Source organism: Pipra filicauda, unplaced genomic scaffold (genome assembly GCF_003945595.2).
Source record: "Pipra filicauda isolate LSUMZ 115617 unplaced genomic scaffold, ASM394559v2 scaffold135_size2527700_pilon, whole genome shotgun sequence".
NCBI lineage: Eukaryota > Metazoa > Chordata > Aves > Passeriformes > Pipridae > Pipra > Pipra filicauda.
In genome coordinates, this window is record NW_024103829.1 from 44499 (window position 1) to 188677 (window position 144179).

Consider the following 144179-nt stretch of genomic DNA (forward strand, 5'->3'; position numbering starts at 1 on the left):
GTGGTTAATTTTTTGACAGTTAATTTTATCTTGGAGCACATGGCCACCACGGCCAACTCAACTGTGTAAAGTTTAACTGAGATATGTTTCAATGAAGTTTAATGAATGTTAAAAAATTGGTCTTGTCCCTTCAGAAAAGCATTCCCAAGGCACCTAAACAAAGTGACAGAGCTGAAGAGCTCTAATTCAAAGTACCTGGAGTCCTTCAGGGCCCAGGATAATACCTTCACACAGTAATGTGAAGCATCAGTCAGAACAGCAGGTACCATCACTCTTCTGTCCTCCAACATGCTGTGTAGACATAGCTATTCCTAAAGAAACCAACTTATACGATGCTTCTTTATTTCTGTTTGAAATGAACAAATATTGCAGTAATATTTTTGAGTGAGTTTGATGGATGCTGTAAATGCTGTTCATGTGGTAATTAGTTGGAGAATAAAATTAGGTGCATGCATGTAACTGGATCATAGAATGCTTTGGGTTGGAATGGACCAATGATCTAGTTCCAACCCCCATGCCAGGGACAGGAACACCTTCCACTAGACCAGGTTGATCAGAACTGCATGTAACCCAGCCTTGAACACTTCCAGGGATGGGACATCCACAACTTCTCTAAGCAATGCTTAGGGTCTCTCTACCCTCTGAGTAAAAAATTTCTTCCTAACATCAAATTTATATGTACCCTCTTTTAGTTTAAAGCCATTGGCCCTTGTCCTGTCACTACAAGCCCTTATAAAAAGTTCCTTTACAGCTCTCATGTTGACCCCTTTTAGGTACTGGAATGTACTATAAGGTTTTCAGAGCCTTCTCTTCTCCAGACTGGACAGCCCCACCTCTCTCACTCTGCCTTCGTAGGAGAGGTGCTCCAGCCCTCTGATTATCTTCATGGCCTCCTCTGGACTTGCTCCAAGAGGTCCATGTCTTTCTTATGTTGGGGACCCCAGAGCTGGATGCAGCAATCCGTGTGGAGTCTCTCAAGGGCAGAGTAGAGGCAGAATCACCTCTCTTGACCAGCTGCCCACGCGGCTTCTGATGCAGCCCAGGATACAGCTGACTTCCTGGGCTGTGAGTGCACATTGACAAGCTTCTCATCAACCTTGACAGTCCTCCTCGGGCCTGCTCTCACTCTGTTCTCAACCCAACCCATATTTGTGGTTTGCATTGCCCCAATTCAGGTGCAGGACCTTGCACTTGGCCTTGCTTAACTTCCTGAGGTTTGCACAAACCCACTGTGTCGACCACACCACACATCTCGGTATCACTGGGAAATGTGCTGAGGGTGCTCTCAATCCCACTGTCCATACCACAGATGGTGAAGAAGCTGAAGAGCACTGGTCCCAAAACTGATCCCTGGCAATGTTTCCTTTCTTGAAACCTCGAAAAGTATTACAAGAAAGGAGGAAGAGGAAGAAAGGTGCACACACTTAGGTAACGCTAATTGTGCTTGGTGATTGCTGCCACATTCACTGAAGGGGCATTGAATGTACCTCACTAGAGTAGTAAGAATACATTTTGCTGGACTCTGACTTTGTCAGAAATGCATAAATTTCTTATGACTCTTTTGAAATAAAATACAGCTATTCGTGTTACCGGAGTTGCATTTTCTGATTTTAATGCCCAAACCTGCCTTGAGTTATGACCCTGTGTAGGTGGTTATTGCCCCTGCTGTCTTCCAATTCAAAATATGACTGGACATTGTGAGCTGTGTACTTCAAGTCATGGCCCCTCTCAGCTCTGTGTGAGCCAGGCTGAACACTCTAAACTTCTTGCTTTATTTCCCCGTGTTTTCAGCATACATTGAAATGACTCTAAATCAAAATGCATATATCTCAATCCCTCTGATATCTGAACTAGTTTGAAATCCAGGTCCAAATTTTGGAATTACTAAGATTTTGATCTGGAATGTATATTGATCCAAAATACATAATTTTATATTTATTTGATATATCCAAATATGTAGAATTTGGATATAATATAAACTTGCCTCTCTCTGCTAGGACTGTCCTGTTATTTTCTTGTGGGTTTTCTCCTCTGGGAAAAACCCAGGAGAACATGGATAGTAAACCAGAAAATGCTCTCTGTGTACATTCCACTGTTTTCATTTTAATAAAGTATCTTGATGTGAGCAGTTTTCTGCTGGATTTTTGAGGAGCTCCCATAAATATTCTATTTTAGTCACCTAATAAATTTGAAATTTACCTCTGTGTCTTACTAGGTGTCATAATCAGTTACCAGGTTAATAATCTGTAATGACATCACTACCAATGAGTAATACTTTCAGGTTAAATATCTGGAGTTGATGACCTTGCAGTCAAGGAATACATGCACAAGGAAGTGCATTCTGAAAGGCAGAAAATTTGTCTCCTTTACTGTTTTTGTGATTTGGTGCTGCTGTGTCTGCTTTATTAGTGATTTATATTTCACTCCCCTGTATGTAATATACTTGTGCTAGAAAAACAAATACGACTTTTATTCTAGGTCAGAAAGGAGTCTCTTTTAAATTATTATAAATATATCAATTATTCACAGTAATTGTTTTCACAGTGAAGTAATTATAACCCATCCTTCATTTATGTGTCAATGAAAATGATACACGTTAGTTATAATAGTATTAACACTGTTTTGCTTACAAATTTTTTTGCTGCACTATGATTTTTGTATGTGTGATATACTGAGGGAGATGTAATCTGAAGCTATGTGGTTTGCATATTAATGCTATGCAAAACATTAAAAATTAAATTATTAATCTGTTTCAGCATTATTGTTCATGACCTTGTGACAAAAAAATTCTTAGCATGCAAAAATATTAGAAGGGCTAGAGGATGCACAAACAGGTAAAATGTGACAACTGACAAAATAGTTAGGAACCAGCCATGTGTCTTGTGATACAGACATCAGGGAGCAATGTTAAGCACTTCGTCATTCCTGCTCTCCAGTGTCTGATCTTTCTGATTTCTTCTTTATTGATTTCAACTAAAGAAAATATAGAAGAGTATAGAGGTGACCCGTTTTGTTGACAGATACACGTGTTAGTCTTGTACTCCCAGAAAATAGTTTAGACATCAGGAATAATGGCTTATAGGTAAGAGATAAACACAATTTTCTGTGATTTCTAAACCCAGTGAATCAGCAGGCAGAAGTTAAAGACACAGTCTACTTTCATAGTTTCAGTTGTTTATCTTTTATCCAACAGACTGAAGATTTAACAGGACACTGGAAATTCTAAAAAATAATCAACAAACCTCCAAAAAACCCAACTAACCAGCAGCCATCACCACCCCACCCCACTTACTAAAATTATTAAACTTTTATTGCTTTGGGAACATATTATTCACTGTTAACAAAGCCAGTGACAAAACACCCCTCTTCAGCCTTGTGTGATTTTATAAGCCTTATCATTTCATAAATTTGAAGTAACTGGTGTCCTGCCTATATGTGATTATTTTATAAAAATGAAATTTGGCATAAAGTGTTACCATTTAGATGAGAATTTCAGCCAGGGGCACTAGTAAAGGATTTTTCAGTCACATTCCATATACAGTCAGTATCACTTCTTTCCACACTGTAGTTATAAAATGTCAGTGGCAGTTATTTGGAGAATATGTGGAATATTGTCCATCAGGGAAACAATTCTTACGTTTGTTTCACGTGGTAAAAAAAGCATACCAAAGCAATGAAGTAAAAATACAGCATCTGAAACTGTGAAGAATTGTTGCATGGTGATATTATTATCATTCATTTTGATACATAAACCAGTCATGTCCTATTTTCATGTGGCTTCCTTTGTTTATTTAGAAAAATGGTCTTTTCAGTTTAAGTTATAGCTTTAGAAATGCACGAAATCCCCTTTCCTTTATGCCCAGCTAGTCAGTTTTCCAAACTATTTACTAAGGAGGTGTGAATTGTGGATTAAAAAGCAATATCCATCTTCTTAAGAAAAAAAGTCCTGTGCTCCCCTCCCCAGGAGAGAGTGTGTCCTAGATGTTCAGTGTATTTCAGTGCAATATAGTTCCAGGGCACAAAAAATGCTGTACTGTATTTTATTCCACATTAGAAGTGATTGTAAATGAGAGTTCGAGATGATTTACAGCAGGGGTTTTGAGTTATGCAGCAGTGTTGGGATTATATATAATGTGTTTGAGACAGGAGATTGTACCTGGTCCTTAACAAACAGTACTGAGCACTTCCTGCACATCACACAGCCTGACCAGTTGCCATTCTGATCCTTGAAGATCAGATACTGTGGATACAGGAACATATCCATGAGTTGTGGAAAGTGTAGGTATTGACATTTAAAAAAAATAAAATCTGTCAGTGCAGTTCCTAAACAATATGAATTAACTGGTTTTTCATGTATCTACTCATCTTTCAGTGCATGTTCAATTCTTACACTCTCCAGTGGTTAACTTGCCTGTTTGTTTGGGTCTACCAGAGGATATTTTGTGCAGGTTTATGGCTTGGGTTTTTCCTGTAATTTGAGTGGAAGCATTTGCTATTCCTCAGAGCAAAGGCTTTTTCTCTGTGGAAAGCAAACAACCTTTTGGCAAGTCAACCTCTTTCCAATCTACCAAAAGTTGCAATGGGATACCACTTTCCTCAGAAAAGATTTCAGTACCTTTCATTTGTTGTAAAATTGGAAACAGAATTCAAGTGCAAAATAAAATTAATGTCAAAACCTTTATTAGCTCACCAACATCTCTGCAGCTAAGGACCTAATAAGCAAACAGCTACAAAACTTGTAGCTACAAATGTCCTGCCTTCCGCAATCTCTTTTTTAATTCCTTTAACAGAATACTCACTAAAATGTTTTGTATCATTTTTCTCTGATATAAATTGTTTAAAGAAAATATTTTTATTGATATAGTGTTGTTTAGCTGTTTTTATTTAAGTGTCTACTACCCTTTGATTTGCTTATATCAAAGTAAACCATAAATTGAAAGTTGATTTATAAGACTCTGTATATTCCAATCTTTGTGAATTTCTATTGCTCATTGTTATTGAGACTGGAATGAAAACCTATTACATGCAGAGATCTAAATCTAGAACTCTCTAGAATTCTATAATTATCTCTCCAGTAATTAAAGGGGAAAATGAGAAAATTTTGTAGTTTTTTCTATGGTTACAAGTGCCATATTAGTCTGGGCCTTCTAATTCAACATTACAGAATTTAAAAAATGAAAGAAAAAGCTAATATTAAAAAGTCAGAAAGATTGGAAATATGAAGTTAACCAAGTAAGCTTAATAGAGACCCTATTTCCCTGTGATTCTTTGGCTGAGAGTGTTGTGGCATTTTTTTGTGAGATAAAGCTTTTTAGAAATATGGATTTTTGGACTTGGTTTTTATGTTTGATTTTTTTACTTTTAAGACTAAAACTAAAAATTTTTCATGTTACAATTCTCAAACTAAAAACAAGAAAAGCTTAGATTTTTACATATAAATAAATCTAGCAATAATCTTTATTTTATGTGAATAAGTTGTTTAATTGCAATACATCCTAAAAAAAAGGCTGTAAACCCACATTAAAATAGTGAATAAAGACATAGGTTAAAATTATGTCTATTTCTATAAGTCTTTAAATAACACTTCAGGAAGCCAAACACCTTCTGTTACTCTTGAGCTGCAGTATGTGGGTGCAGAGTAATGACAGAATATTTTTAAAGACATTAGTCTTTAGTTAACCTTAGTGAACCAGTTAATGAGTGAACACATGTTAAGGAACCAATTAAAATCACAGGAAAATCTACATGGAGCTAAAGGAAAAAACTTATAGGACCTGTAAAAATGGTTTCTTTAAGCTTTCTAAGCTGGGGTAAAAGATCATTTATTTCAGTCGCACCTATGCTTAGCAAAAGAATACTTTTTGTCCTTAGCATCTCAATTTCTGGTGGCAAATTCTCATTTATAAACCGAAATATGGTGAAGTTCATAAGGTAATAACCCCAGGAAAATTGTTTGAAGAAACATTAGTTATTTGTGGACTGTGGATAATCTAAAAGCCCTGATATTTAAGAACAAGAGTGGTGTCTCAGAACCTTTATATGACACTCCTAACCATCAAACCCAAGCAGGGTTTTTTCCCCCCATGTGTGATTGTTTCTCTTGAACCAGAACACCTTTCATCAGAGATTTCAATTGCTGTTAGGTTTCTGTCTTTACAAAGAAACCAGAGATGCATTAGTAGACATCTACACTCAAGGTGGTCTTGAGACTGTGCACAGCAAAGCTGGATTAAGTGATTAACAATTACAGCAGCCTTAAATTCATATAATGCCATTTGTATATTTGTTATTATTATTTATGAGAATTAACTCAATTAGATCTGAGAGCACAAACATAAATACATGATCTATTTTGACTTATTAAATTATGATAGATTATTTGTAATAAGTAGATACACTTGCAATAGAACAACATGAAGAAGTGATTGACAGTTAAATGTCCCTATGAGAACACATTTAGGGACCAGGTCTTCCTTAAAACCAGTAGCTTCTCAGAAAAGGGGCTTAGATTGAGAGAGGAACAAAAGTGAGCTTTTCTGTTTAGCTAGGCTTTCACCTTAGAAACCATGAGGTGTATGACAAAACTCTTAAATTACTTCAGTGAAGCTGTGAATTAGATTTTTGTTCTTAATATCTCTTGTGTCCCTTGCCTAAGATATTTTTCATTTTTCTGGGTTTGTTTTTAGTTTCCCACATGCAGTAATTGACTCTATGCACTAATTTTGTATTTTATCTTTTATGACAGATGCCTTTTCACTCTCATCCTTTTTCCTCATATGTAGGGTAGCTGCTCTGAAAATATTTCTTTAGCCTTCCAATATAAGAATACAAGGTAAATATGTAGGGTTTGACACCTACTTGAGTTATGAGAGACTAAAAACTGCAAGAATGAAAAGGATGAAAGAACATATATCTCTTCATAATTCATGAAGTATTCTCCAGTTTCTCACAAAGAGTGAAATCTATTAGGTTTTGAAGAGTTAAGGACAGAATTCTACTGTAAACTTTTGTTTCTCCTGTTGGTTGCAGATCAATTGTTTTACTCTAAATCAGGTAAATAATGTTAAATATTTTACAACTTCAATAACATGAAGAAACAGTAGATAACTTTCTTTTCTGACACATTTTTTCCCAGTGGCCTTTCTTTTTGAAATTGTGTTAAAATACCTTGACAAAATCACTGTGCAACTCAAAACTTTCAATAAGAAACAGTTGCTTGATCATTTGTTGTTTGTTTTGTTTTGTTTTGTTTTGTTTTTTCCCAGAGTTAAACGTTCAAAGTTGTTCCAAGTACCTTTTAGAGAACTGTATGAAAAACACGGAACTGACAGTAAGTGAATTGTTGAAAGTCTTGCCATTTACTTGAGAATGCTGGAATTTTTCTCCTGGTGTGGTCTGTAGCAATGGAACTCCAAAATTTTTTTCAAATTCAACTTTGATATGGGTGGCAATAAAGACCTAAAATTACTAGTGAATTCTGTGGGATTTTCTGTCTTAGTCATTTTCTGTATGATTGTCTGCACCAGCAAGCAGCATGACTTCAACAGAGAAGATGTGTGAGAACTCCTCTGTTGCTCTGTAGGGCTGATCAAATGGGACAGAGAACTGACATTCACAGCCAGTCGGTTTGGAGAGTTTTACTTTGGACTTGCTCAGTCTGTTATCAAGGGCTGAATCAGTTTGACCATAGGCCCTCTTCACAACACGAAACAGGTGGCAAGTAGGGGCAATTTAGAGATGTGATTAAAAAATGCACTCCCGGTCCCTATGGAATTCCCAACATAGGTGCACCCTTAAATTGTGTTAGCTAATGAAAGGGAATCAGAAAACAACCGCCCCGGATCTCATTGATGAACACCCAGAAATACCTATGACCCCCTGGTCATTGAAGGTATAGCTGGGAAACATCTCCTAATTGACGAGGAGACAGGAGAGTCACATTGTTTTAGTCTTTAAAGAAGAAAATATTTAAAATCTCCAAATCTTTCTAAGAAAAGGAGATGAAACTTAGTGTCAGGGGTTGTTTTGGGTGTGGAGAGTGGGCATAGTTCTGCCGAGTAAATGAAGCTCAATTGTGGTAGCTTGTGGTATCCTTACTCATGGGACATGAGCAGTTACCCTGCTAAGTAGTGGTCAAGACTAAAGATCCACTGACTGAAAACTTCATGAAAAAGAGTTCATGTGATTGTACAAAGGTGGTCCCATGTAGCTGCAGATTTGCTCTTCTGTTTGTATACTGAAGAAAATAGGTTGACAGTGTTGGCATGAACAGAATGCCATGGCTCCGAATTTCAGACCCTTCTAGTCCTGGCATTAAATTTGGTGAGAGACTTGCTGCATTAATGATAAATTGATGGAAGTTGCAGAAATAAGTGCATAAATAAGGACTATAGGATTCCTAGTAATCCAAGTCATAGAGCTCTCAGGAACTCAACATGGGCCAGTCCAGTTACATGCTATACTTCCAGGAGCTCTGCAAAGAAGCTAAACATTAAAGACTTTAAGAATCAAGTTGATTACTTTCTTGTGATCATTTCCATGAAAGAGTTAATTTGTAAGTATCTCTGAATATCAAGCTGTTTTTCATAATTGCTGCCTGCAAAGCATATCATACCACTTACCCAGCAGGGTCATAGCAGTAACATCCTTGCCATGGCTGGTGAAAATTCTTCCCAGTGAATACAGTATTCTTATTCTTTTCACCCTTTTTTCTCTTTGCTTTTTTTCTTCAGTGGTTATTTCTGGAATGAATATGATTGCTATTCTTTGAGTGCTGTCAGCATTCTGCTGGAAAATATAAATGTCTTCCCTCAATAAGTGATAGTTAGTAACGCATCTCTGTGTTCAGATACTTTTTTTCTGTACTTTATTTTCATTTGTAATTTTATCTTTGAAGTCTGATGAATGTTTCTCATTGCAGTGAGAAACTGCAATGGAGATCAAAGTAACCCCTGTATGAACAAGCTTTTAATTTGGCAGTGTGTGACTGATTGACAATGAACAGAAGAATGTCTTAAATTTTTTTGGATGACAGAGTTGTGAATAGTTTAATCCAGAAGATATAAAATTATCACTTACAAAAGTCTTAAAGAGATTTTTCCTCTATTTTTTCTTTACATGAAGTACTCCTTTACCCATCTACTAGATTTTAGCATGTGCTTAGCTATCATATCTTGAAAGTAGGAAGAATTTTGGAAGTGACTGCTTATCATTACCGTCCTTATTTCTCCATACAGACACTTTAAGAACTCCTATGCAGTGATTTTTTTGTGCAGCTGATGTTCCTACTCATGTATAAAATTTTACTTATCCTAATTTTTTACCCCAATTTATGCAAACCTTCAGTTTGCAAAGATATTTTGGAATTCCACCACATACTTGCAGTCCTTCCCAACCTCATACCATCCTCAGCTCTGGCAAAGACACACTCATTAACCAAGTCATTAATATTCTCAATGAAAATGCTGGACAAATATAAACCCATGAAGATTTCTGCCAGGTAAGCGTCCTTTGTTTTTGGTAATAAACTATGAAAAACTAGGTTTGGGCTATGGTCATTCAGCAAGGTTTTGCACCTGTTTTTTTTCTTTTCACCTGGCATGTGTGCTCGTCAAGTGCTGATGAGAATGTGAAGTGAGATGCTATAAAAACTTTCCTAAAATCAGAATGTAAGAGGGTTTATTTCCCATCACTTAAAAGGGGAAGATCCACTAGCCTATTGAAAAAGAAAATTTGGTGCTGACATATCTATACTGTCTGCAATTTTTTCTGTACTACCTTCTAGATGGTGACAAGGAAGTAGATAATTGATTGCAGAAATTTTGGACCAGCTGAATCTTTATTTTATAGTAAGGCATTTTTTAAACAGAGTCAATCTGTTGTCACATCTCCCATTGTCTGAAAGCATTGCGAGTCCTCAGAGATAACTATAAAGAACTCAGATATCACTTTGGCCAATTTTTAAGTATTCTAAATAAAACCGAGAATATCCCAATAATCTGGAAACAGCTGCCTTTCAGACTGTTTCCTAAACCATGCTTCCAATTTCATTAAGTTTTTAGTAAATAATGTTCAAAAAAGCCACAGTTTTTTTATTGTGAAAGTCTGAAATATTCCTTAGTGGATTTAGTGTTACAGCTACATTTGTATGAATGTTAAAATGACCCATTAGAAGGATGCAGTAAGAAGGAAGACATAAACAAGTTTTCAGTCAAGAACTTAAGAGAAAATGAGACTAGTAAGTCAGCACTGCATTTTATATGGCTGCAGGAAATTATTGAAAATAGACAAATTTATATTCTACCTCTAGCTTCTTTACTGATTATTGGTTTTATTTAGTATTTAAACATCCTGCTCTTTATAAGGTTTCTCTGGCCATTAATGCATACCTCTTGACATCTGCAGGACACGTTAATGGAAAGTATCATTGATGCAAGTGTTTCCTCAAGGTGTAAAATCTAGAGAAGGGAGAAAATGATCAGTCACAGTGACAGAGTGAACGTTTGGGAATCACTTTTTCTGTGCATATCATTAAAAAATCAATTAGATGAATATATGGAGTCCAATAGTATTTACTGTAGAAGAACAAGGAAAAAAAGAACAGTCATACTTTGCATTACTAAGATTTTGCTCTCTGATCTGGTCCTCTTGTGTGATGAAGCTTCAAATGGCTGTAATAAAGGTCACCTCTGCTGAGCAATGTTTGTTCTCTTCATAGTTTTAGTGCACATCCATGCCTCATGCAGAATGACTGGTGGCTTGGTTTTAAAACCACAAGTTTACCCTCACAAATTGTATTTGGAAAATGAAATTATTCCATGCATTCTTTGCTAGCCTGACTTTTGCATGAATAAACTCTGTTTGTTGTACTTTGGATGATTTTGAGAATATAATTTTCTCATTCAGCATTTTTGTATGATTTATTGAAAAATATCAAAAAAATATAAATCCAAATCTATTAACTCTTCATCCTGTGTTATTTATGGGAGATTACAATGCTGTATTTTCTCGCCCCATGTAGTGATATTCTCACTACATGCATTATGACTTCAAAGCTATATCCATAACTGCTACAGATGCTGTAGGAATAGGCCCAAGTTAATTAGTTAATCTTATTCTTGTATCAGATTTAACATGCATATGAATTACTTACACTGTGACTCTCATTTTCATCTCTCTTCAAAATATTAAGGTAATGGTTTTGGGTTGTTGTTGTATTTTCCCCCATCCTACAGTATTCTTTGCTACAGCAATATAGGAAGAAAGCTCTTGCAAATTCTTCTCTGTCCCAAGTGAGGAGATGAACTACAAATGGATTCCAAAGGCATGAATCATTCAGCATTGCTGTGAGTACTGATATGATGACTACTTCTTTTGTGTATGTTAAGAATTGAAATATGAAATTAAAAAAAAGGCAGGTTGGGAACAGGAAGAGCTTAGTGTTGGGTACTGAAGTTTGGCTCAATATTAACATCTTTAGCACCTTTCTTATTTCTGTACTCCCATTTGCTCTGGAGTGAGACTCACAGGAGAGATTCAAAGACTGGTACAAGCACTGGCCTGCATCACTAGCACTGGTGGTTTTAGTATTGGAAATGGCAGCTTCTAGCTCTGTGGTAGATCATGAAGCATTTTTTAAGTTTCTTGTAAAACACTGTCTATGACAGGATGCTCTCCTGTCCTACAGAATCAGTGCCATCAAGACTGTGCTTTAATTTCAAGTCCTCTCTCAAACTCTGACTCTAGGTAACAGGAAGGTGCCTAATGCAGATTTGCAGTTCTTAACACTGATCCACCCCTGAAATAGGTGTCTTTCAGGCCCTTGAGCAGTGGGCACTGGTTTGGCATTTTTTTCCCCTCACTCTTTTCTTTAAAAAATGTTAACTTTTCTTTGTGGCTCTGGGTAAGCAATAGAACAGCAGTGCTGAACAGCTAAGAAAGGATTTACGGTCCAAGTATATGGAAACAAATATCTACATGACCTTTAAGAAATAAAATTATATTTGTGAAGCCATCAGTGGTTAACAGAAACCAATAAGGAATGTCTTACTTTTTATGACAGCCTTACAAACATACAGAGCCAGCAAATCTCCTTGAAATCACAAAAAATGTCTTGTAAAAGTGTCACAGGTTCAGACCAAATTCTGATACCTTTATAAATGAAATGTAAAACTTTAAAATCTAGATTTCTTTTTAGTCTCTAATGAGAGCTCATCTCATTAAAAATTAACACCTTTTTATTATACCTAATTTACTTATAAATCTTATTGTCACCCATTATCAACTCTCACAGACATCTCAATCAACCTTATGATTAAATCTGTTTTATTCAGGCTATTCCTTTTCCACTGATTTTAATTCTACCTTAATGACTTCCTTTTTTTTCTTTGAAAATTCATTCAGCTTTTGATACTTTCTCATTGTTTCATGTATCACTATTTTCATACCTTTAAACTTGACTATTTTTGTAGTTTCCAGCTGGGTCTTTTTACTACAGGTATGCTGTGTTTGTTGAGGAAAAAAAAAAAAAAACAAACAAAAATCTCCTAACTGTATAAACATTTTAGTATCCATGAATGTGTCTTGTAAAAGGTTTTTTTCTTACCTCTCATTATAGTTTATGTGCTAATAATTAAGAGTTGCATTTTACATCTCACTTCCATGTTTTTGCTAAGCAAATGGGGCTTTAGTTGTGACTGACCAGGTGAAATGACCAGAGGCAAAGAGAAGAGTCAATCTATTCCCTGGTGTTTTGATGTGTCAGAAAAATATTATAAGTGCATGCTAGAACGTCTCCTGTAGAATCTGAAAATGAAGTCATTATTTTACTGATTATCTCCTGCTATCTGACACATCATATGTACTAAGAACTAATAATAAATTATAAAAATAATAAATGTTAAGACATCTTGCAAATAAGATTCATTCTTATTCTACACAGGTCTATATGGCATACTGTGTGCATTTCTAGGACAAGCCTCTTCTCACTGTCAGGCAAATGAATTAGTAGGTACTTGCCCTCCTCCTGTTTACATATTCCTTCTTTGTCCTGTTCTTGGACCTATGAATTTCATTCTATTTAAAGGGAATTAAGCATTGTTTCTTCCAAAAGAAAAGATTGTGACAATTATTTCTCTTTGTTGCAGTGATAGAAAACAAGATATCTCAGTATACCTCAGTGCATTTCTTCCTGTTAAATGGGGGTTCAATGTGGAATTCACCCCACTGAGTGTACTCACAGGAATATGGAGCACTACTGCTGTTGGCAAGACAAAATCTCAGTTAAGGCAAACATTTTCGGTGTTTCAATAGATGTGTGTTCTAAGAACTAAAGTAAGTTGTTCACTAAGAGCTACAACAAAAATAAAACAGTATGGTAATAAAACAGTGGATGGTATTTTTCAAGAGGTTAAGGAAACAACAGTGAAAGATGTTACTTTTAATTTATTTCAGCAAATGCATGCTTAAGGTTTTTTTGTCTAAATTCTCCATAGGTTGATTTAGTCTTAGGAGCCCTTTAGGTAAGTAGTTTTAAGAATAAGTAGGCATTTAACACTTACATTTATTTAAGCATTCTCCAGGACACCTGAGCTTTGAAACATACCTTTTATTATTTTTTTTAACCCAATAATAGCCTGTTTTGACATCTGCATCTTCCAAACTCCTGTCAGTCATGAAAAATGGTAGTTAATTGTTTGTTTAATTTTTACTGCTTTTGTTTGTACAGTAGAGAACTGGCTATAGAGAACTATTTCAAGGAGAAACGCTATATTTATACCATCATTCACTCACACTGCTCACGTGGTGTGATATTGTTCCTTTATGCTCTGTTGTTGTTAGTCTGTCAAGTTGGATGAGGTAATAATCATAACACAAGTTTCTTGTAAAAAGCCTACAAACCTTGAAGTCCCCATTGTATGCTACTTGCAGTAGTAGTTTTGATATTTCTGTCTCAGCTTGCATGAGCAATATCACATTACTTGAAATTGTTTTCCTACAATGATTCCCACAGGTAAGGGCTCTCCACAGCTTCGAGATTAGTTTGTTCCGTTTGGCACAGATAGGTTTTGCTGCAGGAGCTTATCAAACATAAAATAAAGGAAAATGTTTGGTCTTGAATCCAAAATTTTCCTCACTTCTATCTCTCCAAATCCTCCCTCAGTGATTCTGACCTTTTCAGACAGATGGCCGAGACCTGAGCATATGGATCTCATTTGAATAAAAGTGAGATGAGTAGATGTCTTTGCTACCTATGTGACATGAAAGGATATGTTTCTATTACCATTTTCACTTGGAAGTGAAGTAAAATTCAAATGCTTTGAATTTAACAAACATGCCTGCTTAAAATCCTTATTTGCTGACCTGTGGGTCATTGCTGTCTAGACTGCTTCAGGCTGCTGCTGCTATTTAATTCATAGACCTTTTTAAGAGTTGCCTCTCTCTCTCTTATTAATAAAGGAATTTTGTTATTCATTGATAGGAACTGGAGAGGTTAGATTTGTGCTTTTGGATACATTGTTTCTACTTAATAATTCCATTTCTTTTTGACTCTTTCATTCAAATGAGGCTCTAGAAGAATATCCTGACAGTGTTCTTGAGCAATATTTTTCATCAGTGTGAATAAAATAAAATAAAACTTCCACCACTTTGTTTTCTAGGGGAGTAGACTCTTCTGCAGTACATTTTGAGGGTTATGCAAAGAAAACCTCATCAGGAAAACTCGAAAATCCTGCCCATTCTGGAGCATTATGGGCTTACCCCTGTGATAGCTCCCTGTAGTCAAAGGCACTTGAATATCAGTGCTCTCTGTAGGAGAGCCCTGGTTGCCAACCAAACAAAAGAAGCCCTTCAGCCATTGTGTTGGGATACACTGAGTGACTGGAGACAACACCACAAGTTTGAATTCTATACAACTCAGTAAGAAGGAACTGGAGCATTTTATAAATTGTTTCTAATTTTCTAACAAAACATACAGTGCTAGATTTGCAAATCAGGTTCTACTGAGATTGTACATTAAAATATGTTTCAAATACTCCTCAAATAGTTAGAGACTTTTGAAGCAAAATGAGGTGTCATAATTTAAGCATCTTATGCTGGGCAATTACGTGATTTTTAATTTCATAATGGCTTAGTGTATATACAGTATATCTAGCAGTTACATTTAAAAAAAAAGAAAAGAAAACTTCGTTTTGTTCATAATAAAGTGATGACAGTGGTGTTAAATAAGTAAGTTCACTGTGAGGTTCTAATCATATAATTGGCATTTATTCAGAAACATAATTCTCTTGAGATGGCTTGATTACATTCATTATCACCACTTAGAGACTTCTTAATGTTTTTATCAGCCTAATTCAAAATGCTAAATTGGAGTACAGATGTTAGAATTTGCTCCTAAATCAGACTGCAGTTTAATTTTTTTTGTTTGGAGGTTTGGTTTTTTGGTTTTTGTATTTTAAACATTTCTGAACTTAATTCCTGTCTTGAACCTTGTTTTGAAAACCTGTGTCAGCAAAACCAGACAAGCTTATTTTTAGAATTTTTTATTTATAGAATATTTATAGAATTAAAATAAACTAATCTGAAGCTAGTCTATTTAAAGTACTGACATTCTCAAATCACTTCATGTTAGTTTGACTAAGAATTAATTGCTTTACTGCCATGCATACCCTGGAAGAGTGCCTGTCTACTGATTTACCACTTCAGGAATTGGCTAATGACTTCTCAGACCTTAAAAATTAAATGTTAGTAGGTAACAGAAAAATAGCAGTAGATGCCTGCCAGTGGTCATGCAAAGGACAAGGAAAATTAACCCTATCCTATGGAGTAGGAAGAAGTGCCTGATACACTTGCTGTTAGTTCTTCCAGTCAGAGCATTTCTATACTATATACATTAGTATAGATATGTGTGTGTATATATATATATATACATGTATTTAGCTAGCTAAATTTCCATTTACTCTTTGAACTTTAAAGTAAATAATCGTTTACCCTTTGAGAAATCCTTGACAAACACCAGCTACTTTATAACACTGCAGAATGACATTTATTGAGCAGTTAGAGATGATTAGCTGTGCTTCTTTTGACTGAAAAAGGAAAGCAATGGTGTAGTTCCTTTCTGGTGGTGGTAAGCTTTTGAAACATTCTGGAATTATTTTGGACAAAAGCAATAATACACTCATAAAAACCCTACTGAGTGACTTTAGATAAACCATGAGTTGATCTTGGTGAACCCAATGTTAATCCTATCAGCAGAAAGTCATGGGAATCCTTTATTGATTACTGGTAAATTCCCAGTATTAATGTCAGTAGAGGAAGGTGAAAGAGTTGATAACCCAGATATACAGAAACCTGAAAGTATGTCAGCCTGGCCCACACTGGGCCTCCTGCTGCTACCTCTGGGTAATAGCCCAGAGGTAAAACCTCTGCCCTCTCTGGAGCAGGGGACTTCTCCTTCAGTTTTGCCTTGTTTAGACTCAGACTGCATTTTATGTATTAGGAGGTGTGGGGAGAAAGCCACACTCGTCTGGTCATTGCAGCTAGTGAAGAAGGGCTCTGCAAAAGCAGCAAAACCTGGGATGAATGCACTAGGGTAGAGAGGAAACAAACGCAAGGCAAGCCCTCCCTGGGATCAATTATCCTTAGATAATGTGCATGTTTTACACTTGCCTATGTTATTTGAGACAAAGGCTGTCTGTTTTTCCTGGATCTGTTCAATGCTTGTCATAACACATCCACATTCTGGGTTAGTCCTTGGGCAAAACCATAAAAAATTATATCATCATATAATAGCTGTGGAAATGCATGCCAGTATTGTTTATTTTCAGGTGTGAAGTACACAAATTACTGTACCTTAGACAATAAATAACTTTTTTCTGTGAATACGAGTTACTAGTACTGCTAAACAAAATACCTACGGGGTACCTTTAAGGTTCAGTGCTTGAGCAGAAGATATACCCAGCATTATTGATCTCATTCTTCTTCCCTGCTTATAAAAGAAAAATCTAGAAGTGACATTTCCGTGGTGGCAGCTTCATTTAATTTATTCTGATGAGTTTATTTGTCCCCAATTGAACTTTATTAGAATTACATAGGAAAGGTGGTTAATTTGCCTGTGTTCATTTTGAAGAGGGTGCTTTTGCTGCATCCTGTTATATGTTTGAAGGAGTTTCTCTTTGACAGAGATTACTCTTTCTGTTATTAACTTCTGTTAGTTACTTTCTGTTACTGTGTTCAGTATGCTGGTAATATTTCAACTCACTGAGGTTCTATAGAAATGTAAAACAGGGATCACAAATCATATAATTCAAAAGGAACTCTCCCTAAGTGTACTACATGTAGGGTGGCCGTTCTTTGTCTTCTTAAGGTGTCAGAACTGGAGTTGTTATTTTACACAGTTCAGTATCCCAAAATATTGTTATCTGTGTTGACACTGTTAGTGAGACAGCAGCACATTTTTCTAAGGAATTTGCTTAGGTAATTCAGTTGCGTTAACTATATAAAAGTATTTTGACAATATATTCATTGAGCAGTCCTGGATTCCTTATGTTCGGAGTCTTAAAATTCATTCCATGTGCCAGTGGTATGTGGATATGTGCCTTTCACCATTTCCGTAAAGAGCATCTGAACTTAACCAGGTTTTGAATGTTTAAAAATGTCTGAGTACTCCCAAGACTAGGAATAATAATCAGATTTAAAAATTGAGTCTTGTGAATATTCATTGAACTGGGCATGTTCCAACACTGAGCAGGACTTTCCTTAACATTAGACCTCTTATTTTTTGACAACTGTCTAAAGTCTGAGCTCCAAATCTGTGAACACAGGGATTTATTTTCCTCAGTATTACATGATGCTGATGCCAGCATCCAGATAGCAGAGGAGGTACTTGTACTGATGCAGTCCTGAGGAGTCATGGCAAGATGTCTGGGAGAAGGAGAACTGTGGGAGGGACTGGGATTACATTTGCCCAGAGTGCTGAGTGCACTACAGTGGCAGAGAGACAGAACAGGGCTGGGAATGGGGAGGTAAGGGGAAGGAGAAAGGAAGACTGGGAGTCAGCACTTAAGGGAAACCGGGACTAGGTATTAAAACAGATGGGTTTACTCTGCTCTTGTTTCTGATTAATAATGTGTCTATTCAAGGAAGCTGATCAAGGTTTCATTCCCAGTCTTAATGTGCCTAATTTCTGATGGTTTAACATTCTAACCTTAATAATCATCTTTTAATTACAAATCAGTGTAATGTGGGCCAACATATATGGATGCTATTTCTAGAAGTAATATCACAAAACAAATTAACTGGTAAACGCTAATGTTGTTCTCTTGAAAGATAATTTATGTATCTAGTGATTCTCTTACAGAATCCCTGTCTGGAGATAAAACCCAGGGGTTTAAGCTATTAATAAAGTATTTGACTCCATCTGTTTAATTAGAAGGTAACCTGGTACCTGTCTCCTATTCACACCAAAGCTTAGGTATTCTTGATGAAAGTTTCTGTGTGTAAAGTTGCTGTGTCAGGACTGCAGGTATCTTGAGACTTGATGCGTCCAGATCAGATACGTCTCAATATGCATTATCTCATTTCCCCTACTTTTCAGGAGTGTTTCTGAGAAAAGCAGCATAGTTTTGACTGCTGTCATCTGAGGAGCTGCAGTACCAGCATAAGGTCATTTTCCAAGCTTGCTTGTGGAGGTATTGTGGTGAAATCATTGGGTGAAATCATGGCTGTATAGAGGTCAATGAGAATTTTATCAGGAATCGGATTTCACTTGGCAGGTATACTGTCTGGGCCAGAACCTGTGAGGTTTTTTGCAGGGCACAAAAATAAGCAAGTTGGGAGGAGCTGGGAAAAAGACAAACATACAGAACCTCTGCCCTCTCATCTGTTGCCATCATGAGCCTGCACACTGTTGTGTTTTGAAGTACATTTTGAATCCATGGGTTCAATATGCTATGAAATACCTTGAATATAGAGATTTTGGAGCTGGATTCTTTGCTAGAGCTTCCCATATGAAACATGATTTTATTGGTGCTTGTGCTTCGTATTCATATCTGTAAAACAGATGTAAAATAATGGTAATCTGTCAGGTGTTATAACCTTGAGCTAATTGAGAAAAAGTGCAGTGCATGGAAGAAACTGGGAGGTAACTCACAAGTGATCTTTTCAGTCTCCGCTCAAGTAAAGAACTTAATTGTGGCCTTAAATGCAACTAACTTGCATCTGTTTGTGAACTTAATGGAAATTCAGTGCATCCAAAAAGTTAGGGAGTTTTTAAATTCCTTCGTTGCTTCTTTTGCCTTAGAATGTATACATTGGCAGATCAAAGTAAGATTATTTTAGATTAAATGCCCAAATAAACAAATTCAGTAACCTGGTAGACATAAGTGCCCAGTGTATGCTGTTATTATTCTGCTAGTGTCACAGACTGAGAAAGTCTTCATGAAAGTATTTGAAAAGAAATTATATATATCAGATAAAAACTTTCTACAATTCTTACCAGAATACATGCTAGCATCTCATAAAGCATAGGAAGGAAATTCCCAATTTGCACAGATTGAAAGCAAAAATATTACTGATTTCACCACTTCTGCAAGTGCTTTAGACCAGTACTACTGTGGTGAAGCCAGTGGTCATAGTGTAGCAGTTTCATGAGCAATTACTTCAGACTCCACCTACTGTTGTCCTGTAACTTGAATGCCAATTAATGTTTGGAGAGAACTAATTATTCCCTGAACCACATCTGAACCACAAGCTTCAAGTGAAAGGAGAATATATGTAATTTCTGTTTGTCTAAGATCACTCTATGATGCAAAAGCAAGTGTATGATGTGAGGATAACTGAGCAATCCTTTTCAAAAGTGCGGTCTTGGTCTGGACTAAAATGCTTATGTATATAAGCTTTCCTGCTTTTAAGTGGAGTCCATCTGTGTAAGGATTATGCACCTTATTTTTGTTGCCAGCTAGTGCTTTTGTCTCTCTGTGTTTTTCGAAGGAAATGTGAGACTATAAAATATTAAAAGAGACACTGATGGTTTTCTGTTTCGGAAGAATGTTGCTATTTTCTGTACATTATGTGTTTCTTTTGGGGTTTGGTGTCCTTTTTTTTTTTTCACATGTTGTTTGGGGTTTTTTAATTCCTATAATTGTTTTAGAAGCATTTTGAGATGTAAAATATTTAGTTCAAGTCTTTTATTTATAGGAGGGTCTTAGACATTTGTCTCAGACAAATGACTGGTCACTGAACTGCAACTAGTGATATAATACAGAAAATCAGAAGCAATATTTTTTTCATCCTTTCTTTCAGTTCTCTTGTTTCAAATTCTCATGATTAAAGATTTTCAAGATTTTGAACATTAATTGCTAGAGTATATTTTATACAAGTCAAAGACAAATACCTACAACAGATTTCAGTGAAATCCTAACACTTATTGAAAAGCCTAACTTCATGATCCATAGCTGCATGGGGGGGGTTGTAGTTTGTATTTTATGTTATTCAGGAATATTCTGCTTCAGATTTAAAAATGAAACAAATTATATGCCTTGCTAGTAAAATATGGTAGAATATAAGAGACCATTCAGTTAAAAGCAATATAAATATCCAAAAGAAGCATAAGAATTCACCCTTTTATCTTTGGAATTGTGATTATATGCTCACTAGGGGCTTATTCATTAAAATGGTAATAGCCATCATTTACTCTCTTTCCACAGTGAGAGCAAAGTGACCATGGAATAAAGTAACAGCCAAAGTGATAATCCAGCTGTTTCTTGCTGCTTTTACCTTGAGCATTACAAAATTCATAGCAGTAGGAAAATATTTATAAAGATGGGATTGCATTTTGGTGATAGAGGGAAGGATAGGTAAAACCAGTTATGAATAACTTTTAAGGCCGGGGGAACAAAGCAGAATGTCTTTTGAAAAGGTTTTAGCACAGTTAAAAAACCCATGATTTTTTTGCTAGTGCTTTTTCTCTGTCCTGACAGAGCAGGACCCCTTTAGCAGTTTGGACTTGCGTTGGCCTGAGTTTATGGGGCTTGTTTTGCCATGTCCAGCAGTCTCATGTCTGTGGCCTCCCCAGCTGTAGCAAGAGCCAGAGCTGGGAATGGACTGGCAGCAGCCGGGGGTCAGTGCATCACAACCCACAGCCTGCATGTGACTTTCTAAACAGCTGTGAGAGAATTAAAACCAAGACTGCAACAGTTAGATTTAAAACTAGAAAGAAGGGGATTGAACAGTTAAGGCAGAGGATTGGTAGTAGAAAGGATAAAGGATTAAATGGGGGAGAAACAACATTACTACATGAAATGACAGATTTTCCCCTGAAAAATCTAACTTTTGACTTAAAGTTGATTTAGAAATTTGAGGAACCATTATCTATTCAGAAAATTAAAGTCTTTCCTGGGATAGTGGGGAGGTTAGATAAGAATGTGGAACATGAAGTTTAAGGAAGTCAAAGGGAATAAACTGAACTGGTTATGGAACATAACCATGCCCAAGCTGGTGCAGTGCTGTAGCTAAGGCTTAGTTACATAGGAGTACAGTAAAGAGGAGAGGAAAATGGAGCAGACTCTTAGCCCATGGAAAGCTTCATAGTTAGAAGTAGCTTTCATTTTCATAGCCAAGAAATGTAGCTCATTAATATAAAAATTGAATATGGGGAAGAACCCTCCACAGAATCTGTATTTTGGAAAACTGATTTCTTTTAGACAGAATTATTTGTATTGTTTGAGTCCATACCCCACGGACGCCTGTAGGAGCACCTCTGATTGTGGAGTTAACATTTTCATTCACAACTAGCAGTGGCTGGGAAACGTGCAGAGTGTGCCCTGTGGCTTCTGGGCTTTTTCAAAACCAACTCCATGGTTAATCTGTATGTACTTTGTGCTGTGTGTAAAAGAAGTTGATCTTTTTAAATTTAAGCTGTTATTTTTCTAACTATCTGACAACACACATAAATTCACCACCGTTTTTATGGTGCTTTTCTATTATTTTTTGTTGCTTGCTAATTACTTTTCTTGCCCAATTTCATTTGCAGTTTGAATAAATAAACTGTTTGGTTCTGCCTTCAGGTTATTGTAGGAATAGTCAATATGCAGCTATAATAAAATCATAAATTTTTTTGAGCAGGCAATTTCGAACATACCCTTCCACAGAGTTTTAAAGTTCTATTATTGTAGAAACAATGTGCTTAGGAGCTGCAAAATTACAGTGCTAATTTCTGAAGTTTGGAAGACATTAAAATCAAGCATAGCTCTACATACTCTACAGGTAGTTTAAATATTTGTGTGGCAACTTTGGTGAAAATGATTCTGTTGTGTACTGAAATGCAGAACAATGAACAATTTAATCCCCTGTTTATCTAAATTTAGGGAAGTTTTACACCTTGATCAATGTGCTGTGAGGAATCAGACTACATGCTTACTGCATGATGAACCATTTTTATCCTGGGTAAAATTTTATAAGCTAACTACTTTCTTTTCCATGATTCTACTTCTTTTAAACGCTACTCTAGCTGATCCTATAAAATGTCATTATTCCTTTTCCCCCTGCTCCCCTTCGAACCACCTGAGATTATCTTTATTACTCTGCTGGAATTTGTTTCCAGGCATGCTTAAAAATCTGCATAGAACAGGTGAATCACTAACTTTGGAGTAAAATATCTCAGAAATTGCATGTTACCTTTAAGGACAGGTGCTTTCATAAGAAATAGGACTCATTTTCTCACTTCTGTCAGGGTGGCAGCAAAGTTAGGTCCTGCTGGGCATGGCAACAATAAGAGGAGCACAGTTTTGGCACACAAACTTCACTTTCTTACTTATTCTGTTAACAATTGATAAAATAGCTGTTTCCTACACAGGTTCATTTACATGGCAGTCACACTGCTCTCCTGGGATGCCTTTTTTTGTTCATACTTAGATATTTATTATCGTTTCTACACATTCTGCTAACTCTTAACCTGAGTGTTTTAAACTTGGTGGGCTTTGCTCCTGCAGCCCACTGAGCTCTTGACCACCCTTGGAACATGTATATCCCATTTTCTCAAATACTTGATTTCCTCTCTGTGTCCCTCAAGACTTTGTAATTAGATCATAGAAAAGAAAATGACAGCTCCAAGTAGCTTTGCGTGTGTAAGCTTGAAAATAATCAGGCATTAATTTAATTTTGTATACTATTTATATCAATGCAAATACATTTGCATCTGTAACACAAAGCAGTGGGCATAGATTAGCTGTGATTTGATATATCAAAGCACCAAGAGGGATCATTACCAACACCATAAAGGCTAAAAATTACTTAGGTATATCTAAATAGTCACAGAGATAATTGCTTTTTAGCTGCCATACAGCTCTTTAATATTCTTTAGAGGTTGGTTTCCTAAGCTGTATGTATTACTACATTGTGCAAAGGCAGTTGTACGAGCTGTAAAGGACAGAAATGTATGAAAGATCTTATAGTATATAATAGTTAATAGGCCACTAGTGGCTACTGCCTCAAGAATAAAAATTAGGACGTCTCCTGAAGAGTAATACACATCTGGTTGATTTTCTGTGGGTGTAACATGACCTTGATCTCTGGACTAGAAAAAAGATCATGGTGGCAAAGAAATTAATTCAGCTTGGTAAACCCATATTAGTGGTAGTGGATGAGGTAATTTGTCAGGCCACAGCTGAATTTGCTGACTAAAATTTCCTTTCTTCCTCCTCTTTTCTCAAAATAACAGAGGGCTAGTAGGATCTTTGGCTGTTGCATCTAGAGGTTTATAATCATTGATGTGTGCTGTGTGTATAATGTATAAACGTTGGGATTAATCTAGGTACATATTTCCATACCTGCCATAAGTAAAATATTTTTTCAAACACTGAGTTAATGTATGTTTAATCAGCTTGGGAGGGGTTTTTGAGGTCAAGGTCACACTTTGTATTCAGTCAGAAAATTCCTTTTTGTCTCTTTGTTTTAATACAAACACTTCAATATGTGTTTCTGTTGTTAAGCATATGTGTCAAATAACTGGCCTCCTACAATATGATGGGTTTAATCTGTTTAAAGGTTGAAAGCCTGAACTTGTGAATCCAGTGAATGATGCTGGAGTCTGAAATGTCATACAAATCCTAGACCTGAGAATGTTTTCTATGCTGCTACCTCATGAATGATGAAAGTGTCTATCAGCCTTTCAAACCTCTGTAGGGTTAGAGAGGGAAGCAGGGGGATGAATAACCTACAATATGCTTGTAAATTTTATATATGAATGACTTCTCTGTTGATATGACATTCCACATCTGGAGGCTCCAAATCCTTGTGGTTGTTGTCCCTGTGATTGCAAAACACAGTATTTATCCAAGCTAGTGTGTGTCAGAGTGTATCATGGCTAGTTTTCCATAAAGGGACTACCTAGGCATTGGAGGATGCAGCAAGATTTCTGCCTTCATTTTCTCTGTTACAACCTGTGATTGTGATTGACTGCAAAAAGTTGCAGTGCTGTGCTTGAGCATCTTGACATATAGGATATTCCAGCTCCCCAAATAGCCTTTTTCTTCCCTTCTTTACAGAGAGTGATTTTAAAAGAAAACACAAGGACGAACTGAAATAATAGGCAGAGAGGTGGCCACACTTTATTCCGTGCTAAGAGGCATCATGCAACTGGTCCACTCATGTATTATAAAGTATCCAAAGTGCAGACAAAAGATGCAAGATGGAAAGAATATGGCAGAAGGGCCAGCCAGATTTCTGGAATACAATGACTTTTAGAATGGGGAGGTCACTCAAGCACCCAAAAGCTCTAAGCAAGCAAGATCTGGTAGATCTGGTTGGGGCAGATAAAGAAGTTACAGCATTACCAGATTTTTTTTTTACCCTCTTACATCCAGTACATATATTTGGTAATTATCATCTGCTTTGTAAATATTGTTGCTTGCTTCTAATGGCCCCTCAAAAACATTTGTTCATGCTCTTATCTTTGCCTGTATGGTCAGTCCCACTATATTCATTGTGGCTGGAAATCAAACATTGGAACTGAGCATTTATTTTATCAATAGATCCAGATTTAGTTTTTTCTAAATATGAAGGTTTTCTTCATGTCATGCTTTCCTTTAGTGATTAATGCATGATTTGATTCACCTTTCCACAGGAACATTTTCATTTCTGATTGACATTTAAGTGTAAGTCTTCTAGCAACAGCATAGGACAAAAACTCTAGGAGACGGGGGGGGTTTTTTAAAATATTAAAAGATGATGTCACTGGAAGTAAAAAATTGTAAAATTGCTCCTGCTTGTTAACTGTGACTAACCCAAGTGGAAGCAGTATTTCCAGTAGTTGGACTTGAAAATTATTTTGTAATTTAACACTCTCAGGTGTCACTGTTAGATAAAGAATCCTATTCAGCATGCTATAGCATGTCCCTGGCCAGTGTGAAAACCTGAGCCTGATGGAATTCTGATAGGTTGAAGTTCCAGGACAGAAGTCTGATTCTACCTTTTTTTTCCCTTTTGGCTACAAGGCTTAGTAATTTTTGTGAGATTTTTACATCTTCTACCTTAGAGGCATATACATTTAAAAATAGTGAAGTCAGGTATAAAGTAATTCGTAAGTAAAAGTTTAAAGCTTCTTGGTTCTGACAGAAACTATCTTCTCCAAAGCAATGTAGCTGGCAATTTAAAAATTTAGAATATGTTTTAGAGATTTCTGAAATTACTGTCTACTTCTAAAGTGGAGAGAAGAAACCTGAGTATATCCATTTGCTTCCTGATGACTGACAGAAGATCTTGGAAAATGTTGACACACTACTGGCAGGAGCTGGCATGTATCCTAGGAGGGTATACAAAACTTTAGAATGAATAAGAATCAGTATCTTTGCACCTTCCTGCTTTGCTGAGGTAACACCAGAAGCACCTGTTCACTCTCACTGTTAAGTGGGAGAGAAAGAAGAAACAAATAAAAAAATTGCTGAAATAAAAGGCAGCACAGCAATTTCCACAGTGACAGCTTCCTGCCCAGGAGCTGATGGTAAACACAGTGGAGCCTCCCAGTTGTCCCCTCTGCCGACAGGGAGATGCTGGTACCTACTCAGGAGCTCTGTTCACAAAGCTCAGCATCAGCAGTTTCTCTGCCACGACTGCATCTGCTCAAGGGCCAGCAAAACAGTCTCATGTTTTATTGAAAGTGTCTAAATCCAGCATAAAAACGAGATGACAAAATTTGGAATGAACCTAACCCTCCATAAAACAAGAGAGCTATAATAGCTTACTGTGTCTATAATTTTTTTTCTTTTCCTCTGGTTTCCTTTCTTTTCCTTTTTTATGTCTTTTAGTCAATCTTTTATACTAGCTGTGTTTTCCTCCAGGCTGTTTTTTCTGTAATTTTCAGTCTTCTTTAATTGTTTCCAGTTTTTCCCTCTAAAACACTCTCTCAATCTTTAAGACATTTTCAAATTCCTAATTCAGTTTTTCTTTATCAATTCATTTATTTATTATTTTGTAGGGATGCCCTTTACTCTGGCATTGTGCCATTCTTCAGGATTGAGCATAAAATCTTCTCCTGACAAGAAAAGTTTGTAAGTTATTTCTAACTTTATTATAACTATTATTTAGGCAAATATATAAAAAGAGGGTACTGCTGTGGTCATAATGATTATTTCAGGAAATCTAAATTAGTCTTGAATTTTGAATTAGCTTCCTAACCCTTTACTTAACCTTTTCTATTTAACGAGTAGGCAAACTTCAGTGTTTCTGTAGGATTCCATGGAAAGAAAATCCTTCTCTCTACATCAAGGACTTCTCAGAATGGCAGATCAAAAGGTAATTCTGTTCTCTAATTCCATCTTCAGTATGTATTTGTTCACTCTCTTCTACTTGCTTTTATTTTACCTGTCCTCTTTGCATTTTATGGTGGTTGACTCTGGAACTTCACTCTTCACAGTGCTAAAACATCACTGGTTAAGAAACTGAAAATTAAAAACAATTCTAGATTTATATCATCGGACCTAAAAGTGGGCTTGGTCATCTATGTCTTTCTAGATGGAAAAAATTCTAGGAAACTGTAGTAAATGGTAAAAAATAGAGTTTTCTCCAATTGTTTATATTGATAATCATTGCTAACAAAATAATAGGGGAAATGTAAAAAAATCTTGTTCATATTCAAAACTCTCATCTATTTAGTCTATGGAAAAATAAACCAAAACTCTGCAAAAATATACAGATAATTATATTGCAACTGGAAGCCAACCAGAGCACTTACTAGGCAATTGTATGAGAAGTATAAATATATTACAAATCTCAGGTCCTGCAGGGATATGCCAGCTAAAAGGTGGTGAGACAGAGAAGAAGGTGCTTGGGCTAGAAACTCAACTTAGTAGTGGAAACTGAAAGTGTTCAGTTCTGGGCCTCCCAGGAGCAGCAGTCATACTGCCCTCCCTGGTGAATCAGATTCCTGTTTGCAACATGGAAGAGATGAGAATGACACGAAAGAGGAGAAAGGGAGAAAGGCTTCACTTTGGTAAAGCTAAAAACTGTTACGTATGAGAAAGTTTTGAAGATGCTTCTCAGAGAAATAGAAAATCGCAGATGGTGTGTCTGTATTATCACTGCATCGAGAATTTATCTAGAAATACCACAAGATCAGCTTTGAAAAGCCTTGTAACAGCGACCAGGAGCACCTTTTTCATGTAGTGGCAAGCAAAGATTAAGGGGGATGTAAACTGTGTTATCTAGTCCAATAAGCAAGCAAGATAGTGGTCTTTAGCATCTAGAGTAGATTTTAATGGATGAGGTTTCAGATGTGACCACAGACAAGAAGACAACAATGATTCCAGTGTGAGGAGAAGAGGTGGATATATTAGTTAATAGTCTGGAAGGGCAGAAAGGTTAATTCCAGAGGGCTTTACAGGAAGAAGCCTCGTGATTTCTATTTGGTCTATGCAGATGAGCATAACACAACAGAAGGTTAAAGTTGAAGATAAAATTAGAAGTAAAAGCAGAGAAAGAGCTGATGGTGATGTTGACTATAATAATTCATGAGGGGAAACTGAAAGGACATAGAGAAGGATTTGATAGGAAAAAAAAATTGGTGAACATAAGGCAGGAGTATTCTAAATGCCAAGCAACAGCTATGTTTATGTATATAACTGTAATTGAACCATACTCTGATGACAGAGTAGCATTCAAATAAAATTAGCCAGCAGTTGTAGCGATAGACCAGTTTAGGCTAGAACTTGCAATGTTGATATGTTCCTTGGCATAATATTTATTCAGAACACATAGAGGTAGTATGGATATACTGATATAAGTATTTCATTTATACCAAAATTTTAGATTAAAATGTATATTTATGCTTCTAAAAATCTCTTTCTGCTGTAGTCAAATTTAATTTCTTTCTTTTCTCTGTTTTCTATAACATATGTAAGTAATATTAAGGATGTCTGTGTATGATAAAATTTTCAGTATGGAATGCTAATAGCTGTCTGTGCATAAGCTCAAAAATTGGTTTATAGATTTTCCTCATTTTACCTTTTTTTTCTCTTTGTTGCTTGTCAGGGTTTTTTCTAGATTAATTTAAATATGAACAGATGGAAGTTCTAAACTAATATTAAACCACTGCTTCAGGGCTAATTACTACATAACAGAGTCACACTCCCAACTCCTGGCAGTGTAAGCTTCCCCCTTTGTTCACATTCACTCACTGGCCTTTGCTCAGGGGCCTTTAATCAAACCCTCTGGTCTAACCATGAAAGTATCGAATCATAAAATTCTATTAAATACATTTAAAAATAGCATGAACATAGTTGAACATGCTACACATTATTTTTTATAATAAAACCAAACAGCATTTATTCTGCCTTAACAGAAGCATTGCAGGCCCCATTACAGGAGGAATAAGGAGGAATCTGTGCACAATCAAATTTGGTATTGTTTTTCAGTTAAAATTCCACAAAATTTCCACTTTTATTATAAAACCCCCTGGTGTTTTGTGGTAAAGAGCCTCTTAGCAGGGAAAACATTAGTTTTGTTGGTAATTTACTCTTTCACTGTCGCTTTATGTTCCTTTCACTCCTCTTTCTCCTTCCATCACTTTTATGGGCCCAGGTGTTTTCTTCCTTGACATAGCTCAACTCCACTGTGTGTGAGTCTCATGATACTCAGAAAAGTAAATAATGCTGTTTTGTACCTAACATCTGTAGCCTATGACATTTCTGAGAAGATGAGTTCTTCACCAATTTTGCTTCAATTTTCTGTTCCCAATATGATGAAACGGAAACAATCCGTCAAGAAGGAAGTGGGAGCTGAGAAAATAGACAGAAAGGGAAAATCAGTGGAGAGCAGTAACAGAAGTTTTACACATTTTTTCAGTTGTAGAAGAGAAAAAAGAAATATTGCCAAGCAGTAAGAATGACACAGAAGGAGCCTTCCATGGGGATGTTACTTAGCAGAAAGCATATTTTACCTCATCAAGGCTCATTTCTTAATTTAGTGAGAACTTCCTTTTGTTTCTTGAGTAGAAGAAGAAAATAAAGGCAAACATGACTCACAGCCCCCAGGCACGATTCCATCCCATCATTTATATATGGGGTTAAAGAAAGCAGTATCTATTCTTTTAATTACCAACCTGGAAGCAAGGCCTCATAATGAGACTCTTTACGGTCAACAGTTCATATAGTTGCATAGAATCATATCGTTTCCTAGATGCATATTGCCAGCAGAGTGGACCCAGTTATTTGTATAGCAAATTTCTTTCAGTCCAAAAGCTTTCATTGTTTTTGTGAATTGATATATCCTGCTCAGGTTGTCTTCTGTCAAAATATATGTTGGAAATGTTCTGTGACCTCCTTTATCACCATTTCTAAACTGTTCAGAGTTCTCAGCAGTTCATGTAGTACAGTAGTATGGCCAGTCTTCGCGAACGAAGATTTGGGAAACGTCATTACCCTTCGAGCCTGCACAGTGGATTTTTTAGGTGAGACCCAGTGTGTGCTGAACTGAGCCCACCCTTTAATCCTAAGGTTCATCTGCTGGGGCCGAGCAAGCTTGGACAGTGGCAGCGAGGTCCTCAGGATGTAGGTTTGTTTAGAGTGACCTTCTCTCAGATGGATGGCCTTACAGGGCTGACGAGCTCCATCTGCCCGGAGCAGTTCATGTAAATGAGTAAATAAAAGCCCAAAGCTCACATTACCTCCAGTGTTGTTAGGGTTATTTGAGGGAGTTTTGATTTTGCTGAGCAGGAAGGACACGAAGTGTATGATTACTTTGTGAAGAGATTTTCTCTCTAGTGTGAGTAAGCAGTTATGGACAAGTGTTAAGAAAGTTTATGCTGACGTTTACTGCTTGATATGAAAATTCTGCTTCTTTCTTCTGTTGTAGGCATTTGTGTGTTCTCAGAATTACAGAAAACTGGGATGGCTGGACTCTGTGCCTGGAGCAGTGTTCCAAAATGTCACCTGGCCAGGAGTCGCACTGTCCTCTGACTTTCCACCTTCCTGTCTATACCTTTGCAAATGAGGACTATGTCATTTCCACTGTCCTCTAACTTCTCAGGTGTAACCTGCCTCTCATGTGCAAACTGCAGCTATCTGTGGAATATAGAAACCCTGTACACCTTCCAAACACTCAAGTCTTCTGTCACAGTCTCTCACATATGTAGTTTCTGTAACAGCAGCACGAAAGCTCAGAGCCAGGACCTTCCAGCAGCAGGGGCTGTGGTTCATCAAAGCTTGAAAAGCTACAGCATCTTGCTTGCTTGCATTTTCATTCTGTGTGTCAGGGACTGGGGCCTGACATGGTCTGTGCTTCAAAATCCAGAAAAATTAGAGACCAGTGCTCACATAGGTCCTTCTACAAAATCAGTGTTCCAAAAAGTGGCCTGAAAACATGACTCTATGCACCTGTCACTCAGCACCTTATGATCGGGAAATGCACCTTTAAATGTGGTACTCTTTGGTTTCTGAATCAAGGTCTGCTTGACCAGTTCTACCATGTTAAAATATAAGCCTACTGGAGAACATGAATGGAAGTAATTTAGGTGATTTATTTAGGGCTGGCCTCAGGCACTGACTGTTTATAGTGATACCTACAATAACCACCTAGCAATTGCCTTTTCAGACTTAGGCTTCTTTAGCTGAAATACTTTAAAAAATCTGATGTAATCTCTAGTATTAAACAATAGTTTCTCTTAATGCATTTGAATTTATGCTCATACTTTGAAAAGTAAACGTTTATCTTACTGAGAACATGTCAATAAGCCAACATATGGAAAGAGCAGAAATGCAACCTTGTTCATTAGACAAGCTACAGGAAAGACTGTAAAAACAGTTCATTCAGTCTGGCTGTCTCTGATAGACTTTCTATTTTTCTAGCAATTTCTGGCTAATGGAGTTGCTAGACTAGAGTCTGATGTTTATTAGAATATTGTGAGTTTTTCCATAAATACTGCTATTAAACCCCCCCCCCCCAAAATCAACGAAGACATGCTTTGTGACTCAAGAATATTGTGCAGTACGGAACTTTTACTTAAGCGTTCTGTATGATAAGTACTTTGAATAGTTTTAGATTTGTTGTTTAATTATATAATTTTATGCTCCATATTATTTTTCTTAATTCCGCTGTATCTTTTTTAAGGTGGAGAGAACAACCATTCATGCAATATTCAAGGATACAGGTAAACCAAGGAAGGGGTGATGCAGTGATCTCAGTGGCAATTTCTGGCTAGCTCTTTGGTTCTGTTTTAACAACTCATAATCATCATCTTCCTTTTTTAAGATAACCTTTTCATTGACTGCTCACAATAACTTTGATTTCTTTTCTGAGTATTGCCTAATTTAGGTACCATTAGTGTATGCCTGTGGTTATAATTGTTTTTCTTCTAGATACATTATTTTGAATTTTTTGATGCTGAATTTTATCTGCCATTCTTATCTTTCAGTCACTCTGTATCATAAGATCATTTTGACCTCTTTGCAGGTATTGACTCTAGTACCTTGAATAATTTTATTCCATCAGCAGCCTTCATCCTGTCATTACATAGATCTTTTCTGGATCATTAATAAATACATTAAGGGACACCAGTTCTCTTACAGATACTTGTAGATCTCCACAGCTAACTCCTTCCCACCCATTATAAGAAGTGACCTTTTGTTATCAGTTAGATATTAATTTGGGGATTTTTCCTTTTACCATAGAAGAACTCACTTTGTCTTAAGTATTTTCTGGTCAAAATTGTAAACTTTATTTTCAAAATTCCTGTAGACTAAATTCACAAGTTTGTCCTTCATGTGTCTGTGGCTTCCCTAAAGAAATTTGAATTGGTTTCTGTGATACAATTTTTCTGTATAAAAAATACACTATGTTTTCTGCACTGTATCATATTTATCAAGGCATTTTCTAACTCAACATATTACAGGAATTTCTGCCTGGTGTTACAATAAGGGTGCTGGCATTGATTCTGCTGAGAGCACAGATGAGCCATAAATGCATATTTAGGACCCTGCTGTCAGTTTGTTCTACACTCTTTAGATGTATGTTGGTGTTCTTGTATTCAGCACCTGGAACTTACTATGTGATAAATGTAAATATTTGACCATAGACTGTGGAATACCATTCATTAGTTATAAAAGATATCACACATTTAAGACGAAACCTGACAATGACTACTTTGGGAAAGTCTATCTTCCCTTATAATATCTAATTGAGATTAGTAAACTGAATATTACAGATTATTTTACAGATAACAAACCAAAAATTACAAAGGTCAGAAAATAAAAATCACTCTTCGTTTTGCAGCCTTTTTTTTGATATTCGATGTAAATGTACTCTCTAAATGTAGCATATCCAGTCCGGCCCTGTTGACCCAACTTAGCTGAAAAGATAACAAACTCAAATTACCCGTGATTTTTCCTCAGTTTTCTTGAGACACAACAGTGTAACCCTAAAAGGCAGCATTAACCAAGAAATAGAGGACATCACTGAACTCAGGAAACATACTAAATCATTTTTGTTCCAAAGGCTACATCTAATACTGTCTAAGACCTTTTAAAATTATTTTATTTAAAATTCCTTTATCTCTTTGTGGTAACTGTTATTTTGAGATGAATCTCATTCTATGGACATAAAAGGATGCAGTTTATTAGAATGCACAAAAATTATTGAAATCAGATGTGTTTATTCTGAATATATACTCATGCACACTCAGACATAGAACATGTTTATACTAGCAAAAATAAAATTAACTACAAATGTTTCCGAAGCAAAAATAAATTTAAAGTGATAAAATGTGATGTGACTAATTTGGTAATAAATAACTCTAACATCACTGTAAAATATAAGAAGTAAAACTATCAGATAGCTTGTAGACTTTATCTATGAAACAGAAAGTTGAGTATATTGTCTTATTTATTTTCATCTTCTAACCTGTCAGGATAGCATGATGGCCTTTTGAAGATGTAGCTCTTGAATAAGAGTCAATATAAACCAAACTGTGTGGGATTATATATCTTTAGCTAAATGGATGCAATATGATACAGATCATTAACTCTAAACACCTCATCCATTCATCTTTACAACATACATATTGAGGTTGCTGGATGAGAAATGTTCCTGAGGGTACAGACCATTTTTAACAGTGATAGAATAGTAAAATAAGTAAAAAAATCAAATTCTTGGGAATTTTATGTGAATTACTTTTTAGTTTAAATAACATTTGCTACATATACCCCTTCCCACAAATCGTTAGCATATATCATGCTGAAATATAATATGGGAGTACATTTACTTTGAAGGGATGAAAAAACACAGAGTGGAGTGTTGTTTTATTTTCCTGGTGTATCATACGTTATATTGTACTTTTTATCTTCCCACAAAGATGACTTCAGTAATACAAGGAAACGGTTCTCTAGCATATTACTATCTTCATGGTAAGTTACAGTATGTCATTACTGTTACCTACAATTCATATTAAGATAAATCTCATAACCTTCCAGGAAAAGGAAAGCCCATATTTATAAGCTTCTGAGGCCATATTTCCCTTTCAGAGATAAAAATTTATTTGGTAGCAGAAAATGTCCCAGAACTTTCAAAATATAGATTTGCAACTGTGGTGTATTGTTAAAATTTAGTACAGCTTTTACGTATAAGTGCTTCACAGCTGTATTTTATAATGAAAAGCATAATCTACATTTATAGATCACCCTGTGGACTTTACGCTTACTGTACCAATTTATTCAGATTTCTTATTTGGACTGTAAAAGCATTTTTTCCTCTCTAGCTAAGGTTAGAGAGGAACAAGGATTCATGAAATTCAGAGCTGTGTATGAAGACAGTATAATGCATAACAACAAGTGAAGTTAAAATTTATTTTAGAATAATGGATGCCTGCCTAAACCCAGGTTATTTCTCTTCAAACTTCATGTAACTACAGTTATCTTTTACATTATTGTTCATAAAGCATTCTTTAAAAGACAATGCAATACTTATGTCATAAACTTTAATGGAAATGTTCAAACGTACTCAAAATGGCAGAATTAGACTTTCTGGTTTTCGTCTAGGTGCTTGGCTGCTCTTTTGCCATTATTTGTTGCTCATATTAGACAACAACAAGTTTTATCAGAGTAGTCTCTGCTATGCTTTGCATAATCACTGCATGGATGTTTTTAAGCACGTATCCCTGAAACAGAAGAGCCCTGAGTTCATCTCATTTGTACAAAACCTCTAGAAGCTACTTGCAATTTAAATTCAGGATAACAATAATTAAAATAACTGCATGAGGGTTTTCCACTGTTCATTTGTATTGTTTTGTATTACCTTTTGTCTCTCATGTTTACAGGCTGTATATTTGCAAGTGAAATCCCTCTTTAATATAGTCTTTGCTTATCAAAGAACCTATTGGATTTCCCCAGTGTAAGGGTTTAATAATAAGAGTGATGGTTAGGATTACAAAAAAGTCTTTTCTACCCTCAAAACATCTCTTCCCAATGGCAGATAGGAGGAAATAATCATTGCACCCAATGGCAGAGAACAGGTAAATCTTCAAACCTTGTGGCTCTATTTTACTCCCTCATATCATCCCCTACTAATATTTAATCCTTTCAAAAATCTTTTGACTGGTTCTTTCTTCTCCTCTGAGCTTCATTTTCCTAAATCTTTTCATGCCTTTTGATACAGGTAAGAAGATTAGACAGACTTAGGAGCAAAATTTCTTTCTTTCTTTCTCTTTTTTTAAACACATGAAGACTTCAGGGTGTCTTTTAAGAACAAGCTATTTTCTGAAATTACAGTACTTGTGTCAGCAGTCTGTACAGCCACGTGGTATTTAACTCCTAATGCATTGTCCATTTATCTGAAGGAGTCATTCCCTTGAGTTTGTTGAGGTTGGGACCAGACCCTTTCCATTCATTACTCCTCATATTTCATTTCTTAATTAAATAGAAGTGGTCCAAGCACGAGTTCTATGAGATACTGAATTTCTACTGAAGATACATAAAAAGAACGTCTGTTCAATGCTTCATCATGTCCAAGGCTCCCAACAGCGGTATTTGTAGTACATAAAAAAATATGCTCCCTTTTTCAAAGAGGGTGACCATGAGGCTTTAGAGCTGGCCTAGGTGTGTGATGCACAGGACAGCTTCTCCCAAAGGAGCCACTGGCTTCCTCTTCAAAATATGCAGAAAATTGCCTGGGCAACAGCTACAAGAGAGAAGAGGAGCTTAAAAAGCTTAATTCCCTTGATTTTGCCTCCAGGCTACAACAGCTTGGGCAATGAATGCTGCAGCCCTCCATGGCTGCACTTGGCACTGAGCTGTGCCAGGAGGAGCTGCAGCAGGCTCTCTTTAGGAGTCACTGAATTGCAGCTTCGGAAAAGTGCTGCTCCCCCACATGCACTGCATGTTTTGTTGAGTAGTCTCATGCCCTGTGTATTTCTGGGACACAAGACAGCAAGGTAATAATAACTTTAGAAAAAAAATCTGTCTTATAGCACAGAACGGTGAAAGAAAAACTGTTGGAAGGCAATAGACATGTTGTTTCAGGATTTCAGTTTGTGGTTCAGCCTGAATTTCTATCTGACCTTGGACAAACCTGGTTCCTTTGCCTTTTGGCTTCAGGGAAGAATAAAAAATTCCAAAGGTAATCTGCAGATGAAATCTATTAGTGACTATGAGATATTCTTATGCAAGTAAAAGCCCTAAGAGTGTTTAGGTACACAGTATGCTTCTAATAAATATTAATGGTAAAGGTTTCTTTAGGTTTCAAGTACTATTTACTCAAAATCAGACTCCAAAGTGTAGAGAAGGCAGATGTCTGCCTGTTCACAAATTGTTTTGTTCTTGTGGTTTCAAATATCCCACAGAAGTTGTGAGTTAAGGTTTACATGTAAGTGGTTCACAGAATCACAGAACATGCTGAGCTGGAAGGCATTCTGTAGGATAGTAATGCTTAAAAAATTTTTTTTGTATTAGCATCTTAATCCTGATAATGCAATCGCAAGCCTATTACCTGAAATTTCTAAGTGGTGCAGGGGGCCTAGCTCCCTGAAATTGGGTGATCCAAAAAAATGGTTGAATTTTCAGTATGTTTAGCACCCACAGCTCCTACTAAATAAACTTCATTAACTTATCAAAAGACACAGTGGGAACATCAGCACCAATAATGGAACTAAAGGATTCCTGCCAGCCAATGCAACATTCATGCTACTGATTTCTTATTACAGTGAAGCCTGTTAGCAGGAAAAGTTCAGCATACACTGAAGATCTTAAGCATAAATAATAGAGAGAAAATGAGATTTGGGTTGATTGAAGTCAGTGGCTATATTGATCACAATTCTGCTAGGCCTTCGTTTAACCCTTTGGGATTGGTTCCCACGTGCAGTAAGCATTTATTTGCCTTTAATAGTAAATAATCTTTACAGAGTATGAAAATACTCTTCAGGCTTCTAGAATGGCATGAAATACACTTAGAATGGAATCAGACCCCTATAATGTATCTATAATGCACAGATAGTGTTGTTCTCTGTGGAAAGTTACTGATTAAAATATTTATGTGTCTACTACAGGAGAGTATTCCTACACTAGAAGCAAAGACATAGTCACAGTAAAATTAAAGGAGGGATATGGAGTAATAATGTACAGTAGTAACTGGAAAAGAAAGCTGTGACATCCCATGGGAGGATGGTAATCAAAGTAGGTAAAAAAAATTAAATATTTTTATTTTTACAGTATGTAAAAAGTGAGAAATCCATTTAGGATGACCTGAACATATTTTGCAAAGGGAGTGCTGTTGGAGCAGAATACCAATGATTCAAGAATGCTACTCATATCCATAATATTCAAGCTCATGAGAAGTTGTTTATAGTACACATATTATTGGAATACCATTAATGTTAGAGTGTACAACAGTCTAAGATTAAATTTATAGAATGTTCAGACATTGTGATTTTGTTTTAATATTGCTAAACATAGATCTTTCGAACAAATGTGATTAGTTAGACTACATGTTACGTATTTAAATCACCACTACTCCTCTATTTCACAGTAACTAAGAGCTCTGGGCAATAATAAAATGTGACTAATGACCCTTTCCATTTCAGCTCTGTAAGCAAGAGGTAGAAATGCTCACTGCTTATGAGAAAATTGTGATTGGGGAAATGAATAAGCGGTAATTGTTCTGCGTTAAGTAAACAAAGGAAACGATCATATTTTAATGCACTTTCCATTTTATTACAGCTCAGTCGGATATTCTAATCAACTGTGACAGGAACTGAATGAATTGGCAGCACCCAAAGGTGCTGTTTATTAATTTATCATAACAAATAATGATGGTGTGTCAAAGTAAATTATGTCACTTCGTATGTTGTATGTCTTTGTATTAGAATACCAGCAGTGAAAAGGGATTTGTTCGCTTCTCCTTTTCGAAGTTAAACTATCCATGTGTTGTCTGGTTTTATGTTCCCTCCCCTTTTCACTATAATTCAGATTAATCATAGGGGAACTGTGTAGGCAGACAAAAACAGACACCCACGCATATGATTTCCCAGAACCACTCCCAGACTCCAGTTTCGATATTCTTTAGCTTCTGCGTTGAGATAGTTAAATTCTGTGGAGATTACTTATTGTCTGTTTTATGTAACATTAGCGCTTGGAAACCACCCCAGACTTTGCTTTTTGAGTAGAGGTTACGTATATGTGTATGTGTCTGGATCAGCATGTAAATACGTATTATGTATATACATATGTGTATGTATACATGCACACATAAATTCATAGGATAAGAAATTGTTCTTAAAGCTAAGGGATGGCCATCTATAAGGACAGAAAGAAAGAATTAATTTCTTTTCATCCCTGAGGACCAAAACATGAAACCTTAAGTGATTTGCCCAGTGCCTAAAAGTAATGTAGTGTCACCCAGAGGAACATAACCTACATCTCATCCATTCCAGGCCTCAACTGTTTCAGTGTACTTTTCCTCTCCAGTAACATTTCTAATTTGTTTCTCCAGCCCCATGTGCCAGTGGTACCCTAATTTTTATTAAATGTCTTTTTTTGAAGTCAAATATCCAAATTCAAAGTTGATGGAAGGAAAAGCAATTTTCCTGGGTTTGACTGTATTGAACTGACAGCAGTTCCCTGATTAAAAGTTACACAACTGAATGACCACTTTAGTGTCTATTTTTAATATTTTTCAAGTGTAAACTTTCAATCACTGAATTTTTATTAAATGGAAATGAAATTTGACCCTGAATAGATGAAATCTTTCTGACAAAGATGAAATAAGAGAAAAAATAATGCACGTGTGTAATGTGAATATTGTTGCCTTGAATTTTCCAAACAAAATCTAGTTTACTGCCAGATACAAAAATTAATTTGCAATACTGTCTTAATAGCAAGGCACAAAAAGTGTTGTATTAGCTGGTTTGCTATTCTCAGAGGTTGTTACAGGATATTTCTGCAATGCACACAATTTCAAAAGTAGTTGGGAAGAAACACGTCTGAATATTCACTTTTTTTGTTATATAAACTTATGTCCAATGTTCATTGTAACCGCGGTTAAGGATTTGAAAATAGGCAGAATACTCAAAAATAAATGTAAGCATGCACAATCTACTAATTTGCAAAAGGAAATTCCAGGGGATTGCATCTGTGAGCCTGCAGAATGTTCACATTAACACTAAGATCCTCCCACAGATCCTGAATTCCCCCTTACCTAGAAGTCAGCAAAGCTGCTTTTCTCCAAATATGTCTACAGATCTTGTTTGGAGTCAAGACCTGTTTCTCAGGGTTACTGACATCAGGGCCAGGACCTCACTGTTTTCCTAAACTGAGCTTCTGCTTTCTGCACTATCAGCAATAGAAAGCAGTGGTATCCCCAGGTAGGTGATGCTTGGTGATGATGACAACATCTTTTCAGATCAATCTTTCCCAGGTTCAGTTGAAAATAAGTAACATGAATGGAAAATAAATATTTTTCCACTCAAATCAAAGTGATTGTCTGTTGATAAGTTATATGAGTATCAGTGTGCTACTATATGAAGTGATTACAAGGAAAAGCAATCCAATAAATTGCAATGAAAAATATGTTCTCAGAACACTTGGCTACTTTTGAAAATTCTGTGCTTAATATGCAAACAGCTACATATATATTAGCAGAAAATGTCATTGGTACACCCTCATAGCAAAACTCTAAAACCAGCCCATTTTATAGTTAGTTTGTGTTTTGTACCTGATTTATATATTCCTTTATTATAATTTCTATGTTATCAGTAAAAGAGAACAAGAATGTTTCAAAATAAAATAGAACATATGTTTGGTTACCTTAGCCTTATTTTGCAGAATGATTTTAATATTTTTTTAAATGTACAATAGTAGAGGGAAAACTTAATGCATGAGTGTTTCGTCTGGATAATCCACTGCCAGTTGATTCTGATAATAAGCTTCAAGAACTTTGTTGGAGGTTCATCCTTTGGGAAATATATCTAAGAAATCTTAGGAGGCTCTAATCACATCCTGTTAATACTTAAAACCTGATGAAAACTTCCTTGTCTTGACTGTGAAAGTGCCACTATAAGCAGAAAGAAACGTGGCTGCATTTTTTTTTTTTCAACCAATATGGTTAAAATTTACAATGCATAGCAAGTTACCCCACTTGGAATTACACTTCTGAGCAAAAGAACAATTCCAACTTTCACTGGATTGTGAAGTGTGTAGAAAATCATGATGATGGCATTATGACTACACAGAGGGGAAAACAATGGAGAACAATAATGCAATAGTTTGAAAGGCATAATAAGTTTAGATTATGACTTCTCCCTTTTTAATATTTCAGATCTACTAATCTTTCTGTTGGTGGACATCATAACAGAATTTCCCTAAAGAATTAACAGGAACTCCATGAGGCCAAAAGTCCCAATGAAATTATTTTTGCATTAGATGTCTAAGCAAAATGTACCTGTAGAATTGGGTTTAAAAGCAGATGATGGCAACCACTAGGCAAATCAGCAGAGCTGATGAAGAGTGACTCACATGTGTCTGCTTGTTGTGCTCAGAAGACCATTTCTTTATTGACTCATTTAAAAGGAGAGCACCTCTAAATAGTACTGCATGTCCAGAGCTACTCAGCTTGAAAGTTCCCATTAATTTCTTTACATTTTAGGATTAGGGATATGAACAAAATCTGTCTGAGATAAATTAATCCAGTGTTATGAGAGAGAACATTCTTTAATTGCACTTTAATTAATTGCATTTATGCTTTAGACATGGAAATTATTGATGCTTAAGATGAAATCTGAGAATTAATAGGACCTGAAGTATTTTGCTGTATCTATTATTTCTGACAATTCATCACTTTTTCAGCTGTGACAACTTGAATGTACTGCCATGAATCTTCATCTATCTAACTAGATCATAAATCTTTCAGACTTGAGATATAGATTTTGGTCACCATGAAAATATATTTTGTTTCTGTGGATCTTTTATATTCATAAAATTTCATTGTATTTTATATGATTTTACTAAGATTTTACATTCACAAAAAAGAGGGTGATTTTTGTTGGACCTCGAGTTATTGCCAAATTGGCACCATTAACATCTGTTATTAAAATTAAAGTAGACAGGTATGGATGTGTTCAGAACTTCTTTGGTATTATTTCAATCTTCATCTCTTTTGTCTTCAGATCCACTGTTAGGCCAAAGTACTTTGTACAATTTTTCCAAGAAAACTTGGTTAGAGTCCTCAAGTATTTAATGAAAGATTGGAATAAGACAATAGGGAGAAAAAAGAGTTTAACAAAACTTCCTACAGCTGCGGGCATTTGTGCCTTTTACTGGCATTTTTTGAATCAGCTGCTTGTTTATTTTTATATTCTCACATACATACACACACAGAGGCTTGCAGCTTTAACAAAAGTAGGATTGTTAGTACAATGCCATTTGAGTCAGTGCTGTATTCTCAAATATGATTTCTGCATCTACAGTTAACCCCAAAGTGAAACAGATCTGAAGTACAGATCTTTAAAGAGCTTACCTAAAGAAAAGATCTCCCAAAGCAATATCCCGTAAGACCGGACGTCACTCTCGAAAGCATAGACGTAATTGAAAATACTTTTGGGTGCCATCCACTTCACAGGCAGAAGAGCCTTTCCAGGCAAAAGGGAATAAATTAGGACAATAGACATAAGGCATACAGAATTTACAAGATTAAAATTAACCTTTTCTATTTTTTATATGCTTTAAATACTTTTAAAATCAAGGAGTATTCAACCACAAATGAAAATCTTGACATTTTACTTCCCAAATGCTGCATCACTACTTATTCATCTTTCTGTGGGTCTACTGAACTGATGTAGTTCCTTGCACTCTGATTTTCTGGTTACTGTTTGATTCCTTCTAAACCCAGAGAGTGGTTGGGTACTAGAGCAGGCTCCCCAGAGAAGTGGTTACACCACCACACCTGACAGAATTCAAGAAGCGTTTGGACAATACTTTCAGGCACCTGGTGTGACTCTTAGGGGAGTTGGACTTCGTGATCCTTGTAGGTCCCTTCCAACTCAGTATATTCTGTGATTTACATTTGTCCGCCTTCCTCTCCCTGCTTTGCCCTTTCCTTGTCTGACTGCCAGAGCTGATCAGGCCTCTGTCCTAAGCTTTGTCCTGCTTTGGAAGAAACCAGACCTCTTCATTTCAAGTGGTCTTGCAACAATGTTTCCAAAGATGTATTTCAACCATACTACAGAGAATAGCCTTGATGCCTTGTAAGGAAAGGAAACTAAACAAAAGGAGGCAAACGGAGATGAAAAGGACCAGGGGGATGCAGAGATCCACATGCAGCTCATGGAGGAGCCCATGCTAGAGCAGGCAGAGGCCCGTGTGGGAGCAGGGTCCTGGCAGGAACCTGCTGACCCATGGAAAGGGGAGTCCATGCTGGGGCAGGTTTTCCTGGTAGGACTTGTGGCTCTGTGGTGAGTGTAGCTTATCTGGATAGTGAACAACGGAACCTTCCTGCAGTTGAGCTGTTCAGTGACTCAGTGTGTTGTTCTTTCTCCCAGGCAGGATTTATATATTGTTGGATAACCACTGTCATGAAATCAAGTTGTTTTTTTTTCTGGAACAACTTGCAAAAGCAAATAGCATATTTATCTTTTTTTTTTTTTTGGAAGTATTGAGCTGACATGGGTCCTTTTGCACTCAACTTTGAAATGCACTACTGCTTAAATGGTTTACTTTGTTATCCTTCACCTTTTAAATGAGCAAGAAGGTAAGGCACTTTTCACAAATTAAAAAAACAAGTTTTCCTTATTAGTGCATATCCCTTTTTCAGTTACATGAAAGCAACTGTGCTATGTTTGTAAGCACAGTTTCTTGCACTGGGTAATTTAGCAAATGTTGTCATTGAGAAAGCCATATTTTGATCATAATGCACTTAAACTGCATATCAGGAGAACACTTGGCCTTCACCCCTTCCTTCTACCCTCTTAGTCTTCTAGCCTTTTTATCTCATCCCTCACACTGAAAAATGCCATAAACTAGAATACCAAAGAGAATCAAAGAGTCATTATTGAATAAGATAAATTCAGTGCCACTTCTGCTAATTCTAATTTACTTAGAATTTAGTGAGGATTATTCTGTCACATCATCCATCACAGACAGACATTAGGATGGGAGAGAAGTAAGCAATTAAAAACATGTTCTTCATTTCAGGTATTTTGTGATTTCTTATTCAGTTAGTTTCCATTGACTGTTCCGCTTTTTCCGTCAAGTATAAAATAATTTGTCCATTTTTGAGATTAAAATTAGTGTTCCTGAAAGGGCTTGCATTGACAGCCACAGAGGATGAAGTATAAATATATTTTACTTCTAGAACAAGTGCTGCATTAACAATGACAGCTGAAGCTTCCTCAGGCTGCCCCATTATCACGTCCTTCCACCTTGGCCTGTGGTGTAAATGCTTACTGATTAAATCTAATATTTTTACATTTGAGTTGGTGGACTTTCACATAGCACTGTCCACCTGTAGCATTCCCTGCCTGAGGAAGCTATCAAGCCAAGTGCTGTGCAGGATTGAAGTATTTTATATGCAGTAAGGACAGTCAGAGCTATGCAAGCTAAGATAATAAGTGTAATCAAATTTCATACTCCAAGGAATACACTGATTGCCTCAGGGATCAGTAAAAATTTAACTCCATATCCTTAGCTTTCATGCTACTTCATGCAAGCAGAGCAGCTGTAACAGGGCAGAAAGTCCTCTAAGGCATCAGTTATTGTCCACTTTTTGTAGCAGGGTACCAAATTGTATAGACCAGTAGTTCAACAAACTAAAACCTATAGAAGAGAGAAAAATCTTTGATGTTATTCAAAAAATGACAATTCAGGGTAGGAGATCTTCTACACTGGAGCAGTTTAAATTAAAAAAAGGTTTACTTGAGACTCTTGTGTTTCTTCAATTTGTATCACTTCATAATCCTAAATACTTAAGTTCCAATCTCCTAGTTAATATTTCTGCATGGAAATGTGTGTGTAAAGCTGTTGGCATCAATCAGGTAGTCTCTGTGCCAAATCCTGGGTCATGCAAACCCTTCATCACACCACTCAAATTGGGGAGCTAAAGCACCAGCATGACATCTCGTCGTTAATTATTGCATTCCTTTGTTTCTTGATTTGTGAGATATAAAGACTCTGTGGGTACTTTTGAGCAGGCTATAGATTCATTTGTGAGCCACAGCTAAAGCCACCTCCATGTTTTTCTGTCCCTGTAAGGTTGCTGGGGAATCCTGCTTTCAGCCCTCTTGGTGTATCAGGTTGGTGTAGAAGGTGCAATGTGTGTGACTGATGTCTTTGGCATGTACTTGGGACAAAGATTAGGGTTTAGTTTAGAGGTACCCAATTTCTGATAGTCCTTTTAAACATAAATAAGGACAAAGTTGTAAGATAACAGCAAGCTCCTTGGTAAAGAGCACTAGAGGGGATTTAATGCTTTGAAATGTTATTGCTGAAGTCAGCCTGCTCGTCTGTGACAAGTGTAACCACACCTGGTGAAATAAGTGCATTTTGGTGATGGTACTGATTGCCTGCAGGTGTTACTGTCCCTGACCATCCTCCCCTGTGCAGTGGGTGTTACTGACCCTAATTGGCTCCACCTGGCCCTATTTAAGGGCCTACCAGCCTCATTCTAAATCTTCTGGACTTTCCTCGGGATTTCCAAGGCTGTCTTTAGACCTGACCTGACCAGCCCCTGCTGGTCCGTGGATTGGTGAGGTCCCTGCTCCACCAGCGTTGCCCAGGTGTTTGCTTGCCCTCCCTGGCGCTGCAGCGCCACTCCCAGACCTGGTGCATGATGACTCAAAGGCAGTGGGAGACTCCTCGAACGAGCAGGTATCTCCCTCTTTTTTTAGCCTGGTTTTGAAACCTGTTTTTTTAGTGTTTACCTCATCAAAACATGGCCTGAGGTCCCTTGAAGTGGTGAGGAGCAGTAAGTCTCCCGGGGAGAGGGTGGGTTTTCAGGTCTGCATATGCCTGGTTTGGTTTTGGGGCTCTGCTGGTCTGTTTTGAGCTGACATCCTGAACCATGAAATTTTCTGAAAGGCTTTGCAATTTTTTTCCTAGTTTGCTTTTATTCCTAAAAAAATGCTCAGCCTAGCTGTTTTTTTGTGTTTCTTTGACTGTAAAAGTATGTGGGTTTAGATAGTGTGCTCTAGGGATGAGGTGAAATGTTAGCTGGGATTTCTGGCCTTCCTTACATGTTATAAATCAAGACAATTTGCTTAAGTCAGTGATGTCGTACCAGCATAAAGGTAGCTTTTGATCAAGTCTGATTACTGTGCGTTACATTTTTACTTACATATCTTCTTGTTTTATCACTGATAAATCTTCATTTAAATTTTGGTCTTTGCTTTGTTAGTTTTAAAAGAAGATGTACTAGCAAGAGCATTTGTAGAGGTGCAGATAAAGTCCTTGAAAGATAAGGTGGTGGAAAGCTCAGACTGGTAGATGATATTCAGGGCTCAGAGAAAACTGTGGCCATCTGTAGACAGACAAGAAGGGTGGAGGGACAGGAGAGGGCTGATGCTGAGAAGATGGTCTTTGCTGTCTGGTGACTGCTGGCAGAGGTGAGGATGAAGAAGGAGTGTTGTAACTGTGTGCTCGATGTGAATGCCATGAAGGTGTCCTGGTAATGGAAATAACTTGTGTGCTGTGGATTTGCGGAGGAGAACAGCAATAGAAGGACAGTGAGTAAGATGTTAACTGCACTGGACTCAGAAATGCAACGTAGATATTGAGCTGAAAAAGGTAGAAGCAAAATTAGCTGACCTAAAAAGGGGAGTGCAGAATGCTGAAAGTGAAAAACAAGGAGACTGCCTATCTATAGAATACAGTAACTTTAATGGAAATGCATCTTTCCTTGCTGTGGACCTGTAGCTACCCATCTGAATACCTAAAAAGCAATATATCTAGAGTAAAAAGCTAGCTCTTCCTTGGTCTTTGCTAGAGGAGGTATATCCTGTAGGTCTGAAAGCACTGTCCAAAAGATAAATAAGACTGAACCAATGCTAAGTATTAATATTCATAATGCTGCCTTGTATTTCAAGGGTAGCTTTGTCACTGGTTTTATTATCACGGTACAAAATGGCAGCATGCTGAATGATTGCTGTCAGTGCTTTTTCTCAGGGCTCCCTATGCTTCTCATGAGTCACTTGGTAGGTCTAGAATGTTAGCTGCCACAGTTACATTTGTTGTTTAGATTATTCAGGTGTGACTGGGGGAACAGAAAGAAGAGTTTGCTGGTGCATCTTCTTTCATGGTAGTTGCAGCTTGTGCTGGCTGGACAGCCTTAAATCTGCTATTAAAATCAGCATCTTATACTTTGTATTTCACAGCTTCTGTACTGAGAATCGAATCACTTGGGTGGCTGCTGCTGGTTTAATAGCATAATTGAGTAGTCTAAGCAGCATCTTAGCAGCTGCTCCAAGAGGCTTTAACCTCCATGTATACACATTTCCTGGGATTTTGTTTTACAAAGAGAGGGATTATTGTCATATTCATTGTAATCACTCTAAGTACTGTAGGCCTGATTCCTGACTGCCTTGTACCTTCTGCAGTCACTTACAGCTGTCTGAAAGGACTATAGTATATGATGACATGGCTGTGATAATATTACATGTGCAGAGAAATGCATTGTACATTGCTTATGGCAATGGACAACCAGGGCATGTGCAGAATGAGTAGAAAGTCAGTGCAAGTATTAAGTTATTGCTGAGGTCTAAGTGGATACATGGTAGAAAAAGGCAGTGGAAAGGGAAAAAGGCAGCGGAGACATTGTAATTCTAAATGAGGTTTCTATTCAAATCTGATTTCATGCCTGTTGTAGTGCTTGGGCTTGTTGGGAGTTGTATTGATCCTCAAGGCAACGTTTTCTCTAGGCAGTGCTCTCTGCCGGGGTGTTTGGTTTTGAGCTGGGTTTTTTCCCAGATCTTTTTCATCAGACATCTTCACCTCTCTTCAGTCTGCCATGCTGGGAGTGGGCCATGTGTTTGCAACTGGTTGTAGGCAGATTTTAGGTAACCATAAAAGCAAACCTGATACTGATATTTGCAACCAAAATGTGTCTTCAGTGCACTTAAAAAAAAGGAAATAGTAAACAGACTTCTGCTAGCTGCACTGAAGCTTGGATTAAGCTTGCAGAACCCCAAAGTTTGAAGTAGTTATGGTTATACTACTCCAGAGGTAAAGTCTAACTGGCAAGATTTCTCCACCCTGAGAGCCAGCTCGCTGCAGACAGAGCAGAGTACAAAGAGCACAGACACCTGGAGGTTCAGGCTGACACCTGAACCCGAGCATACAAAATAACCCTTGGCTTATCATTAAGACAAATCCCTCTTTGCCCATGTGTATCTGGTTCAACCTGAATGTTCTAGTTGTATTTCCACTCAGGCTGTAAATAGATATTCTTACAAGTGCCAGGGAAAAAAAAGTTGCTTCATCTCTTAGGGGCAGCTTTATATGTCACTGTCTGTGACTCTGATAGCACAAAATGTCTCTGTCATAAAATGTCAAATCTTAAGTATGACAAATAATCCTAAATTGTATTAACATTTATTAAAGGAAAGGTGGAGAATACATTTCAGAGATTTAGTACGAGTTTTACTAAATTTCCATATGAAGAAATCACTCCACTATTATTATTGTTTGAAAGTGCCATATTTTGAAGGTTATACTGTTGTCAAGGCAAAAGGTTCCATACTGTATTTTCAACCAAGCCTGACTGATTAAGGGTGTTGGTAAGAATATGTTTTCCTTCCAGAATTTTAATTAGGTTGACTTTAACTCACGACAGGAGATTCTGCCAGCTGTCAGCTACTGCTTGGATCTCTTACTAATTAAAACTCTGAGGAAGCTTATTAAAGGTGTTCAAAAAGCCAAATCTCCCTTTAAAATATCTCTGGCACTGCAACAAAGAGTGTATGACAGTGATATCGCAGCAGAGATAAATTGTCTTTTGCTTTTCATCTTGGCAATACACAAGTTATGTTACTTGGCTATGTAGGCCCTTCATTCAAAGCCCTTACCTGTCACCTCCCTGAGAATGGACTAAAAGGAATTTAAGGTAAAATTTTGCTGGTATATCTGACATTCAGATTTGCTCGTACAATGAGTATAATTGATACTGAAACACTTCTCTTGAGGTTTAATTTCTGAGGTAGCAACTTCCTGCAGTTTGTAAATATTTTCAGTGTAGAAACAGATGATGATAAAGCTTCTAATTAACAGAATTGTGGTGCTGCAATTCATGTTCTTAATTAGATGCTGCAACTGGGGTATATCAGTACTTTAAAGGTTTTCCAGTGTACCTGTTTCAATCATGCTTAAAAAAAAAATCCTCCTTTCATACTTAGTCAGTTTTTTAGGCCAACAAATATTCTAAGCTGCTGCCAAAAATTTTTTTGGCAGCATCTCTTATTCCACTGGGGACCTGGCAAAATAACTCTTAACTTTTGTAGGCTGTCTACAAAGGCAAAATTTTGCTATTTTAACTGTATTTTATCTTCTCGGGTGTAGATAGATAAAAATCTAAGGTGATTTTGCAGAAAGAAAATTACTGCAACAGCAAGAGATTTCATATGGCAGGGACATTGAATGGATGGGAAACAACATTTAGTTTTCTGAAGGTCACTGAACTTCTCTCAAATTGTTGTAATTTTGTGCAGACACGGATTTCCAAGTCAGTTGCTGGCTTCTTCGTAAGGAAGTTAGGGGCTATGAGAAACACTTTTGTGAGAGAGAGCCTCTTGGAGAAGTTATTCTCAGTAGATGTCTGCAAAGAAAATTAACTGGCCATAATAAGTTCTCCCACGTGTTCTGGAAGGTAGCATGTAGCAAGATTTCTGATTTGTGGAAGAAAAAGCTTAGAGCCACTGCCAGGATTTGAAGTAACTTTGGGATTACTCAGAAGTACGAGATGTGGGATTTCTCCAGAAGAGAAGTCACAGTCCCTTTGACTTCGTGTATGACCTTTCTCTGCTCCCTCAGTCATTCATGATGGCAGGTTCTGCTGCTGCTTCTGTTGCCCTGACGCCTCACAAACGTTTAAGGAAGCTCCCTATTTTTCTTCTAGGTGTTTAGCCCCATGCCAAGTGTGATGTTATTGATGCTCAGGCTCTGATTATGAACCTTGCTGGTGCTCCTTTTTTCCAGCCAGGGGAGTGTCAGGCAGGACCTGTCCAGATGGATGGGTGGTGGGTGCATCTGGCTCAGCAGTGCAGTAGCTGAAGCAACAGTCATACACTGATCTCTTTCTTCTTGTGAACTGTCTTCCTCTTCCTATGTCTCCCTTAAAATAGATGCCTTTTTTGCAAATAGCTCCCAAATGTTCATGCTGTGGTCCTCTATAATCCTAGATACTTATTTGCAGATAGGAATTGATTTTTTCCCAATGTTGCATTTTTCATTTACTTATTCCTATTCCATGACAGACTTTGAGTCAGTGTTGCATTTTCCCATTGTTTCCTCAATTAATCATGATGTCATGTCAGCGGTACTTATTATATATATAAAACATAGCTGTAGTTTTTATAAGGTGCTAAAGCAATTCTTCAGGCATTTAACAACTGAATAGGTTAATTAAAGGGTAGGTTTTATTAATTGAATTTCAGACAGTGGGTTCCATCATATACTTTCCTAAAAGATAACATGATTATTGAAACCTCAGTACCTAATCTGCTTGGATATGTTCATCACTGGAAAAAAGAATGAAAGTTGTGGGGGGAAAAAATGCCACAAGAAGCTTATTTGAACACTCTCAAAGGGATAGATTAATGTCAGACCTTTCTAGGCAATACTTTGGGTTTAATGCAATTCTGTTCCTTGATTCAATAACAGAAGCACATTCAAGAATGAGATTATAGATTTATTTTTTTTTGGGGGGGGGAACCTGCTTGGTGAGTTTCTGTATGTTTACACAACTAAGTGTTTTTACTTTAAACCTCTTCCTTTCCTCCTCTAAAAGAAATATCATAACTTCTGTTCCTGCTATTATAATGGATTATCTAATTTTTTTTTTTCTGAAAGGTACACAATTACTTACTAGGCATCTGGTTCATCTAAGCACATTTGTGTTTGCTGGTTTTATGTTACGGTTGATTAGAAAACAATTTCCTTCCTGAACTGTGCAGAAAGAAAGAAAGAGTGAAATTTTATATTGGTAAAAACTTCACTAGAAAGGCACTAAATACTCATTCATGTGTTAATTGACCTTGTCATCTGGGCATACTAAACTATGCTAACACCATAATATAGGTCTGTCAGAATCTTAACTTCATAGTGTAGAGTTATTTTTAGTTATTATCATCTGGGAATCTGGTAATATTTCATTGCCTAAGAAGCAAAATAGATCATAAAATTATCAATGCATCCATACAAAGTTCACATGGCAAGCAATCACATCTGGACTACTGAGTGGTACATTTGGTAACTCTAACAGTGTGTGCTTAATTTGCAGTGTTTTGATCTAATTAAAACTGCTTGATTAGAACCTCAAAATGACAGTTGTGTTATCATTGAGTGCTGCATCTTGCCTTACATCTGCCAGGAAAAGTTTGAAATCATGTTTATGTATAAATCTATATGGTCAAATGTAAAATGTGTGGTTTTACATGGGATGGGTTGGTGTGAAGTCTGAAACTGTCAGATTTTCTTCCAGCATCCAGGTAGGGCTATGTGCCACTCCAGTCCCTTTTAGCAGCATATTTCCCAGTCTTCACATCAGTACAGATCCCAGTGTATTTCATCAGATTATATGTTGCAACAAGGAGACTTTACCTTTTGACCTGTGATAGTAATACAAGGTGTTATTTTTCAAACACCCCCTCCCCCCAAAAAAAACCCACAGAAATTGTGAAATTTGCCAAGGTACTCAGATAAGATACAAACTACTTTTTTTCCCCAAGCAACATGAAGACAAATAAAATTAAAATACAGAAGATATTGATCTCTTTTATAGGTAAACTGTTTTAAGTGATTTAAGTCCTAGACTTTAATCACTGCGTTTTACATAAGTTTGATCTGAGGGTTTACCACTTTGAACTAAGGGTTGGCTGAGAATGTTAACAGGGTGTCAGTTCAAACCTTTACTCTAAAACACATGATCTGCTTTTTAAATTAGGAATTTTCTGCCCAGCAGAATGGTAGCTCTGCTTTCCCTGCCTCTGTGGAAGCCCTGGTGACTCAGGCTGGTGTCTGCCTCTGGGAACGGGCCAGGAGCATGTGGATCAGCAACCACAGCAGCAGAGAGACTCTCCTTGTCCCAGTCCTGACTCTCCTGTGCATGCAGAACATACGCTCTCCTGTGCATGTTCTGCCCTGTCCTGTGACACTATTGTCTTGGCCCATCGTTGTGATCTCCTCCCTTTGCCCACTGCCAGCTGAGGATACCTGCTGATCTTCTTGCCAAAGATTTTCTTCCCAGTACCCCTGTGAGGGAAGGACATTTTTGTTAACATCAAGTATAGAGGCATAAGATGGCAGGGTATGGGGTTTGGTTGCTTGTTCCAGGTATCATAGACAGTGAGCAAAGTCCTTGCTTCTGAGTTCTGAATGCATACTCAGACACAAGACTACCTTTGTTCTGTGCTGCACTGAAAACTCACTGCTCTTGCTTTGAGAGAAACACTCCAAAATTCAATTAAGGCAGTACTGATAGACAGTCTTTTCTAGCTTCAAACTTTGGGAAGCAAGAGAAATCAACAGCAAGAAAACCCTTGTGAAAGTAGTACCTGACTCACCACGAACAAGCAGTGTCATCTATACATTGAATTATATCCACTTGGACCTTTTTCTGTTTTATGATCTCTTATGAGGAAGGAATGACTATCCCTCTTATTTTGGATTGTTTGGTAGTCGAGTGTTTATAGATTCTGTGCAAGAATGATTTTCTGGCTGCTAAGCTCATTTGCTCTTATTGTGCATGTAAGGCATGCTAATAAACCAGTGAAGGGGACCATGGTAGAATTTAGACAATGATTAATTTCTTAAACAACAATTTCATACTTCAAATATAGAAATATTAAGACTATAATTCATCTAGATTCAACTCTTCAGGTACAACTTGGCCCTTCAGATAGTTCATCTTGTTGCATCAGAAAAATAAACCCAATACTAATCATGTTGTGTTCTTGAAGAAAAATCTATTCATAGGTGATATAGGAATAATGAAAACCGGAAAATATCATGCAGTGTTTGTATACTGGACAGTGTTGTATTCTAACATGTACCATAAGAACATCATGCACCAGTTTTAGAGGAATGCCTGTGGAGAGTTCACCGTTTAGATGTTTCCAGTAACATTTTCATAGTTTTAGTAAAACTATGGGGAAAAAAAAAGTGGAGTCCTTTTGTTTTCTTCGTAATGCCTGCCTTGGCTTTTTCTCCTCTTGACTTCACCATTTAAATTAATGTTCAGATGCCTTGAAAAATAAGGGATACAAAGTGTAAGTAGTTCACCTTTTCATCTCTTTTCTCTAGTTCACATGTTCAATAGCAGGACAGAATGGCTTCTTTGAGTTTTGCAGCCTTTTCAGAACATTCTAGAGCTGAAACCAGTTTCCATAAGTATCTCTAAGTACTGGGCTACCAAAAGGCTACTAGGATATATAAACAAGTTTATAGAGCCCAGGGTATGTCCATTTCTCTTTTATATGAGGAGAAAATTTATTTCAGGAAAGTTCTGCACAATACACCATTGGAAGGCAAATTGTATATACGGCGTTTGAAGGCACACTTCTAATTAACCTCCTCAGTTACTCTGTTATTCTGTTAGTGTAATTGTTGATGTTATTGAAGAGATAACAAAGTCATTTGCTTTTTATAGAAGCTGTAATAAATGTTGTTCTTCTATTGAATTATTGCCGAGATACATCATCTTACTGCTTTCACTTTTGAAGAACTGTACTATAGGAAGAAAGAAAATAAAGTTAATATACAATAAAGTGTAAATTTATTTAACCTTTTTTTATTATCTGACTACAGCAAACTTTTTCTGGCTATTTCTTGTTGTAGTATTTGCTCATATTTAGTACAACTGATTTCTTTTTATGCAAGAACTTCAGTTGCTGAAAGAAATCAAACTAGAGAATTAGCTTCTTTTTTGGCAATTAAGTTGCAAAATGGGAAATGTTGCTGTTACTGTATATAAAGGGATTGGTAAAGAATAGGTTGCTCCTTTAGCCTTGCTGTCTAGGTAAGTAAAGTCTCTGTTACCACCAGTTTTCACTGTAAAGGCGTATATAAGTTGCAGAGGTGAAAAGGACCAAGTAGTTGTTTACAGTCTGTTTAGATGTTACATAAGTTTTCAGGTGGTACTTCCAATGCTGCTTCCATTTTGGTAAGCCTCCTATGCTAATGAATATAAGAACTTCCTGCTTTCTAAATCATGGAGTTTACAATATAAGTATCAATATCTTGCACAGTTTCCCTGTTTCAGTTCTTTCCCCTATACCTCTGTTTGGTCAAGGACCTATTAAACTCTTACATTAAGCTAGAAACTGAATGTTTTTTTTCTCCTTAAAATTATTTTCACTCTTCTATTAAAAACAAAGGATCAAAAATACTTGTAAGAAAATCCTCAATTGTGATAAAATTGTATGCAGTTGCTAAGTTCACCATCACATTTTCTTTTGGGTTGAACATAGAAAATCAGGCATAAACGCATTTCTCTGTCTCTTGTACTTTGAGAAGCTATGTGATACAGCTCACACCAGATGTATTTAGTTTTGCAGATATCTGGAGTTATACTAAGGTGTTATGGGGACATACAGAGCTGTTTGATTTGCGCCATATCCTTTCTTCCTCATCCTCCCAGTTAGCTTTTAAGGTCTATAGCACCTCTGCAGTTACACAAGCATCCCTGCTAGCAATTTTAGCCTTTCTATAGAGATTTCCACCTATACTTGCCAACCCTCTTCTATCCCCTGTTTTCTCTCTGCTTTTGCTAAGAGCAGGATGTATTGAACATAGTATTGAGTGCAGAATCACTTTCAAAATTGGGAGTGAGTGCAGTAATCCCAGATGTGTTCTCTGGTGGAGAGATTGCGCCTATAAATCCTGGTTCTAGAAACTTAAGTCACTTCTGACAAAGGAAGAAGATAGGGAGTTCCTGGTTTAAAAGTTTGCAAAATCTTCTGTGTATCAACAAAGCAAAGGGGACAGAGAACCTCAGTACAGTGGTCTACCATCTACAACTTGTGGAAGGTTTTACTTGCAGTGTCATAAAACCGATACACTTTGAGAGGTCAGAAATCCAGAAAGCTATATGTCATAAGGTCATTTAAAGATCATCTAAATTTTTTTTCCTGTTCAGCTTTAGTCTAGAGGAATGGAAAGGTACTAACTTTAAGGGCCTTTTCTCCTTCCTCCAAACCAAGTCAAACCAAAGCTTCAGAAAAAGTGACCAAGGGGAAAACATTTTGAATAGTCATTATGATATTAAGTTGCTGTTGTGTTTTCATGTTGGAATCCTTTATGCCATAAAAATTGTTAATAGTAGAAAGACAGTTTGTGATTCTATGTTAGCACCAGATCACCTGCTAGTAATCAGTTAACCCAAAGTGGGTATGTGTACAAGATGATACTCCTGTAAAGTAGCCAGAGCTAGGCCAGTTGCTGCTTTTTAAACAGGTTTATGCTGGCAGAGGGAAGTTGATATGTAGCACATGATAATTTTCAGAGCAGCATAGATGATAGAGGACTGATTCTAAAATTTTGAGACAAAACTTCCTATCTGAAATAGCAACTCTTGTAGCAGTATTTTTACTTATATTTATTAGCCATAAGCATAACCTCTGTCTACATTGGCATGCACAGTATTTAGAGCAAAGTACATGAATATTGTACTCTGGCATGTATCAGTAGTTCTGGGTCTAATCCTGTGCTGGTAGCTTGTGTTCTATAAGGCTGTAGGTAAAGTAATGGTGTATTTGAGCCTGTTAGAGACAAAGTAATTTAAATTATGTCTGTATGATGTATGTGTATATATAGATGTATACGTGTGTATGTATACGTGTGTATGTATACACACACTTTGGCCGAAATTCTTATTGTGCAGAAACCGAATACTGAAGTTTAATATTAGTAGCAGCTGAACAGGCCTTATGTTGACCCTTTGCACAGGGATGAACTTTGCCTAAGCAAAAAAGGGTAGTAAAATGTCACAGAAGTGTCGCATATTTTGCCTATATTAACTACATATGGAATGTAGAATCAGAATTTGTTCAGCCTTTTCTCTGAGGAAAAGGAAAGGAAAAGGGACTTAGAGTGAAATGAGATTATAAAACAGATATCAGTGCTCTAATGGGAATGTGACCCTTATTCTTTTTGCTAAAGATTTGTGCAAATGCTAAGCAGCAGAAAGGTTTAAAGTGCTCATCTCTGTCATGTACAAGCCTAATATTTGATGACTAAAGTGCAGTGAAAGCAAAATAGGTGATGGATATCAGACAGTCAGGATAAAACCCAGTGTTAGTTCCCAGTGACATGAGACATACAGTCGCTTAAGCCAGACAATGAATAAACTTTATGACTGTCTTCTATACATGACACTTGTTATTGCCCTGAATGTCCACAGTGGGTTTGGCACTTGCAAATTGATTTGTGTTAAATGACACTTTTTCCCCACAACTTCTATCTTGTCCCTACTATCCACATAAGAGACCTCCATATCCAGATTTAGAAAAATTGATTCCAAATTTATTGTCTTGATTATTTTCTGTGTATTACCATAATTTGTTATAATTATATTGTTGGTATGAAAAGAAGATCCATTCAACCAGGAATACCCAACTTGTCATAAGAGCTAAACAGACTTATTAATCTTTTTAGTTATTTTTAAAGCAAGCACCAGAAGGAACTGCAATCGATTCCAAAGGTCAGTTCACATTAAATGAGCTTACAGATTTAGGCATTTTTCTCTTATGCAGTTGATGCTGGTGAAACAGAAGTCCACACATAAACTTGCATGAGCAGCTTGCATTGCTTTTTTGGTATTGATAGGGTGTTCAAGGTGCACAAATTATTAGACAGATACCAACAGAATGTAAAAAATAGGGAGATTGCAGTGCTCATAAATACATTCCTAATGTATAGTACTATTGAAATAAACCTCTGCAGACCAATGTTATTACTGTTCAATAAAGACATCTTTGTGAAACAAATAATAAAACAATGCCACTGGCATAAATAATAAAGATTATGTGAACAGATAAAAGATTAGACATGGAGAAGTTGCTGTCAGGTGTTAACATTGCTGCATCAGCATGAAAATTCTGTTTTCTCTTAAGAAATCTAAGCAAAGAGCATCCTATAACGTCTGGCTTTTTGTTTTGTTTTGTTTCCTCTAACTTACCTCCTTTCTGCAAATGTGCAATACAAATGACATGGTTTTACACCTATGGTTAAATGTAACAGGAGTTTTTGGAAAGGTGGAGAAAGCAAATCAAAAACGTGATTTAATCCTCTGTTAAAAAATACCTGGGCCTGATCTTGCACTTTGTTTCATGTTTCACTTTTTCTAAGTGCCATTTTAGTTATGCATTGCAGGTGCAGATTCCAGGCTTATCCATTGCCATGCATACAGGCAACAGCATCAGTGCTCAAACTCATAAATTTTGGGTAGAAATAGTATAAGCTTCTATCACTCATGCTTAAAAGTAATTGTTTACCAGTAGCAATCCCAGTGGTTGTATGACTTAGTTTTCCAAGCCTTTAAAGGAAGAATAGTTAGTAATTGAACCTTGGATAAAATTCCATCAAAGAGATTACTTTCTCTAGTTAGTGACTGTATTAATTTTTCAGAATGTTCGTAACTGTGTGACCTATGCCTTCCTCTCTTTCAGCTATGTTTCAGGAAACTGATTAGCTAAACTGTCTGGATTTTTGAGTTGTTAAGTTTCAAGAACTGTGGGAGTATTAGCATTTTTTTCTTGTACTGATATAAATTAGATATTGAACAGAGTTGTCTTCGGAATAATTAGGTTTTTCATATCAAAACTTCAGTGCAATCAGGAATGTCCAGTAACTGGAGACTAGATTCCTTCAAAATAACTTAAGATGCAAACTGTGAGTAGGTTTTGGCCTTTTCTATTTTATTTGTGCTTAGGAGGTGAAAAGAACTTAGTATCTTTTATTGTATGCATTTGGGCATATGAACTGATTTTCGGTGCTGGTGTTCAAACTGCCATTCATTTTTTACTTGATATTATTAGATAAGAAAAATTTGGTTTAAATATTTTATGTCAAGCAATAATATCTTGGTTACAAAACTGGTTCACTGCTAGGAAAGGTGTGGGGTTTTTACCTCAGGGTAGCTATCACACGTTAGTTATTCTTAGTAAAAGCTCAGACGGGATATGGCATGTTCCTTACACTGCACCATAAATAGATAAGGTCATCTGCTGGTGTGGAGCAGAGTGAAGACAAGGTCTATAATAAGGTCTAAAACAAGTTTCATTGACCAGAGGCACAGCAAAGACAATACACCAAAGTGCAGAGAGCAAAAGGGGGAGAAAACAAAGTAACAGAGATCAGTACTAATACGCTTCTGGGAGCAGGTGACAGTGAGAATGATGAAAGTCATGATTTCAATTCATGTTAATTTGCTATCTGTAGGCAGAGGTGGAAGATCAGTAAGCAACCCACCTCTTTCAAAAGATGTATTCTTATGCCCTGTATCTTAATATGGGAAAGCCTCTTCTGTCTTAAGGACATGAAGAGCACTTTGCTTGAATTAAGTCACTCACTGAGGCAATTACCTCCGGTGCAGGCACATGCTGCAGTGGAGTGGGAGGTTGCTCCCTACAGCAGGGGTTCCTGAACTGGAATACCCCAGGGGAGCACAGAGACCCCCCAGGAGCTGGCAGTTCTTATGAGAGCAGCTGACAAGGCATGTGTGGGACCTGGAGTGTTGGCAACCACTCCCCAGTCCCACAAAAGGCAGTCCTAGGGAGTGTGAGGGACCAGGAACACTGTGACCTGGGTGGGCATCCAGGACCTGCTGTGCAGGGCACCTCTTTGATAGAGACATTCCACTAGCCAAGTGGAAAGAATTGAAATTCCCACAACCCAGCAACCAGGCACTTTTCTGTGACCATCTACACAAGTCAAGGACACTCATCCTTCCTGCCTTTTAGGGGAGAATGGTGGGCACTTGTTTGAGAGCAAAGGCTACGGCTGGGGTTCTGCACCAGCTACCCTGGTGGTGGCTGATCCCTCCAGCCAGACAGAGCTGCTGAAGGAGCTCTGCAGTGCTGATCTCAGACATCACCAAGTGCCGAGTTCCTTCTTTCGGCTCAGGGATAGGCAGCAGAAAAAAGAAATCTTTGTGATGTTTAAACTGGCTGCAAGACTGTAGGGACCGCAGACAGTGATTCAGGATTTTGATGTACCTGCAATTGGAGGCTGCATTCTTGCACAAAAGATGATGGTAATTATTTTTGTTAGAGCTTCTGCTAGTAGTTCAATTGAGAGATGTTGAGCTGAGCGCATTATCTTTTTGGTCTTACTATCTGCAAGCAGAAACAGAGTAAAGCAGCAGTATAGTGTTGCACTATATAGCAGCATCAGACTCTTTAAACTCAGGACCTTTAGCTCTTATGTCCCTGCTTGAGGGAAAACCAACCATATTCTAACCTCAGCAACAACTTTTACAAATTTTTCTTTTCCTTTTTGGCAGAAGTTCTCAAACAAAGCTCACAGCTTCACCTAATTCTGCCTTTCAGAATCTTACTTTTAAAAAACATGTTATTTTTGCTTGTTTCTTATTTTCCACAAAGACAGCATTTGTAAATAGTGTTACTCATTGTTGATTCTTATCACTAAAGAAAGAAAGGATTGGAGGATCCATTAGAAGAAAAGGCTTTTGGAGCCCTAAGTACAGGAGTTGTCCTGAGGGCAGTTCAACACTTAGACCATGCAGGCACCAAACTCTAAAAATATTAAATAATACTAAAACTTTATCTTTCCTTTAAAATATATAAATCCCTTCTCTTTACTCCTAGTTGTTGATGAAAACTTTATAAATATCACTTAACTGTGCAGTGGCAAAATCTCTTTGTGTTTTTAAGGGAACCTGATGACAAAAGAGTTGCTGAGAGGTCTGAGTTGCTTCCTGCATCTGTGATTGCAGGCCACCAAGCCCTATGCTCAACTGAATTTTTATAGCAGTCAGAAATCAGATGTGTGTTAGTTTCTGCTCCAATTAAATCAGGAAGCAATGCTCCAAGAACTATGTGCAAGGAAGGTGTGATTATTATGTACTTACTACTTCACTTTGCTTTAAACCTGGCTCAGATTTGTTTTTGACATGAGGTGCAAGCCATGGTGCAGACCAGAATTGCAATCTCTGAAAAGTAGACAAGAGCATGGTCCCATTATCTTACGAAGGCTCATATTCTGCCAGATTATCTTCCAAGAAACAGGGTATGTTAACCTGGAAATGGGGTGAGTGAGACAGCATTCTAACACAGTTGTCTCTTTTTTTCTGGTATTAAAACTGTGTTTTAGTACCTTTTAATGACTGTGTCTACAGCATTATATATTTGGTACAATCATATATATATATACAATATATATTTGGTACAATCATATAGAAGCTTTACTTTCAGGCTTGCTCTTCTATCCAAGACATTGTGAGATTCACATATAGCTCATCCTTTTTAGCCTGTGCTGCTTGCTGCATGTTCTATACAGGTGAATGATTGGATTTGCCAATCTAAATGATGCTCGTTTCTTCTCTGTCCTGTGAAAAGACTATGGACCAAAAGGCACATATTCTGCCAGACCTTCAGGGAAGCTTCTGTGGTGTTTAATAGTAGAAAATGGGGAAAAAAAAAGTAGAAAAACCTAACTTGGATGAGCACACACTATGGGGATTAGAGATAGACCAGAAGAGATAGATCTGAAGAAATGTATTAATTCTTCCTATCAGAGATAATGGTTTTGCAACCAGAAAAACTCTCCTTTGACATCAGAGAAATTCCCAAGATCTGGGTTAGGCTTTAAATGGCTAAATTTAAATTAATTGTGTCTTGGCTTAGATGACCAACTTATTGCAGCTCTAGGTAGACACCTTCTTTCAAATGTCAGATTTGGAAATCAAGACTTGGGGTTCAGTGAGATAATCTTGAAATCATTTTTCTCAGTTAATATTAAACACAGATCATCCTAAATTAGCCTTCTGAATCTATTCCCATATACCACTTGAGACCTATTTCTTTTTTTTTTGTTGTTCCTACAGCATGTTCTTATTTCTCCACTCACGGGGCACATATTATGAAGTTTTTGTTACATGTTGTACTGGCTCTACTAGGAAACAGGATTTACACAGATGCTATTTACTGCCCACTAGTGTACGCACACACACGTATTTGAAAACTAATAGTCAAAGTTTCTGTGCTGCAGTGCATGTAATCTTAAAATTGTTGGCAAATTATCTACATAGAATTGAGTGAAAGGCAGTTGAATTTCTTCTTTCACAAATCCTTTTCTGTGCTGCATATCTTACTTAACTGGTAAGCATTTAACCAGGATGGCTGTCTTATTGGGACATCTCCCAGGAAACCAATTTAGCCTGATGATAGTGAATGACAATGACTGCTGTTTAATTGGGACATTATTAGCCAAAATTCAACTTCTGTGAAAAGTAGTTGGCTGGTGCAGTGAGGTTAAGTAGTGTTTAACCAGGTGTTAAATAGACCTACAGGCCCAAGCTCTCCTCTCTGAAGAGAAAGAAGCTGGATTTATTTAATGAATTACAAAACTTGAAGTGGATATTAGTTCTACTTGTCATGCTGTTGGTATAGGACAGCATAATGCACATGTTCATTTTTAAAAAGCAGATTTGAAGTGAGCCAAAAGTACCTCTACAGGAGAACCCGCAGCCTGAAAATGGCATGCACTGCACAGCAGTTTTGAGTGGTCTGTATTTTTTGACTCTCCCTCAGTGGCTCTGGGCTTTGTGCCAGGGATGAGAAATTTTGACACATTCTTTGTACTCTGGGGAAGATGCATCTGAGAACTGGTAACAAGCGATGTTGTCCCAGCATGGCTGAATAAAGATTCACATTGGTTCTGTATTTGAAGGAGGGACACAAGGATCGAAAGATAATTGCAGACTGCAATTGGGTGATTCAGCTGGTGGCACTGCCCAAAACAGGTGTTCTAGTGGCTGGTAGCGGCATGACAGGAACAGGGTAGAGCCCTGAGACAGGGTGCAAATTTAGTTTGGGATTTAGTAGTTATTAATGGCAAATGCAGAAGATCTAAATGAAGTGTACTGTTCTCTGGTTGAACATATTCCATGTTAGTTTAACTCTTTAAAATATTTGGGAGTCCTCTATCTTATCTCCAGTGGCTGTCATCACATAAAATGGGCCTGTGCTGAAGTTCTTTGATGTCTACCTCAAGTAATGTCAGCTTAACCATTCTGTTTACCTGTTTTTCAGCCATAATATTTTAACACTACAATTCTCACCTTTCACTTTCTTTTCCACTTGAATTCCTATGCTATCCCCACAATGGAGCAATAAAGGCACATTCCTTTTGCTTCATTTATATTTAGACCCTGAGGTCATTTATTCTTAAACTCAGTTTCAGAAGCATTTCTTATTTAAGCATTAACATTGGATCATACTCACATTTCTGCCTCATTTAATCGAACACTTTTAATAAGAAAATGGTGTCATTAGCAGAGCATTTGTTTCTTCCCTTCTTCCTCTGCTGCTGCTTGGGATACAGGGACCCTCTCCTAGTGCTATGTCACTGTGGTTTAGGTGTGCAGTCCACTGGCACACCTCAAGTCTGTTCCCCTGGGGAAGGGTGCCTGGCCCCCTTGTGACCCTCCCTGCTGCAGGAGGGCTTCATAGGGCAAGAAACATTGGGAAAACATGCCAGGGGTTGCTCACCATGGCAGTCACACAACAGGACATGTCTATGGTGCTCTGTTACCAGAGTGTGAGGTGCCACGAGGTCCTATGTACCCAGGTGTTCTGTAGAGCTCTCTGAAATGGGAATCTGTTTTGGGATTATGCACAACTTCAAAATAGTAGACTGTAATACAGCAGGTCTTCTCCAGTCCTGTATTTACATAAAAGTTTAGCCAAGTTCTACAGTGGCTAAGAAATGTATGGAGTCCATGGTCTAAACTCACTTTGTTTCCCTCTGGAGGAGCTTTGGTGCAGCTTTTCCCTATCAGCAAGCCACCTATATTTGCAAGAAATGGTGAGTCTTTTACTGTTACTTTGCATTCAGAAATTGAATCTTGGAAACAGGATGACTCTGTCATCCTGTTAATTAACTTCATGCATACACTTTCCAGAAAATATAATAGAATGTAGTTAACAGAGAAAGATATTCCAACACACAGTTCCGTTGTTCAAGAAAAATTTCTTCTGGTGAAGTTTATTTTCAAAGTCTCTCTTCCTAGAATACTGTGAAAAGGTGACATAGGCTTTTTTCTATAGCAACCCCACAAAGTTTCAAGCTAAAAAGGCTTTTCTGGTGTTTGTTTAAATACAAAATAAAGGAAAACACACCACCTGTACAAAGCTAACTTATGAAGTCTGGAACATACAAAAACTATATCTGTGTCAACTTCCACACCAGCTAACCACTTGATTTTAACAAAAACCCAGAGGAAGCCCCATTTCCGATTGTTTGAGAAAGTAACCCTAATTACAGGGTTCCTACAACATGTTTCAGTTAATACAGAGCTGAGCTTGCAAGCTTTGTTGATTTTTTGATTTGTATGGTTCTCTGATGGCAAGTCTAATTTGGTCCTGCTTTGTGCATTGTCTGTCAGAACAGTTGTTTTCTAATTTAGATGTCCTTTTTTTTTTTGACATTTACTTTCTGGAATAACAACATTACCATTGAAATAAAATAATACTTGAAGTGTAAGTTGATAAGGATCTGCTCCTGAAATACTTGTTATAAACCAAGACTGTATCTGAGTAAAGAGTGCAGAAATGTCAAGCTCTGTCCACAATGCTTAGCTAGAATGCTTAAATGTAAGAGCAAGTCTCAGGATAATTCATGATTTTTATATATAACTTTAGTATTTGAGCTGTGTGTGTTTGCACACAAGGATGGTTATACAAGTCCTAAAGTTTTGATTGTGCTTCTCTACTGTTACAATTCTTTCATTTTTTTGTAAATTAAAGTTTTATCAGACTAGCATCAGACTGAAAGATTTACTTACTCAGGACCTTTTCCTGAGCAGTAGGGGAGATGAGTATTGCTTATATGATGTCCAGTGCAAAGGTGGATGACAGTATCATCAGGAAAGAACTAGATGAACTTGGCGCTTGTAATAATGGCAATAAAATTGTAGTTCAGTTATATAAAATTCAAATTCATGCGCTTTGAAGTAACAACAGGGATTTCTGCACTGTGTGAAGATCATCAACTGGAAATGGCTGAGGGAGGAGAGAACTTTGTGTACTCCTTCAGAGAATGAGGCACTAATGACAGATAAGTGTGATCATTCAGGATGCATCAAAATATGTTTTTTTTTTCTCAAGGGATAAAAGGAAATGTTAATGCTGCTGGGCAAAATACTGTAGTGACATTCCTCAGAAAAGCTGGTTACAATTCTGGTTACCCAGAATCGTTTCAGAAGGTGAGTTCAAATGGGAACAGATAAAGGAAAGGTCTAGTAGCATGAACTGGGTGAAAAAGAAACTAAAAATGTGCAACCCTTAGACCTCTGATGCACTTGTAGAGCTTTTTCAGCTATTGTTTTGCTCTGCTGGGAAGAAAAAAGCTATTTAAATTCTGAACAAATGAGTGTTCTCGTAAAGGATAAACGTTTGGCTGAGAAGTAACTTCAGAGGTTCTCCAGCAGCTTTCCAGTAATTGCAATGGAGGTCTGCAAACTAATGGGTTTAAAAGTATTGCTGGATCAGTTTGTGAGTATAGTAAGGTAAGGTGGCTGTAGTCACGAAGACAAGGTGATATGAGAATCAGGGGATGCTTCAGCAGGAATGGGTTTTTGACAAGTCCCAATGTCCTCAAGGTTGGTAACTCCATGGGGAAAAGGATCTAATCATCCACATACCTTTGTTCTCCTCCAGCTGGATGCCTCAGCACAGAAGTGGCATCCTGAAAGCCACCAGCCACTGAAAAAAACAATCCCATGCTGTTCTCCAGCTGTTCCCCTTGGGCTTGTGTAGAGGCTTGAGTGGTCCCACAATAAGCTCCATTTAAGGTGTTAAGCTGGAAGGCAGCTAAACCTGTAAAATATTCTCTGTGTGAATGATTGGCATACATGAATCCTCTCAAAATGGAGAGACATTAATGTTGTTAATGCAGAGGGGATACATGTTACAGTACGTAGTGAAGAGAGAGACAGGCTGGAGCCATTAGACCAAAACAGCATTTTCAGTATAAAAGATGCTCTTAATGGCATTGTACAAGCTTGCTAGGAAAAGATTGAGCTGAATTACCTCTCCCTCTTTCCACCCACAAACCTCCCCCCACCCACTTTCCCCATTCACACATTTTTCTGCTAATAGTAGCAACTGAAGCTCAAAATTTAAGGATAGAGCTCAAAGCTCTTAGTGCTGGCCCAGGAGAGGAACATGGTTTATAACATGCTCCTCCCACTAATGTGTGTTTGTGGCTATGACACTCACAGCAGGTGACCTTGGTGAATCTGACTGGAGTATTCTATGCAAAAAATAATTTTTAACAAATTCTGATTCTTTAAGTATTGTAGAGTGATTTTTTGCTTTCTTACCTATTATATTAAATTTAGGTTGTTTATCTGCAATTGTGATCACACCAAGTGTGGTGTTGGATTAGATTTTATGAATTCTGATATACAGCATTTACTGGTTGAGCAGAAGTGCCAGTAATGTAACTTGCAAGAACATCAATAAATAAATCTTTCAAAACATACCCATGTATTAGGAAATGTGTGCCAGGTTCTGAGCAAGAGATGCAAGCTGTGGGGTTGACCATAAAAGGCACTGAATTCCTCCTGAGAGGCAATCATTTAGCAATTCTCAGGAGAATATTGGCAACTTATGGGAGTGCAGTTAGAGACAAGGGGAGAAATAGAAGCATCATTTGGTGGTCAATAATAATGGTGTTTATTCATAATTGCAGGAAGATCTAGAAATCAGCAAAGTAAGAAAACAGATGAGCAGGCAGGCTAAATGGAAGGAACTAATCCAGCAACTATTTATTGAGCTATGAGCGTGACAAATTAAGGGCTTGAAAAAGCACAAATTAGTTTGGCTTCGGGGTGGTGTTACACAATGGTTGAGGTTTAACCTAAAAACTATTCTCAAATACTTAATTTTTTATTCTTAGCTCTTTTTATCCCAAGTACGATTAGATGTATAAAAAATATGTATATTCTATGTCATTATATAAAGTTATATAGAGATATATATGTGTATAAATTATATAATAACAAGAGAACTACATACTTATAGGCATAGTTGTGTGTGCTGGGATCTGCTTCAGACCTGAGGGCAGTTACAGAAATCTCCCTAGAGCTGTTTCTCTGTTCAAGATTGCCCTTGCTCGGGTAACACATACTATTTCTTGCCATGTTTCCATATTTTCACTGTTGTGGGATCCATAGTAATGTACCTGTAGCTAGGACAGGGTCCACCAATGCCTTCTCCATAACTTTCATCCACTTTCTAGCAAGACCTCCTGTCGCAGGAGGAGGAAATAGCAAAGGTTTGCAGTATCAAAGTACACATCTGTATCACTTCAAATTGAGCCATTTAGGGGAAAAGCTGTGAACTGGGATCAAGTGCTAAATGGAGACATGTACATGGAGACTATACAGGTATACTATAATTTTTCCAAACTGTTCCAGTATATGTATAATATTGTAGTAGTTATAGAAAGACCAAGACAAAAATCCATAAAATTACAGGCTTAGATACACTTGTTTTTTCCTATTGAATGATAAAGTTCAGGAACTTACAGTAATATGTTTATTGTGCAGTATAAGAGTTGGTGCAGCGATAAGTACCCCTAAATTTGTTGGACTTGTATTAAGTCAAATATAATGAAAAACTCAAGGCAGGTAATTAATGCAGTGTCACCTTGGTAAATTTTCCTGTTTCCTTTTAATAATAGAAGTGCTGGATGTGGGTGTTTTTTCAGAGATGGGAACATGGTCAGCTTTATTTAAAGTACAGTTAACAGTATGACTTACTGCAGAGGTTTAACCTCAGCTGGCAACTAAGCACCACACAGCTCACTCAATCCCCCCACATCAGGAAGGGGAAGAGAATTGAAAGGGTAAAAGTGTGAAAATTCCTAGGTTGAGATAAAGAGAGTTTAAGGGGTGAAGTCACATGTAAGCAAAGGAGAACAAGGAATTTGTGGAGATGTTTTTACATCTATGACTGCACCCACATGCTTCAGTTGCAAGACATCCCTCCAATACCCCGGTTCCTCCATACCAAGTATTTTGAGCGTCTTACATCAGAAAATGCATCTTGCATTTTGTGATGCAGACTTATCCTATGCTCTGGTCAAGTTAAATTCCTATTTTTTTCCTTGCCCTTGACAATCTCAGTTTTGTGTCACCTTATCTTTTAAAGATTTTTTTCAAGCGAAATAATTCAGTATAGCAGTCATCTTTACCTAGAAAACAAGTCACTATTGAAATCAGATTTACATCAGCTTGTCAGGTATCTCATATGTCCCAAAATGGATATTATTTGAAGTAAGAAATGTTACAATGTGCGTTTTTGCTCTCTAAGATGAAAATATGGTGGCTCTACAGGGAGGCAAGGGGGAAGATATAGCTGCCTACCCTAAAGGAGAAAGTAGGGGAGAGCAAGCAAAAGCAATTTCTCAAATGTATCCATCACCTACTAGCAATAAATGCTACCTTAAAAAAAATGGAAATTACTAAGGGAGAGTAATCTGTCTAAATATATTGATTAGGGAGCTTGGAAAGAATAGTGGAAGAGGGAGGGAAAAACCTGTGTCACTTTTAAGAAGGGAGTAAACTGATGAATATAAGGCTTTGAGATGGAAGTTGAGAATTGAAAGTGAGCTGCTGAATCTAACATGGGCTTGGTGTCTCATCTTAAAACATAATACATATAGAATTACAAGACAGCAGAAATTCTGATAGCAGGCATGTCTATCCCCTTGCAAGGAGCACATTTTGCCTGCCTGCCTTTCTCTTTATGAAGATTTTGGCATCACTGAGGTTACTTCTCACATTTGTTTTCTCTCTGTCACTGCGACAAATGTATTCTAATAGTTTTTTCTTTCTCTGTTTTGTATAACTCATTCTCCACTTATTTGAGGGAGGAGCTTTTCTCTTGAAGGGCTAACATCTTATTTTGAAAGAGGCATTTCTTATCATGCTTCAGTTAGTTGACTTTTCTCATATTGCTTGCAGTTCATCTGATTGTGGTATTTTGCAAACTGCTTTATATGGCTTCTTCTATAGTATATTGAAAATTATTATCACTTACACAAAAACATATGAATTCAAAGGCAGGTGCACAGTTTATGCAAAGCAGTTACATAATTTCTTTGAAATGTGGCACCTGAATTTGGCATTATGAATGAGATTGACAGTCAGTGGTAAACTGAGCTGGAAGGAGTTCATTGTTTTGCAGTGAATTTTAAAGACAAACTGAAGCTGCTTATATGTTTAATTATGGAAAATAATGAAATGACATATAAAGCTACAGTTTCTCAAGTTCTCAACTGCAATAAAAGAAATGTTTTCCTATGTGTGGAACTTACATCTATGAATCTCAATCCACTTGCAAAGGAGATTGAGTTCAAGTATACTGCTCTCCAGCTGTGCAGAAAGCCTGAATACACTCAGTTTGTGCTAGCATGAGTCTTTGCTTTCTAGGAAAGATCTTAACCATTCCCCCAAAACATTGGGGCCCTTTTCAAAGGAAAACAAAGTGTATAGTACAGTTCATAGTGCTGGAAAATGGATTTACCCATGAAGTTTCTGTTGTCCAAGTGTGGTACCTCTGTTGCAAAAATGGGTAATAAGGGCAATTTAACATTTAATGGCATAGAAATGCTCGGCAGACAGGGAAACCAAAGCAACCCTGCAGAACCTTCTGATAACAAACAACTCTCGAAAGATCTCGAGTTCCGGCTTACCAGTGTCATAAATGTGGCTTCTGGTTTAGCCTTAGCCCCCCTGCCCCTTCACCATCAAGAATAAAAATCTAGGGAATTACTTTCCCATCGGGACAACGTGATAAGATACTGCCATCTACAGGTCACACATCTCCTCTTGAACTTGTACCATGCACAAAAATATCTTTGGAATTGATGCTCAATATAACCCCAGTATTTCAGACTTTGTTCTGAATTCCAAGTATACTTGTTAAACCGAGTCCATGGGAAACACATGCAGCTGCAGGATATGTAGCAAAATTCCTGTTGTGTTTGAGTGGTGTCTGGATACAGGTATTTTGGAAGGCTCTGAGAATTTAAGCTCATGTCTGAAAATATTTATGCATGTGCCCTGAAAAGTACCTCTGAATTCTGGAGGGTTGGTCGTGAACAGAAAAGCTAATTGTTTGTTCAGTATCTACTCACTGAGGCCTGAGGTTGTTACAGACTTCTGTGATCCGCTACTTCCCTCGCCCCTCCCTTGCCCTCCTCACCATATTAAGATCTTATGGCAAAAAAGCAGAATTATGATGCATTATTTGACTGTTAAGCCTTGAATTTGACCAAAATGTTTTAATAATACCTTAAAGATAACCACCATATTCAATGCTTCTATGATTTTAATCAGTTGGATGATCAAAAAAATCAGTATGCTAGAAGAACAATACTGCTGAAGTTAGCTTAGCCTAAAGATTTTTAAACCATTTTAATATTATCATTTCTATGGCTTTTCAAATGTCCTCAGTTTTAAAGTACTGGTTCACTCAAAGGATTTGAGGAAAGATTTGAAGCCATTAACTCTATATCAGACTTGGTTTCAGGCTTAATTGATTGTTAAGGGATATTATAGAATAGTCATGCTCCAGGAAGTAATGTGCTAGAAATAATCCTCCCTGAAGAATTCTATGGTTTGATGTATATTGCTGAAGCAGGAAATTGTGACCTTTTATTAAAAAGATAAAAAGGTTGAAAAATAAGTTTAACTTGTGTTGTTGATTTTGGAAGCGGAGTCAAGTATCAGGACAAACTGTTTGTGGACTTGTATCTCAACTGCAGAACAACTTCTTGATTAGCTATTGTTGGAGTTGTTACAATAAATCAGAGAAGGAGGTCTGTACGCTATCTGAGTAGTGAAGGGGGTGAGATATGGAGGGTGTTAGTGTCCCAGTTCAAGAAAGCATTTAAATTATTACCAACAAGTAGGTCCTTAGGTCTGATTTTACCAAAATGTATTTCTGAACTGCAGCATGCTTGGAAAATACCCTTCTCTGTGTGTGTAAAGCTACTGGAGTAGTATGCAGAGCATCATAAACATTTGGTAATGAATGTCTTACTACATTATACCATCTTGCCTTTCATGAACACTGCGTGCCATTGAAATGTCACCACTGAAAAATAATTAAAAAAAAACCTAAACAGTTTTTACCTCTGATTTTCACAGATCTTTATCTTCAAAGCTATGTTACTTTGTGCCTTTGAATATAGCTTTTGAGGGAAAGATGGCTTAAATTTGCAGGTAAAAACATTTTAAGATTGAAAGAATCCATCATGTGCGTGCATGTTGGACACTTCTAGAATTTTGGTACCTTGTAATCTATCTTGAAAATAATTGGTGGGTTTTAGATGTACCAAATACCTGTTTCTAGCCTTAGTTGCTCATGATATGTTATTTTGAAATACTTGATACCAAAGGGGACCTCCTTGCTTGATAAAGGTTATTTTAGTGAAATTGCACAGTTGAGAAGGCAGCTGGAGGGGGCATTTTTCTCTTCAGTTATTTTTAAATAAGTTGTATGTTTGTTGGGAGCTGAACAGGGAATGTGACTGTGTTGGATAAAGGAGCAGTAAAATGGGAATGTTGATCTGTCCAGTCTTCCCTATGACTCTTCACTTAGTTTTGTCCCCTAACTACACATGTAGCTGTGGACATTTTTAGTTCCCATTTAAAATGCTAATCTCTATTTTTATTTTCCCTTAGCCATCTCTTCTCTCTCTTATCCTGTCTTTTTCTCTTTTTATGATTTTCTTCATGATAATGGTCAGTCTTTACATGCCTTTTCATTTCAAATAGCTTAGGAGTTCTTGGAAAAAGTTAACTTGATATCAGAGGTTTTCTTGACTAGACACCTTGACCAGAAACAATGTTACCTTTTGCCTCATTAGATTTTTATACTGTTTCATCACCAGCTGTTTGAAATCTGAACCTTGCTACACACAGGGCTACTGGAAGAAGCTCGTTGTTTGTGATTTCAGCATCCTCCATGTCCAGTAGAAATACAGATTATTTTTTAGGGAACTCATGTAGCCAGTTATGGTTTACATTTAGCCAACAACTTTCATCATCTGGAATTTTTATGCTTTTTCAGATCTATTAAATTATCTGAATTAATTGCTTTGAGAAGTCCATGACATTGAGTTCAATGCTTGTCATCAGATTTGGAAACTGGTGAAGTCCTGGCCTCTTGAACTCTGCTGAAACAGGCTTGTCCCCAGGCAGCAACAGGCATGTGGCTGACAAGGTGCAGACAAGGAAGGGTGAGGCCCTGCAGAGGTACAACAGAGGGGGCAGAGCTGTGTATGGTTGAAGGAGAGACTAGAAGAAGACAGGTTACCTGATATGCTGGTAAGTAGAGAAGGGAGAGACAGTCTGAAAAGGTAGAGAAGAGAGCTGAAGAAATGAGGATTTGAGAAGGGGTACAAGGAGGGGTAGACATGTTTGAGAGAGAAGGTGATGTCTCCTGGGAAGAGGTCTCGCTAAAATGGATTACTGAGTGCTGATCCAGCATGTTACACATGCTCTTAACTTCAAACATATGAAGTCAATGCACTTAGAGTAAGTGCGTTTTAAGTATCTTATCGAATCAGAGGCCGAGTGTGCAATTCCATGTTTAATTTAACCCTTACATACATTTAACTCTTCATTGGGATTTCTGTGAGCTTTATCTTTTAGAAAGTTTGCAGAAACATGTATGTTCTTGTATGAGAGAAAATTCATTCAAAGTAACTTCATTGGCAGCAATAATGTATGGCATACTTCTTTGCGGAGTTGTGCCTTTATCTTTTGGTAATCAGAGTAACAAACAAGTGATTTAAGCTTTCTCCAGAATACCTGCACCATTTTGATTTGTGCTGATACAGGATCTGGTTCAAAGCCTGGTGAGGCTAGAGAAAAGACTTGTTACTTTCACAGCTGTAATGTACCCAGAGGCCCAAATGACAAAGGAGAGCTTTTCAATACCTGAAGTGAGAGAGGCACATTATGCAGCTTTAGCACTGGAGTGTCATAAAACTTCAAGAACCCCCCTCTTCTCTTTTTCTTTTTTTTTTTTTTTTTCAAATTAGAGCTGTTTTTATTGCAATTAGAGGTTTGTAAAAATACAGTTATTCCTTCCACTCTTAAAGGGAGAGGTTAACACTTTCTGAAGTTAAGAAGATCACTATGCTGATTATTCCTGTCATTATTTCCATTTATAAATGCCTACATCTCTTTATTGCTACTGCTACTGTTGTCTCCAGAGTCATTTTCAGGACCATATTCAGTCTAAAGATGTGTTATTGAAATGCATATGAAGCAGGCCTGTTCTAACAATGTATTATGCCAGAAGGACAGAACTGGATGCAGTTAAATTTCTTCCCCAAACTTATTACACTTCTTAAATGACATTTCCAGATTACTACTATCAAAAGTCAAAGGAGAATTTCCAAGTCAGAAATTGGAGCTAAATACTCAAATCTAGGAACTTTCAAGAATTTACATCCATTAGTCTTACTTACATGATCCTACCCTTTGTTGGTGGGATTGGCAGCACTGGACACAGAGCTTGAAGCTGCGAATTGTCGGTATGGTTGAAGGAATTCAGGAAGCCCAACACTGACAACCTAGAAGGCTTGAAGCTGCACTACAAAGTTAGTATGGAGCTTCAGAAATCAGTAGGCTGATTTCCTAAGATACTGAGCATGGTGCATTTTCCATATTCATCATGGAAGAAAAAGCATCTTATGAACAAACACTCAAGATTTGGAGCAGTGCTCTGCAGAGGTAAAACTAAAGATGCAGAAGAAAGATATAGTGAGCTGTACAGGACCCTTCAAATGCCACTGTGAGTAGTAGCTCTGTCATGGTTCCACGCCAAACTTAAATTATGTTTAATATTTTTAGCAATGAAGACAAGTTTTTCTAATTTTTGTTTTTAATCTGGGACACCTCAATCCAGTGGCAAGTATAAAGGGTAAAAAATCAGCAGCAAACTTGACTTTTTATGTGATTTAGTGGAAAAAAAAAAAGCTGGCCTTTGGGATGGGCACAAAGTTTTCAGGTCAATTTCTAAGGGTTTTGTGATCTGAGGTCAATAGCAACTTTGTGATTAAAAGGTGGTTTAAAAAATAAAAAAAAACAACCAACACTTTAAGTCTCAAACTCTTTTAATGTTCTGCATGCTGATTGACCCCATAAAAGCTTTCATTTTCTTGCATGTGTATAGGCCTCAAAAATTGGACCTAAGTCTATTTTTCTTCACCCTATTCTTTTATACAGCCTCAGCACATGTAAAGCAGCTTTTTCAAAAGGCCAGTATTACTCATTTCTCTTTCCAGATGATAATTACTGGAGTTGTTAAGGGTGAACATGACCTGTGTGGTCTGTTGAGACTCTCAGTGAGATGAGGAATGTACAGTGCAGCAGGAGCCCCAGTTATGTGATTGCTGCCTTCATCACAGTGCCTGCCCAGTTCAAGCATCAGCTGACTCATTTGCTCCCTGCCTAAATTAGAGCTGCTTCAGCAGCTGCAGTTTGTATTCCAGAAGTCTCACTTACACCTCTATATGCCAAGATGTGTAGGTGCCTACTGCAGGAGTTTGAAGGTGTTTCAGCTGTTCTTAGCCAGTTGTTTTGCTTATTTCCTGTTCTTGCACAATAATTTTCTACATGTATCAGACAAATGCAGAGTCTTTCCTGTACTGGAAGGGTTGGATTCAGGCTTGATCACTGACACCAGTCACACTGTGCAGGTGTTTGTTACCTGCATCTTTATGGGAAAGTTCCTTCTTGTCATATTCAGAAAATGCGTCTCTGAAGTCAATGACTGTCACTTTTTCTTTCATTCCTGGTTTCTCTGTTTTTCTCTTCTGTTGCAAATATTTCAGTATATCCTGTCAAAATAACAATTTACTTTGAGACACATTGTTCTCACAAAAACTTCCATCCTAGAGAGTTGGTGGCTACTGTGTGCTGACTGTTAAGTATTACCCACTAACAGAGCTAACCTTTATTGTAGAGTCACGATACCTATATTTGTAAACCAGCTGCAACAGGTAGCCCTGGTATATTTTCTTTAATAAGATTTAATCATGTTTCTATGAGCAACTGAAATAAATTGCTTTTAAAAAAGTACCATACCACATTAAATGGGGTTATGTGCAGTTATCTTCTGTCATGTGAAATAATTCACAGTCTTACAAAATGCAAGCTGGGAAACCACCCCTAGGCATTTAAACTTTTTTTTCTTCTTTCCTAGCCTTTGAAATAGCAAATTAAACAGATTATATAGCCATGCACAACGGTAGTCTGGTACAGATTTTTCCTTCTCTAAGCCTGATTTTGCCATCTTTATTAATATCAGGAAAGTATGCTAACTTAGAAGAAGTTCAGTGAATTTTATATAAGCAGTATTTTATGAGGATACCTTAATCTTTCTTGGCTTATAAAAGATTGTGTGTATGTGGTATAAAATATATTTTTAATAAGAAGTTTGATTAAATCCTTTAGCAAATATCAAAAGTGAATTATTGAATAAATGGTATTGATAAGGCTATTCTATAGACACACAAAATTAGCATAAGTTGTCTCAATTTATATTTGTTATATATCATAATTGTCTCATTGAATTGTCAATGCTGTGTTCAACAGAAGACTAAATGTAAATGTTTTTCTACTTTCAATTTTTTGAGATATAAAAATCCATGCAACTGAATCTCTCTCTCAATGCTTGACCTGTGGAACCACAGGAAATACTCCAGAACGAAGGATGCTCAGTCTTTTTTTTTTTTTTTTACCTTCTGTCATCTCCAAAAGCAGCAGGTTTTTGGCCTAGCGATTTGACACTTGGTTTTGAAGGAAAAGCCATCAGGTTTAAAATTCTATTCCAAAGGGGTTAGACAGAGCTAGATTTGCAGACTGTCATCTTGTAATATTTTAATAATATTTTTTTGTCAATACAATAGCTGATATAAGAGGGTTTGTTTGGTTTTTTTCTTAAATATGCCTGTAGTGCATTTCAGCATACAACATGACTGTTTTGTCTGTTACTGATCTCCATCACAAAGTCTAGGTCAGAATTATAACGCATCAGTCTAGAAGAGTTTGTCACTAGTATTGCTGCTTATGCTAGAAATAGTGTCACCTTTCCTCTCCCTGAACGGAGCCCTGCAGAGGGACAGTTGACTTTTGGCAGGCCCTAGTGTTGCTGGCTTCAGGAAACCTGATTGGGCTTATGAACAATTCACAAATCTTAAAATACAGTGTACTGCAGTGAATGTTCTAGTTAGAACATTCTATGCAGAAGTTCTTGAAAATGTCCATAGTTCAAAACAAAATTGTAAGAAATCTGTTTTCAAGGTTTTTGTAGCAGCTTAGTTTTGATACTGAAAGCACTGACATCTTGGATGTCTCTTGTCTTGAATTGGTCTAAAGCCAGTTAATCTACTAGTGCCAATAAGTGTGTTCAAAGGGTTAAAAATATAAGGAAAGTAGACACCCAACAGAAAGTAGGTAGTAGAAAGTTTACCCCACCTGTAGAAACATAAGAAAACTATTTTTGCTCCTGGTTGACCCACTGTGAAATATCAACAAAGTGCTTGGAGATACAGAGCCCAATAACTTTAATGAAAACAGAACCATGAAATGTGATTTCAAATAAAGCTTTCAAATGAGGATAAACCACTCTTAATACATGTGACTTAATAGAATGTAATTGTTTTAATCAGTGTTTGACATACACCATCATTAACTGTAGAGATAATTTCTACCTAGTTTAATAGGATATTAATCCCACAGCTATGCAGCACTGTGTGGAAACTGCATGGTACCCAAAGCCTTCATTTTTTCTCCTTTCCCCCAAAGCCTTATTACGGAGAGAGAATTTTCGAATAGCTACCGATGTAAGAAGTTGCTTTTATTTTATGTGTAGGAGTTTAAGCTGGTGTACCACAATGCTTCAGCAGTGCTCACATTTGCAAAAACAGACTGTCCTTCAGACATCTGAGGCCCATTCAGAGGCATTTTTCTTTGCTGTTTCACTAACAGAAATCACTGAAGGACACAAATCTATCTACTTTCCCTTGTACACAGAAAAAGCCTCCCAGGCAGAGGTTTCAGTTCAGCACATTCATTACCTTTTAATTGCTTCTAAATTGCATTGTGACCTGCTGCATCAATAGCTAAATCTAACAGAAACTAGCACGATCTGGGCATATGTGTTGTTAGAAGCTTAACTGGCAGTTGTTTTGCTGCTGGAATGCATAAAGGACATGAAGGACGATGTCTTTAAATATCAGCTTGTTTGTACACCAGAAATGTTCTTTTGGGCAGTGAGCAGCATAAAACCTTCTATATCACTATCAGATGTGAATATTTGTATTAAGTTTTTCTTCTCACTGACTAAATGTTAAACTTTCAATGTCAACTGTGGCATGTAAGAGCTTCCATGGAAAGTGTACTTGCATGCAAAGTAACAACTGAATAAAGCATTTTATTTAAAATTCTAAGCTGCGGTAGGAGAATCTCCCTTGGAGGAAAGCTAAGCTTGAATATGTTTTAGACTGAGCCACAGCAGGCCCGGTGCTGTAAAAGGTAAGCTATCATACCAACCACTGTGGAAGCTAAGGTATAAAAATCATTGCTCTGCTGGAAGGCTTATTCAAAGCTCTTTTGCAATCACTTATAGAAAGTAACCGCACCATCTTACCATCTGATGATTTCAGCCAACTAGCATGTGTGTGTTATTCCTTTTTTTACTCCTCCCCACCACCAAAAAAAAAAAAAATACAGTTACTGTGAGCTTAAGTGTGGTGTTCACTGTATTGCAAGTGCACGTTTCCTTTTCTTCACCTTTTACATTTAACAATCCATGTGTATAGAATAAGTGCGGCTGCTGTTCCTTTACAATTTCAGGAGGATGTTCTTTGTATCTTTTTTTTTTTTCTGAAGCAGTTATTTGGGTAACAGTGAAGAACAGCGGTATTTTTAAATGGCATCTTCCTTTGAAATTGCCCTACTTTAGGGATTGTGTCTGTTAAAATGGCTTAACACCAAAGGCTTTTGTCCACTACAGAGACTGCTGTGGCTTCATTTTGTAAGACATTTTCCACTTTAGAGATAAGCATCATTTGGGTTGCTCCACAGGCTGCACCAGTCTTTGCAATGGGGGACGCTGGTGAGAGACTCAAAAGCAAGTGGTTTGTATATACTCAGCTATTGGTTAATATGCACTAATACAAACGTTTAGATCATTCCTCTGCTGTTTTCAAGTTTTGAGGTCACTGTTTATTGAACTCTTTCATCAGAACAGGCTTTTCCCAAGCATGCTGGGAATATTAGAAATCCTAGATGTCCTTGAAATGACATAGCATCACCCAGTTCCTCTCAGGTTGTCATCTCAGCTATCTCTTCTTTTATGGTACAAGAGAGACCCCTGGAGGCAACGAAATGCTGGAAGTGGCACATGGAATAAACTGGCAATGCTGGAAATGAGAAATAGCAAGAGGTTTCTGTGCAGTGATTCTTGGTGGATGGAACCGCCAGAGACTGTAGAGGCACATCAGTAGGTTTCTACTGTAGAACAGATCAATAGCACATCCAGATAGAGGTGAAGTCCTCAGGCCATACTCCAGTTTAGCAGCCCTACTTTTCAAGTTGACATCTTAATTTCATGTATTCATCTGAGTGTAGAATCCTGGTAGGGTACTGAGAAGTAAGCATGAAGGGTGGTGCAGCTGCAAATGATTTTTGCTTTCTTTTGGACTACATCTACCTCAGCTATGGCTGAACACCTAATGCCTGCAAAGCCTTCAGGAAATGTTGCAGACTGAAATGAAATGTTTGGGTGGAAATAATATAGGAGACTGTGGTTGGTTTTTGTCTAGTTAGAGGCATTAATGAAATTATTAAGCCATCCAGATTTCCATTATGTATAAGGACAAATGCTACCTAAAAATCTGTAGCCACAGTAATGTAAGTTATCAGACTACGTGGTTAGGCTCTTCAATTCTGACCTTAAAAGCATAATATCTATCAAATATATAAAACGTTGCTTCAAAAGTACTTTCAAATTTATCATAAGGATAATTAAATAGCTTATTCACAAGCACTAGCCTGGTTAAAGCAAAGTATTAGAGATATTAACTATATCTATATTTATCAACTACTTCTCTTTCAAAAGCATTTTTTCCATTTGCTACATTAAAAAAGTGAGGGGGGGGGAAGACCACATTTCCACTCTGTGTCCCAGAAAGCTCTCCTGGTACAAAATGTGTCTTGGACTAATGCATTTCAATAGAGTTCAATGGAGTATTTCACTGAAAGGTCTATCCCTATTTTTCTCCTAATATGGTAGCTTTCAAATGTTGACAGATGTGATCTACTGCAGTGCTCTAAAGCTGTCTGATTGAAACCAAAGATAAGTTTTTGCTCTCCTTCAGCTGACCAAAAGTTGACTGACCTCGCTAAATAGAAAGCTAAATTCAGAAGCTTTTTTTTTTTTTTTTTTCTAATGGATACTAATGTCTTAATTTCTAAGGTTGGATGAGTCACTCCCGGTTCAGGCTTTCACAGGGATTAGTCATTGCACTGTGGGTCTCCACTGTTCCCAATAAACACCATATGATGTTTGAAGCAAGGACTCGGTTTGAGCTCACTGTCATACTTTGGCTCTCCCTGCAGGAAGCTGGCTGGGTGCAAACAAGCTTGGACTTGAAATTACATCTCTGACTGCTTGGCATGAGCAGAAGGAATATCTTTTTGTCTCTACCTGTTCATTTATATACCTTGGACCTACTGATTTTCCCAATGAGGCATGGGTCACTAAAGGCAAAGCTTAAAAGCAGAGTTTAGGCACAACAGTTCTGCTTAAACACTGAATAGATGTTGATTGTGATAAGCACAGCACAGTTTATAATTCACAACTGTGATATCGAAGTATCGAAGTGTTCAGACCTTCTGCTGCCCAAACAGTTGTCATATGCAAATGAGATAATTTCCTTTAACTTTTCAAATGTTACTTCTTGTATAGACTTAAGGTGCTGTGGCTTTTTTTATAACTATCACCACATGAACTGAACAAGGGGCTCCAGTATGTGTTGGGTGTAGACTGGCATTGCAGTTCACATGCTAACACCTCTGCACCACTCTTGAAGTGCTAAAAATTGTAAACTTGCCCAGCAGATAGTGCCACTGAAGGGATTTCCTTGCTAATGTGCATCTGACTTGTAGCTAAGCCAAGTCTCTTTTGTCCCACTTCTTGGCAAAGGGGCAGGAAAGAGAGAAGTATTCTTGCAGCGAGATGATGTGAAGTGGTGTCAGGTCCCCTTAGGCAAGGACAGATCTTGAAGCTCTTTGCTAACACCAGTACCAGTGTAATAGAGCTGCCTTGCTGACACTTCAAGTTGATTCAGGCTGAGACTCAGGGGTGCTTTCACTAAATGTGAGTTAGGCTTGGTTTTTTGCCTTCTGACAATTAAAGAGGTGACATTTGCTTTTCCAAGGTCACACAAGAAGATAAAGGGATACTGAGAAGAGAACCCAGGCGTCCTGGCTCTCATTTCTATACATTAGTCTCAAAACATCTTTTCTTCCCTTTCCCCTTCAAATTTATCTTTTTTGCTTTCACACTGTTGTAGGGTTTTTGCTGCACTGTACAGACTGCCAAGATTTGAAAACAGTGTTGTAGGTAATGAATAGTATCAATTTTCTTGCAAGTACTGTGTATATGTAGTATAACCCTATTAACACTGACAAGCTAGCTTTTATGATTGCTGAATAAATCCTGAAGGCTAGGTCCTAAGTAAAGTTAATATCTGACACATAGATATTACCCAAAGGAATACACTACTCTTCTTTGAAGTAGCTTTAATCTTTGTAGGACTGTGAATGTTTAATACACACCATAATCTGTTATCAGAAAATATTCATAGGAAAGCTCAAGATAGGAAAACAAACTGAAACTTCCTGTAATTTTCTTCCTTTTGATGACTTTTCAAAATCTGAAGTGGAAATGAGACACTACGTAGTCATGTATTGCATAATGAAATAAGCATGCACCAATAAAACAGAGCATGAAGAAAATTCTGAATTATGGCCATCAGTGAATCAACTTTGCTTCATAAAGTCCATGTGTTACAGTAGATAATAAATACTGTTGAGTGTTCTGAGCCTACATAAAAGTGCTCTATAAAAACACCTTGGATAGTTTTCTGTCCTTGCAGTGGCAAAGTGAAGTTGAATATGTGTGGGTAGCAGAAGTAAACTCCTGTAATTCTGAGGACAGCAGGGGTCAAGATGGATCCCTCATCCTAATTAGAGTAGCCTCTAGACTGCTCAATTTTATGCTCAGCTGCCTGTCTTCTCAAGAGTCCACTTGGAAAGGGAGGTTTTCTAGGGCATAGCAAAGTATCACTGCACCTGTGAACAAAATAGGAATAGCATATGCAGCATATTATGTTACTTGGGGATCATCTCATCCTAGAGAAATTCTTGGGGGGATTACTAGATTTTGGTGGAAGTGAAGGAAGGGATTCATCATTCTGTATCAACTTTGAGAGTTAAAATATCTAACTTCACTACTCCCCACAACCACTTAAGAAACAGAAAGGAAAACTGAGATGCTCAAATGCCTTTATACTGTGGAGAAGCATTTTAGTCTGTTATAATATCTGAATGAGGTTATAAAACTAAAGCAATGTACATTTACACATTTAGGAGTGAAACGGGATTTTTCAATAATAAATATTTCTTGGTCTGCAGCTATCGATAAGATATTCAAAGAACTGCATGAGATTTCCTTAGTACTCTATATATCAAGTTACTCTGTCTCTTTGGAGTTGTGTTCCAGCTTCAAACATGTTTATTTACTCTTTTTCCCAAGTCTGCATTGGTCCTAAGCCTTATAGTCCTTAGAACCATTACTTATATTTCCTTTATCCTAGAAACATAGTAAGCAAACCATTGCAGGTGGAGGCCACAGCTAATGGCACCAGTTGGATGTGTACAGTTGGACATGGCTGTATAGGTCCAGCAGCTTGAGCCTAAGTACAGGCAGCTTTGCCTGCCCTCCTGTACAGCATGCATACTAATGCATCATAACACACATTTGCTAATTGGTTTTATAGCTTATTCACTTACTGCCTACACCAATCATTTTTCTTGCTGTGCTCCAGGCTGTGTTCCCTGATTTCACATGTCTTGCTGTGTGACCTTGGAAAGGGCAACACTGTGAATTTTGAAATTGGATTTGAAATTAACTTTCTTTGTGGACTTTTTTCCCCTCACTATAGTCTTGCAAAAGAATCACCTTTAGGCTTTTGCTAAAATAGTTTGACTTCTAAATTATTGAGTAATAAATTGCACATTCTAATGTTATTTCTTCGTAGCTGCAACAAAATTCTTTGTAAATAGAAGAATCATTTTCTTGTGACCTCTTTATGGTAAAAGGATGAAAACCAGTTTGTCACACCAGCACAGCTTGATTTTCCCATCTACTTAAAATCCCCATGTTCTGTGTGAGTACATATTTTCAAGAAAGTTAAGAGGTGGTTGGAGAGGCCCCATGGATTATGGAAAAGTGTGGGCAGTTGATATCCAACATGTTATCAGCTAAGTTGGGACTATCTGTTGTTTGGGGCAGTGCTGTCATCTCTTTATGTGATATTGTAAGAACTTAAATAGCTAGTTTGTAGTTGCGTGCTTATGCTTAAGTATAGGTAGGTGATGTGAAACCCATTCCAGGAAACAAATTTTATGTCTGAGGAGGAAATTCTAAATGACTTTGAGAGAAACATTGATGGAATTAGAATGTGCTTACAAGTTATTTTTTAAAAAAATTGTTTTTTCCTTTCGATATAAAGCTCTTAAAAAAAGTAGCTCAGCAAATTCCTGTCCAGAGTATTAGTGAAAACAAATCCTTGAAACAGTCAAATAATCAGTTAATCTCCAAGTAGGATGCATGATGAATGGATATTTCATTGCTTGGATGATCACAGTGAGGTGGGACAGTGTTCTGTCTTCAGTGAATTTACAAGACTTGCGCTGTCAGCTGGACTGAGATGTAGCTTCCAAACCTCCTTAGCCAACCAGAATATTCTTCTTTTGCCTAAATTAGCGTCTCAAAAAAAAATAAAATCAAAGAGCACTCCCAAGTGTAGAGAAAAATGAAGCATAGAAAATATATTGGTGGGTTCTCATGTCATTTTATTAATGTTATAGCTATTAAATTTTTCACAGGCAAGATATTGTTTTATATTTTAGGCAGTTAAGTGTTTTAATTTTTGAACTGGTAGGGAATTTTACTGTGTAAAAAACTTTGTCTAGCTCTATATTTGCCAAGAGTTAGGATCCAAGTAGAAAAAGGTCACCAAAACTTAAGTAATTCAAGCCTATCATCTTGTGCTTATAACCCCATAACATCTCAGAAAAGAAACTCATTATTGATTGTGCCTAAGGCTTAGGATAAAGTATGTCTCTGTGTAGTTAATTGTACCCCACGGTACTGCATCATTTCTGCTGTGGCAAGCTCAATTTAGTTTTGTGAAAGTATTACCCAGTAAGACTTGCAGATGGGGCTGATAGACATCCATTAATTAGGTGACCATGGGAAATGTGGAACTGTCCAATTGGGAAATGGGACTTTGTAATGAATTATGTCTAGATGTGCCCGTATTAATGGCATCTCAGCATTTGTTGATATGTACCAGGGAAAGTAAATCAAAGAACTATTTAAATAGGTTCAGCTGAACTTGTGATTTGCATTGCAGATATGTTACAAATGCCTAGTTCAGGCTCAGATCCTAATCTGTTTCAAGTCATTGCAACATCAGGGTCACAGGAAGTTTGAGACTGAATCTTAGCTATTTATGTCTAGGCATGTCTCAATAGTGGAATGAAGACTAAAAACAGTGTTTGAAAATATTAAAGACTTATCAGCCTATATTTTTCTTATTGCAGTGATAAACTTATTAACTTAGTAGTACTCAGTCTGGATGAGCTCAGCCCCTGTGCTCTTGTAAAAAGGCAGAAAACACTGATTTTTGTAGGACCATCTAAGCTTCTAATCTGGCAGACTTTCTTAGTATGGGAATTGTTGCCTTTAAGAACCATTTTAGCAACAAATCCATATTTCTGCTGTTCTTGCTGCAAAGTGGCTTGAGATGAAATGCAGTGTATCGCACACCAAAGCTGTGTTAAAGTACTGCTGTGACTTCTAAAGTGTATGGCCTCCAAGGAGTTGCCAAAAACCTCCTTATTCTTTAGAGTAAGGCCCCTAAAACCTTAGTGTACCACTTGATGACACTGTATTGAATGATACTCTTACAAAGTGCCATTAATGTGAATTTGTTCTTTTATATGTATGTCTTTTCTCCAAATACTTACTGCTTGTGAGTTCTGTTTTTCAGCAGGGTTTACAGTCTAATAGTATAACAACTGTAATATCAGTTTCTCTAGTTGTATTTTTCCTGATGTATGTTTTGCTGTGGTACTGTGGAAATAGAGTGGAAAACAGTTCAAACCTAAGGGGTTCATGCCCCCATGACACTGTTTCTGCACTAGCTATTGACCCTCTGTGGTTAAAGCTCCTTCTTAATAATGACGGTGGCTAAACAAGGACTACTTTGAGCAAAGGACTTCATTGTTGTGAAGACTATTTTTTAAGCATAATTAGAATTAGAAAAATTGAAATGGAATAGATGTCTGTAGTAAGCATATAAATTGTTTTTCTGAAATAAGCAATCCATTGTACCTCTTTCTTTATAGAACAGAAAACCGGTAAACTGGAGATGTTATAACTCTTCAGAATACTTTAGACTTTATTCTTCTCATTTTTTAAGTGTTCTGTGAAACCGTAAATTACTTTGTCTCTTGTTCTGCTCAAAATAAGTTATACAACAATAAACTTCGTCAAGAAAATGATTGCAAGTGTAGCAAATGCTCTTTGATATTAGATCAAGTCTTCTTAAGCAAGTTAAATTATTTTTTTGGACTCTTAGACTAATTAGTGCCATTACAAGTTATTTAGAAAAAAGTAAACTGAGTAGAATTTGGAGAACTAGATTTTTGCTCAGTGGATGGTTTCCATGGAAAGCCCACACTATTGCAGTAAATTCTTATGTGCATGGTAGTATTTGAAGAAAAATAACACTACGTGAAAACAAATTCTCAGATTTATAGATTAAAAAAAAAAAAGTCTATTTTGCATGTATCAGTTAGAAGCTTACAGTTTTAACTCATCCAGCATGCATAGATAGAAAAACACTGCTTTGACCAGAACTAAATATTATCTTTGTCCAGGGCAACACCTACAGCTCTTATATCATTTCACTGAACTGAGTGATTGTGGACCATGTATTATTTCCCAGGATGATAAAGCAATAAGACAAGAACATGAAATAATGAAGAAAATAAATTGGCAGTGTTTCTATAGCTGCAACTCTTATGACTTAATTGTTTAATGGAATTGTGATGAAGTTCATACATTCCTAATTGGAGGAAACTATAAGCTGATAAGATAATGTAGCACTGCAGCTGTCTGACTGATTGCTATGTTCAGTCCATGCTTACAAAATTTTAGATTAGCTTATTCATTCACTAGTTGAAATGCCTACCATGTGCAACACTAATTTTTGTTGAAGGAAAAAGTGAAAGGAACTTCAAAAGGTCTAATAAAACTCTTACTGTTATGTACTTATTGACACAATGCGTTCATTTTTTAGGTGTACTTGGTTTAATGAGTCTGATGCTGCGTGTTTAATCTTTTCCATCTTTAACTTTATAAGCTGTTATTAATTCTTCACTATCTCTCCATTTAAACAAATTCATCCACACTTGCAAACTATGTAGATGTTAGAGATGAGTTTTCAATGCAGCAAGAAGTAAGCAAGGTCTTGTAGATCAGAGAAAAAGAATGGTTTATAACCTGTTTCTAACAGTTTTGAATCTGGATTTTATAGAAGAAATTTATTGCTTATTGTTCTAAGTATAGTTGAAAAACATTTTCTAAGACAACAGAGAAATAAAAAGTGAACATTGCCTAAGTAATCCCTAAAAAAAAATGATAAAGTATGATGGTTTGCAGAATATAATGAGAAGGCAAGCACAGGTTCCCCTTGTCTAGTCATCATCTAGTGACCAAAAGTGTCTGAAGACGATGATGATGTCTCATCAGTTCCGTGATAAATGCCTGAAACCCAGTAAATGTTTCAGTCAACACATTGGGGTGTTCCTGAAGACTTGTACAACCAGCACCTGCTAATTTTTCATAGGCCCAAAGTGTGTTCTGCTTCCTGTAGTATCTTGAGAGCTCTTATCAGCTCTTCATTCTTCCTGTTATGATGTTTTTATCTGTGCAGGAAGTATGGAGCCATCTGCTCCACATGCTGTGGAGTGCAGAACAGAGCAGCTTATCTGTCCCAGGCACCACCTATACAATAATTGCAAGAGATGCTGTAGGAAAATACAGTAGTAAAAACAATGAAAGACTTTAATAACTGGAAGCTTGTAAATGGAATCTTTCGTTTCAGCCACTTTTTTTTTTCAATGTAGCAAAGGGGATTGGAGCACAACAAATTCATTATTTAAAAGCAGAAATTTAAAAGTAACTCACAACACACTTTTTTTTTTTCATGCACTTAAAACCTCTTGCACAAGTTCTCTGTTTTGGGGAAGGAAGTTATCAAAATATATTTAAAATTAAACTTACTGGAGCATAGGCATCTTTGAAAGAGGAATGCAAATGGATTTTTAGAGACAATTAAATTAGGTACCTGTTGATCAGTCAGTCTCCACAGGGCAGAAATTCCTGTTGATTTCTGGAGGTTGCTTCAGCACAGTGCTTGCTGCACTCCCATATCTATGCAAGAACTTCTCACCCTTTCTCTCTAGTGCATAAAATCAAATGGGAAATGTATCTGCTTAGGAAAAGGTGACAATTTTAAGTAAGAATATTGTTGATTGTTCAGGACCTCTACAACTACACTAGTGTTCTATGACACTCAGCAAGAAGTATAAAATAGCCATTAAAAAGTCAGTAGGAAGGAGTCTGAATAAGAAATTGATTATTTTTTAATTTAGCAGAATTATGAAATACATAGTGTAAATGTATGCTTTTTTTGTTAACTAACAGGCTTGTGGCATCTTCAGCCAACACATCTGACACAAAGGGTGTCTAGTTGTGATGATGCCTCAGGGAACAGAAGGAGACATTTTAAAATTTCTATGAGAAATCAAAATAATTGGAGGGGAGTGGGAGGAACAACGTCGTCCCGGCACACTCATTGGTGGTGGCACACTTTGTACTAGCCTTTCTTGGTTACACTTCATGAAATATGACTCAACATTAAAAATGTATTAACAAAGCCAACTTGTAGCTGTGTCAGGGAGCATTTACAATTGCAGATCTTTTAAATGAAGCTGCTAAGTAAAATACATTAAGCGAATGAATAAAGATGCTTGTTATTGAAAAAGCAGATAAAATGAGAGGTAACCCACTATATTAAAAAAAATTCTGGTTTTGTCAATAAAACTTCATAAAATAAAGGTGTATTGTGCTTTGTGAAACTTCTGAATTCTGGAAACTTAATCATACATTCATTCTTACAGTTACACTTCTCTCCATTGTACCTCAGTTCCTTTGCATGTTGAAGTAGGTTTTATAGTTGACTGACAGACTTGGATACATACATATTGACAAACCTGGAAAGAATAATATTGTCCAGAGGAAGTGTGCAGCATCAACTGCTGTAAGTTGTAACTGACCTACTGTAAGTAACTGGAGTGCTGTTGATCCTGAATTTTCCATCTGATGTGATATTTTACTTACTATTCCTTGCCTTGGTATCTCATCCAGTTATTTTACATCACACTGCTTAATCAGTCCTTCTCTAGCCAGAAAAACAACTTAGGGTTACTGGGTCTTCGTTCTGGCATCTTTCTATACTTTCTCTTTCAGTGTGGAGCTTCAGCTGCGCACACAGCTGTGGGAAGAAACAGGAGGGGGACTATCATTGAAAGCAGATTATGGTTTACTTTGCGTGTGTCCTGAATCTTTTGTCAGGACAGAGAAAACAGTAGTGCCAATGGATGAGGGGGCTGCAGAGACCTTAATGAAATGCTAGTGATCAAGTGGTTTTATCACATAACTTTGTGCAGACTGATTTAGAAGCATGTTCCCCTTGCGTTAAAGTCTACATTGCATGGCAATGCACTGAGGTCAATAATACGGGAGTCTTCACCTAGCTTGCCATTTGAGATCCTGAACAAACCAAGAGAGAAGGAATTATAGGGGAAGAACCCCTCTCTCTGAAATTAGCATCCTCCAAGTTGTTTTGGTGGCCTTTGTGATATGCTGCTTAAAGATACCATGTGGTACTCAGTATTTTATTTGTATGCATAGCACAGTTGTGAGTAATAGGGGCCAATGAACAGAATTTCTTTCTCAAGTCGTGACCATGCAAAGTTCTGTTCACAGTTGTACATTTCTGGTTGATCTTGATTTTTAGTTTTTCACAGTACATTTCCTTTTTTCCTAGTAACTTCTGTCTGGTGTTGAATTCTGGCTCATAACTGAGGGTTAGATGCCCAGTTTGTTCTCAGCTTCAAGTTCCGTTGCATTGGTGGCATGCCAAACCAGTGGCCAGATACACGTTTTGCCAAGTAATAGTTAAAGCACTTGCTAAAACCATGGAAAAATTTGGCCTACACTTGGCAAAAACCTGGAGATATAATGCAGTTGATCTCCTTGTATCATATTAACTCAGGGCCCTTGTTCTTGTAGTTTAAATATAATTCCTTCTGGCTTATAGATTCCATGCAGTATCCACAGAGTACTGCATGTGGAACCTCAATAATTGACTTCTTTTGCTGTTGACAGAATTTAGGCTACATATAGTGTACAGAAAGAAACATTATTTGTGTAGATATGATTTAATAACATTCAGCCAGGTTTAGATTAAACCCAAGAGGCTTTTTCTGTACTAGGCATAATGTAACTACAGCAGGAGTAATTTCAGTAAAACCATGTGAAAACAATTATTTTTATAACTCTGCTTCGTCCCGTAGGAAAAAAGAAATCAATTATGCAGTTCCTGAGTGATTTTTTTTTATTTATTTTATTTTGTCAACATTTGGATATGTATCTATGAACAAAAGATATAGGTTTTCTTCCATAATTCTAAATACTGTATTTAGTTTCTTTCTACCTAATTAAAATTCTAAAAGGAAATTTTGCCGTAGAAAGTAGATGCACATCCAGCACAATAGGTGATGGCACTAAGTTTAGGATATTTTCCCCCAGATTTACAGGTTGATCTCTTCAAGCTTGGTCATAGTATGCCTTGTGAAATCTTTTGGCTGCCCAAAAGGTCTGTTTGCAACCTTGCCACCAGTACATACAAATTCGTTAATCTGGCAGATAACAAATTTTCAATATATGATGCTCTTTGAATCTGCTGACCTGTAGTCATAATACATACACAAAAGGCAAGCGCTCTTTCCCTGTAATGTACAATCAAAAGCCAGAGGGAAAATGGTGTATTTTATTGAAGAGCGTTAGTTCTAGCTGGGCACATTGTCAGTAGCTTGACTGCTTTCTGGGAACACTTAGAAATGGTTCCCTACGAAAATTGGTCTCTGAGCAGGTATGTGTTCTTAAATATTTCTCCACCAACCCTCAGGTGTGCAAGAGTATTACTAATTTAGTTGTGATTACTTACATAAGTATGGTGTAGTTCATTGAGATTCCACTCCTGCCTTCACACAAAGATCCATAGCTCTTTTATCAAAGTGCTGGTCTTATAATGGCAGTTTCACAGAAAAGAACAAAATTAAGGAAGGCATAAATCTATTTGACCCACTGACACATAGTCACACTCATAGAGACTATTACAAGAGACATAATAACGATGTTATTACCAGTGGGAGTAGAGCTCTTGTGGCAGATAGGATCCTACTGTAATCCTTCGTTAATTTTTTATATGTATCCAAATCATTTTCAGCAAGTGTTCTGATAAGTTACATCATGGCTGGGCTTCGCGAACGAAGATTTGGGAAGGCTCTAACCACATTTGTTACAGGCACGTTGGTGACTTATGAGGCCAATACGAGATAGACATATCCGATTGCAAAAGGCACAGTAGAAAGACTCCTTAGATGGTGTATTCTGCAGAACACGATTCTTTCTGCGTTGCCTTTTCTCCTCGAGAGTGATCCTGCGTGTGTTCTCAAAGGAGACAGCTGCGTTATAGATGGTGTTTCTCCAGGCCTCCTGATTTGAGGCCAGAGTAGACCAGTTATGGTGATCAATGTGGCCAAGGCTGAGATGTTGTTTCAGGGAGTCCTTGTATCTTTTCTTCGGGGCTCCTCTCATGCGGCAGCCAGTGGCAAGTTCGCCATAAAGCAAGATCTTAGGGAGGCGGTGGTCCTTCATCCTGGAGACGTGCCCTGCCCATCGCAGCTGTGTTCTCATCAACATGGCTTCTATACTTGTGACTGCTGCTTGCTCTAGACCTGCACCTCAGGAAGTCCCCCATCATCCCCATATCACCATTGACCAATCAGAACTCAAATCAGTCCAACAGTTTAATTACCTCGGTAGCCTCATCTCCTCGGATGGTAAGATTGACGGAGAGATAGACAACAGGTTAGCAAAGGCATACAGTGCTTTTGGAAAACTCCACAAAAAAGTATGGCGTAATAAACACTTGAAGAAAAGTACCAAGATCAGTGTTTACAGAGCCATAGTGCTGTCTACTCTCTTGTATGGTTCCGAATCACGGGTCATCTACCGCCACCACCTGCGTCTCCTAGAACACTTCCATCAACGTTGCCTCCGAACAATCTTAAACATCCACTGGTCAGATTATGTGACCAATACATCTGTTCTGATAAGTTAAAGTAGGAAGCAATTAAACACCTTCTCTATCCCCTTTCAGCTTACACTGCAGTATTTTATTTTTCAAGTGGTACTTTACTATAGAGAAATATGGTTGACTCACTGCCTCACTAATTGACTGACTCTTATGTTTTTTACTGGGATTAACCAAATGCTGTTTCCCACATTCTGTATTCATCTGGTAACAGGATGGTAGAAGATCTAAGAAAAATAGCTTAAACCAAGCAAAACAAACAAACAAACAAAAAAAACAAACCCAAAAAAACCAGTTCTAACAGCAATAATCTCTGTAGATTTCTTTGTAAATATATGTATATAACTTTGTTTAAAATAGCACAGTAATAGTAATGGAAAGTCTTCTGATTCTGCCACTAAGAATAAGACTTTGGAATATGGCTTTGTAGAGGAGTCAGTAAATTACAATGAACCTACACTGCTCCTATTAATAGGTCTAGTTGCAGTTCTGTGATATGGTCTCCTGAGCTGTGACCTCGCTGCTTCACAATACCTTTCCCTGCTGAAGAAGTAAAATAACCTGGCTGGTTTCATTTGAGCTGGACTCACTAAGGTACTCTGTTCTTGAGGATCATAAAGACGTGGCTTTTCAGTGAGTGAACAATAAATTCCAGAGTGGAAAACCTGCTGGAGGTGCTTTGGTTCTGTTTAAGTGCTGAATTACGGAAAGTTGCAAGAAAACTTCAGTAGAGGCATCTCTGAGTAGTAATTTGGCTTTAAATATCAAATTCATCAAGCTTTCTAACCCCTAAATAACATTCCTTTCAAAATCAGAACCTTACTAAATTTACAGAAGTAAATTTAGGAGCTAAGCTGTAATTGCATCTGAGCAGCCCAGGGCCAGAAAAAGATTTTTAAGAAGTGCTTTGTATGAGAAGCATATTAAAGGGGAGCCTAAGCAGTTTATCTGATTGTGACAAATGTAGAATAAACAAGCAGAGGTGGTGTTGAAAGTGCCACTGTACCTGAATCTGAGGAGAAAAAGAACTTTATACTGATTCATGTGCAACTAATTCTGTATGCATGCTTTGTTATTCACAGCTTGCTGGAAAATGTAAGGAATTTGAAATAGACTTGATGCAATTTTCATGCTGCTAACATATGATACCTTTTTAGACAGCAGATAGGGGAAAGTTGCGAGGTACTTTTCAGTTTCTGAATGTCATGACTTCTGTGGGCAATCAGGAGCTGATTTCTTATTCCTGTGAGCACCTGTGCACAGATGAAGGGTCAGTATTTTATAGCCAAGACAGTAAACATCTGGATTAGGAATGACTGTAGAGATAGAGATAAATCATACGCTAAGGGAATGGAACAAAGAAGTGTTTGAATGTGGGATTTTTGAAGTCAGGTATTGCTGAGTAAGGGTGCACTGTTGCAAAGGGTGTAAGGATGAGTGCTTGGTGAGTACAGATGAAGGGGGGGATAAATATATCTGATTTGTGTGTGTGTCAGTGGTATCTCTAGCTGCTGCCAGCAATATATATACTGAGCACCACCATCCCTTTCCACAGCATCAGCCATGGCTGGCTGTTGCCAGAACTCGAGAAATGCAGGTTTGGGAACCCCTGAGGTTTGGGATCCTCTCAATCAATATCTAAATACGTCTGTATGTTTTCCATTTGGAAAAAAAAAACAAACAAAAAAAAAAAACCAAAAAAAAACCCCCAAACAATTGGCATGATCAAATCTTTTTTTAATTGTTCCTTTATAAAGAGTGTCTAAGTTACGCTCTTCTGTGAATACAGTAGACATTTTCCTTGGTGCAGTTTCTAGGCATCCCAGTGCCTTCTCATGTTCTTGCTTTTCAATGTCTTCTCCCCTGTTGGAGCTTTCTCCTTCAGTTCCCATTTTTTCTCTTATGTTTTCAGTTTGATGTGCCCACTCCTGTATGTGGAGTTAGTCACTTGAGAAGTGGTGCTTTTCTCTCCCAGTTAGTTCTTACTCTGTTATTGCCATGTAGCTCTATCTTTAATAGCAGCATCTATTATTTTCTTTATCTCACTCTATAAAGAAGCTTAATTGTTTTGTTTCAGGCTTTTTATTTAGCCTAACTGAAGAGCATACTAAGTACACTGCAACTTCAAGGTCTGGGATTGCCTATAGATCAAAGACACTTATGATGCCAGCCACTAATACTTTCCAGGAGAAGAGGTTGTTGGGCTAGCTGTGTATTAATGCTTCTTAGCAGGCAGATGTGAAGCACATCAGCACAGGGAGATGCTTGGCAGAGCCCCACAGGGTCCCACGAACCACAGTGTGTGAGTGTGATTCTGCTGCATCAGCCGGCCTGGCTTTCAGTGGGTAATAAAGCCCAAAGCAACCACTGTCTTTGTGTGTTCGTATTTTGCATTGCTCCTACAGCTACACAAGGGTAGCTATTAACTTCTTTCAGATAACCTGTTAAAATTACAACAGAAACAACTTTCTGGACTTGTTGTAACTGGAAATAAATTATATTAAAGATAAAGTATATTTGAGGAGTATTGTCCATAAGAAGGTATTTCTTATTCAATGTGATTCTTTTTGCAATATCTGAGATCTAGGAACACTGATATAGTAACTTATAATTTGGACAAAAATAGCAGGGAGATGTTCTACCAGGAAAATTAAAAATGTAGTACCTGGTAACTCAAAATTTTTTTGCCGGGGCTAAAAATAAAAAAAAAGAAAAGAAAACTGCCGTGATTAAAGCATGGCTCTGTAGCTGTAACTTTGGTGGAGCTATCTAGAAATCGTTTGGTGTTCTAAAGCAACTAACCAAACAAAAAAACAAAGAAAGAATTCCAACCCCAACTAAAGAGGAAAAAGAAACCCTGCCATTGAAAAACACGCCGAGTGGCAGTGTTGAAAAAGGCTGGTTGAAAAGGATGAGGCACAGCCTTAGTCTGTAAACTTGTAACTCAGTTTAGAAGTTTCAGTAAAACTATTTGTGAAAAATAGTAATTCTTTTTCTAGAAAGAAATTGATTTTTAATCTGACAAGAACTTTTTGTTTGTGGTAGTGATTTAAAATGGATGATAATACCAGGAATAAGGAAAAAAAGCTTGTAAGTAGCTCAAATGAAAATGTATCAAAAAGCCCCATTCACTTTTTTTATTAGATACTACCAGGTACCTGAGGAGCATTGATGTGGCAAATCATTTTTTTTAACTGAATATGTTAAAAGGCTTTAAATTGGAAAAATAAAACCTGTAAGGACCTAAACAGAACAGAATGTGGAATATACAAAGCCTATCTAGGAAATAATCACCAAAGCTATAAATCATCAAAGGAGTATCCCAATTATGTGGGTAGAAGTAAATAACCTGGACAACATAGCACAGAAAAATAGATAAGTAATACTAATTCTAATTATACAGGAATAAAAACTGTATCCCAAGACAAATTACAATGTGTATTGAGTATCTCCTGAACTTTTACAGTGATGTCAACCTTTTTGATTATTGTTGTAAGTAATTTGAGGAAGGATATGAGGATAACTGTGGTTGTCTTCTATTAACAGCCAGCAATGGGCAAACTACAGAACTAAAAACAATACCTAGAATTTCAGCTGAGAAATGACTTACTTAAGAAAATTCATGTTAGTGTACATATTTTTATCTTGGCTTTTTTGACTTGTGCATCAGAAGAGTCATTCAGTGAAATATCCTCTCATTCTGGTTAGATGTGTCCGTCTTCTGGGGTTTTTTTGTTTGGTTGGCCACATCTGAGTTGTAGAATGAGAAACCTGCTGTCATTTGATGACAGTAAGTACAGTCTTATGTTTCAATCAAGGCTTGTGCAAATATTTTAAATGAGACTCCAATAAAGATAAAGAGCATAATGATAAACCAACCCCTTCGTGTCATGAAAAGGTACCTTTTATGTACCTTAGAAACCTGCTAGCTTGTAATTAACACATACATTTCAGAGATGGAGAGGTAACCAATCTAAATTTTGCTTATAATAAGTTTCTTCACCAGCATATTGTCTTGTACATAGATATGCAGTATGTATACGTATTTACCTCCGTATAGGGGCTTAGCTCAGGGATGGACACTGCAGCACTGATATCAGAAATGATACTTCAAAAGTTGTTTTTGCTAGTCAGTGCAGTATAAATGGCTTAGCTTATTCAAAACAAATCATTAAAAGCTTTCTGGTTTGCATGGCGGGGTTATTTTTGTTCTCTTCCTTCCTTTCTGCCATCTGTCTATAAACTTATCGATTGCCCGGTATTCTCTGGTTTTGCTGCTGATGCAGTGTATCAGTTTCCTTTTTATTACAGGGACGTTTTTCCCCCTGATCTTTGGAGGACATTTATGTAAATTGAAACAAAGATTAGTCATAATGTTGATGTAAGTAAGGGAATAAAACTGCATTGATGTAATGTTGACTACAGTTAGGAGGAATAAATCACACCCCAGAAAAAAAGGGGAGAGGTCAATAGTTTTGAAACATTTTCTTATTTCATATAATTTTGACACATTAAAGTCTGGTTATGTTTTTCCTATGTTGTTACTATGCTTACCAGAAACTATCTTGACAGGATTAAAAGAATATTGTCAAAGGCCTGTTAAATATTTTTAGAGAGATACTTTGAATACTCTGCTTTGCAGATGCAGGTAGCCTTCTGGATAGGTAGTTCCTACCAGACCACTTAAAAAATAAAATGTTGGATCAGGCTCTGCATAACTTAAATAGCCTTACAATTCTATAAACATGGAATTAAAGCAACTAGTTCTTGTGAGGCTTGTTTCTTGATTCCTTTTAAAGTTACCTAGCAAGCTCTGTTCATTGAAGAATAAGGCAAGTATGGTTTGGTCCTAAAAGTCAAGGTTCAAATTAGAATAAAGGTAATATATTGAATACAGAAAAGCTGTATTCAATATAGTCATCCTTATGAACACCACACAGAAATTAAACTGTGTAACTCTAGAAAATCAGTCTGTAAATATTTCTGGTGTTTTTTGAAAGTACCCTTGCTTAGGTGGAAGATATCTTTCTGAAATGTTTTGTCAGATTATTTATTTCATATGCCACTTTTACATAAAGGGCCTGTTCTCATATGATTGATCCAGTTATCTGAGGGGTAAAAGCCCAGAACATAACTTTGAAGGACTGCCAATAAATTATAAGTGCAGACCATCCTCTACTGTGTTTTCAAATCACTCTTGTCTTAGCACTTTAAAAGTTGATTCTTCTTAATGTAATCATTACCCTTTTCTCCTTCTAGTATTTTGATAGAAGTCAGGCAAAACTGCTTATTTCTAATAAAGGATATTTTCAGGTCTTAAGGTCTGCTGATTCAGTCTACTGTGCTACATCTTGTGACAAACTTTCGTCTAAGGCATGGTGTTATGGAGGTCAGTGCTCCAGTGGTGGAGCCAGTCTTGTGTCACAGTGAAGCAAAAAAGCTTAACTGGGTTAGAAAAGGTACAGGATGGGTAGCTCCAACTCAATAGTGCCTAAATTTCTTATTATAAATTATTTTAGATTAGGGTCATCTTGTGTACCTTGTAACAATTCTCTTAGTATCTGCTACTAGATCACTTCTGACTCAGTACTGAAACAGAGCCATCTGGTGCTGTATAGTCATGAGCATCTCTGTTCAGTATTTTCATTCAAGACCTATGATTTACTACTTTTTAAGGTCGTATAACTACAACTGGAAAGGAAGTCTTTGGCAGTCACCAGAACTAATAAAGCTCTTGCAGAACTCAAAGTTCTCAGAATTGTGGATTTGTTAAAATCAAGTATATGCTAAAGGAATCATATATTGGTTCTGATAGGGATAGAGTTCTAAATCCTCAATCTCCACAGAAAAACTGATGGATAAATATGAACCTGGATCTTACATACCCTTGAAGGATGTCTCAGGGACTTTCCTTCTTTCGTGCATGAACTCTACTTGAAATGGTCCTAGTTCATCCTGGTGAGGTATGAGAACTCTGTGAGATGCAAGAGAGTTTCACATCCAGATCTTTCTTTATTATAGTCATAAGATTCTTGCTGTTTTGTTAATATCTTGCTTAACAGTCTGCCTTTGCTGAACTATGAGGAAGACAAAGCTTGCGTTTTACCTTCCTCATTTAATATGGTTGGATTCACCAAATAAGAATGTGGCCATTAATCTTGAGAGAATATATATTCATGGACTGTGATGAAGAGATCTGTCTGAAAAATCTTAATTAGTTCTTCTCAAAATGGAAATGGAGAATTTTGACAAAAATTTCTATATATTGTATAGAAATATATATATTTTCTTAATTTCTATATATTTGGAGGACCCAAAAGCTTAATCTAAAATAAAATTTTCTATGTTTTAGAATTGTGGAATTGAATCATTTGGTTCCATAAGATTTTTCTTAGCTAGGATTTTAATTAGGTGACTGGAATTACCTTTCAGACTGGGGGTTTCCAGGAGAACCTCAGGAAGTTTAAAATGCTCGAAAAATATTGTATACCTGCACATTTGGGGGCCTGCCCCCTGGCTGATGTACATGTTCTGAATTGCCCCTTGCTACAGGGACATGTTAGGTCTCAGCATACCTGGGCATGTTACATGTAGTCCTCCATGTAGAGGTTGCATCATAACGTAAAAAAAAAAAACAAAAAAACAAAAAACCAGAAATCAAACAAACAAACAAACATAAAAAAAACCAACAAAACAAAACAACCAAACAAACAAACAAACAAAAAAAAACACAGAAAAAAACCCCACTACTCTTTGACTTCATTAATGAAATAAATTATTTTTTTAAATCACTTCAGGCCAGCTTTGCATTCTCCTTTCTAGAACTTTTTCTTTCTGAACAAGCATAGCTAAAGAGGGCTGTTTCAGAGAGATATTTTTAAAATTGCAGTTCTCTTGTAAGGAGTGTTAATGTGCAAGTAGCTTTTGGAGAAACTTCTTTTTTTCATTATTTTTTCTCTTTTTTTTTTTTTTTAATTTATTTTAAGCTCAGGAAATGAGGGACTTTTGAAAGATAGCTGTTTGGAATATTCTATAGTCTAATCTTGTTTGGTTTTTTTTTTCTCTGTCCTAATAGAAATCTCATTTGTAGTGATATCAAAATCCTCTTCCAGCCAGCTGGTGGAAGAACAATTTTTTTCTGTGAAAAGCCTGGGCACCTTGCAGTGGTTCTCTTAACAGATGCTTTGTCTTCACATTGGGAGGGTGGGAACATCAGCTTTGATGTTCTTACCTGACTTGACCTTGATAATGGGTTCTCCTTGGAAGAAAGGAAAACTTTGTTCCCCAGCTAAGGAAAATAATAAGGCAGCTTTATTTTGTCAACTGAATACCTCCAGGTTCTGTTACTTCAACCTCTGGAAAGGAGAAAACAGTGACTGCTGTTGCCTGTGCAGGACTGTAAGGAGGGTTTGTCGAGGGGCTTTTAGACCCAACTCTCACTCCCTGACTGTGTAAATGAGAAGTACTGGGAGCCAGAGAGAGCTCTGTGGTTTTCCTTCTGAGGGCATGTGGGGAGAGGAACCCTGAATGTTATTTCATTCTTCTCTTCCAAAAAAAAGGTTATAAGTTAGTAAGTTATAGGCAATTAGGCAAAGCTACCTGCTATAGCATGCTAAGAATCTACCTAAAACATAACAACATGGGTACATGTAAAAATGTAACGTATTCCATTTCTTTTTCAAATGAGGGTATGAATGAGCTTGATTTTGCTTTGTATACTTAATTTTAAATGTGCATTTTTGTTTGTTTGTTTTGTAACATACCATGAGAAACTGATATTTGCAGCTATGAATTTTTCATAGTAATCCATATCAATTTCTCCAAATTGAGATCAGTAAACAGAAGATATTAGAGAGGCTATATCTAAGATCATCATTGACCATAATAAGACTTTTAAAAATGTAGGAAACCAGATCAGTTCAGTCATTTAAGCATTTTTTTTCTCTAATACTATTTAACAAAATATAAAATGTTGCTCAGTAAAGATCATTTCAATGACTGTGGTGACCTGAATCACACTAGCTCTAATTTGAGTAACTAATCATATTCCATAACCAGTTAAAAGCCAAGAATTTGTTACAGGGAGAAGCAGGAAATAAAAAATGCTAGTAAATAACATTGTAAACAGGTTTACATGATCACACTTCAGTGGTTTTTATTTGGTAAATAGCACAATGATATCAAATTGAACTACTTAGTCATTAAATAAAGAGATGTGACCTATTCAAGGTAACTCTAATTAAAATCCACTGTCTATGCACTGCAATTTATTGCATCCATTGCAAGCCTTTTCCTTTCAAAACTAATTATAGTGATACAAAGAGAATGTGTTTTGATTTTGGGGATGTCATATTCATAAATTTGTGGTGCCTAATGCCTGTTCCATCCTCATGTCTTGCCTAATTTATCCTCAGAAAGTATGTTTGCTCTGTGGCTTGCTCCCAGCCCTTCTCAGTGACTTCACCCTCTCTTACCTGCTGCATGCCTTAGTTGTTTGTGGGTTGGTTTGGTTTGTGTGCGGTTTTTAGAGGGTTTTGTTTTGTTTTGTTTTTTGTAATGTGGCTATATTAGTAAAATATTTCTTGGGTTACTGTAAACCATTTGAGGTCACATGGTCTTGTTAATGAGGTAATAGCAGCTGATCTTGTTCACTGTGTGTTTGCTTTAGAGTTTGCAAACTGGATAAAAAAAGACATTTTAGCATCAAGTAACCTTACTGACTGTTATTGCAGTAATGGTGTGTTTTCAAAAATTGATACACTAATATTTGGCAAACCTATTCAATATGGGACACAATAATATTTAAGTGCTTTAAGGGAAAAGTTTAACAGTAAAATGAAAAATACTATATATGGTGTGGTGTGCATGGCCAGTAAGTGCAAGGTTTAAGAATAAACCAGCATATTTTAGGATTAGCTTCAAGAAAACAGAAGCAGTTTCCCTGAAAAAAAATCTGTGATATCTGTTGTTCATTTTGCTTTGACGAAGCCAAATGGATTGTGATTGTAACAATCAACTGTTAAGATCTGCTTCTTTAAAGTAACTTTTAGAAGTTACTAACAAGTTACTGGCTTATTTAATTATTAATAGTAATTTAAGTAAGTACTTCTTCACACATCTTAGATATTTAAGCCCAGGTTCACTTCTGTCTAAGCATAATTGAAGGCAAGTTTTGCAACTGCTTGGCATATACCTTTTTCAGCAAAACCAGGAACAGAAAATACTACTGTACGTAATGGCTCCCTACCCCAAAAACCCCAGAAAGATATTTTGATATCTAAATCCACACTTTCAGATGCATCTAGTGACCACTTTTAGTTGTACCTGAAGATCAGTTACAGTAGTGACACAGTTTGGTTCTAAGCATTGCAATCTCTGCCATAACTAAGGGGGTTCACTTCACATGCTTTGTGAGCAAATTAATTTTCTGTTTCTCTTTCTTTGTAACAACTGGTTTAAAATTCTTTTTTCATGTTTCCATTATTCTTTTCTTGTTCCTTAAAAAGATAAACAATTGATATTTTCTGGAAATCCAGCTCTATCGGGTTTCAGTGCCAGCAAACATGTCCTGATGGTAAGCAGTAAGATTTGGCTTAGAATTGAATTTCCAGACCTTACTTCTGTAGTTTTTTTGTAAGCAAGTCACAAAGTATGAAATTATAAGGTAGTATCAAATAATTTCTGTTGCAGTTGTTTTATTAACACAATTCCATTTTCTGACTTTCCCTCATCCCATTTTTAATGTATTAGCTCAAAATCATGTTTTTCTATCAAACAATACTGGAATATAATTACTATTTCAAGTGTAGTCCTGTTTTTACATACTGGCTTCTCTTTTTTTGTTTTGTTTTTTTTTTTAATAAAGTGAACACTATTGTGTTTTTGAGATAGATTAAAATGAAAGATTTTCTGCTTTTGGGGTTTTCATTGTCATAGAGCAAGACTCCTTCCTACTACTTAATCACAAGGAGACACTGTTTATTCAGACTTGGATATAAATCCATAGTGATTTCTCATAATAACATAAGGAAAGTTGTTTTATAGTTCCAGCACAAGGTAGCTTCTTATCCAAGTGAAAACATTCTCCAAAAGCAGACTCTGTTTGAAGGTCTGAAGTTTGGGAGCAGCAGAGCATGGTGCACAAGTTCCATAATTTTTCAGTGTATTTCAGCTAATTTTGTATTCCTGTTGATTTAGCGTTTGGGTTTGGGGTTTTTTTCAAATTAATGATTTGTGTTATTTTCCATGAGGTACTTGAAATTTCTGAAAATTATTAGATTTTTGTGTCAGTTTCATATTTTTAAGAATCTTGCTATAGCACTGGAAGGATCTCCTGGTTACTTGATTGAATTCTGCTGTTGTAAATAACTGTGCCGTATTATCCATTTTATAAACTAACTATTATGTAGATGTCTTCAGTTTTGGAGCCAAACCTTGGTTCACTTCAGTTGCAAATCATTCCTCCTGTAAAAGTGGCTTCACTCCATTCCAGTTTTCCTCTCCTCTTCTTTCAGGACAAGAAAGACTGGTCACTGGCTCTAATCCTTTCTTTTGTTTGTGGTGAAGTATCATCCTGAGTGGATGAGAGCTTTGTCTTTTGCTGAAATAACCTAGAATGTCAAACCTTGTCATTGATACATAGAGGGAATGAGGATAAAAGGAAAAGATTATGATAAGATTGTAAAAAGCTATATAAATTCATTCCAAACCTCAATGAATAAAGAAAGTATGAAAGATAACTGTTAGAACACTAAATATACTGGGTACTATAAAACACCTTAAAGATTCTGTCTAACACAATTCAAATTTCTATTTAAAGTTACCTGTTGAGGGAGAAATGACAGAGGATGTTGTCTTTTTGAGAAGAATGAAGAACACAAAAGAGTCATTCATATTTCTTCAAATTTAACCATACTTCTGAAAGGAGGAAGTATAAAATATCAGCAATCAAATGAATATTGAACTTTGCTAGCATGGTAGATTTGATGTTTTCCATGAATAGACATCTTGTTTGACTGGAAAATATCTTGTCTTCTATTTCTTTTCTAACCTGTTGGTTTCTTGCTGTCAAGAAGTACTGTATTTCTGGTATTTCAGCATCAATCTCATACTATCACAAAGCTGGTGCCGTTGGCTGTCAGGCCTGCACAGTCTCAATTGGCAGACTTATCTGTCTTCAGCAGGATTAAACAGAAATATGTCTCATTCACATGATGCTCCAGCCTTAGGCTGCTCCAGCCCCAGGAATCTTGAGTACATTAGCTTCAAAGAAACTCTCTGCAACCTCTTCTGACAGCATATTTTACAAAGTACCCTCAAATCTATTCCTCAAGCTGTTTTCCCTGTCTCTTTAATATTTACTCTTTGTATTGTATAAGTACTTTACCACTTTTCTTGTCTCTGGCAGTTTTGTAATAGAAAGTGTTAGACCATTCTTTTTATAAGTTTACCTTAGTTATGTGCTAATATATTTCAAGATATCTTAAACCGGTGCATTGCAAATGGTCCTATACTTGTAGCAGAAGATATACAAGATATACACTGGCATGACAGGATAGTGCTTATTAAAGACCTTCCCCAAATTACCACTGTATCCTGACATGAACAGTTTTCTTTAAAACAGTTAGTATGCTCCATGGCTTTATTTGGTGCAGAAAATAAGAAATAATGTGACTATCACCTGTGAAACTCTTGTCTTTGGCTTACTTAGGCACCATTTCTGTTATTGCAACCTTATATTAAAAGAGTAAAACATAACTTCAAAACATAGTTATCTTCATGAGTCTGTGTACATGCAGTCATTCTCGTGTTATGTATATATGCACACACTTACAACTGCACATATATATCCTCAAATGAACGTTTTATTTTCTAGGAAATAGCACTCACAGAGCAGTTCTAGTTTGCATGTAAAATATTAGGCCTTAAATTGTGTTTATTCTCTTCGGGTTAAGCTATGTCATTCTTCAAATAGGTTGGTGCTACATATTATAGCATTTAGTGCCTTTATGAGCTACTTTTTATTAGGGATTGCATTGCTTATAAACTGCATTTTCCTAATAGTGACATAGTCTGCCTTGTATTTTATGTCACTTCAATTTATATGTACCTCAACAACAGCATATCCCACCTGAGCCATGATAGCTAAATAAAACTGCAGAACTTGAAGTTAATAATATTGCCCAAAAAAGTTGGTATCTAGGTAGTGACAGGGTTTCTTACTGTTTTGATGCACCAGTGAAATGAGATCTGCACCTTACTATGAGAACGTTACAGGTTTTCTTGCTCTGACTACATGGGGCAGGCAGGGGTACAGGAAATATGACTGAATGCATCATGAGACCATGATGCCTTCAAATTCCCAATTCTAACTGCAGCTGTTCTTACAATGTAAAAATGGTTGTACAGACAAACATGAATGGCTGCAATGTGCTGTCCTTTTCCGCTGTGAATGCTTTAATGGAGGAAAGAGGAAAGCAGTGTCCTTCCAAGGGGAATATATTCAAATTGTAAACCAGCCAAGAAACAAACATAGGCCTCCCTACAAAACTTTTCAACATGAAATACAGTGGTGTTTAGGGCTGTAGAGTCATATATCCCCATGAATACACACAGCTTGTTTTTTCCTTTGTGCTTAGAAGAGGTTACCAGAAAACAAAGGTAGGTGTTATGATACATGAGGAGAGATACCTACACAACTGACTGCTGCAGTATTATTGAAGCTGTTCCTTTGCTAACATACTATATTAGTGAAGTTATCTGATACTGCTTTGGACTTCTCATGTCTCCACCAACAGCACAGATGCAAAAAGGGGCCAAGGAGTCTTTTTCATCTTCAAGCCTGCTCAGCATAGTTTTGTGGACAAGAAGAAATGATTCTTCTCTCTTGGTTTCTTGTTGCTGTTGCTATTGGAGTTTCTTTGAAAAACAGAGAGACTCTAAATATTTGGCTTCTTTGAAGTGGTTCCTATTATCCATGAAATTTCGTATTCAGAGTAGACATGAAGATACAAGAGTGGCTTCCGTAAATTTATGTAACTGTTTGCAAATGTGTCATTTCACCACTGACATAATTTTTCTATAACAAACATACTTTTACAGCTAAAACCTTACAATTCTAGTCACAGAGATGGGTATTATAGAGCATGTACAGAGAGTAATTATTTTGTACAACTTTGACCCAAAAGAACAATACACAGTGAATGTGTTCAGGATGTTTTGAGCTGAATTATAATTCTGATGAAAGTTTGTGGGCTTTTTTGGTTTGTCTTTTTTGCTTTTTGGTTTTCGGAACACACTGGGTTACAAGGAAGCAAGTTTTGTCAGGAATGCATCCATAAACTTTTCTATGCAAAAAAAAGCCTGTATTTTTCTGATGTAAGCTTTGCAATTCACTCCTGCTCATTCAGGCTTTGCTCAGGATTTGCAGTTAAAGATTTCTGGCTGATATGCAACAGCTAAGGACAGACTATGACTTTCTGAACAACTGCAAGACTTAACAGGTTTTAGTCATGCCAAGCTTGATTTGAGGGCATGAAGCTTGTTGCTTCTCTGTTGTCAGTACTAAATAGCAAGTCAAAAGGAGGATGTAGCTGCCAGGGTTTAGTGCAGAGAGAATACAGAAATGGCACTGGTGCGGAGATGTGTTGCTAAGTTAAAATCTGTGGTGTTCAGAAAGGTAATGAGTCAAACTGAGGGACTGGGAGAGGACTAGAAGCCTGCCAAGATGAAAGGAACAAATGATGGGAGAGATGGGAGGGGAAGTAAGTCCATTTTAGCTGTTAGAATGCTAATTCAGAACCAGTATAGGTCAAAGTTTTATCAACACTAGAAGAGACTGTTTTGGCCTGAAGTTGTTTTAGGAGCCCTAGCTGCAGTGTTCAAAGAACTATTTATATGGAGAATTTATCACCACAAAGGGAGCTTAGATACTGTATGTCTATAAGGCATTTTATATGAAGATTTGGGTATCCTTGGGTGTTTCACAGTATGTGAACTGGATGCTTAATTACTTAATCTACAGAATGTCATTAATCAAGGGGTGTGGTTTTAATGAAGTTCTCTCATATGCAGTAATTAAGCCAGTTTTCCTACTGATATCTGTCCTTTATTCTTTAACTTCTGTGAATAATCTTGTTTTCTGCAGTGCTGGTCCTGAGCTATCTGTGTGCTGGATGGCTTGCCATTTCCCGGGTGTAGATTAGTCAGTCAGTAGCTGCAAGCCGGAGATGAGCCTACCTGCTTTCCCATCTGTGGGAACACTAATTAGAGTTTTCTTTCTCTTTCAGGCATCATTTTTTTTTCTGAAACTTGTAGGAACTTAATTATCTCTGAGACTATTTCTGTCCCCTACCCTGTGTTAGTTGGATAAAATTAAACAGCAGAGTTTCTCAGTTATTAGGATAAAACCAGTGAAACAGACAGTGCAGTCACATAAGTTTCATTGCCCTAGGAATCTGGACTAAAAAGTTTATTTCTCTTATGGCAGCACTTTGCTGATAGACCCACACTAGTCTTAAGACATACATTCTGGTCATGGGCAATTCTTTCCTTCTGTCGAATATGCATTTTCATAATACAGTGGGACAAAGATCACATTCTTTCCATAGTCAACAGCGGAGATATAACTGCATACACTGGCAAGATGGATAGGATGGAGTACAGATGCTGCCCAAATATTCATTCTCCCTGACTTCATTGGGTTATTTTTAAAATATCCTTTCAGTTAAAGTTACATAAAGAAGATGGTTTTGAATGGCTTCTTCTTTCACTTAACCTTCATAAAGATACTCAGCAATGAGGTTTGCCTAAATGTCTGTTCTGTGCTGTTCTGAAAAGAAGCTGTTACAATGTTAACTAGACCTTCATTTGTCCTTTGTCATATGTTAACATCAGTAATGTTCTGATTTTGTGACTACAATATAGTTCTCTAGGGAGTAATTTGCCCCAGTTAGACCATCTGAAAACAGTTACTTCATGTTCATTATCCTTCAGTATTTCAGCTATTTCTTCAGTAATTAATGCTATTTTAATTAAAATTTTAGATATATCTCCCTGTATGTACCTGGGTATAACCTAGAGGTATCCCCAAATTTGTATGTTCTCTCTTTGTTATTTCAAATTTCTGCACAAACGTCCCTGATTATTAAAACAGTGAAATAGTGAAACTGAAGCTGTACAACTGAAGGGTTCCTTACTGTTTATTCCACAGGCTAGAGTGGTGTGTAGCTAGGACCACTCAGGATTAGGCCACATACTTATTTCTCCAAATAAACCTCTAAACTGTAGTTAATATCAAATTCTGTACATCTGCTGATTTGCTGAGTTTTGGCTGTTTGGCTTTTTGTTGTTGTTTTGGTTTGGTTTTTTGTTTTTTGTTTTTTTTTTTATTATCCTGGCAGCACTTCATACTATAAAAGTTTGCACAAACATCCAAGAAAACCTGACAACAAGAAGCATGTAGTACAATAAAATAAACCGTTTTTCTGAGCATGAAATTGAAACCACTCTTACGGTTGCAGCTAAACAAGCACTTAAAGAAGTGTTTAAATGTTTGAATTAAGTATACTGCTATTGCTATGGCTAGGTCTTTGCTTTGCATGTCTAAATGGATTAGAACAGAGTTTGACTTTGTTTCTGCCTTTAATACTTACAGAAGTGTATTATTTATGACAGCTTCAACATTCTGCTATATGAAATTCACTTAATTTGAAATATCTATAAATTACTATCGAGGTAAGAGTTTTCTTCCCTACATAAACACATGTTCTAATCTTCTGAGGCTAAGTATAAGAAGGTAAAGCATGTCTTCTCAATAGTAGTGATGCTTCTGGTGCAAGAAAGATGTTGAGCATGTTTTCTTTCTTGTTTTCTTTATTCTGGCTAGGAAAGTGAGGTTAATAGCACACAAGAAAAAAAGCATTTGACATCCATTATAAAGTGTTGTCTATTGCTACTATGGTAGGACAGTATCAGAAAGTACTTGAATTGTTGCTACATCATTAAGGTTCAGAAAGTAATTATGTTCTACAAACCATTTCTGTGTTTTAGAAGGAAATAGCAAAATTTTACATTAGGACAAAACTTTCAAAAGTTTTTTTCTTTGTTGTTTTAACCTTTCCTCCACCCTAAAACTCTCTCTCAAAATCAGCCTGGAATCTGAAATTCAAAATGGGTTCTCCCTGGCACATATTTCATCAACAATGAACCTTCTGTAATCAGAGCTTGGAAACATGAAGACACACAGCAGTTTTAAATACAGTGTCTGGGGAAAACAAAAACTAGCTAATGGTTGAAGGTTTGAACCAGCTGCCTTCTGGAGTCCAGGGAGCTATAGGATTTGCTGATGCTTCTGTACTTTGATGGTTTTGTCATTTAATTCCCTATTCAAGACCATAAATACTTGTAAGTGATAGAGACACTCTTCTCTCTGCCTCCACTTACTTTGCTCCTGAAGGAAAACCAACTCAATCCCAGGATGTGTTCTTTGCCCTCTACTTCCCTTCTGGCTTGGCAGATGTGATAAGATTCTCACCTCTTCTAACAGTCTAACACTCAAATTTGTGCTCAGAAAAGATAGACACTTTGCAGAGGAAGAGCAACCAAATGCACAGGGCTGGGTGATTTCAACACACGAGGGAGCTTAGGGGGAGACTGAGCTGCCTGTCCTTGCCTCTAAAGCACCATGTTATCAAGGTCTTTCTCTAGCAGCTGTTGCTTTGTCAAAAGCTCACCCAAGCACAGCTTCTCTGTATATGTCCTCCTTTCACCCCTTCCCCAAAATCAGGAACCCCTCCAGGTGCCTTGAGCTGCTACTGCTGCTGAGAGCACGGCTGGCTCAGGCTCTAGGCAGGGCAGCCCACGGGAGCGATGGGCTGCCTGCTTTGCCCAGGTCTCACAAGGAGATTTTTTGGTAGGGCACCTGTGCCAGGCAATCATGTCAGTCTTAATATTTTACAGTCCTCAATCTGGTGAAATAAAGAGTGGTTGTACTGTGCTAGCAAGAAGGAAAACCTGCATTACCCTAGCTATGGCAGTTTTAAGAATTACAGTCCAGAAAAAAGATTTCTTATTTGAGCCTGCCTGAACAGTGCAAGCCAGTTGAGGATTAGGACTGTCAAAATATAAGCATGTACTCTTAGTCATCTGGGTGAGAAACAAGTAGGAACTGCAAGGCTGACCGTTCTCTCTGCCAGGCTGTCCGTTCTCTCTGCCAGGCTGTCCACTGACCCTGCCTTGCCTGCACAGGATGCACCGTAAGCATGAACAGATACGAATGCAGTTTGCAACTTCTGATAGTCATACCCTGTCTGGTTGCACCCTGTCTCCTGTTTTGGACATAGTTCCCTGACCGTTTCTTTTGAATGCAGTTTGTCTCCTGCTCCTGACTTAGTTTTATGCTATTGTTTCTCTAGATACCATATCACTTGTTCAGTCAGTGCTATGCTGTATTTTTTCTTATTCTTTCTCTTCCTCAGCCAAGAGAAGAAACAGCTGAGTGTTCAAGTGGATATGATCTTAAGACTTATTGCTATAACAGTAGAACAGATTGTATTTGCTGTAGGCTACTGAATTATGTGAACTGTAGGCAATGAACAGGCAGTGTCCCCACTCTGACTATTGTGAACAGTGCAAGCTTGTGTTCTTGTAGAAGAAATGAAAACATCAAGATAACCTGAAGAGATTTCTTTCAGAATTTCCCTCTTGCAAAATTTCAGAGTTGCCTTGTAGCTCACTGTTTATTGCTGCAAATGCCTCGCCTCACCTCATATTTGTGAGGGATGCTTCGGGTTTTGTGTAAACAACTAAACACCCCTATAGCCAACTGTGCACTGCCAGAAAAAGAATCCTTTCCGATCTTGTCAGAAATCCTATCTTGAAACATCCCCCATTTTCCTGTTACAAATAAGGTGGATTTTGAAACCCCCTCAAGATTCTTCCCAGATGAGGTAAATCCTGCACTTCCCATCAGTTTGCCTCTTTGTACAGATTTCATTCTTCCATAGTTTTTACTTAGCTCTTTCTTCACTTTTTTTGTGAGAGAATTGTGCTTTTCCAGGTGCTTGAACAGTGAGTGTTTGGCTCTTTCCTTGAGGTCAGTGTAACGTTGAAGCTGTTGTTCGTGCAGTGGCAAAGTACTCTGCTTGTAACCAAGAACGAAGGAATGTGGGGAGAGTGATGGTGTTCTGATGTGCTTCTTGTTGACATCTAATTCCCTGAATTAGAAAAGAAATAGTTACTTTTCTATAAAAGTGACACTGTTGCTTTCATTAACAGACTTCTTGATGTGTCTTGCTCAGAGGAACTTTTAGTAGCCATACATTATGTACACATGTGCATGCCTATGCATAGAAATATAGTTACTGGATTTATGGCACAAGCTATTACAGCCTTCCTTTTTAAGCACTTGCAAACGAGACTATGAAAATTTAAAGGCAACTACAGTGAAGCCACTGATTGACTAATACAGAATTACTCAATCTATGTCTAACCAGCTTGATCCATACTATCGAGACCAAGATGAAAGGTTAGTTTCTGCTCTTCTAGTAACTAGCCTTGCAAACACCTATTTTAAATTCTGTCATGGCTCTTATCATTTTCAGATCTTTTTTGAAAGCAGCCCCAGGTTACATGCATATCGAATTACCGTGCATCAAAGAGATTAAAATAGGTGTGTTATAAAGATAAGGACTGTTTTGTATTCTACTTGCAAAAAACTGCATTAAAAAGACCCTTTAGAGAAAACAAAAAAGGCTCAGAGGAACCAAACTGGAAGAAGCAGCTCATAGAAAACTGCAGAATGGCTGACAGATTCCTGACAATATACACTGGTACTTTGTTTCTGGCTTTAATGTGTGTTTTATATCCTCATGAAGAAGCATAAAGTTGGGCATTAACATGTGAAAACAGAAACTACTTACATATTATTGACTCATTTTATAGTCTTTTGAAATTATAAAGAAAATCACAGTTACTTTCAGATGGTAATTTTCTCAGGTATTCCTCACTGACAGACCCGATGTGAATTTATCGGTAACCAAAAATCTTTCTAAGTAGCAACATGTGAATTTATTTAGGGATTTTACAGGAAGAGTTGAGATTTTTTTTTTTTTCCATCTTGAGGTCTGAAAGTTTGAAAGTTGCATTTGATCCTATTACCTATTTATTAGCAATAAAAAGTCCACAACATGAAATGGTGAAGAAATTATATGTTGCTATTCATAAAACCATTTCAAAGAGCTACCTGTACAGGAAGGACCAAAACCAATTAAAATGTGAAAGAACAGTAAGTTCTAGAGGGGAATTCTTTCTGAAAATGCCATATATATGTGTCTGCCTATTTCTTGTATTTGACTGAGGGAGAATCCAAGCTCCAAGAAAGGCTCTTGTACTTCACATCAATAATCATGTTTTTTACAACTGACAGATATTTGATGTGAATATGAAGAGCCTTGGAGGTACAAGGTTTGATGGAAAGGTATTGAGGGTATTGAGTTACTCAGCTTGGGTACTAGTATTGAGTTACTCAACTTGCAGGGTAAAAGCATGAAACAGTGTGAGCTGTATCAAGTATAACCCAAAAGAGGTTATCTGCAATTCTTTATGTTCTCTAGACAATCTAAACAGGACTGGTTTTGGAGGCTTTATGACTTGTACAGTCTGACTTTACTGAGCGTAAGTTGATTAGTAGTTATTTTTAAATCACATAAACTTCCAGATGATTTGAATATTTTTATTTAGAACATTATAAGAATCAAATGTTAGTCTGTTTTTCCAGTGTCATAAACTACTAAAACTAAGGAATCAATATTAGAAGGAAATAGATTATAACTAAGATACTAGAAGGGAAGGGGGTGCAGATGTGGGATGGAATTCATATATTATTCACCACGTTTTGGCAAAGAAAAGAATATTCAGTTTTAATGCCAAAAGTGAAACAGTGGGAAGCATGTAGACTCTGAGTGGCCTGATCTCACTAGCCTCACCACCATGCATGGGATGGGAGAGAAGGCACTGTCCTCATCTCTCCTAGTAAGGGTTGCAGGGAAAGGAAGAGTCCCCAGTTCAGTTCCTCTCAGTAAAACACATCTGGGGGAGAGAGGAAAGTGTTCTGTGTTTGTGCATCGGTGTGGTCACAGAGAACGGGTTACATTCTCAGTGAGGAAGAAGGTGGTTTTGTACACAGCACCTGTTTACAGGACTCTACCCTGTTAGGCTGATGGCTTTCTGATAGTGTATGGCCTGATCCTTCCCACCCCTGCTGTGCTCTCTGCTTGCAACAGAGTGCTTTGCTGCATGGATGCAGCTGCTGTGTTTTGTACTATGCTCCTTCTCGTGTGTGGTTCTCAGTACATCCCCAAGCTAGAGGCTCATCCATGTAACTAACATGTCATTCAGAATGCACTTCAAGACCGAGCACAGCTTATCATCTAGTAGTGATTAATTGCTAAGAATTCCCAGTACCAATCAGTCAATCCTCCCAAATCAACAAATTTAATGAAGATTAACATACTGACCAGTCAGCTTTCCTAATGTAGCATATAATCTTAGTAATGGTCTGTGCTTCCCACATGTATGACCCTATGTTATAACACAGCAAAGGAAAAACATAACATTTGACTTTTCTTAAGCATACCATCATCTTGTGAACCTACGGATAGTAACTCTGGACCCATCTCTCAGGGACTGTATTCACGCTCCTTGGCTTCTCTAAAATGACTTCTGACAAATTTACCCTTCTTAGGGAAGCAGTCTGCCTACGGGTACAGTTGGTGCTGGACTTTGTGCTATTCTGCAGCTTTGGATGAGGCCAAGACAGTGGGATTTACAGGGGAGGACCTCGATTTCCTGCCTGTTTTTCAGGCAATATTTGAATATGCTGTATTAATTACTTTGCACCCACAAGCCAATAGTTAACTCTAACACAGAAAATACTTCAATATCTTTGCATATAACAATTTCTTGTAACCTCATCACCTGCAGTGTTCATAAGATCATTATTTTAAAACCAGTATCTAGCATACCGATCTGGTTACTAGGTATGATAAATTAACCTTTGCAGGAACATTTGGCATTAAATTTGGCTCCATGCTCATAAAATAAAAACATAAAATTAATTCAATCAGGAGAATGAAAAATTCTAAAATTCTCAAAAATATGTTTTTCACACTGATGTTTCTGGGAAAAAAGTAATAGGCTGTGTAGGTGATTCTTCATGTAAGGAAGTCCATGAAAATGAAGGTGCTGAATCTGAGCTAGAAAATATTGTTAGATTTCATATGAAAATAATACAGTAAGGAGTTTTTTGAAGTCTCCCTTACTGTTATTCTGGAATTAGTTACAAGTTACTACTGAACTATAGTTCAATAGGTTTCTTTAGTTCCTTATTTCTCAGTTGATTTATTAGTATTGAGGTAGGGAAGTTGACTATTTACTTCCATTGTGTTATCTCTGAGCTTATAAAAAGTATTGTGTTCGTTTCTTCTAAGTGGTCTCTTAGAAATTTTGTATCTATATTTTGGACTTAGCCAGAGTGAAAAATGTATTATATAAATTTTAAATGCATTATTAGTTTTAAATAAGAAACTTCCTGCTAGATTCTTGAGAGATTTTGGGTGTGAACTAAGGTGACAAAGGACTTTAGGGTCATTAACAAACAGGAGACCTCACTTGAAGCTTTAGTAAGATTTGCCACTCAACAAACTAAGGTACCTTTTCCTTCTGTCACTTCCTGAAAGTTCATGTCACTTAAGGCTTTCAATCTTCTACTTGGTGCTGCTGAGTCCTAGCCCAAATAACATGTCCACATGATTAAGATGTATTGATTAAAGAATTATCATATCATGTGAGGAATGAGCATCAGAAGAATTAATAAAAGCCAAATATCTTTTTTATGCTAATTATTTTCAAAATGGATGGCGAAGGAAGAAAACCACAGAATGTATGTCAGCAGTTTGGTGTCCTTGGTGCACTGCATCAATAACTCTGAAAGACTGTATGGCTCTTTCATTTGTGGCTCTTTCATTTCATATTTCATTAGACTTTATAATTCTAATAGTCATTTCTTTGAAATAAATATACTAGTGCATTGAAATATTGGACTTCATCATTTGGAGTGTAATTCCAGCTTCTTCTAAAATATCATGAAAATCCTATGGCAGCACAAGAACTATATTCATGCTTCAAGAGATAATTTCACACGTTGCTGTCTGGTTCTTTACAGCTACCAGCACCTAGCTGAACAAAGGGTGTCTGACTGTTCAAAGGGATGAATTTTGCTAGCTTTCCTCATAGATGTCGCTTTTCTCCAATTTTCAGGATTTTAGTGCTGGCATTATGGGGGGAAAACTATTGAATCACAAGTTTTGAAAATATTACATGGCTAAAAGCCCCTAGAGAGATGAGGGGACGAGTGATGGTTCCTCTGCAGTGTACAGAAATGGCTCTTCTGATAGAGTACTAGTCCATTGTGGGAAGAGCAAGACCAAGATGAATACTGCTGGGTGCAGGGACTGTCCTCAAATCCTTAATTTGCTCCTTCCCGTAGCCAGGGACTGGGAATATGAGTAACTATCCAGGAGGTTCACTCCTGTTGTTAGTCTGACGAATCCCCTGCATTACAAATGAGGCTGACAGACTGAGAAGCCAAGTGCAGATCAAGAGCCAGCATTTGGCCTTGCTGGGTGTAGCATCTCACCTACACCATTCTATCACACAGTCATGCAGTCACAGATCTCTTGTTTTGTTCACAGCACTGGTTCACTGTGTGAACCTCAGGAAGACGCATCACTTAGGATTAGGCTGTCCTACTTACTGATCAAATGCTAATGACAGTACCTGTGTTAAAGAATAATAAGTAGCCTGTAGGAAATATAAGTATTGCCTTATAAGAAGTGATGATAAATGCTACTCTTCATGCTTATTACAATAGCCAAATTTTACTCAAATATTTTCAAAAAGAAAATTTTGGTATCCCAACTTTTTGGCAGTATAATATTCCATCTTATTTCAGTTTGTCCGGGTATTTTTCCTTTAGCCTAGTCCACAGAAATATTCCTGGGTTTCCAGTAGCTTTTCATCAAGAAACCATAATTATCATTCTAGATTTTATTTCAACACAGTCAAAAACAACACAGTTTTTATCTCAGCTAGATGATTATGCAAACAGAATGCCAGTTCTGTTACTTAGGTTTGCTGTTGTTGGAAATGCTGTTAGGATGTTTAGGTAAACTGCTTAAATAGTTCTGAAATGTGCAGTAAAATCCAAACATATGTCAATTTTAGCCCCACTATTAGATTCTCTTGTCTCTTTTCCTACTCTCATAAGAATTCTGAAAATCACTGGAAATACACTGCTGGATTTTATTTTTTTTTTTATTTACCAGACACATGTAAATGAATGTCAGTGTTGTTTTCCATTAAGACCAGAATAATTTTTAAAAGAAAAGCAGGTATTGCAGCTATGCTTAATACCTAAAGAGTTACAGATTTGGCAGTAAAACGGAGGACCTTTGGTTCAATACTGAGCATGCCTGACAGTAAAACCCCGCTTTGACAAATGATTAAGCATGCTGAAATGTACATTGCTTAAAGCATCTTTGGTTGAGTAGCACTTTTTTAGGGAAGTATATCAAGGGATTAAAGTAAAAGAAATGAGTTTTTGTCATGTAATAATAAGTCTTTAGGCTTTAATTCCTGTTGCATTCAGGAAAAATATCTGAGTTTTCATCTTCCCTCTTCTCAGATTACTTTTGTCTTTGTATGACTGAGCTACATATTCTTCTGAATAAATTCTGAATGGCTGGTTAGTAGGAAAATAAAAGCAAGCCTGAACATTTTATAGCATTAAATTAAGGACAAATTAATAGGATTTTTGTGAACGCTATCTGTATTAGATTTCAGTAAAACAAATTGCACAGTGGAAGTGTGAAAACTTTGATTAAGAGTTAATCTTTTGTAGTACAGATGGCATTAAGTTAGAACTTACTACTGGAGAAACTGGTTCAGTCTAATTTTCAGAATGGTGATGATTTTCCTCTCAACCAAGAAAAAATCTCAGTAGATAATTAATTAATGGTAGGTTTTGATCTTCTCTGATTGGAAGAGCAAGACTAATAAGTATTTCGGAACAAAGAAAACAGCAGAGCAAGAGACAGTTTGTTTTTATTTAGATTTGTCTGTCATGACTTTCAAAAAGCACACTGGAACAAGAGAAATTGAATGTCTGAACATGTATAAGTAAGTAGATGCAAGAGTTTTTACCAGCAAACATAAATCATCATCTTTCTTTCAAATTTCAGATTGGGTTATGTCTTTCAGGTGACCCAGGTTTTGACTATATCATGAATATAACATAGCAGAAAATTACTTCGACCTCAAAATAATATATCCAAAAGAAAAATTACTTTCTCCAAATGTTGTTAAAAAGCACTCCATGAAAATATAGCGCAGGGAAGAGATAAATATAAGGGTTAAAAGCCTGGAAGACCAAGCTACCTGCTCTCAGTCCACTGACTTTTTTTTTAAGCCACACTTTTTCAATCACACTGAAGTGATGACATTGTCTATACACTGTATTATTAATGGAAGAACCATATACTTGCTGTGTGCTATTATGAAAGAACAGTACAGGGCAGCTGAAGGAGTTACATTTTCAAGTACTTTTTAACTTTGCCTGAACAACAAGTTCACTGATGTGAACCTTCTCTTTTTCTCTGATTATTTTTGCTTTCTCTTTTCAATTTCATGTTAAACATTGCAACTGATATCTGATGCACTGGTGTAATGAAATAAAACGATGGAGAAAAATCATAGGCTGTATCTACAGAAATGCTGAGGTTTCATTTAGGCTTGATGAACTGAGGAAGACAGAAATGAGGCACTGGGTCACATGGTCCAGGCTGGTCTCATATCTTTAAGCAATTTGTCACAATCCTAACATTGGTTAGAAAATCTACGCAAATATTGTTCTGACAAATGGTGCTTGGTACAGGACCTTATATTCTGTTGCAAAATGCCAGAATCTATTTCTGCTCAGCTTAGAACATCGAGTTCTAAGCAAAATGCTGCCAATACACATGAAAGCCTGTTCCTACACTGAAACAATCACTGTTTTTGCCTCATAGGTGCTCTTTAGTTCTGGTATTCTTTGAATAGATACAAACACTTTGTTATAATTTAGAGAGTCCACACATGGTTTTTGGTGAAGAATTAATTTTTTTCACATCGGATGAAGTGTTCATTGGATATTCCATGCAATACTTCATCTCCTCCCTCCCATGTGCTGCTGAAGGCTGTTGGAGTGTGGGAATGTCAGTGTCACAGAGGATTGGGCATGACTTCCCTTCCAGCAGTTGAATTGGGGTGATACCCTCTCGTGGGGAGTAAGGCGTGATATTTCAACAATCACGGAAGCGATAGGAGATGATCTTGGAGTTGCAATTACATTTAGCTTAGTCTAACCAAATGATTATAAAGGGCTTTTCCACAGCTCTTGAAAGAAAACAGTAGTGTGTAAATGAAACATACTGACAGTGTGATTTGTTACCCCTGAAAACCAACAAATGAGCTATAATATTCAAAGTGCAAACCTATGCACTTAAGTAAAACCAAAAATTTCAGCAATAAGCTAGGAACTCTTTAGCTGAGAAGGCCAGAGGAGCAGAAGGCCCTTGGAGCATTAATTAATTAGAGATTGGCTAGGGGCCAACTGTAAGTTGCAGCTGTGAAAAACATAGATGTATCAGACGAACTTCAGCTGAGGTAAAGCCAAGCCTTATCTAGAATACTAAATACTGACATAGTTAAAGATTTTGGAACATTTGAAAGATTTTGGAACAGATGAAGTAGAAAGTTTTAAGACTGATGTAAATGAGAGTCTCAGCAGTCCCTGCTGGACTCCAGAAAGGAAAGGAGGAAGAAAAGGTCTTCTCTGGGTTACAAATCTGCACCTGAGGACTTGCTCAATAAACAACACAGTACCTTGCAACAAGAACAGTCTTGAAGGGATTGTAGTGTCCAAATTTGCTTCCAGCTTCTTCTACTGCTTGATCTAGGTTTGTGGGACTGTGTCTTTTCCCATCATATGAATTCTGTCAGTCAGGAGAGGAGAAAAAGCTCAGCCTCCGTGTTGATATCTGTACAACATCAGCCTTTTAATCTCTATTTAAGATCCTTTTGAGGATATTCTGACAAAACAAGGACTGGACATAGATCACTGTCCAGTGATCAAATCAGAAGAATAAAAACAGCGAGAAGTAACTTCAGAAAACATACAAACTAACCAAAACAAAACAACGGAAAAAAAATGCTGTCTGAAAATCTGGATTTTCAGAGCCCGTAAATTAATATATATATAAGGGGGATTATATAAATGTTATACTATTGTAGGAGTTTGCACTGAATGGCACTGAAAAGTCCTTTGAGTCATGTAGACATAAAGTACTGGAATTTAAAAGTTTGTATCACAAATACAAACAATATTTGTTATTTTCTGTAATGGAAAAAACAACTTAATATTTTCCATCAGCAGCACATGACACACCATGCAACAGGCACACTTCAGTTTTACAGCAACCTTCCTGTAAGCTTTATCCAAAATGGTAATTTCAAGAAGCCCCAAGTCCCAGATTAAATGAGGTTTGGTACTTAACTATCATCTTTTTTGGACTATCTTTGGATAGATTTGCAAAAAGCTAGAAATGTTCTATTACATGCTTGTGTTCAGTAAGGTACCTAAACTGCTGATGTTGTTAGTGCTTCAGTAGAGCAAATAGATTGGTGATTTGCTAAGCTATAAAAATGCATGGATTATGTACTACAGAGAGGATAAAGGTTTGCAAAGTATAGATCCAAAAAATGTCTGTTGCCTTCAGAATCAAATGCAGACTATAATGCGTAGAAATAGTCTTCAGTGGAACCAAGAATGTCATAGATATTGAAAGCATAGATGTCTATAAAGTACTTGGGACAGGGACCTTTTTCCCCCATCATTTCCTTCCATTCTTTGAACAACCAAGGTCTGAAATTTAATTTTTAGAGCAGTAGAAATCTATCATAGATGTCAAACTGTATAGGACATTTAATCAGATAACTTTTGAAATCCTATTACAAGTCAACTTATTCTAGATGCTGTATTTTCTGTTTGAGTGAAAAATAGAAGATGTCCATGCTGGATGACAGACACAATGAGTTTCACAGCTTAAAAGTCCCAGCAAGCCTATAGCACTACTTGAAACATTGAAGTGTCTCGTACTTTAAAACTCAAGTTAATTATGGAAAATAGTGATATCACCAAGAATCTATTTGTTTTAAGTATAATCACATCAGAAGCTGAAATACACTCTGAATATGGTGACAGTAGTAAATTATGTAAAATCTCTATCTGAAAAACTCTGAGTTGGTATCTTCTTGGTTTTTGTTGCTAGCCTACTGTTGAACCCTTTCAGGAGAGGAATGTTGGAGTTAGAGATATTAGAATTGTAGATTCCTATTTTCAGGAGAGAAGAATGTTTTTCATTGGTTTGAAAGTCTTATTTTATTGCCATTGTGGAGGCACTGCACACTAGAGACTGTAAGTGGTATTTCTCCCACCTGCCCAAAGGTGAGGTCAGTTGGGTGACTGCAGATTCAAGCACTGCTCCCCCCAAAATCCGTACAGTGACTGTGGATAGCAACAGGAGCTTGATGTTGATTTTAAGCGTTTCTGTTTTGTTTCATTCTGGGATGCCTAAGAGGATTGCTCTGTTTGTCTTTCCAGAAGTTTTATTCATAGAGGATGTTATTGGTCCCTTTTAGTGTGTACACAGAGCACTGGGAAAGGTAGATATTAAGGATGGAGGCATTGCAAGTGCCTTCAACAGGCTGCCCTGAGCTTTTTCATCAAACCTAAGTAAACAGTTATTTATTGTCCCCTCCATGACTAGTTGCTTGCAGTCTGAATAAGACTTAAAAGTATGCTATTGGCATGCAGAAATAAATTATGGTAATACAGTGTTGGTTCCTAATCCTTTATTTTGAGATAAGGGTTTTTTTACTCTCATGTTCAAGAGATTTGACTTTTTTTTTTTTATTTTTGAAATGTGTAGTAAAATTACTACTAGGTAAACTATGTCATGGCTCACTGTTTCTGTTATAACAGCTTTCCTTTATAAATACTTTTTCTTCCATATGAGAAGAATCTGCCTTTGTCCTTGCTGTACAGGTTATCTCACATTTCACATAAGGAAGGTGCTGTGTGTGGGTAGTTGCTGTGAAACAAATGTCTCACTTCAGGTTGGTCTATACAAACATCCTTCCGAGGGGAAGCCCAAAAAATTGGTGTTCTTAGTTTTCCATTAAAATAAATTTTACCTACTTGTCCATCAACTATCCAATTTTATTAATTTCTTTGTTTTCTCTAGTGCAAAACTGTGGCTCTTACCTGAAAACCCCTGTGCTTTGGAGATTGTGGTTGTTTTGATGTCTCTCACTCTCTGTTTCCCTGTTTTTTAAAGAGAGATATTTATGTGTATGCATTTGGAGGTATTTTCAAAGTAGCATATTGTAGACAAAATTATAAACATTTTATAGTTTGATATATTAAAGCACAATAAGTGTGTGCAAATCTAAGCTTGCCGCTTGTTTTCTTAATCAATCTTGATTTCTCCACTGACCCTCATTTTCTCTCAGTAATGTAAGAAGGGACAGAAATTTTTCCAAACCATACATTTACTGACAAGAATGTCTTGTCAGAATTACTAAGTATAAAGGAAATATTTATATAATTGATTGTTAAATGCTCAGTTAATGCTGAGTATTGAAATGTTGTCTTGTTTGCCTACATTTTTCTTTATTACTTCAATATCTTCCTATTATTGGCATTCTTTATATACACTGTCTATTTTTATACTCTCTATTGATAGTTAAATTAGGGTATTCTCGGTGAAGGCCAAAGTATTCTGAGATTATAGTCTGTCAGTGGTGATTTTTTATTTCTTCTTTTGTCTTTTCCTAGATCTTTTTGAACAGTACAGTTGAAATTACCCTCTCTAATTTTGGCACAGTAAATCATGGAAGTTCAAATTACCTAAGGTCAAAAACCTTTTTCCAGAAGGACTTGCATTCTAAATGTATTAAGAAACATGTTGTAACTTTTAAAAGGCAAAGTGATGAATAAGTTATCAAAGGAAGTTTTAACAAGAGTGGAAGTAATATATATCCCAGAGGAAGCTATTATGAGCCCATTAATATCACAAGCCAAAGTTTTACTTACTGAATATAATCTAAATTGCATTGAACTTGCCAACCATGAAGGGAAATACTCAGTTGCTGTGGTCTCGTGGTTGATTCATTCCTTTGATTTCTTCAAATATCTTTCTTCCTCCCCTCTTTGTTTACATGAACAGTTCAAATTCAATTACATAAGCCACAGTGATTTGGAAAGTCATTGTTCATAACAGGGTGATGTTCCTTGATGCCTGTGAATAATGGAGAAAATTTCCTTGATGATCCAAACATGATGCCTCCAAACCTTAGGGTACTGGGACTTGAGCTGTACAGTACTCTGTGTAAATGTTCTTTTAGACCTTCTGACCATGTCAGGCTTTGGATGCACCTGCACAAAAGGCTGGAAGCAGCATGGCCAGCACACATGGCTCAAGCAACTGCTGCTTGGCTTTGCTGGAGTTGGTATTTGCCAGTTGAAGGTGTGCTAGCACAGCCTGAGAAATGATGGTCGAAGCACCTCACATATGCACGAGCAAGAAATGGTGGTAAAGGGGGTAATTTCTCTGTTTTACAAGCCAGGGCGGCCTGGTTGAGTGTGGCTGATCGTGGTGGTGTTGGGTGGCACAACTTGCCCCCACCCTCATCCCACTGGTGCTGCTCCATCTGGCAGACAGCTGTTTCCTCCTGAGCTGTCTCACCTGAGCACGGCGACATGCTGGGACTTGCCCAGCCCTGCTCCAGCAGTTTGATGGCACGTGGATTTTCTTTCTCGTTATTTTTGGTAGAGAGGTCAGCTCAAAACTTAGAGGTATCCCCAGAATAGATATTGTGCCGCAGTTAACTACTAACAGCATGGATTTAACCTGGAAATAGCCTACTGTCTGTTCTCACAAAACCACAAAAGGTATGTTGTTTAAAGACGCGATTTTGCATTTTTTTCTGTTTGGGAGAGAGATATAGTTCTGATATATTTAAGAATAATGTCTAAGTCAAAGAAAAAGAAGTTTCTCTTTGGACTGAATGTCTCCAGAAGACAGCAGAATGTGGGCAGGACTGCATGTTGGCACTTTTCCTCCCCCTGCAGGTGGCTAAAGGTTCTGGTACTTTGCACAAATTTGCTTCGAAACCTGGTCCCTTGTAGTGTTTCACATGGGAATTTTTCTTTTTTTTTTTTAAAAAGAATATTAACTTGAGCATGTCAAAAATTCCTCATGGCATATGAATGTAGTCCTTCAGTTATTTCTTATTTATATATTTCTTGTTTGTGTGCACTTGCTTGCAGTGAGCGAGCATTGTAAAGCACACCAGCTTCTGAGGGTTGCCAGTCCTGAACTCCCCGCTGCTGGGAGCTGAGTCAGAGAAGGGGCTAACTGAGGTAATGTCAAAGAGTTCAGCAGTTCCCATTTGACCCCTACCAAATATCCTTCACTTGCAGGTTGAATTTATAAAGAAGGACGAGCATGGACTACATATCAAGCAAAGAAACTAGAAGCTTCATGCTTTGCTCAGGCAAATTCTCAACACCCAGGAAGTATTTTGAGGCACTAGATAATGATCCCTAAATTGTGTCATCCTTTACTAGGGAAGCAAGTTCATGCCACTTCTCCTCAGTGAGGGAAGCTTTACTTCCCCCCCACCCCCCATCATACAGAGCCAAATATAGGCCATATATTTTACCTTACCAGTTTTTTAACCAATCCAATCTGAAATATTTATTAGTGTCTAAATTACATTTTGGTAGGCCATTAGCCCTACCAAATTAAAACATTGTCCTAAGATACATAAGAAAAAAATCAATTAAATAGGATGAACTTTCAGACAATCCCACCCCCACAATGGAGAGAACAAAGCTGAACATTGAGACAGTTTTGTAACAATTAGCTTCAGTTGGACAAAAGCTTTTGAAGGATTCTACCTCTTTATTTATTCTTTCTGTTATGCCTTTTTAGAGTGGTGCATTCAACAATCGATCGTACAGTACATGCCAAATAACCAAGCATCCTTAGTAAGTACTTATTATGTATGCCCTTCACATTTTCTGGCAACTTCAGTTCTATGACTCATTTTATCATGAGCTTCCACTTTGATGGCCTTTAAACTATCTATCCATAGCTGTTAAAATGACTGCAAAGTTTGAAATCCTTTCTTAGCACAACTTAATTCTATAACCCAATTAAATCAGATGGTGTGAGCTGTTTCTTGAGCATTCCTGCTTGTGTCTCTTATTGCTCTATCATCAGCTTTTCAAATCCTAAAGTTTCTCCTTCCTTTGCTTCTTTGGAATGCATCTAAAGCCACTTCATCAGGAAAATGTTTTTGATAAGCACTTAATGGTTAAAAGATTTAAAACAGTTTTTAATTTGTTAATGAAAAACATGGAATGCATTTTTGGATCCTTATAAGCATGGCTAAATTAGATTAACATATCCTTCTGGGTCAGATATGGGGTCTAAAATGTCTGTTTATCCTTGCTGTTGCTTTTCCAGAGAGAACGCTCTGCTTACACCCTGCATATAGTTTTTGACTGCTGTGTGTACATGTAGAATTAGGTGTTCTGTGTGACACTGTGTTATAGTAGAAGATGGTACAGCTCTCTCTAGTTTACATTAAAATGGTCACGCTAAACAGAGTGATCATCTGTCTATCTTTAAGTACATCCTGATTCCATTTCTCCTTTGATTCCTATGTAGGAATCTGCTACTTCCCGCTGTTGGAAGCAGAATGGCAGGTCTGCTCACGTACGGCAGTTCTGCATTGCAGTTTCAGATATCCAGCCATATGATCCCAAGGACACAGGAGGAGCTGTAGTTATTTAGTTTATTTGTTATACCTACGCAAATGTGAGAGCAGGTTAACTTTTGCCATCCACTTCCCAGCATTCTGCTGCTCAGTCTCTTGCCTGCTTAGAGTACGTCCAAGCTGACTGCTGTTTTGCAGAGTTCTTGAGTCACAAATTTGATTTATTCAGTGTTTGGTCTCAACAGTAAGAGAAATAACTTCTACACAATTTTGAGAACTTTTCTTATATTATGTTTTGATAACTTGAAGCAATACATATTTCAATACTAAGAGAAGTTTATATATATTTGTGATGGTTCTGAGAAGACATCAACCCAAGGTTGACATCAAGTCCTTTTTTTTTTTTCTCCAAGAGATGAGTAGTGACATCAGGCTGACTTATACCAGGCAAAAAAAGGGAGGTAGTGTCAGAGCCAAAGTGTAATAATCCTGGGTTCTCATACATTTAATTGGAGCACAGCTTTTTCTTGTTCAGTCTTTAGTGCTAGGGAAAATAATTGATGGAATACTTGTCTTCCTTGGTTGTATTTGGGCATCATCTCAGATAGATTATAAAACTTTAAACTCTTCAGGGATTACAATATATTTCTCTATTCAATCATCAGGAACTGTGGAGTTTTTAATTGACAATGTTGGGCAGAATCACAGTGCTGAAGAGAGATTTTAGGGATGTCACTGTTCACTAGTATTTTCTGTTAGTTGAGTCTCAAATGTGTAACACTTATTTGAAGAGTTATTATTGAAATACAAGTGTGGAGGCCAATTTGTGACCTTATTCTCCTACTGAGTTCACAACATTCAGAGGAATCAGGATGTACTTTTATTGCTGTGTTTCCAGATTTGAATTTATATCACAAACTATTTGTAAGTTAACCCACTTTCTGTCAGAAAACAAAACTTTTGTAAAATAAAAACTGCTTTAAGTGAAAAGCTTTTTTTTTAATATATAAAATCAAGTAAAAATTGCTTATGATCAGGACTCTTTATGAGAGGTGACTAAGCACAGGAAGAGAACATTTGGAATAACAGAGGATGTACCTGTAGTTTCAAATGTAAAGTATATTTTATAATTTAAAACAGAGAAGCCTGGAGGAAGTAAAATACTGGTTATTTAAAAGTGATCATATAATCATGCTTTGAAACCTGTGCATGCTTAGGATTTTCAAATAGACCAGGTCTGTGGAGTTTTATTTTCTCGTTAATACACAGGGAATTTATGTCTATTCTGCCAGTTTAGCATTAATCAGAGACACCCAAATAACTCTCTTATTGCATTGAGGAGATCTCATGGAGTATAAACCACCAATGACTTTTTTTATACAAGTGGAAATGCAAAAATATCTCTTTACAGACCTGAACATTTAAAATGACAGTGCTGCACTAGCTGTTTATGGTGCATAGCCAATAAAGCAATTTAAGGTACAGTTTTCTCATGATCCAAAAAGCTGGTGATATGGAGCAATTTTTTTTTTTACTGTTATTCAAAGTGTAAATAAATATAATATTAAATATTCATAAAATAAACACTAGTCACTTATGAAGTCATCTAACTGCAAATTAGTTCATTATGTACTTAGTAAATTTTAAGAACAAGTACATAAATTCTCTGGGTAAATGAATCAAAGCAATTTTATTGTCTCCTTAAGGCTGATACAAGCCACTGGAAGCAGAAGTCTTGTCTTCGGTCATGCTTTGTGCAAATAAATGTATAAAAGATCATCTCCTAAATATGTATGAGTAACATAGTGCCACGCTTGTTAGGATGATGAACATAAAGATGTCAAAGAACAGCTAAGTCTAAGGGAGAAAAATAACCGTATTACAAGAAAGTGTTAGTGCCAAAAATACAACTTGAGTCTTTGGGTTTTTAAAGAAACAGGAGTTTCTAAAATTCCACTGAACACTTGTGCAAAAAGGTATTTGGTAAATCTGGCAAGTACCTGTATCTAATCTGAACTCATTACTGCTTCCCTGCCAATCTCTTGGTGCACAGAGCCTTAGGTGTCATATCTTTGCCATACCGAGGACCTTTCCATCTCCCAGTTTGTAGCATGCCTTCCACTCCTGGTGTCAGAACTTTGAAAGAAGCTGTTGTAGCAGTGTTTTGTTTCCAGGGCCTGTGTGACAGGATTCCTTCCCTTGTTTCATGCTACTGCTCATTTGCTGCTATTCTTGTGGCCTTTCACCTGCAAATCCTAATGCTGTTTTTATGATAGATTCTCCTGGGAAGCAGTTACCACTCTTGTGGCACTCCTGTGCCTTTTCTTACTCATTATTTTATGAGACTTTTTTTTTTTTATTTAGACTAGAGATGAACCAAAGCTTAGTGCAGAACACAGAATAATAGGTGTTTGAATATCTGTTCAGTATTACCTGTGCACAAAAGCTGAGTAACCAGCTCAGTATGCAACACTTGTGTCAATGTGCACATTAGGGATGCTTCAGTCACTAACATCTTTATAAATGGCAACTACCAATGGGGAGTTTTAGAGGATGCTGATGAAAACTGTGCAGTGCTGAGGAAATCGTGGCTGTGTTCATCGTCACTACTCTTGGCTCTGGAGAGAATAGCCTGAGGAAGATATTGTCCAGTGAATTCATCGCCACTCATCGCTCACCACTGGGGAGAGTTTTCCTTTCCCTTTTCTCCTTTTTTTTCTTTTTCCTTCCCCCATCCCTCTCTCTTTCTCACCTCTATGTGTACACTAAGGTAACTTTGAAGTCTTTGAACTCTGAGTGTATGCCATGAAGTATAGACCCTGCTATGCACCTATGTCAGCATCTTTTGTACAAATTTTCTTTCCATGTATATGTGAGAAAAAAGGTGTACATGGCGACTTTTAAGAAACAGAGAACTGTTATTTATGCAGCAGTAAATCTGGAGGCTCAGGCTAAGTTCAAGGTCCTACTGTCTTGGGCAGATCTGAGCACATAATGGGTGTGTGTACATGATGCAGTGCAGTACTAGGCAGAGATATCTGAGAAGCATTTTTACTACATGCTTGCTCAGGTTTTTGAGTTTTATACCTTTTCGTACTGTTGCATAGAAACCTGTACATAAAAAAGTTATGGTGTTACTTCATAAGTATTAGGATAAATAATCTGTTAGATGTTAGGACAGATAATCTGTTGGATGTTTGATAAATTACTATTTAGCTAAAATGTATGTATTTTTTTTCCTGGTATAATTACAAGTACTCTATGCAGGACTGCTAGATACCCTACAATTAAATTCCTCTCAGTTTGATACCTCCCTTTTGGGGACTTCTTATCCAAATTCCAGATTTCTATGCCTTCAGAATACATTTTTAACTAAATATAGAACAGGGTCATGATCAGCCTTGGCTAGCCTTTAACAATATTTTCAAAAAGATTTTTCAGAAGGCTGGAATGGTCAGATGTAGCTTGATAATTCTGCTTTTTCTCTGAGATGAATAAAGGAAACTCTTAAAAAATATGACACAGTCTAATCTTTTGATGTCCCTTAACTCCAAAGAAAATGAAATCGTTCCAGAGGGAGGTCCAAAGAAACTCCAGAAAGAATTTGGAAAGCTTTGAAAATGATAACCAGCTGGTTGTGAAGCAGCAGGCTGCTACTACATGAAAGTGCTGCAAAGCTAATAATAGCCTGGAAATAATGGCTAGCTAGCTTATGCTTTCAGAATATCTGGCTGAGTATATCCCCTTCATCTGATACCTAAATATTTCAGCTCAGAGACCACCTGTGTAAATCATCAAGAATGTGAGGTATAGAGGCAAACCATGTAACAAGAACACGTTTAGTGTGTTCTTCACACTAAATAATCCTAGCTTTAGTTGAATAGCTTTTGACATACAATATGTGACTATATTATTCTTGTTTAAAAAGAACACCATGTCTCTTTTCTCTAAAAGATGGAACGGTGTATAGCTTATAAAATGACATTTTGACTATGTTTAGAAAATTATATGCCATACTTAGAATATCTGCTCTGGCGGTACTCTGGCTCAGACAGGACATGTACCTATATAAGATCTCAAAGCTTTACATCAATGCTGGATCATTCAGTCTTTGATCCATTACCCATGTGAAGTACATTACTGCTAAATGTTTTAGAGACTGACTCTTCAAGCCCCTCTCTGCCTTGAGGTTATATGTGCACTATGTAACATTAACACCATGGAGACAGAGATATCTGTCCTGAATTAGGTCAGAAGCCTGTATGGTATAGACATTATTAGATCCTACTTAGCCAATAAGGAATATTGATAAATATTTCAGAAAGATGGAACTGCTTCCCTTTTAAGTTAGTGCTATTTACTATGAAACATGCTTAGCTTCTTTGCACAGTGCTCAGCTGTGTCACATACCCTGACATACCTGTGAATATTCATGCTTGTTACTTTGCCCCAGTGGCAACCCAATAAATACAAAGGAAAACTCAGAGTAATAAATACAAATGGGGTTGGCTTTACTGTGCTTTTTTTTTTTTATAATGAATTGTGTCACAATGTCTCTGGTTGCATGTGAGTACCTGGCCTGTCGCTCTGTTGAAGGGGTGTGTTTGTCAAGTAACACAGGTAGCGGAAGGCTAACCTAGAGAGCTCAGGACATATTTTTCCTTGTAGACCAGCCAGTTGGTGGTATGCAGGTATTCTTTTGGACTGGATACATCACTCCTAGTGTGTATTTGGGGCTGTCCTCTAAAGAGGATGCCTCAAGCTGGAACTAGTGATATTGGGTGATGAGTCAGAAATGAACCGCTCTTACCAGATCCCAAATGGGGTTCCATCCCACTGCTGTCTTCAGAAAACAGGAGGGAATGAGAGAACAGTGGATTACAGTTTACAGCTAGGCAACTAATATAGGTTTTGTTATACAAGTGCTTTAAATGACAGACAATGTGCTTGTAAATAGAGGCCAGAAGTCTTGGCTTCAGCATCTCAGCTCTTTCAGTATATAAACAATGCCACAAGTGCTGCTAGGCCAAATGCTTGGAAACTAAGCAGGTATTTTGAAAAATTTAAATTGTAAGGAGAAAAAATTTACTGATGTGTCTACTCAGCTCTGAGAAAATGTGAGCAGATTAGCACACATTGTAGAATGCTTTGAAATAAACAGCTGAATAGTAAGTGGCTAAGGAACTAAAGAGACAAAGAAGAAAAAGAAGAGAATGAGCAACAGAATAATAAATAAAAAATAGAGATCTAAAAGGGGGGGGAAGCGAACATAAGCAAAGATAAATGAGTTTGTGAAGTAGAGAATGCAGAAAGAAGAGTGAAAACTGATTTAGAGTCTGATTTAGAATTAGAGTCCACCAGACTTAAAAAAGTGTTCTGCCATAATTTCAAACCAAAGTACCCAGAATTTGACATCTAAACCTAAATGTCAACACTAAAATCAGTGGTTTTATTTCAAGGGGATTGGCCTCTTCTCCTAGGAAACTAGTGACAGGACAAGAGGAAATGGCCTCAAGCTGTACCAGGGGAGGTTCAGGTTGGACGTCAGGAAGAATTTCTTCACTGAAAGGTTGGTTAATCATTGGAATGGGCTGCCCAGGGAGGTGGCAAAGTCACCATCCCTAGAAGCGTTCAAGAAATAGTGCTGTGATTAGTTGACAGGGTGACATTTGGTCAAAGGTTGGTCTTGATTATTGTAGAGATCTTTTCTAACCTTAATGATGATTCTATGATTTTGGTAAACAAAGAGATCTGTATGTTGGAAAGGAAATGAAAGTTTGTAATACAATAACCAGTCAAGTTAAAATCAATGGTTTGGAAGAGGAACACAAAGATTGCTTAGTTAACTTTAAAAGGCCTTTTAATTTCAAATGCTTTATCCTTTCATTTGAAAGGCAAAATAATCAGACCTCACTATACGATATGATATCTGTAAATATAAGGTAGATTTTTTAGAGATGTTGAATAGCTCTGACATGCATCACTATTGAATTAGAAGAGCTAAAAATAATCAGTATAAGGATCAGTAATATTGATTTCAGAATAGCAAAAGAAAGGGCTCTCACATATACATATTATATAAAGTTGTCACTCTTATTAGAGAAATTAAAACACAGAGGGAAATATGTTTAGTCGATCAGGAGGAACAGAGAATTGTTTTAAGGAATTTTTATTTCTTCAGGCATAAATATGAGACAAAATATTAATCAAGGTTTCACTAAATTGAACTTACGTTTGCCACGTGTATTTTCTATGTTTAAAAATATGCCAGCAGAAATATAAGATGGATATGGCAGAAAGCCAGACAGGAATGAAGCAGCAAAAAGTTCTAGAAAGAAGCACTAGGATTAAGCAGCTTTAATTATAGCACTATTTGCTTTGTTCCACTAGGATTCTTAATCAAAACAAGACACTTTTTCCCTTGATCCTTTATTGTTATTGCATGCACACATACATGTGCAATAGTTAATTAGCGCAAAAGTAGCACGGAGCTCGTTTCCTCCCAGTCTAATCTTGGATTGTGATTAATGAAAAATATAAAATAATGTGCCTGCAAAAGTAGGAAATATCTTTATATGTTTTAATTCCAATGGAAAGCAAAATCAAAGTTGTATGTGTGTGCTTTATAGTGTTTCTTCAGTGTCTCCTCTTTCTTTGAGAAGCAGTCTCTCGGTAGCAAAGTTTTCTACTGGCTTGGAAGGTACTCTGGCAACAAAAGCTTGAAAGAAATACTTCTGGACTTCAGTAAAGCTTTTGATATGCTATCACCTGGGAAATCATGCACGTGGAATAAAATGAGGACCAGGAGGAAAAATCTAATGTGACTGAAGAGCTGCTTGGAGAGTAGATATATGGAGAAGTACTTACTAACTGGAGGAGTTCCTTAAAGATCTGTGTTGCAGTGGTCCAAAGAAGTAATAAAATAGTATGGTGATGAAACTGCCTGGAGAAAAGCAAGCTGGAAGGCATTATTAGGATATTAGACATAAAAAACCAAAATTACTTGTTTTAGTAAATTTATAGAAGGAAAAGTAAGTTTAATAACACTAGCTATTAATGCACATTCAGGGTTTAATTATAAGCACTTCAACTGCATGACAAATAATTCTACAAACTGAAGGTTCTCATTGTTTGATGATGAGTAGATTATCTGAATGTATATTTATGGATCTCAGTTAACTGGAAGTCATGAGTGTGCCAAGGGCATGAATAAACACAGTGGCCTTACTGTGTGTCAGTCTGGTTTGAGTAGATATGTATGGCACTAAAACTATCTGTGTTCAAAGCACTGTTAAGTTTTTACCTGAAATACTGTATATAATTCTGGAAAACTGATTTCAAGCTAGAGTGGAGAGGAGCTGTGGTATCTAACAGTGGTGGTAGGAATACTAGCAGCTAGCATGGAGTGGTCCATAAAGAGATGATGCCCACAGAGCACAGCAGAGCTGTGCTGCCTTGCTAGCTCAGTCCTGGAAGCTGTACTGTGTACCCACAGCAGTACACAGACAGAAATGCAATGCTTTAACTTACTCTTTAAATTGTAGTGGAAAGTCAAGGTGTTGTTAAAGAGCCTGGTAACTAGCTGGATTTGTTTCAAAAATTAGCTTCTGACAGATTCTTGTGATGAGGTATAATGTTGTGCTGTGGAGATGCCTCAAGGGTTTCCCACTTTTTGATTTGCTCTAAAAGGGGTGCTATTGCCCCAAAGCCCAGCCCATTCCCTGTCCTGTACTGTGTGGAAAGGTTTTTGCAATGGTGTCTGTACAGGGGAATCATCAAGCTTGTCAGGCACCATCTCTGCTCTACTATGCCTCAGAGACATTCAGCTCAGGTCAATGTTTTACCTCAAGAGGCTTAAATAAAAAGATCTATTTGATTCTGTATTGATATTAATGAATGACTCGGTGTTGCATTAAGCAGTGACTCCTTGGGCAGCACATCTTTGTTTCAGTTGATTTCTGTAATAGTTTTGGCTAGCATTGCTTTCTCTCACCTTTCAGGATTGAATCTGTCATGCCTATTAACTGTCCCTTGATACAGTTTTGTGTGTCATAAAGGGCCTTGAAACTGAATTTGATGTACTTGAGAATAATCTTAATTCTTTTATCCCCCTTGTGTGCAATTTAAGGAAACAATGGTATCTGTTAAAAATTTAGAGGAGAAAAGCAGTGGATTTACAATCCCTGGGAGAAGGTTGTAAACTCTTACTGGGGTGCTTATAAAAGGACATTATCACATCTGAAAAGCAGAGGCAGTAGAAAACAACTGTCAGAGCTGTAACCTTCAGGCTGCCTTGTCTCCTTGAGGAAACTAGTTTTGTATAACCTATATTTTTATGCAAAAAAAATGTCTTTTTTTCTCTTGTTTGACTTTTTTAAATTATCATTTCAGATATAGTGGTGGTGCAGTAGAGCAGACACAAATAACTTTGCAAATAGTAATCCTAACCCTGCACCGATTGGCATCCAGTGATATCAAATTTTTGATAGCTAGAGAGAGAGGACTAAAAAGACTTTTAACAGCATGTGAATGCTTTATGGTTTTAAGTTAGAATAGTTGAATGTGTGTATGAGCCTCAGCTAGGTGTGCCATGGCTGGAAGGCAGCATAATTGCATTGCATAGCCTGCTCTAAGATAAATTAATTGTCAATCTCAGGCAAGTTTTTGTTGGCCTTGCTCTCACATTGCAAAAGAGGAAATCATCATACTTCCCACTTTTTTTTGTGACGTTAGAAGAAAAAAAATAGGAATGAGACATAGAGACTGAACCATCTAGTATTGTGGCTTGTTCAGGTTGTGAGTGCTGGTAATAAGGCTCAAATCAAGCACCAGGGAGGGGTAGCTGGTAGAGATATGCTATCTATAGTATATAGAGGGAACTGCTACTAATATTGATACAAAACAGATTCATATGAAGGAAAGAGACATAAGTCACCTGTTTACCTTGCTGTTTCCAAATATTAATGGCCATTACTATACTTTTTTTCTGGGCAGCTTAGCCACTCACTTTTAAGCATTCATGGTGTTGCCTTTATGGAGTATTTTATGCTTTGTCACCAAAATATATTCAAAAGATATTTGACAAATTATCATTGAAGATAACACTGAGGATAATCCAGTGTAATTGCAATTTCTCTCTGACAATATTAAGGAAGAAAGGAAAATAATTATAATGTTAGCAGTTTTGCTTATAATTATACAGCATACTATAATATTATAAAGGGTGTCTGCCCAGGTACCTCACTATCTGTGTGATATGGCATCAGTGAATTATTTGACTAAATTTGTTAACATGATAACAGAAAGGATTCTCATTAATACCTTTCTATCATATTTAGGAAGAATCTTGAGGTTGAAAACTTCATGTGTGAGCTGGAAAAGTATTGTACTCACACCAGTAATTAGGATATCTCTTTGGTTCTTCTGGTCTTCTAATGCTCTAATATTGAAATTCCAGCTGTGTGAAAGGCTTGTACCACTTTGTAATTCTGACTTGAAAGAGCTGAATATTTTTAATGTTCAAAAAATAATAGTCTTTCCCTGAAGAAGCTATTAGGTGTCTTTCTTCTGCATGTTTTTTCCCCCTAGTGTTTCAGTTCTTTCTAATCTTCAAATCTGTAACAGTTGATATTGTCTATTAGCTTGATTTACATCAGATAAACGGTGACCCTTTTATAAAGCAAAACCATCCAAATGTATCTGAAGGTATTGCTTCTTGGAAATACTTGAATTTAACAACCCATTCTTAGCTGAAATGAAATGTTTTTTATTGACACTCACCACCGTTTATGTTCATCAGTCAATTCTTATTACAAAGATAGTTTACTTATAAGCAAAAAAAACCATAAATATTTGAACATCAGTAAACGTCTTCTGATTTGTGATTGACTTTCTGATAATTTACTGTGCTAGATTTATGAATCAGCAACTGTTTTGTAAGAGAATTGACCCCTCTTTTACTTGGCATTGTTTGCATAAGGATTTTTAAAAATCATTTGTTGTATGCCTCTACCAACAATTTTGTTGCTTGAGTAGAGGGGCAGAATCATCTCCCTCATCCTGCTGGCCATGATTCTTTTGTTGCAGCCCAGGATATGGTTGGCTCTCTGGGCTGCAAGCGCCCATTGTGGGGTCCTGTTGAGCTCCTCATGCTGCTGCTTCTCATTGTTAAGCTTTTTGTGTTGCTTCAGTGTTGCTCTAGAGCCAGGATTGGCCTTGCTTTTTCCTGTATGCACATAAAACTGGCTCAGTAGTATCCTCTACTTTCTTCATCTACGGCATCTTCTGTAGCAAGGAGTCTGTAATATTTTCTGTAATATAATTTCTATCAACCCAGAGCTTCTCAAACTGTAGGAATCTGTAGGCTGAGACCTTTAGATTTTGTTTATGAAAGCTACTTAAATAAAAATAGCTTCTGTAATCCTCATGTCCGTATCTGGTAGAAACTGTATCTTACTTTTAGGAAGATGCAGCTGATTTTCACATTAGTTTTACAAAAGGTATGAGGTACGCATTAATTTTCATCTGTGGACTCACATAAGTAATTCCAGATGCACTGCATTTATGCAGCAGCTGTGTAAGACACAGTCTTCCAGAGAATACTGATTGGTGCACACTAGAAATGCCATAAGGAGGTAACTGGAATAATAAGGATAAAGATTAGGTATCAAACTATTAAATTGTGTTTCACCACTAAAGAACTATCATAGAAAAGCTGAAAATGAAATTAATAGGCAGCATGTATTTGACTTTTTAGACAGAAACACCGGAAATTTTTTCTGTAATTTTGCCTTTGTTATATGGCACAGAGAGGCTCTCCAGTAAGAAAAAAATGTATTATAATGCATTCAAGTATCCCTTTTAAGAGAAACAGCTGAAGCTTGACATATATATGTTCTTGAAACATAATCATACACACTAAGCCTCTCTGCTGGCATATCTGCAACACTTAAAGTTGTTGCAAATAATTTCAGGTTTCAGTATGATGAATCCTCTATTCTAATCCACATAATCCTCTATTCCAAGCATGTATGATAAATAAAGAAGAATCAGTTTGGTTGCAAAGATGTCTGAATCTCAACACAAATGCACTGTAGAAATGGTTACCCCAGGTAATGAGTCAATAACAACCTGAGCCATTTTATATATTTATTAATATCTTTCCTATTTTCAGTATATAAAATAAACTGGTTTTGGGGGGGCAAACCTTTTCAACCAGTTAACACTCTTTAACTGTATTTATTTGAGATAGACTCAAAGCATGACATGGACCTGGACACTGGGCCTGCAGTGGTAGTCAGAATCTGAATCATGTAAATGGTCTTCAGCTTAGCTATAAAGAGAACAAAGTGAGAATCCTGAATCTGAACTCATTATAATTTTGAGATACTTGAAATTGAAGAGATTTTTATTGTGGCTTTAACTTATGACTCCTGATCTTTTATTTCTGTAGTGTTCTCTTAATTAAAGATCTCAGTCTTTTACAGAAGTGGTATTTATTCCTTATATGAAAACACTGCATGAGTGACTTTCTGTAATAAGACTGATCTGGAAATATGTATCATGATCTATTTGTACAATCTATAAAATTATGAGTTGATTTTCATAACCCTTAGAAAATATAGGATATTTCTTCCTTACCACTGGATTCCTTGATATACTTCACATATATCTTACTGTACCTTATGGCATACCTTGACTCCTGTGGGATATTCTGGTTCAAGCTGAACTTTAGTCATCTCAGCTGTCCAGAGTCATTGTCTTTTCTATCTCCTCATTTTTAATATCTTCCAGTGTGAAGTGTCAGCTGCTCTGACTTGTGATTGGTTATTCTAAATGATTTTTCTGCTTTTATTCACTTATTTTCATCACCACTGTATTATGTCCCTCCAGGGAACACCTGGTGCTTTGGGTATAGTGCTTTGCATGTGAATTAGACTATTCTGTTCTGTATGAATTTTTGTAATGTGTTTATTACCTCAGGATCTGGGCACCTCCCAGTGGTACATTAAGTAACCAAATCTGTCACAGCTTATTTGCTTCCTTTTACTCTCCTTAGATTTGCAGTAGAATATTTTCCTTTGGTATAGTTTTCTGTTGCTATTTTTTAAATGTGAGACATGTTTACTTGTGCTACAGAGAGATGAAATAGTTGTCTCTTGCACTTGGGCTAGAAGTGTTGAGCTCTTGGATCCCAGAGATATCCATCCTAAAGTAAATTCCCAAATAAATAGCAATTGCCTGGCTTTCACAAAGGCAGAGTTGCGACTTTTTTAGTAGAAAGGTAATAATTACTACTACAGGATGATATAGAAATACAACTTTTGGCTACTCAGAGAGTGCTTTTAATCATGAAATTCACAGTATTTTACTGATGATCCTTAATGAAAAAATAAAAAAAAATAAACCAACTAACTTGCCATGTAGCAGTGTGCCTAAAAGTGTTTCCTGAATGTCAAATTTAATTTCTGTCATAGATAATGTAGTCAACAATATTGCTCAGAAAAAGGGAAAAGTTTTGTTTCTTAAAAAAAGTTTTCCTTTCCTTGACTTCTCTAATAAATTTAGTAGTGGCTATCTTTTGTAAATGCAATTATATATGCAAGTTACAGCTTATTTACTATAATGTTTTCTTCAGATGTGCTGTATTGGCTTCATCATCATTATACACTCATATGCAGTGGTATTATTAAATGTGACAATCCCAAAATGTGAAATAACTGCAACAAAAACACAGATGAATACTAGAAACTAATCTTTTTTTTCATGAACGTGATGCATTATTTGTTTTCCAGATTTTTGAGTTAAAATATTATGGGGGAACTAATCGATTCATAGCTCTCAGAGGACTGAGTCAGAACTGGGTTTGCATTTGTTATCTGATAAGGACTGTTGATGGTATCGTCTCTCTCCAACCCCTGAATAGTGAACACGAAGGCTCTTCCTGCTCAGAAAGGCTTATTACTGTTAGATTGGCTTCTAAACCAAGCTAATACAGGTCACAAAGTGTAGTAAATTGGCAGCTGCTCTAACTGATGAAAAAAATAATTGCAATGTGAGGCAGGAGAAGTTCTAAACTAATTTTTCCTTAGCAGAAAATAGGTGTTATGAAATGCAGAGAAAGCTATGTCAAAGTAACCTTGAATTTTTGCCTTGAAGCCAAAAACAGCTGGAATTTTTAGTCATGGTAATGGCTACATCTGAACAGTTGCATAATGAAGCTTCAACATCTAAAGAAGCTTCCTGCATATCCCCCACCCAATTCAAAGGTGTTATTTTTGCAGGAAGGAAGCCTGTATAGCTAGGGCTTTGTTTTGCACCCTTCAGAATGATGTCCTTGAGACCTTTTAAATGCTTTGATGTGGGCTAGAATGGTGAAAGCTGTGTATCTGAAATTGGCACATAATATTTAACTTCAGGAACTCAAAATCAGGTCATTGTAATTTCAGAAGGGCTAACATTGAGATCTCAGCATTTATTGTGAGTATAGTCAGGAAATGAAAAAAAAAAAAATCAGGCAATTTTGAATATTTTTCTCAAATTCTTATATGCAAAGAAAATATGTCACTTGCTAATTGGACAGTATATGCAAATCAGAGTACAAAATATGAAGAAATATTTAAGTAATAATTCATATTGCTTTATATTATGAAGATCAGAGTCTGTTTGTGGGAAAGGAATTGTGAGCAGGGTCAATATATTGCCAACAGGTGAAAGACCTGATATAATCTGAGGAGCAAAATTCCTTGGTTTCTTTCATCTCTGTGATTTTCAGTGACCGAATATGAATTGTAAATGTTTAGATGATTGCTAGGCAGCATAATCTCATTGCGTATTCTTCACCAATTCTAACGATAATGCCTTTTAAAATGCCTGCAGATTGTTTTATCGTAAACTTCAGTATAATTTCCTTTCTACAAGGCATAGCATTTTGGTCTAGTAGGAGGAATACTTTCAAAAACTGAGGTAAATATCTGATGCAGCTTAAGGATACACCCTGAAGCAGAACGTAGTATTTGCATAAGAAATTACTGACTTATCACATAAATTTTCCTGTGTAATTTGCTATTTTGCCTCCAAGGGGCATGTAAACCTGAAAGAGAGAGAAGTCAAATGTAAAAGAGGCATTTCTGCTCAGAAAGAGCAGTCTTATCTGAGGGCTTAGTATGTTGTATTCTGATAGGAAGGAGTTTGTCTCTCTGGGATGCATGGAAAATTTTGTAGGCAACTTGTGCAACTTCTTAGTTAATGTATTGAAGATGTATTCCCTGTTATGTTATGCTGCAAAAGTGTGATATCGTTATATGTCCTTTTGCTTCTTAGAAACTGAATTTCAACATCAAGGATATTAAAGATGACAAAAGTCTTTCTATACAGTTGAATTGCTAGGAGCTGGTAATGCTTTATCAGAATATTGTATCCTGTTTTAATGTAGTGTAAGATATAAGCTGTTTTTAAAAGGATGAAGAACTTACATGCATGAGGTAAAAATGTGAAGTAACTACAGTCACCCATATCATTCAAGGTGCATATAGGAAAAGATTGAAGAAAACTAGTGACTAGATGATGTTGAGCATACACGTATATAGATTACTTGGAGCTGAACATGCAGCTCTAAATTAATATCAGCAATGAAAGAAAAGTATAAAATGGATGAGCTGGTGGAGCTTGATACAAATCATCGCTGTTTTAAATAGTGCTGGTTGTGGTCAGGAAAATTGTAAAGTATCTTTCCACTCATTATGTTGTACTAAGCACATGGGCTATTTGAGAGGAACATAGTTGTATGCCATTGGTGAAACATCAATGGGATGCCTGTCTTGCTCTTGACAATTGAAGGGTTTCACATATGTAAGCCAGTGTTCATTTGAAATCATTTAAAAAGGACATCAAGTTCAGTGAGCAGCAGATCAGATTCTTGCTCATTGGCCATCAGAGACGTTTTTATCATTGATTCTCATTTGCTTCTCTCAGTCAATACACTACACACAGCACTATCTGAAATATCCCTCTTTGCTAAGGTGAAGTGTCTTCCACATGTCATCAAGTTCATGACATGAATGGGTCAGAGGTGATTGCTGCAGAAAGGCAATGATCACCTGGGATTCATTTGAAGAACCTTGAGGTTAGAAAGCACAAGGAAGGGTTTCTTTAGGAATTAATTTTTAAATTGATACTTATTAAATTCAGTGAAGGATAACCAGGCTGCATCACTGATCTCTTTGTCTGCGCAGTGTGCATATTTCTTTGCATTTATTAAAACCGTTGAAAGCCAAGAATTTGCTATTTCTGTAGGATTGCCTGTAGTCATACGCTGGAGAAAACTTTTGCAACTGTCAGCATCCATTTTGTGGCTGTAATCTATTTGTAAGATGCAGACTCTGTTTTCTACTTATTTGGCATTTATGCAGAACTCGGTGCATAAACACTTAAACTCCACGTGTTCCCAGTGGAGTCAGTAGGCTTACCTCAATGACACAAAAAGGAAAATGTAGCCCTTGAAGTATCTTCAGAATGGTATTGTCTGTGTGACTTATCACAGTCTGGGTTTGTACAGTTGTTGTGCTCAAACCACAGTGCTCAATAAAGAGAGGTTCTGTTGAATAGCTGGAAAGAGTCTTTCTGGACAGGCTTTTGAGAACCATGCCGTGTTGGTCTCTGCTGGAAGCCACATTTTGCATATCTTATAATAGCAGCACTTTCTGTCAGTGCCAGAACTGTTGTAGTCAGTCATCATTCATGGAAATGTAAAATCTTTTTAATGCCAAGTGGTAAAAGGACAATGACACCAGACTCTTTGCAGTGCATGAAACATACATATCCTAAACATATGGAAATATCTGTGGCTGCAGATGGCCATCTCTGGCTCCTTTTAAAGTGAGTACTTGAAAGTTTATGCATCAGAACGTGTTTCACTAGAAACAGTGTAAGATGGTACAATATAATATTCTTTCTGTCATTAAGTTGGGCATGAAGTCTCAGTGCTACCAACACATATTATGAGGCAAAGTGATCCACCAAAGAATAAAATCAGACTTCGCCTTATTAAATGGATGATAAAATTGAGCAATATCATTTAAAAAAATAAGTGTTAGGGAACCAAGTGAAGGTTAAGAAATGCTGTGCTAATTCAGCTATGACAATCACATAAGTCAAACTCAGCTTTTGGAGATGTTTGAGTGGAATAAGAATCTTGTTCTTGTAATTAAAAGGAGTGTCTGCAAAATCTGAAGCAGCAGTATTATTCATACTAAGGTTGAAAATATAGATCGAATGCAGCTGAAACCAACTCAGCCTAAAACAGGAGCTTTGTTGTTCCAGACAGAATATACAAGCAGAGATTACAACGTATAGTTGCAAAGATCACACTGGTGCCACTGCAATACATACTTTATAGAATCAAAGCAGAACTTGTATCTGGCTGCCATACCAAAGGTTGACTTGTTTGCGTTGTTTCAAAAACTTATTTTTTTTTCCTTTGCTGCATGAGGTGGTGGCATTGCTTATCTGAGAGATGGATCTAACAGCTTTGTAGACTGCAGCATTAGGGCAATCCTCTGTTTGCCTGTTGTGAACAGTGTCTACTTTACAATGTTTGGCCAATGTAAAGAAACCAGCTCATGAAAAAACCCTCTGCTTTCTGAATGTCTGCCTACACATCACTCTCCCAGTAGTTTTTCCTCAGGAATTCAATCTGTACTGGTAACACAAAGCCAAATTTTGAAAAGTTTCTGTTGACTAACATGTAGATGGATAGACAGAGGGCTTCTGAGGATGCCTGGATGCAAACTCCCATAGAAGCTTGATCAGAAACATGCTTTTGATTGTGATCTATCCAGAATTCCTTCAAACTAGGAAATAAAGCCAGAGAGGAGCCTTAAATAGTGTCACCAAAAAAAAAAAAAAAATCAGCTAGTTTTCTCATAGTAAAGCAGTGTGAGCTAAGCCATCTTTGGCATATATAGTCTGCCTCCATCGACTGCTTTGTCCTGGAAGAATGTGCTTTAATATTGACTGTTCATCTTTTCAACATCTGCTTCTTTCTGTCTTGTCTCATCATCTCTTTTTTGTTCTCATCCTTTCACCATGAAAGGATTATTGTAGCTGAATATCTTTTAAACACATCCCATTCAGATTCATTTGAAACTCACCATTTCAGAAGCCTTTAAGCCTTTACTTAAAGCTTTTAAATCAACCCTATACTGATCACTGCTAGAGACCAGGTATATCATAAAAACTATGTGCTAGGAAAAATTCCTAATGCTGCAGTGAAGTCAGCAGGGGTGGTGCAGACCATAGACCTGTTTCCTTCTGTGAGTGTAGCAATTGAAATGCCAATCTCTGCAATTCTGGGTGGCTGCAATTGGAGGGCTTTTTTTTCTCTCATAATTATAGTGAACACTTGCACTGTCTTACCTGGAGTGACGGTACTTGGCAACCTTGGAAATCCAGTCCCTGCATTTCACTGTAAGAAGCCCTTCAGGGAGGATCATTTTGAGTTCATATATTTTCCATGGGCCAATAAAGACTTGTTCATATTGATGAAGTATGCTGAAGAGATGAGTGTTGGCTTGCAGGCGCTCGGCATTCATATGTTCAACTAAAACTACTCAGAATTTTCAGGTGTGGAAATCAGTCTGGAGATATACAAGGTCACTTAGTGTGTCTGTGATCTCCTGTGGCTACAAGAAGTTCCTTCTCAGATCATTTCAGTATTCCTATAGCAAGAAGAGAAGCACTGATAGTAAGCAAGCTAAAACTGTAACCATCTTTCATCCCTCATATTTCAACATCAGATGCATTTGAGTTAGGCACGGATTTCCAAATTACAGCTAGTATGGTGTCCAGGATATTTCTTTGTGTTCCCTTAATAAATTAAAAAACAAACAAACAACCAACAAACCAAAGAACAAAAAACCAACCAAGCAAACAAAATTACTTATGACAAACTTGTCGTGAGTATTTGATATGTGATGTTTGACACCAGAATTGACTTCTGGTTGCAGCTCTTCACCAAAATGAAATGGTATTTGCTTTATTCTGCCTTGGTTTTATTTTTGGCTAGGTTTACTCTGATTTTGCTAGTTGGACTGAAAAGGAAGAAAATTGGTGGGCTGTTTTTTCCCATAAGGGAGATGTGCAGGGAAAATATGGGATTAATTTTTTTTAACGTAAATTTTCCTCTTTGTAGTCCTCAAAATCTGTGTTGTTGAAAGTACTGTTCAAAGTAAATCAGTGAAATTTTGTAGGAAAACTTAAAGCTTTGTGCAAAGGTAAATTTTATCAGTTTTCTCTAGAAGGAAAGTGTTCTTTCCGAGGTGTATGATTCCTTCTGTGCCAGAGCTGCAAAAAGGAGTGTGGGTGGCACACTTTTTCTATTCTTGTACCATCATGCTTCATATTGCTTGAATTTACTCACCTGCATTTTCCCCTGGTTAAAAACCTGGTTCCAAATTTTCATGACACTTTGAGGAAATTCAGAAATAAGCTTTTTTTTAGTCCTCTTGATAATCTTTTCAGAGTATACAAATGCTCCTGCACACTTTTTTAATAAGTACTTTTCTTCAGTAAAATATCTTTCTCTAGTCAAGGAAAAATGTCTATCCTTTTCTTTCAGTAGATCTTTTATCTTGGAAACTTGTACTTACTTGAATGTAGTTGCATTATTTCAGTGCTTATCAATATTCTCCACAGATTATTAATAGTTAATCCCTTTCCTAAGTAGACACACACTAACTCACTGACAGTTAGTGCAGAACTATGCTTCTTCCTACTAAAATGTAAGCCAGAAAAACTTTCTTGCTTAGACTCGTTGGAATATTGAATTGATTAATAGAAATGTACTTTGCAGAACATCTGCCCTTAACAACTGGGCTGCAAAGGGATGCCATCTCCATGCAGAGAGTACAGCTGGGTATGCTGATGTCAGCTACTCCATGGGCCATTAGCAGTTTTTGTAATCTGAGCATTTTTCTTGCATTATGTGTAACTACCTTACAGTTACTATTCTGCCTGCACAGTTTAAGAGATCCTTGTTATACTTAAGACCTGTTACAAACCATCTGGTTTTCTCCTACTAACCTGCACTTTCCGCGCTTATCAACCAATATCCTGAATGTATTATCCTGAAAAAGCAAGCTTTTCTGATTGAGATCTCTTAGAAAACTGCAAAGTAATAGAAAACTAACAGTGTAAGAAAACTCTAGAGTGAGGCTTCCTTTTATGTAATCTAAACCAACTTTTACCTATTTTGCAGTAGCCTTATGCTGTTGGTTCATGATTGTCCTGTGATCCATTACAGATAATCCGGATAATTTTCACTGTGCACTTCAGTATCCAGAAAGGTCCACTGTATTTAAGGGTGGCAGGAAGGTTTCCTGTAGCTGTGTGTAATATGATAAGAGAACAGGAATATCTAGTTCATGTGCAGAGCTACCTAGAATATAAAGTAGTCAACTCAATCCTCTCATAAACCAGAGTGCATTTCTAAGTTTCGTCCTCTCATGTGGGAAAAGGTAGGAACAATTCCTGTCCACTGTTGAATTATCAGCAAATGAGACTGCAGTCTGTGAAAAGGCAAGCTTCTAAGAAGCTTCAAAAAAGCCTTTTACCCCACCTTTGACATTAATTTTGTTTGTCATTCAATTCCTACTCTTTCTATTATTATTTCTATTATACTTTTGATATTCACCACACTGACAATGATAGCAGTGTAGAAGTGAACATTAAAAAAGCATTTTCTGCTAGAAATTACATCCTGTCTGTGGCTGGAAAAATTGTATATTAATTCTTTCATGGGCATCAGAGGTATCATAGAATCGTAGAATGTCTTGGGTTGGAAGGGACCTTAAATATCATCTGTCTAATTATATGAAGAAGAAAAACTATGAGTTGTCACAGATATTGTCTTATGATAGAAGAAAAAAAAGGTTTCTTATAATGATGGTAGCCTAACATGAGAAAAATATTTGTCTTCCCATTGATTGTGTATCCTAGTATCTGATTCTCGGATCATTTAAAAGGTAATGGAGTCATGCCATATGCGTGGTATTCAAAATTTTGCTTAGTAGAAGTAAAATAAGTCCATTGCCTGAAGCTGATGCGAAGTGAATCTGAAGTTATGCCAGCTGGGAGGTACTGTTATAAAATTGCACCTTTCAAACTGACAAAAGACAAATACTCTAAAGAACTCATAACTATTTTCTAAAAAAAACCTCATTTTTTTTTTTAATACATCACTGCACAATAGTGAACAAAAAACATATCAAGTAGGACTAGAAGAAGCTTTTCTTTACAGCAAAGAAAACTAACCACAGTGTAAAAGAGGTTTGGATTGATAAATCGAGTGTTGGCATGTGATAGATGAATTTAGCACAGATGCATAGAACATAGATTCCAGTAACATAATGAAATGTATGTTTTTACCCAACTTGCATCACTTTTTACGTTTTTCTTTTTGACCTGATACTGAGATGGAGAGCTTTAATTAAAATGGATTATTATAAGTTAGTCCAAGCATAGGAAGGAAAGATTAGGAAGCAGCAGGCAACCAAGGGAGAGCATAATCACCAAAGACAGAAAGACAGACTCAGATTTTTGAGAGAAGAAACATCATAGCTACCACCCTAAATTCTCCTGTAGTATCTTTCCACTGAATAAATAAAGGGAGGTACATTATAAAAGGCTACACAGGTCAAAATATGAGTTTACTTTTAATTGGAAGACTTTATCATCTTCTGCAAAGATTTAATTGCTTAGGCTTTTTCTGGCTTAAAATCTATACTAAAGTGAAGGAAGGGAAAATACAGGGAACATCTAAAAGAACAAGTCATGCATATGGATGTGACTTTCCTAATTTTGAAAGTGGAATAGTATCATTAAACAGAGCAGGTTAATAATTCATATATGAATTTATTATTGATTTGTAGTGTGAAAGCAAGCTAGATTTCAAACCACAAAACAAGTCACACCCATCAGTGGGAAAAGTGTTAATAAAATAAAGGATTTTCATTTAGAAAAGATAAGAGTTTTAATTCTTGCTCATGTGCTCTAACATCTCTAGAACATCAAGAATTTTGCAATAGTCATGGGAAACAGGGGTCTTTGCCCTCCACAAGCACATAGGGAAGAATATAAATCAGAAAAACTTTGCTTTGCTTTTTCCCCCACAGCTTACCCAGATACATTACAAAAAAAATCCTATCTAAATAGGACAAAAATTCTACTGGGTTCTGGTTTTCTGATTGGGGTTTGCTTTGGCATTTTTTTAGCTAATGAATGCAACTATTATGACTCTGGTATCTACATCAAATATAGTAAGATACACAAATAACAGGTCAATTTGCATTCATTTTATGTTTGTTGTTGCTATTTTTCAATACTTTTGTCATAAAGTCTGAAAATATACACTCTGGACTTTTCACCTTTGTCACTAACACAACTGCTCTCTTCCCAAACTAAACAGAGAATGTAAAGGAGAGTTTATTCCTTACAGAAAATCTCAGAGGAAATTTTGTTGTTTTTCTTCTTAATATCATACACAGTTACAGCACATTAATTCTGGATTAGACTGAAAGCCACTGTTTGCTGTGCTGACTTTCCTTAAAATATTACTTTCTGGCATCTTCAGGAGGAGTAACATCAAATTATTATGATGATCCAGAGGGGCAGCAGTCAAGCCATACCTAATAGTACACTGTCTAAACATTGTCATTTATCCATGCAAACACAGTCATTACAGGACTCCTCTACAGCAGAATTTTTACTTTAAATAGCTTCACAAACTTTGACATAATTTCTTTTTCACATGAGATGTGCAGAGGCACACCTTTGCTCATGTCTAGTATTACCTACTCAGTGCAAGAGCATACAATTTTCTCGTCCATGCAACCACTAGAAATGGTTAGCAGGGCTGTGAATGCAGTTACAGAGAAGTTTAGTGTTCTACAATTTCACTAGAAATACTACTAGTTATTTCCTACTCACGTTTTTTTTTTGCACACATTATTATAAAAGCAATGAGTGTGAATCATTGCTGTCTCACAAAAACATCTTTCATGAGCTCTCTGGAAAATAATTGTAGCTCACAATAGCCCATGCTTGTGACTAGTACCAGGTAAATCATGTAAATTCATGTTCTCTTTTACAACACACACTGCTTTCATATGCTGTGTCTTAAGCTTAGACTACAGCCCAAAATCTGATTAATATAATTTACTGGATTTATAAAATTGGTGAAGATGTGACAGCAACAACAGAATCTACATAACAGCTGTGTGAAATCCTGAAATTAAAATATACTTGTTCAAATGTGCACAAAATAAGTAAAAGAAATCCTACAGTACTGGACAAATGGAAGTCTAAAGCAGCCAAAACAAAAATCCTTGCATTTTCATGTCAGAAATGTGATTTACTGTAGGTGGTTTTTTTTTAATTTATGATCATATGATATGAATTTTTGAGTGTGGGGAGAGACAGAGAAGTCTTTGAAGTGGTCATGGGGATCCTTCAGTAACACATGTCACTGAATATAGTAACTCTTTCTTTGAACCACTTGCAGCTTGTAGGCCTTGAAAAGTCACTACATTTTTCCATGTAACCCACAATGAAGATCAGTCAACATTCAATCTTCATGACATCAGAGTGTGTATTTGAGATAGAAAGTAAAATTCAGTTATGAGTTTATTACGATTATTCATTTAGACCTACCCTTTTTTCTTGACTAGGGTGATTGTAAATTGATTAATTTTCAGAAATTTCAATACTTTATAAAAAGACTACATAGCTAAATATGTTCAGTGACATATTTAGAGATCTCACTGGGCTTGACAGTTGAAATTAAAGACATGGTGAGATTTACATCTTGTAATAAAAAGCAACTGTTCATGAATACTCATGATTGCTGTAGTTCTGCCTCCAGACTTCAGGTGGGTCAGTGAAATACTGAACTCTGTAGAACAAGCATCTCAAATATTTGTAATTTTATATGCTACA